This window comes from Oncorhynchus kisutch, linkage group LG15 (assembly GCF_002021735.2).
Source record: "Oncorhynchus kisutch isolate 150728-3 linkage group LG15, Okis_V2, whole genome shotgun sequence".
Classification (NCBI taxonomy): Eukaryota; Metazoa; Chordata; class Actinopteri; order Salmoniformes; family Salmonidae; genus Oncorhynchus; species Oncorhynchus kisutch.
In genome coordinates, this window is record NC_034188.2 from 65,171,555 (window position 1) to 65,315,733 (window position 144,179).

Below are 144,179 nucleotides of genomic sequence, written 5' to 3' on the forward strand. Positions count from 1 at the left end.
TCCGATACGTCAGTCCTTACCCGCCCTACTGATAAGGGTGGGTCGGTTGTACTCATGGATAGGACTTTTTAAGTAAATGAGTGTCATAGACAACTGTTTGACAACACTTTTTACAAGAAACCAATTTATTGTAAAAGGACTGTCTCGCAAAAAGAAGCATTCTTGCGTTCTAACTACGCACTATGCAAAGTGCTTTCAAAGTGCTTTCAACAAATTTCAGGGACCAATTTCAGAACACTATCTTTACTGTCCTAGATGGTTATTTATGTTCTGGTCAGATAACCAAAAAAGAACACGACTTTTTGGCTATTCAACACCCTAAAATGGCTACTTTTTATACTTGCCGAAATTACACAAGAACGTTACAAAATCTCCAGGGCGCCCCATTGTTGTAAAGGACACCAGCAGTATGATCTCTATCATTGAATCTCTTGATCCTCTCCCTGAGAATACCTTGTTAGTTACTTTTGATGTTGAGTCGTTATACAGAATATTCCACACGAGGGCGGTATTGAAGCTATGGAACATTTTCTTCTGCACGTGACCCTAATGAACTACTTTCCAGTGCATGCATTATAACATTGTCTGAAATAGTACTCACACACACAACTACGTCATGTTTCTAAATGATTTCTTTGTTCGGACAAAGGGTACTGCTATGGGATCCCCCATGGCTCCTAACTATACTAATGTGTATGTGGGTTACATGGAGAAACAGTCCATGTTGAATCCTCTCAAATGTTTTCTTGCCTAACATCATTATTTGGTAAAGGTATATCGATGACATTTTTGTTTTATGGAGGGGTGATGCAAAACAGATCCAGGCATTCCATACTTTTCTTAACTCTTGTTCTGAGCATCTGAGATTTACTTTGCAATCTGACACGTCAAATCAGTTTCCTTGATCTTCTGTGAAGATAATGTTCTATACACTAATTTTTACAGGAAACCTACTGATCGTTACAGTTTGTTGGGGGCTGATAGTTGTCACCCACTTCCCTTGAAAAACAGTTTGCCATACAGCCAATTCTGTCGAATAAAAAAATAAAAAAAACCAGATTTCGACAGAAACATGGCAAATAAAATTCAAGGAGCGAGGGTACAAAGATGGCCAGATTAATACTGACATTGAGAAAATTCAAAACAAACCGAGATATTTTTCAAGGACAGTTTCGCAAAAAGAAGCATTCTTGCGTTCTAACTACGCGCTATGCAAAGTGCTTTGAACAAATTAAGGGAATCGTTCAAACATTGGCACATTCTAAACCCCCGATGACAGTATCGGTAATGTGTTTTCAGGCGCTCCCTTGATCGTATTCTCACGGGGCAGAAATCTCTGAGATCAATTGGTAAACTCTGATTTTACTACCACCCTGTACAACGTCTATTTGCGCGCCTACTGGATGGAAACTACAAGTGTAATGGCTGTGCTCAATGCAATGGCACTTATAAATGTAGATCCTTTAAACACCCCCGAACAGATCCAAACATACCCCTATCAAAGGTGTTATCACGTGCTCCACTAAGGCAGTTATTTATCTTATAAATTGTGCTTGTGGTAAAAATGATGTGGGTTAAACAAAGCACAAATTAAAAGTACGAATCTCAGTGCATCGTAGCACCATTAGGTGCATCGATTTACCAGTAGCGGCTCACTTTTTGGAAGCAAACCACTCGATTTCGTCCCTAAATTATATCGACATCGAACATGTCACCCTCCCTAGGAGAGGGGGTGACCTCGACAATTTATTGTTAAAACGAGAGGCTGCCTGGATCTTTAATTTATTTAAAGACTCTTACTCCCTTCGGTCTCAACGTAGACTTTGATCTGAAGTCATTCTTGTGATTCTTGTGATTTTTCTGTTGTAAATGTTTGTAGGCCTATGTAGCCAAATTGTATCTATGATCGTATGCTATCCCTTCATGTTTTTGGTATGTTATTTTTTATATCTGAGAATTAACCAATGATATTAGGCCACACCCGGCCATGATTACAGACACCTGTGTGTGTCCTTTAATACTATATAAACTAGTCACCCCGCAGTGTTTGTCATTATACCCTGATGAAGACAGCTTGTCTGTCGAAACGTTGGTTATTAGGTTATTAAATTATTGCAGCTGAGCTCCTAGAGTGTGCACTGTCCTTTAATTTCTTCAAGTCTTCTACCCATATAAACTGTATTTATTTCAAATATTTTAGGGGGACAATAATGCTATTACACCATTTCTGATATATCACACGGCTCAACAAATTTAACAAAATAGGCCATGTCCCAAAATAAATGTAAAATGACAAGGGGGATTTGTTCATTTTAATTTTGTTTTATTATTTAAATGAATTACATCATTAAAGTGACTAGTGTGTCCTGAAATTGATGGTCTTATTGATTACTGTTCTCCTGGCAGCAGGATCACAGATTCGTCACGACAAAGATATGCTAAACTTTGTAACGTTCGTCGTAGGTGGAAGAATAGGAGGACCAATGCGCAGCATGGTAAGTGTCCATATTCTTTAATAAAGTAATTGAACACTGAAACAAATAAAACAATAAATAAAACAACAAACGAACGGTGCTGGAAAAACACGGAACAGAAAATAATCACCCACAACTACCTAAGTATGGTTACCTAAGGCTACCTAAGTATGGTTCTCAATCAGGAATAAGGATTGACAGCTGCCTCTGATTGAAAACCATACCAGGCCAAACACAGAAATACCAAATCATAGAAAAACAAACATAGACAACCCACCCAACTCACGCCCTGACCATACTAAAAAGACATAACAAAATAACTAAGGTCAGAACGTGACAGATATGCTAATTGTATTGGGTCTAGGGTGCCAGGTAAGGTGGAGATGACATGGTTCTTTACCTAGCCTCTCAAAGCACTTCATGATGACAAAAGTGTGTGCTACAGGGAGATAGTCATTTAGTTCAGTTACCTTAGCTTTATTGGGTACAGGAACAATGGTGGACATCTTGAAGCAAGTGGGGCCAACAGACTGGGATATGGAAAGATTGAATAAGTCGGAAGTTGAAGTCGGAAGTTTACATACAAGTCATTAAAACTTGTTTTTAATGACTTGTTTTTCAACCTCTCCCCAAATTTCTTGATAATTACGGATAGGTGTCCAGCTAGCGGGACAACTAGAGGGTGCGCAATTCAAATAAATAATCATACAAATTATGGATATCAAACATTTAGCTAATACAGCAAAAAAATGACATGTGATTGTTTGAGGACGGTGCAGCACATCAAAATATTGTTCCACCGGCACAGGTATCATACATTGAAATAACGATGAAATATTCACTTACTTTTTGAAAATCTTCCTCTGATTGTCATCCAAAGGGTCCCAGCTATAACATGTAGTGTCGTTTTGTTAGATAAAATCCTTCTTTATATCCCAAAAAGTTAGTTTAGTCGGCGCCATCAATTTGAGTAATCCACTCGTTGAACATGCAGAGAAAGGAATCCAAAAATCTACCCCTAAACTTTGTTTCAACAAGTCAAAATACTTTTCTAGAGGATCACGTGACCCTTGAACGAGACCCCGGACTCGAGCATTAGCGACGGAAAAAGCCTCCAAGAAGAAGCTAGCTTCAGAAAAAGCTAGCGCCATTAGCCAGGAGCAAGAGGACCCGTTCCCCCCCGAGGCCCAACCCCACACTCTGTCGAAGACATCCTTTCTGAGTTGAGATCCCAACGTACAGAACTCAACATTAAATTAGATGCCATTAACTCTCAGATCAGTGCGATAGCGGGCAAGGTGACAATCCTGGAAAACGCTTTGCCTGACATCAACAACAAGATAACCATAAATGTGGGGCACCTGGACGAGGCAGAGGGGCGAATCCTATCCATGGAAAACTTATTGACAGAAGCCATGGAAAAAATAGCATATGCTAAAAAGAAAATAGAGCATCTGGAAGAGAAAACAGAGGACCTAGAAAACAGGGGGCGAAGGAATAATTGTGTTCTATTAAATCTGGGTGAAAAATAATAGGGAAACATGCCACTGATCCGCTACCTGCAGGACAAACTTCCTGAGTGGCTCCACCTGTCCACCGACAGGCCCATAGAACTCGAGAGAGCACACCGAGCACTGAGGCCCCCACCAGCAGCCAGACAACCACCGCGCCCAATCACCCTACGTTTCCTGAGATTCACTGATAAGGAATGAGTCCTACAGGTGGCGAAAATCAACACCATCACAGTGGGAAATGCCAAACTCACTTTACACCAGGACCTGTCAGCTGGAATACGCCGAAAGCGCAGAGAGTTTGACGAGGTGAAGAAATAGTCGATTGACCAAGGCATCTTCAGGGGATTCAAATCCCCAAACGAGCTGAGGATTCTTCACCAAGGATCCCTGCGACACTTCAAAACTCCAGAAGAGGCAAAACGTTTTTTGAAAGGCAATCCTGGTCAATGAGAAATGGACCAATGACTTAATGCGATTAATGCTATTACTAAAGAAGGTAACATATAGCCGATATCCAAAGACCCACCTAAATGTCATTATAGCCGTCCAATTTATATTTATTTTCCTTTAGCTGAGAGGGATAGGCTCTATAACCTAACCTAGGCCTACTAACCTTTCAGCCTACTTTTATTTCCCTTTTTATGTGTTGCTATTATTACTTGTGGTTCCCTATGTCCCCTGGAGGAGGTATATGTAGGCTGCGCTATTGATTTTATGTGGTCTGGACGGGGGCTAAGTTGTCATTTACTCAATGCGGGGCGGAGAGGATGAGGCATTTCTTTGGTGGGGAGGGGGAGACGTTGTGCGTTGCTAACTGTTCCTGTTTTTTTTTTCGGAACACAGAATTGAGACTCAGCGGGGGGTAATAGATCCAAAGGGATGTGTCAAGTTGTTTGGGAACTCGGCTGAGGTGTTCAGAGATTGTTATTTTATGTACACCATTTATTTTCCTTTTATGTGAACGCTGTAACTATTATCCACTTTTACCCAGAGATGACTTGCACTAAAGTTTGATTACTGTTCGATGACTAGTACCTTAAATCTATTGACATGGAACTGCCATGGTCTAGGTCATGCAATAAAACAGAAAAGATACTATGTGCTCTAAAAAAGGAAAAAGCAGATATCGTGCTATTACAAGAGACACACCTCTGATGCCATACATGCCAAACTCCGCAGAGCTTGGGTGTATTTCTCATCTTTCATAGTAGAGGTACAGCCATACTGATCCATAAGAATGTTCCATTCATAATTGACAAAAACATATCTGATCCGGAGGGGAGATTTATTTTGATAACTGGGCTCAACCAATTACTATCTTAAACATATACGCCCCTAACACAGATACTCCTGCATTCATGTAAAAAATGATAACCCTGTTCAATGAGCATTGTGTTTCCTTTGGCGTGGTGGCCAGAGATTTTAATTGTACCCTTAACCCAACCCTAGACAAATCATCTCAAGTCCCCACCACAAATCCTAGATCTGCAAAGATGTTGAACTCTCTTACTAAAGAGATGGGACTGATAGATATCTGGAGAGAGACTAATAGCTCATCTATGGACTATACATACTACTCTAATGTCCATAATACCTACTCCCGTATAGATTAAATTTTTATCCCAAAGTGTTCCATAAATTCAGCAACGTGTACAATCGGACCCATAGCACTTTCAGATCACACCTTTGTCCACCTCCGCTTTGACCTCTGCAAAAACATCCTGAGGTCATACATTGATGACATACATTGGTAACTACATGGATAGACAACTACACACAAGACAACAAAGATTCTCCTGTTTCTCCGGCAAAAACGGAGTTCTCCCAGACTCAATGCACACAGCTCGCATTACAGTGTTGCTCAAAAAAGACAAGGACCCTCTATCCTGCTCGTCCTTCCGGCCCATAAGCTTGTTGGATTTCGACTACAAAATAATTACCAAATTGCTCGCCAAAAGACTAAACACTCTTCTTCCCATAATAATAAAAGCGGACCAAACTGGATTTATTAGAGACAGATACTCTTCTGATAACATTCGCCGTCTTTTTGATATTATTGATCAAATAAACGCACAGAAGAACCCTGTCCTGCTGGCTTCACTGGATGCTGAGAAGGCGTTTGACAGGATGGAGTGGAGCTTTCTGTTTTCAGTCTTAGAAAAGTTCAATATGGGCCCATTTTTTAAAAATCACTATACTCTCATCCAAATGCCATGGTGACTACTAACGGACTGAACTCTGACAGATTGCCTCTGGAACGGGGCACAAGACAAGGGGGCTCGCTGTCCCCCCTGCTCTACTTGTTGGGGGCGGAGCCTCTGGCAGAGTTGATAAGGAGCAATCCAAGTATTATGGGTGTTTCTGCAGGCGGCCTGCAACACAAGATTTTGCTTTACGCGGATGATGTCTTGCTCTACATATCCAACCCTGAGAAATCCCTCCCATTTTAGACACAATTGCTCAGTATGGCAAGTTTTCAGGTTATAAGATACATTTGAACAAATCCACTGTCTGCCCTTTCAATATCACACTTACCAGCTCTATGAAGACACAATGTCATTTCCAATGGAAGACACAGGGGTTTCAATACCTTGGGATCTTCATAACACCAGATCTGAATAGCATTTTCAAGGAAAATGATCTTCCACTCCTGGATCGAATCAAGAATGATCTCCAAACCTGGTTCTCACTCCCAATTAGCTTAGTAGGAATAATTAATGTCATCCGTATGAACATCCTCCTTTGACTGAACTATTTATTTCAGATGCTCCCATGCTATCTCCCAGTTTCCTTTTTCAAAACAACTAACCAAAGCATCACCAAATGTATATGGGACAATAAAAAAACCTAGGATCAAGTTCTCCACTCTATCGAAACCTGAATCTAACGGTGGTCTTGCCCTTCCCTCCCTTCAATTGTACTACTGGTCTGCCCAAATCCGCAACATGCTAACATGGATCACAAACAGACAAGAGTCAATGTGGATTCAGATAGAAGCCCAATCCTGTGGTTCATTACCCCTAAGCTCAATTATATTCATTAATAACTTTAGTGAAGTGGGCAACATAGCCAAAACCTTTTTGATTTACAGCACCCTACTAGCGTGGAGGGACTGTAAGAAATACCTGGGCATTTCCTCCCAAATATGTTCTCACTTGCCTATAGTAGGCAACCCAGACTTGCCAAAAGCCCTGAGGGATGCCAACGTTAATCTTTGGCATACTCTACGAATCAGCACCTTTTCAGACCTATTTCATCAGTAAACCACTACACTGAAATCCTTTCAAGAGCTCTGCAGTGAATTCAATGTGCCAAGATCCCATTTAAAAAAACATCTTTAAATTAGACATGTAATTTCCTCATTTACCTTCCAAGAGGAGGTTTAGAACTCAGTTGAATGAAGTTGAAACCCTTCTTGTCACAGCACAATCCATTAAAGGCAAAATATCTTACATCTATAGACTCCTTTCTCAGAAAGGATGCTCCTCCTTTACTCCTTTGAAAATAATCTGGGAAAAGGACCTAGGTCTGACTATCAGTGATGAGTTATGGACGGAGGTTTGCAACAGGGTATACTGCTCCTCTACTAATGTAAAAATGAAAGAAAATGTTTACTTTTAGAAAACTTTTACATTTTACTCTGGTCAGATAAGACAAAAATGTTGCTTTATGGCCATCAAGGAAAACGCTATGTCTGGCACAAACCCAACACCTCTCATTACCCCGAGAACACCATCTGTTTTTCATCAGGAGGGACTGGGAAACTGTTTTTTTTGTCTTCGTTCTTGTTTATTTAACAATAAAACATATTTTGCATCTTCAAAGTGGTAGGCATGTTGTATAAATCAAATGATACAAACCCCCCAAAAATGTATTTTAATTCCAGTTTGTAAAGGCAACAAAATAGTAAAAATGCCAAGGGGTGTGAATACCTTCGCAAGTCGCTGTATCTGCCCTCTCATTGGCTAGAATGGTCTCACCTGATTTTGACACCTCCCGACTGCCTCCCGACTGATTTTTGAAGACATTTATTTCCATTGTTAGAGCGGCTACATGAGTATATGGTCAATATAATCGATAATCTGTGTGCAAGGCAAACGCAGCGTTCCATTGGAAATTAATGTATTTCAGGTGTACCAAAACACAATTACGTGGTCGGTCTGATCGAGGCATCACCCTCGGAGTTTCGACAGCAACACTTGACAATGTAGGGCTCTCCGAGCGAGTTGGTAAAGGAAGGGGTCTGGTTTGGGATCATAGCGATAGATAGAGGACTCATCTTTATATCTGTGCCATTATAGTGTCTGTGACCGCATCGGCAGCGCCATTGCATCTAAAACCCATTGGAATCCCCACCCAGTTGACTACTTTGATTACTTTAAAATGGAGGAAGCATGGTGGAAGCCCTCAATGGTGCTGCCCATGCCAAAACTGACTTTTGGCCATTAGAGGCCTCTATCATTCTCTACGTTTGGGATTCACCAGTTATTTGTGTGCAGTACATCTTCACAGACTCCACCACACCACAGCATTTTAAGTCTATTTAATTTGTAATGGTTAAAGCTTTTTGTTGTAATTGTTAACTTGTAAAAACATAGCATTAGAACTTAATTTATCAGAAAGTCAACTGAAAATCTATGAAATACAACATTGCATAATTTAGATTTTGTTTTATGATTTTAAACAGCAAACTTTCAAATATTTTGGCCCTATTTAGAATCATCTTCTGTGCTATTTGAATGGAATACACTTCCTATTATTGCAACAACGATTCAATTTTCATTTTAACCAATGTTATTAACTTTTGCTCCAATTCTGTGTTTAATTTACATGTGAATTTTGATTCTGAGAAAAAATGTTTCTAAAATGTTTCTTGACATTACTAAAATGATTTGAAATATTGCAATAACAATATCAGGGTCTAGCAGAATGAACACTTTGGCTGTTCCAACAGACAGGCGGAAAGGCTGGTACCTTTCCCTAATGGCACCAAACACCAAAGGACCAAAGTTTGCCTGGTTGGACCCATCAAGACTTTACTGTAATTCCTAGGAACTAGTGATACACCTTTAGTTACCACCCTGTTTCTTTTTATCCTGCTCAGTCTTTGTTAATTTCTAGCATACCCATACCATGATGCAGTCACCACCATGCTTGAAAATAAGGAGGCAGTTACCCAGTGATGTGTTGTGTTTGCCACAAACATAGGTTTTGCATTTAGGCCAAAAAGTGTATTCCTTTGCCATGTTTTTTTCCCTCAATATTACTTTAGTGCCTTATTGCATATGCACAGGATGTATGTTTTAGAATTGTTTTATTCTGTATATTTTGTATTTAGATCTTTATTGTGGAGTCACTACAATGTTGTTTATCTATCCTCATTTTTCTCCCATCACAGCCATTGAACTCTATAATTGTTTTTAAATCACCAATAGCCTCATGGTGACACCCTTGAGCATTTTTCCTTCCTGTCCGGCAGCTCAGTTCAGAAGGACAACTGTATATTTGATGTGGTTTAATACATCATCCAAAGCATATTTATTAACTTCACCACGCTTAAAGAGATATTCAATGTCTGATTTATTATTGTTACCGGTCTACCAAGCAGGTAGGGATGGTGTACCTAATAAACTTACCAGTGAGTGGATTTTAGTTTATTATTCATTTGTAAAGATCAAGATCAAGTATTTTGTGTAGATCAATGACAAATCACAATTAAATATATTTCAATCCCACTTTGTAACAGAAACAAAATGAAGAAATACAAAGGCGGTGAATACTAACTCATTTCCCATGCAGTGTGTAAAATGTGTATTTTTCCCAGTGCATATACTGTAAAGATACAGTAAGGAAAATAATAGCAGTCCGGGTGGTCAATCTGGTTTATTCTGTATCTAATCCAGGCACTGTCAGATTGTGTGAAGGACCTTCTCTGTCCATTCCAGAATGAGGCCATTGACCTGGTCGCGGGTATAGATGCAATGGGATTCATCCTCGGTAAACAACTAGTCAATAATGTTTCAGGAAAACATACAATCTCAACCAATATGCTCATGTGTTGTTGCTGAAGTGTGGCTGCATGCGATTTACTGCATACTAATTTTATTTCACATCCAGCAAGCTCCACTGAAAGGGCAGTAAACCTAACCACTCTGAATTATACTTAGGGGTAGTTCACATTTAGGTCCTGCCACAATGACACGCTTTAAGAGTAAAATATCACACCATGCAACACAACAGTCTATCTGTGCTGTTTCTAAGATGTAATTTTTGTCTTGGTGGTTTTCAGGATCGTCACAACCCTTGGAAAGGGCCTTCTGGCTATCCGCAAAGCAGGACACATGTGCATACAAATCCAGAGCCAAGAGTACAGGGACTACTCAGGCAGAGAGTAGATAATGGAGGTTCACCTGTATGTGTTAAGGCCATCACACTGACACAATTGCTTTCCTTGGTGAATAAGTCAGAGTCTATGGCCAATGAAGGGATATCACTCATCTAAGGTTTCAAGAGTCCTGCCTTGTTTGTAGAATCCAGAGGTGAAGGATAAAGAGACAGACTCATTAACATGAATGTAGCAAGACAACATACAGTGTGATAGACAAGCTCAATGAACCCACAAGCTAAGAGGCAGTATGGCCTGTTTTAGATCTCACTGTTTGTATTTGTTTCAATGAATGCAAGCATGGCCTCATTTCCTCTGACAACCACTCTTATTTCCTGTGACATAATCTAGTGTTGGTGCAGGAACCAAGGACCCTAGTCTGTAGCAAAGAGTTTGTATAGCCACTGAACACCTTTGTATTTAAGTAAACATTTCCCCTTCAAGGAGATTCTCTGAATGTGTTTTGTCCTGTAACTCAGTAGGACTGCCGGTGTGCATCACATTGAGTTAAGAGTTTGAATATAAATACAGTGGACATTCCAAATAGCACCCTATTCTGTTATTTTGACCAGTGCCCATAGAGCAAGTAATGCACTATGTAGGGAATAGGGTACCATTTGAGAAACAACCACAACCACTAGTTGGTCTCTCTCTGTGCTGCAGGGCTCCAGGTGCTGATAGTGGACCAGTGGATAGAGACCGGAGGAACCATGAAGGCTGCTATCAAACTGGTGGAGCGGCAGGGAGCGACTATTGTAGGTCACATGCCAGACAATGTCTCATTGTAGGTAGGCTAGATTTGATTTAATCTGTTGTATCACTGAAAAGTGCTAAAAATATATACTTTAATCACAACTGTATACTGTAAAGTTTTCCATCTGAATTATTATCAGGTAAAAGTAATGCATATTTGCAGGTGTTGATGCTGTGCCAATTGAGAACAGCGAGGGAGGGAAGTGGATCAAGGAGAAATACAAGCTCTCACTGCATCCCGGAGGAACTACAGATTCAAATTGACAAACAATATTTCGACTCCTTCCAAGAGCTTCGCCAGTTAAATGCCAAGCTCAATGTCATGCAGTTCCGAGCGGGTAGGCAATCTAACTGTGCTGACAAGAATTCTATGTTACTCTAGTATGGTGCTTTATCCAAAAAGTCACTAAGATCATGAATTGCCTTGGAGTGGTGAATGCATTCCATTATTTTGGCTTATATACAAGCACATTGTATATATAGTACCTAGTGAAAGTGTAAACAAATTCAATATAAAAATGGATTAGATTTTTTTCCCTATAGATCCACATATTCAAATTGAAAGAAATTACAGCTGTATATCATTTTGAATAATATTCTACCAACTTTGTACAACTCTTAGGGCAACATACACACCAGTTAATTAGGTACACCACCCTGTTCACAAAAATTGTGTGGTCCTACAGATAGTGAGTCATGTGGCCATGGCTTGCTATATAAAGCAGGCAGACAGGCATTGAGGCATTCAGTTACTGTTAGATTGAAAGTTAGAATGGGCACAGCGAGTAACCTAAGCGACTGAGCGTAGCATGATTGTCGGTGCCAGGCGGGCCGGTTCCAGTATCTCAGAAACGACCGGCCTCTTGGGCTTTTTGTGCACAACAGTGTCTAGACTTTACCGATAATGGTGTGATTTTTTATTTTTTTTTAACTCCAGTCGATAGCGACAGTCCTGTGTGCGAAAACAGCTTGTTGATGAGAGAGACCGAAGAAGATACTACAGGTTTGTGGTGGCAGCATCATATTATGGGTATGCTTGTCACCAGCAGGGACTGGGGATAGGATGAAAATAAAAATGTATGGAGCACAGCCCAGGTAAAAAGTTATAGGAAATCCCACCTCAGTCTTCTGAAAACCTAACCCTGGGATATATATTTTTTTAAATTCAAAAACAATGACCCAAATTGTAATGCCAAAGGTGCATTAGAATGGCTTTCCAAGGAGGTGTTGAGTGTTCCTAAATAGTCCAAATAGTCTTAAATCTGCTTTTAAAAAAACAAGACAATGTTTGAATATTGCTGTCCATCAATGATTCCCAACCAAATTTACTGAGCTTGAGCAATTTTTACAAAAACAATGGATATACAGTATGTTGCCCTAAGAGTTGTGCAAGGTTGATAGAATTATTAAAAATGATTCGTAGCTGCCGAAGGTGCTTCCATCAAGAATTAACTCTGGGGTGTGAAGACATACAGTATGCAATCAATGCATCCTCATATATTTTCAAAGTTTGAAGACTGTACAAGGGGTGTGTAGACTTTCACTATCGACTGTATGTATAATTGTTTTATATTAAGAGGCCCTGGCTAATATGACAAACAGTTAAACATAATTTAATAACAGATTAGTGATTCATCCTATATAGAACTTTCAATAATAACTTTATTATTGAATTATTTGTTTTATAATTATAAAGTCTAATTACCAGTAAACAGTTGTTTGATTTGATACAGAGCAGTGATTGTGAAGCTTACATGTATATTTTGAGCTAAGTGTAGTAATTTTTGATATACAGTATCTTTATAGAGCTAAAACTTGCACCTGCAATTAAACATTAGAAAAATGACTTAAATAATCTTTGTCTAAAAGGAAAACTAGACATATGTATGCACTTTTCACTCTGATTATGGTATTCAACTAGAGGGATAATATAAGATCAGTCATTCAAATATCGCACATCATTAAAAATCTATCATTCTCAGTTATATTATTGTATCGATCTAGCGTAGACGAGGTACATCTGAATAATACACATCTCTCATACTGTAAGAATGCAGTTGTGCTGTTAAAAAATAGGATTATGTAATCATACTCCTTAGCTAGCATAATGTAACATCCCAGGAAGGAGTCATGAGTTTTAATCTATGCAATGGCTACAAACTTAGCAAAAAACATGTCGCATGGAAACAACACTAAACAAAACAACGCTGTAAAAAATCTAACAGGTCTAATGGCGGAGTGTCTTAAAAATATCCATATTGGGTATTTGAAGACATCCATGATTGTCCATACTCCATAGCTATTAAAGCAGTACCTCGATCACAATTTCTGTCAGGACTCAAGAACTGGAATTGTACAGTATGGAGTACAATGAACCAGAGGAATTTCTATCCGAAACTCTGGACAGGCAAAAATAAGCCAAGCACCACAGGAATCCACATCCAACCAAGAAGCTGTTCTTTCCGGGCCAGCAGAAATTAAAATCAGATGTCTGTGAAGGCAAAAGTCTCTGTCCTGCCTCACTGCAAATTCCATGTCGCTGGGAGTGGTCATGGGATCTGTTTCTCTTTTGAGGAAATAATGCTTTGGTACCTTTTTACTGTAGTAGTCATGTGTTTGTCTTCATTGACAACAGTTTGACTGTTTCTTCTTTGATGTTGCATACAGGCTGTTTGAATTACTGTTAATTTCTGAAACAAACAAGAAACTTGCATGAAAAAAGGCTTGTGTGTTTCTTATGTTACTCATACAAGGGTCTGTCTGTAACCTAGTTAGGGTTAACGTGGCAAGAGAACTGATGTTATTCGTATCACATAATGTATGGTGCCATATTTTAACAGTGCACAGCTGTGCACTCACTGATAACGTCCCCAATGTGTCTTGATCCACTCTTCTCTATCTCTGCCAGAACGTTGACCTCAAATGCCAATGATGCAACACGGAAGAAAAACTCTTTTACATTTTCCCCTACAACAAGAACAGGAGGGGAAAAAACATTAAGTCACCTTTCTTCTTCAGATGTTTAGACAATTAGTGAACACAAATTATAATACTGTCTTACAAACAAGTAGGCTGCATCCTGTCTTATTGCTACCAGCCTCAACATTGATCTGATGTATTAGCCCACCAACCAGTCAATGATGACAAGGCCCAATACTCTGCTTTGATTTCCTCAGCCAATTTGGTGGCATCCTGTTCAATCTGAGAGTACTGAGCAGGAGACTGAGAAAATAACAGAGAGAAAGAGGGAAACACAATGGATATACAAAACATATTATTTTAATAATATACAGTATTCCATTAATTTTTTGTATCCAGTATATAGTCTGAACTTCGACTTCTAGAAGTTGACATGAGTGGAGAAAACGGATCAATTGTGCCTCTGCAGATTGTATATAAAAAGAGTGAACACATACACTCAGGTCTTTCTTTGTGCCCACCAGGAAAAGTTGGACATTGGTAGGATCATTCTCCTTCAGGGCATCTTCAAGCCACTGCCTGTGGATAAACATAGCGACATTCAAATATGTTAAATGGAATTTACAGAGCACACGTGCAGCTGAAATGTGTATTCATACTCATGTCAGTTGAATCTAATGTATTTTACCTTGCATGGCCCAAAGATGCCACATCATTTACATCAAACACAATAATAATCGCTGGAAAACAGAATTCACTTCATTAGTAAACTCAAACCTCATCAAATCTGTCCCTAAGGACATGGCAATACGTTTTAGGTCGTAATGAATTATATGGAAACATAAAAACTGTTCAAAGAGAAAGTTTCCTTACTCTGAGCTCCCCTGTAGTATGTGGAGGCAATACACTTGAACCTCTCCTGCCCCGCAGTGTCCCATCTGTAGAGGAGAGAGATATTGGTGAGTGAAGGGAAACAGATTAGCTCTGGGGATTATTACTGTAGAACACACCAGTAGATTGAGACTCACAACTGTAAACTGAAAGGCACCCCCAACACTTCAAACCGCTCCATCTCAAAGTCAACACCAATTGTTGCCTTGTAGTTCTTGTCAAATGCATCCTTGCAAAATCTAAAAAGCGTAAATGATTAGGAAAATCCGATAACATGTACTTGCAAACAACCTATAAAAAAACACACCCGACGGTATTCCAGTTTGGTGTATGCACTGCATTCCATCTGGTTATTATTTCACCAAAACGGCCCAGTTGACTGATACTGCAATCAAGTACTACGCACCAGGAATATCCAAACTTTGCTTACCTATTAATCAGACAGGTTTTTCCCACAGCCAGGTCACCAACCACTATGACCTTAGCTATTTTAAACCTGCTGGTTTAAAATCGGAGGTGCCACAGACAGAGAGACAATCAAAGATCACAATGAGACAACATACCACCCTCATCCCCATAATGCCATAAGGGAACTATCTGTATATCTTGAACATGAAAAGGCTTTGTGGCCTACCCACCCTACTGTGCCAGTGCGTTGCTCCTGGCAGGCAGTCTTCACTTTGAAGTTGAACTCATCTTTAGTTTGCACAGCAGCCTTCTTACTGTAACACTAGATTAGAACATAATGAACACAGCTTTATGAGATTGGTGGCCTAAGCAGCCTAGAGGGCAAAGGAACTAGGTTTGCAAGCCCAGACAGGGTAACACATTCAAATGACTGTTTGACTGCTAGCATGTACTGTATGATGCTTACCTGAGGAAGCTGGGCAATGACGCGGTCCCTTCGAACAGGAGGCAGCACACTCATGGATGGCACTCGGACAGACATTAGGCCAAGATAACAATCATCAGAGGGACCTACAGGGTACAGAATGAATAAGTGGAGGGGGGAGAGAGAGAGACTTAGGTTTTGTCCGTGCTTAATTTGTCAGTCAGGAGGTGCCGGAACAAAAAGTGAAAGTGAGAGCGGGGTGACTTCGGGAGCTCCAGAAAATCATCTTTATAATAAAGCATTGCATGCATATCATCGCATTTGCATAGTGGTCTAGACTAGAGCAGTAGAGTAGAGGTGTTTGCAGATTTGTGTCTGGGAAAAATGTGGCCTTTTATAAATGCATTTCATGCAATTTTATGTAATTTTACGTGACAGGAGCTGAATCTTTTTTAATACCACACAAATGATTGAAATTTCAGGCTACTTTGACACTGACAAACTGAGAATGTATGATCCTTAAACATGACCTTGTCTTGAATCCACCAATAGACTAGGCCTAGGTGTGTGGAGGAGACACACATATTGTACAATATGAGGGGGAAATTATAGTCCTAAAAAAGCTTTCCAGTTTCACTGACTAACCCAACAATGCGCAGCTCACTCACCGGCGATGGCCGATGCGCTCATGCCAAAAGCCTATCTCTCTCGTTTTAGTTTGGAAAAACAATGCTGTTTGCTGTTAGGCCTATTTAGAAGTTGATCAAATATTTTCTCAGCCTACAGATAAGTAATTTTGTTTCAGCAGGAGCTATTTGCTTTCCAACCTGTTGTCGTGTCTTTGGCTATGCCGGATTAAGTGATATGACATGCTATTCTAGAAAATCCTCTCTGTAATTAATATTACCTGATTGAGCTAATCATGTCAATGTATGTAACTAGAAAGTCGGGGCACCACAAAATAATATTTATAGAGCAGTTATCTTCCGAATAAACTCTTAAACACCTAGTAATATTTTACATCAATAGCAGTCAATATTAATAGTCACCTTATTTCAGTCTCATCTGAAAGTTGCAAATCTTCACGAACCCTGGCTAACAAGTTGAATCGGCAATACAAAATTGGGTTTAATTATTTATTTACTAAATACCTAACTAAATCACACAGAATTACATATACACAGAATGAATCATATCTTGATTACAAATTACGTCATAAAGGAAAACGTCCCTAGCGGGCGGAACAGATATGACAGCTGGTTACACAAAGAAAAGGGGGCTGGATTTGAGTGAAAGAGCGGGAAGACTGAGGAACAACGGGAGAAGATGTCTCTATCGTAAATACAGTATCTTATGCATTCTACATGACCTCCCATTTGGAAAGGAAAATGCAATAAATACTTACTCTGAGCTGCGCTTCGGTAGGTTGGTGGTAGATGGAAGGCCGTGTTGCCCAACAGAGTCCTTTGAAGAATGTCTCTGCTGGTAAATTGGATATGTTGTAGTAATGTCGTTGTGTGGTAGACGGGATACTCTGTCTGTTCTTTCATAGCCCACCTTTGCAGCTGCTGTTGCTAACTCAACGGCTAGGAGGTATCACTTCTGTAGTGAATAAGAGTTCAACGTTCATACCATTTGCAAACAAAAGCTCACGCCGAGGTTGGGTTCGTTCTGAACCATTCTGACATCGGACCGTCGTCCTCACATTCTCGGAACAGGAGGTTACATTTCGTCAAGGCTTTATATAGTGGAGGGAGAAGGGTGTGTTTAAAAAGTTTTATAACCCATGTCTCTTCACAGGTGCGGGCCACTGATTGAGCAGAGCCCTAACCTTATGAAAACCCAAATCTCTAATTTGGAAGCTAGAATTACATTTAATCTTTTCACCAATAATTTTATATTCAAACATTTAAATTGAACAACAATTCCATGTGAATCCGATAACTACAATATGCAGACTTTCCACTGTAGAGTTTATGTCATCCTATCATTGATGAGAATGTCTCAGATGACAACCAAACTGACATCATATTCATTAATAAGTACCATTGCATATGTTCAACTGGTCGGATTACCAGAATATGGTTAATCCCCCCCCCCCCCCCCCCCACACCTTTTAATGTTCCCAGAATCTCTATGTAAACCAAAGGATTTTCAAATGTCACATCAGTAGGTTAGAGCGAGGAAAAAGAGGGGGAGAGGTATTTATGACTGTCATAAACCTACCCCCAGGCCAATGTCATGACACTGCGCTATCCCACAATTCTATACTGAACAGAAATAGAAATGCAACATGCAACAATTTCACAGATTTGACTGAATTACAGGTCATATAAGGAAATTAGTAAATTGAAATATAATTATTAGGCCCTAATCTATGGATTTTATATGACTGGGCAGGGGTGCAGCCATGGGTGGACATGGGTCCATCCACTTGGGAGCCAGGCCCAGCCTATCGGAATTAGTTTTCCCCAACAAACAGGATTTAATACAGACAGAAATACTCCTCCGTTTCCTCAGCTGTCTGGGTGGCTGGTCTCAGACGATCCCGCAGGTGGAGAAGCCGGATGTGGAGGTCCTGGGCTGGTGTGGTTATTTTAATTGTATTTTACCTTTATTTAACTAGGCAAATCAGTTAATAAGGACAAATTCTTATTTACAATGATGGCCTATCCCGGTCAAACCCTAACCCAGAAGACACTGGGCCAATTATGCGCTGCCCTATGGGACTCCCAATCACGGCCGGTTGTGATAAATCCTGGAATCGAACCAGGGTCTGTAGTGACACCTCTAGCACTGAGATGCAGTGCCTTAGACCGCTGCGCCACTCGGGAGCCCCGAGTATACACGGTCTGCGGTTGTGAGGCCATTTAGATGTACTGCAAAATTCTCTATAATGACATTATGGTAGAGAAGTTAACATTCAATTCTCTGGTAACAGCTCTGGTGGACATTCCTGCTGTCAGCAGGACAATTGCATGCTCCCTCAAAACTTGAGACTTCTGTGGCATTGTGCTGTATGACAAAACTGCACATTTTAGAGTGGCCTATTATTGTCCCCAGCACAAGGTGCACCTGGGTAATGATCATGCTGTTTTATCCACTTCTTGATATGCCACACATGTCAGGTGGCTGGATTATCTTGGCAAAGGAGAAATGTTCACTAACAGGGACAAAAAACAAATGTGTGCACAACATTTGAGATAAATAATATTTTTGGCATATGGAAAATGTCTGGCATCTTTTATTTTGGCTCATGAAACATGGGACCAACACCTTACATATTGCATTTATGTTTTTGCTCAGTATTTTAAATATTGCAAATGCATGCTGTTCACTGACAGATTTGCCACGCATTCTCGACTGTAGGCAATGCCTTGTGATTGGACTACACACAATCCACAGCTAGGCTATAAACAATTTAAAAAGCTATTGATCCTCTTGGCTAAATTATAGACCTACTCCTGGTGTAGTATTCTGAATTATTTAATTTATTTCTCAACATACGGCAGTAATTCTATAACGTTGGCAAATGTATTTCAATTTATCTGGTGTGCTGCAGCACCACCAGCGCCCTTCCTTCCCATAGATATGATTCTACAAGGAAATAAATGATGAAGCACCCTTCCCGTAGCTATGATTCTATAAGGAAATAAATGATGAAGTACAACTCTGGAGAGATGGTAGTTGCAGGCTCATGTCTATCAGAGTGCCTGTAGCCTCTCACACAACTGCAAAGAGTTGGTCTCTAGGCTACAATGTTGAGCAAATCATAAACCCGGAATGGCCCAACCCAAATAAATTCTTAGAATATCAGGCGCGGGGTGAAAACCTACGTGTTCACATTAGGCTACGTTTTTTAGGGCGCTATGATAATTACAGAGGCGGCAACACGAATTAACTCTGATCGCTTTTATTCGAATTTAAACATTGCAAACAGTGAAAATTACGTTTCATGCCACGAGATTACCGGATCATGGCAAATAGGTTCCGGAACGAAACAGTCCAAAACTGAGAGGTTCCGGCTCAAATTAAGCACTGGGTTTTGTTAACATGACAATTATGAGCAAGAGTAGCCTATGCAACCTGTGGGATGACGCACCACTACACGATTACAATTGACTAATTACAATTTTACGCTACTGCTACTCCCTTTTCATTATATATGCATAGTCACTTTAACCATATCTACATGTACATACTACCTCAATCAGTCTGACTAACCGGTGTCTGTATGTAGCCTCGCTACTGTCATTATTATTTTATTTTTAATTTACCTATTGTTCACCTAATACCTTTTTTGCACTATGGGTTAGAGCCTGTAAGTAAGCATTTCACTATAAAGTCTACCTACACCTGTTGTATTCGGCGCACGTGACAAATAAACTTTGATTTGATTAGCCTATGAGTCAGTAGCCAGTAACTCGTCTGTTCTGGAGATGATCCACTAATCTCTATTTTAATCCTATTGTTCTGTGCACAAAGAAAATGAATTACTGTAAACTGTTTACAATAATATAGCTAATTCATACTGAACCGATAATAGATTGTAAAAAAATATTGTTGCTCTTTATAATTGTAATCATGCTTAATCATAATTCACATGATAAGAAGCAACTCTAGTCTCTTCAAGAACCAAAACATGTGGACACATTGAAACATGATCTCCCAAAATGGTTTAATAAAAACCGAAGTTGTCTACAAAGGAAAAATAAAAGCTACTAACGAACGGAGTCCATGCTGGGATGTCACTGGAGCTACATACCTTGGGAACGGGACAGGATGGCGTTTTTTCGTCACTCGTAACGTTAAACCTTCAGTCAATAAAGAAAAGCTTAAACTTTTAGTTTGGTTTCAAGATTTGAGGTTTTACATAAAAGCTCACCGTATTCGTTCACACCTAATAAACCAGACCTTCGGAAGTGAGTGGGAAATAACGTAGTCTGCAAATGATTTAGGTGTTTAGGCGGACCTCTGACTCAGCTCCAGGTTCCCATTGGAATTTGGGAAATAAAGTCTTTGCGAGTCGACTCCCCCTGGCGGCAGATATCATTGGACACAAAGTAGCCCAAACACACATTTAATTTCTAATTTGTTGCCACATGGTTCATTATACAAAATCTTGTAGGCTACAATGCAACATTATAGTCATTGGCGTCATATTCCGGTGATAGAACGCTGGGTTTTCTGTCCTTTGATATTTACTACAGGCCCATGTTGCCTTGCCACTTTTTCTATTTCTTTGCTCATCGACACATCCTGTCTCATGGATACATGGTGTCGGGTTTCTTACCAGTAGTAGCCAATGGAAAATTACAATTAGGCAGGGTTTTAACTCCACATCTGGCAAAATACAGAATGTTTTGTTGCTTCTTTCCTGGAGGTGGTATAATCGTTTTGCATATGCACCAGCATCAATCATCTCTTTAGTTTACACAAAACAGCTCTAGAGGGCGGCATAGATCCATTAAATATTTTATCTTTACGCAATTGGACGATAATTCAAAACAGTTTAACAATGTTTTCCTTCCTTAACTAAGGGTCTTTATTTGTTCAACAGATCATGAAGATGCGTTCAACAAACAAAAGGCTTTTAAAGAGCTTTAATGAGGCAAATCAAATTATTAAAATCAGAGATGTCATCTTCGAGTCAAGCAATTGCTTTATAATGTATTATATGTTAAGGTATATTTTACTTTTTACAGTAATATGTATTTTTTTACTATACAGAATAAAAATATAAAATGCAACATGCAACAATTTCAATGATTTTACTGAGTTACAGTTAATAAGGAAATCAGTCAATTGAAATTAATTTGGCCCTAATCTATGGATTTCACATGACTGGGCAGGGGCACAGCCATGGGTGGGCCTGACCTTGGCTGGAGCCAGGTCCAGCCAATCAGAATTAGTTTTTCCCCACAAAAGGGCTTTATTACAGACAAAAATACTCCTGTTTCATCAGCTGTCCGGCTGGTTCCCAGATGATCCAGCAAGTGAAGAAGCTGGATGTGAAGGTCCTGGGCTGGCGTGGTTACACGTGGTTTGTGGTTGTGAAGGCAGTTGGACGTACTGCCAAATTCTCTAAAAAGATGTTGGAGGCGAAATTGACATTCAAACCTCTGGCAATAGCTCTGGGGGACATTCCTGCAGTCAGCATGCCAATTGGACGTACTGCCAAAGCAATGCAGGCATAGAAGCACGGTGGCTAGGAAAAACTCCATCAAAACTTGAGACATCTGTGGCAGTACTGTGATACAAAACTGCACATTTTAGTGGCCTTTTATTGCCAGCACAAGGTGCACCTTTGTAATGATCATGCGGTTTAATCTGCTTCTTGACAATCCATCCACTTGACAGGTGTGGCATATTTTGGCAAAAGGAGAAATGCCAACTAACAGGAATGTAAACAAATGTGCACACAAAATTGGAGAGAAGTAAGCTTTTTGTGCTTATGGACCATTTCTGGGATCTCTTATTTCAGCTCATGGAACCAAAACTTAACAAAAAAATAAATGCAAAATGTAAAGTATATTTGGCAAGAGCCCGTATAGCTCTTCAAAACTGACTGTTTATTGTACACAGTTGTTCTACAGAGACTTCTGTCCACATCATTCAGTCCAGCGTCACATTTTTACAGTGTTGGGGAGTAGTGAACTATCTATGTAGTTCAACTAGTAATTTTACTATATTTTGCAGTAGCTTGGTGGTAGTTGAACTAAATTCAAATCTTTGTAGTGTTTTCAGTAGTTTGTTACTTTTTTGCCATGTAGTGGTGTAGCTAACTCCTGGAACTGCACACCACTTTTATTTGAAAAAATAAAAGATGGGTGAAGTAGGCAATAATTTCCCGTCTTTTTTGGCATCAGACCTGCCTCATTCAAATCGAATTGATTTATATAGCCCTTCTTACATCAGCTGATATCTCAAAGTGCTGTACAGAACCCAGCCTAAAATCCCAAACAGCAAGCAATGCAGGTGTAGAAGCACGGTGGCTAGGAGTAACTCCATAGAAAAGGCCAAAACCTAGGAAGAAACCTAGAGGAACCAGGCTGTGAGGGGTGGCCAGTCCTCTTCTGACGGCTTACCAGGTGGAGATTATAACAGAACATGACCAAGATGTTCAAATGTTCATAAATGACCAGCATGGTCAAATAATAATAATCACAGTAGTTGTCGAGGGTGCAACAGGTCAGCACCTCTACCACTCCTGCTGTCTCTAGAGAGTTGACACAGCAGGTCTGGGACAGGTAGCACGTCCGGTGAACTGGTCAGGGTTCCATAGCTGCAGGCAGAACAGTTGAAACTGGAGCAGCAGCACGGCCATTCACACTTGAAACGTGTTTAATAAGCTAAATTACACATCGTTACCATATAACCCCAAAGTGATTGGTTCATGCAATTTGTAGTCTACGTCATATCAGATTTACAATGTTTCTACAAAGTAGTTTAGATTAAATTTGTTTAAAGTTTAAATTAAACTTTGAAAAAGTAACTTTAGTTACATAATACAAATATAGTTTAAGGGTGGCTTTAGTGCACCTTACCAATTTCTTCACACTGGAAGAAATTCGCTTGGTAAACTAAACTCTGCAAAAAAATAAAATGTCCCTTTTTCGGGACCCTGTCTTTCAAAGATAATTAGTAAAAATCCAAATAACTTCACAGATCTTCATTGTAAAGGGTTTAAACACGGTTTTCCATGCTTGTTCAATGAATCATAAAAAATTAATGAACATGCACCTGTGGAACGGTCGTTAAGGCACTAACAGCTTACAGACAGTGTTCAATTAAGGTCACAGTTATCAAAACCTAAGACACTAAAGAGGCCTTTCTACTGACTCTGAAAAACACCAAAAGACAAATGCCCAGGGTCCCTGCTCATCTGCGTGAACGTGCCTTAGGCATGCTGCAAGGAAGCATGAGGACTGCAGATGTAGCCAGGGCAATAAATTGCAATGTCCATACTGTGAGACGCCTAAAACAGCGTTACAGCACGGACAGCTGATCGTCCTCGCAGTGGCAGACCACGTGTAACAACACCTGCACAGGACAATGCATCACACCTGCGGGACAAGTACAGGATGGCAACAACTGCCCGAGTTACACTAGGAAAGCACAATCAGTGCTCAGACTGTCCGCAATAGGCTGACAGAGGCTGGACTGAGGGCTTGTAGGCCTGTTGTAAGGCAGGTCCTCACCAGACATCACCGGCAACAATGTTGCTTATGGGCACAAACCCACCGTCGCTTGACCAGACAAAACTGGCAAAGAGTGCTCTTCACTGACGAGTCACGGTTTTGTCTCACCAGGGGTGATGGTCGGATTCGCATTTATCGTCGAAGGATACCTGGCCCGGGTATACTGGAAGGATATTGACCTCATTCCGTCAGTAGAGGATGCCTAGTTATTCTTTAAAAAAGTGCTTTCCTCACCATATTAAATAAGCATGCGCCATTCAAAAAAAATGAGAACCAGGAACAGATATAGCCCTTGGTTCACTCCAGACCTGACTGCCCTTGACCAGCACAAAAACATCCTGTGGCATACTGCATTAGCATCGTACAGCTCCCGCGATATGCAACTTTTCTGGGAAGTTAGGAACCAATATATACAGGCAGTTAGGAAAGCAAAGGCTAGCTTTTTTTAAGCAGAAATGTGCATCCTGTAGCACAAACCCCAAAAAGTTCTGGTACACTGTAAAGTCCATGGAGAAAAAGAGCACCTCCTCCCAGCTGCCTGCTACACTGAGGCTAGGAAACACTGTCACCACCAATAAATCCACAATAGAGAATTTCTTATTTTTTTAATTTTACCCCTTTTTCTTCTCTTTTCTTTCTTTTGCCTTTCTAAGGTCTTCAAAAGCCAAGTTAACAAACATATCACTGACCATTTTGAATCCCACCGTACCTTCTTCACTATACAATCTGGTTTCCAAGCTGGTCATGGGTGCACCTCAACCAAGCTCAAGGTCCTAAACGATATAACCGCCATCGATAAGAGACAATACTGTGCAGCTGTATTCATCGACCTGGCCAATGGTTTCGACTCTGTCAATCACCACATTCTTGTCAGCAGACTCAACAGCCTTGGTTTCTCAAATGACTGCCCCGCCTGCTTCACAACTACTTCTCAGATCGATTTGAAACACTGAACTCTGAGAGCCTGTTTTCCGGACCTCCGGCAGTCTCTATGGGGGTGCCACAGGGTTCAATTCTCGGGCCGACTATTCTCTGTATACATCAATGATGTCGCTCTTGCTGCTGATGATTCTCTCATCCACCTCTACGCAGACGACACCATTCTGTATACTTCTGGCCCTTCTTTGGACACTGTGTTAACTAACCTCCAGATGAGCTTCAATGCCATACAACTCTCTTTCCATGGCCTCCAACTGCTCTTAAATGCAAGTAAATCTAAATGCATGCTCTTCAACCGATCGCTGCCCACAACTGCCCACCCGTCCAGCATCACTACTCTGGACAGCTCTGACTTAGAATATGTGGACAACTACAAATACCTATGTCTGGTTAGACTGAAAACTCTCCTTCCAGACTAACATTAAGCATCTCCAATCCAAAATGAAATCTAGAATTGGCTTCATATTTCGCAATGAAGCATCCTTCACTCATGCTGCCAAACAAACATACCCTCGTTAAACTGACTATCCTACCAAATCTTGACTTCGGCGATGTCATTTACAAAATAGCCTCCAACACTCTACTCAGCAAATTGGATACAGTCTATCACAGTGCCATCCGTTTTGTCACCAAAGCCCCATATACTACCCACCACTGCGACCTGTATGCTCTCGTTGGCTGAACCTCGCTTCATATTCGTTTCCAAACCCACTGGCTCCAGGTCATCTATAAGTCTTTGCTAGGTAAAGCCCCGCCTTACCTCACTGGTCACCATAGCAACACCCACCCGTAGCACACGCTCCAGCAGGTATATTTCACTGGTCATCCCCAAAGCCAACACCTCAGCAGCTTAGCAATCACTGTACACAGCTCATCTGTAAATAGCACACCCAACTACCTCATCCCCATATTGTTTTATTTTGAGCTCTTTTGCACTCCAGTATTTCTACTTGCACATCTCTCACTCCAGTTTTCATGCTAAATTGTAATTATTTTACCACTATGACCTATTTATTGCTTTACCTCCCTAATTTTACTACATTTGCGCACACTGTATATTTTTCTATTGTGTTATTGACTGCACATTTCTTTATCCCTTGTGTAACTGTGTTGTTTTTGTTCGCACTGCTTTGCCTTATCTTGGCCAGGTCGAAGTTGTAAGTGAGAACTTGTTCTTAACTGGCCTTCCTGGTTAAATAAAAATGTGAAATAAAATATTTTTTAAAAACAGCAAGATCTGGCAAATCTGGTGAAGTCCATGAGGAGATGCACTTCAGTACTTAATGCAGCTGGTGGCCACACCAGATACTGACTGTTACTTTTGACACCCCCTTTGTTCAGGGACACATTATTTCATTTCTGTTAGTCACATGTCTGTGGAACTTATTCAGTTTGTCTCAGTTGTTGAATCTTATATCCGTACAAATATTTACACATGTTAAGTTTCCTGAAAATAAACGCAGTCGACAGTGAGAATAAGCTTTTTTGTTGTTGTCGCTGAGTAGCTTCCCCAACACCATCTATAGACATACTATGGGGGCTATCCAGGGAAAACGTTGCGAAGGAACTGCGGTATAGGCACTACTATGGCTTACCAAGACTCAAGGCTAACCCATCCTCTGGACCTGTCTGTTTTGGTTTGGTTCACTTTGATAAATAACTTGAAGAGAAGCAATTCTTGTAACCTCAATAAATAAATTAAAATTGACCTGGCTGTACATTCAGCTACTTTCCAGGGGATACATGCATTTTACTACGTTAGATTTATAGAATGAAAAGAATGGTCGCTGTTGTAAGAATGCCAGTCACCCATGTATTGGTGTTGACCTTTTGAGACCAAACAGGGAAGAATGAAAGTGAAACAGTTGTATTGTCTGACAGTTTGTTAGTGTCAGATATTGATTGTATTATAGTACATTTACAAAATCCTATTAGTGGAAATTTCAATAAAACTATGTTGCTAAGCCACACCTGACAGAATTTGTGGGGTGGGGTGGGATGTACAGCAACCAAGGTGGTCCCTGTTATCCTTGGCAGTTTGTTTCTCTACTGTATGCATGTATGATTGTTAGCATTTTCTCTGTAAAAGAGCAATCCACATGAATCATGTAAATTCCTATATTGTTAACAATTGTATTAGCTATGATCAGAAGCAAAAGTGGCACAGTATCCTGGAAGTAATTTAGTAGGATTCTCCCAGTCAGTGTGAACAGACCAGTCTCTCACTGTATGCTGCCCAGTTAGTGTGAGTGAGGGATCTTCAGCCACAGTGGGCATAATAATCACTATAGGGCATGTACCACTGTCCACATCCTTTCCTGGCCGCCTCTCACGACAACACGAGCCTTTGAGAGAAATTTCTTGTTATTATTATTATTATTATTATTATTATTATTATTATTATTATTATAATAATAATAAAGTCACAGCTTTACACAATGCGATGAGATGTGTAACCGAACAAACACACCAAACACAACATCTGGTATACGGTCATGTCACTATCGGTGTCATTCAGTGAGGAACTTTTTGACGTTGTTGTGGGTGCCATTTTGCTTCATGTGAGCCCTGCTCCGTGGGAAGAAGTCAGCGCGGAGAAGACGATAAAAGTAGATCAGGATCATGGTGTTCATGAGAGTCATGGTAACCAGGAAGTAGCCTCCTTTGTCCATCCAGGAGTAGTTCTGGACGATGTAATATGTGAGGTAGAACTGTGCGCTGAGGCGGAAGACGATGTAGGTGAAGAGGTTGAGGAACTTATTGATTTGGTACAGAGGGGAAGACTGCTGTAATGCTAGCTTCAGCATTAGCCTCAAATGCAGGGTGACACTGTTAACCTCCACAAAGAGAGCCACCACAGCACCGGCCACGTAGAGGTGCGAGTACAGAGAATACAGGAAGCACCAGAGCACCTGAGGAAGGGAAGGACAGAGGGAAAGTAGTTAATATATACCAATGGCACTCTGCCACCTTACTGCTGTAAGGCAATTGGGATACTGTAATCTTTGCAATAGTAAAACTGGGGAAAAATTGACAATTTATATTGAATATACTGTATGATTAATGGCTCACCAAAAAAAACACTAATCAACCAACTAGTGGTCAGAATATTGGGACAAATACTACATGACCAAAAGTATGTGGACAACTGCTTGTCGAACATCTCATTCCAAAATCATGAGCATTAATATGGAGTTGATCCATTTGCTGCTATAACAGCCTACACTCTTCTGGGAAGGCTTTCCATTAGATGTTGGAACATTGCTGCAGGGACTTGCTTCCATTCAGTCACAAGAGCATTAGTGAAGTCCGGTACTGATGTTGGGCGATTAGGCCTGGCTCGCAGTCGGCATTCGAATTCATCCCAAAGGTGTTTGATAGGGGTTGAGGTCAGGGCTCTGCAGGCCAGTCAAGTTCTTCCACACCGATCGACAAACCATTCTGTATGGACCTCGCTATGTGCACGGGAGCATTGTCATGATGAAACAGGAAAGGGCCTTCCGCAAACGGTTGTCACAAAGTTTGAAGCACAGAATCATCTGGCAGGGGTGGGCAATTCCAGTCCTCGGGGGCCTGATTGGGGTCACAGTTTTGCCCCAGCTAATACACCAGACTCCAATAATCACCTAATCACAACCTTCAGTTTAGAATGCAATTTGATTAAATCAGCTGTGTTTGCTAGGAATGGAGAAAAAAAGTGTGACAATCAGGCCCCTGAGGACTGGAGTTGCCATCCCCTGAAAATCATTGTATGCTGTAGCATTAAGGTTTCCCTTCACTGGAAATCAGGGGCAAGCCCGAACCATGAAAAACCGCCCAGACCATTATTCCTCCTCCACCAAACTTTACAGTTGGCACTATGCATTTGGGTAGGTAGCCTTCTCCTGGCATCCACCAAACCCAGATTTATCCATCGGACTGCCAGACGATGAGGCGTGATTCATCACTCCAGAGAACGTGCTTCCACTGCTCCAGAGTCCAATTGTGGCGAGCTTTACACCACTCCAGCCAATGCTTAGCATTGCGCATGGTGATCTTAGGCCATGAAATCCCATTTAATGAAGCTCCCGATGAACAGTTTGTGTGCTGATGTTGCTTACAGAGGTAGTTTGGAACTCAGTAGGGAGTGTTGCAATCGAGGACAGACGATTTTTACACGCTACGAGCTTCAGCACTTGGCGGTCCCGTTCTGTGAGCCGTTGTTGCTCCTAGACGTTTCCACTTCACAATAACAGTACTTACAGTTGACCAGGGCAGCTCTAGCAGGGCAGACATTTGACGAACTGACTTGATGGAAAGGTGGCATCCTATGACGGTGCCACGTTGAAAGTCACTGAGCTCTTCAGTAAGACTATTCTACTGCCAATGTTTGTTTATGGAGAGTGCATGGCTGTGTGCTCGATTTTATACACCTGGTCAGCAATGTGTGGCTTAAATAGCAGAATCCACTAATTTGAAGGGGTGTCCACATACATTTGTATATATAGTGTACACTGACTAATCGGAGACACAGGGAAGCTCAGCTCAATGTGTGCCTCAGATCAGTGGCAAGATGCCCTGTGTTCAACACAACACACATCCCCCCACACAATGGTGGGTGTTGTTCGCCTGCAGTCAGCGATAGGCACACAGGAGCGTTCATTTAGATTGCAGAATAGGCCCGCAATGTGGCACCTTTAAAATATCACTACTGACACAGTAAAATCCCCCTAGGAGGAGTGTGATTCCTCTTAGCACCATACAATATTAAGATGTCATCTGCAAAATTCCTTCACAGCTCACATTGTTTCAATTCACTTCACTTAGCTTGAAGTGAAACAAAGCGTGAGCGCAGCGATCAGTCTGTTTTCACAAGGTCATAAAACAAAACCAGTGAATTAAAATACTGCATCTAACCTTCAGACACAATCTAGCAGTAGCTGCTGTAACAAACAAAACCAAAAATATATAATAAAAAAAAAAAGGCCATATTTAAATTCTTACCAGGTACAAACTGAAACAAAAAGGTAAATTATCTTACCAGAACATGATGAATTAAGAACTCCCAGGATCCTCTTGCATGTCCAGTTAGAATGATGTCACCTGCATCTTGTACAAAGTATCCTGTCAAAGGAAAGTAAAGAGCAATGCCTCAGTCGAGGCCTTTTGAGCATTCTAAATAAAATGGTATTCATCACAAACAGGTGTAGACTTAGTGAAATGCTTACTTATGGGCCTTTCCCAACAATGCCAAGAAAAAAATGCCATTGTTTTACTTTTAGATGTGTGTATTGTTAGACACTACTGCACTGTTGGAGCTAGGAACACAAGCATTTCGCTACACCCACAAACATCTGCTAAATGTGTGTATGTGACCAATAAAATGTGATTTGAAAAGTAAAACGCGTAATAATAATTACACAATGAGTAATGATTACTTTGCTATATACACGGGATACCAGTACAGAGTTGATCTAAGAGCTATCTAATCTTAGGCCACGTTCCAACGTGCATTCCAGCATACCCCTTTGAATGCATGCCCAATACATTGCTTCATTCAAATTCTATGCTAGTGTGGATATTGGAACAGAGATTCTATTTCTATGGAGATTCTATTTCTATGGATTACTTAAAGGCCCAAACAACAGAGGAGGCCATCTAAATGGTTGATAACAGTAGTACCATAAACAAAATAGTCAGGACTTCCCTGTCCTACATATATCAGCGGAGAGAAATATAATGGACCGTACTGGCATAGTCCATCCTAATTATCAGCACCATGGACATGTGTTACACTTGAAAGGAAAACACAGGGAAACCGCTTTGGACTGCATTTCAAAAATGAGTGTTGCGTGAACCTCTATAAATGGCAATCTGTCTCAATGGAATGGAAGGTTTGCGGCTGTCAGGCTGGCTCTCCTCAGACCTGCAGCTTCAGTTACATGCATGTGAGACACACAAAATAACATCATCAACACTAGTCACATCTCGTCATCACATCTTTCAGCAGGGCTGTTGACTGCTGGGTCTTTAGGGGATTTGTTTTGGTGCCCATAGCAATCCGAAGGTGTGGACCATCCCCTATTTGAGCCCGGTGAGATGGGCGGATCTGCATTGCTCATTCTCTCAATCTGGCTGCCACTGAAAGGTGGGAGAGTATTTATTTCCCCAGGATATCCTAGCTATTATTAGGAAGAAAAGTAGCTGTCAAGCTCAGGATCCACTCCATGCCTTTTAACTTAAAAAAAGAAAAATGGATCAAGCCAGACTGAAGCCATTACAACAAAAAGTTGAAGTGTTTACAGACTCCCCACAATGAACCCCACTCTCCCACACCATTTGTGGTCAATGTTAATGAATTCCCAGTTTACCTTTAATTAACCCTTTCACACACAGGTCTTTTAGCAGCCATCTTAAAGGGGTAGTGACTGACCTGATGAGATGCAGATGAGCATGTAGGCCGGGGCCGTGTAGAAGGAGTGAATGTTGGTTGCCAACTCAGGCGAAATGATCACACTGGAGAGGACAGGGATACATGGTTATGGACAGTGAAGTCAGAGTTCCTCTCATTCAGACACAGGGCTCAATGTGGAGCAGGGTTTCCCAAACGTGGTCCTGTTGGCCCGTTTTGGTTTTCGCCCTAGCACTACACAGCTGATTCAAATGACCAAATCATCATCAAGCTTTGATTATTTGAAAATCAGCTGTGTAGTGCTAGGGCAAAAAACTAAAGCGTGCAACCAGGGGAGGCCCCAGGAGCAAGTTTGGTAAACCCTGCTGTAGAGAATAGCCTGACTAAGCACAGACTTAACATAATGATCTGGTAACAGCGATTCTCCTGCTTCTTTACAAGATGCTTTGTGCCTTCACAAGGTCAATAGCAAAGTCTACGGTGAGACAGATATAGCCCTTGGTTCTCCCCAGACCTGACTGCCCTTAACCAACACAAAAACATCCTATGCCGTTCTGCATTAGCATCGAACAGCCCCCGTGATATGCAGCTGTTCAGGGAAGCTAGAAACCATTATACACAGGCAGTTAGAAAAGCCAAGGCTAGCTTTTTCAAGCAGAAATTTGCTTCCTGCAACACTAACTCAAAAAAGTTCTGGGACACTGTAAACTCCATGGAGAATAAGAACACCTCCTCCCAGCTGCCCACTGCACTGAAGATAGGAAACACTGTCACCACTGATAAATCCACCATAATTGAGAATTTCAATAAGCATTTTTCTACGGCTGGCCATGCTTTCCACCTGGCTACTCCTACCCCGGTCAACAGCACTGCACCCCCAACAGCAACTCGCCCAAGCCTTCCCCATTTCTCCTTCTCCCAAATCCGTTCAGCTGATGTTCTGAAAGAGCTGCAAAATCTGGACCCCTACAAATCAGCCGGGCTAGACAATCTGGACCCTTTCTTTCTAAAATGATCTGCCGAAATTGTTGCCACCCCTATTACTAGCCTGTTCAACCTCTCTTTCATGTCGTCTGAGATTCCCAAAGATTGGAAAGCAGCTGCGGTCATCCCCCTCTTCAAAGGGGGGGACACTCTTGACCCAAACTGCTACAGACCTATATCTATCCTACCATGCCTTTCTAAGGTCTTCGAAAGCCAAGTCAACAAACAGATTACCGACCATTTCGAATCTCACCATACCTTCTCTGCTATGCAATCTGGTTTCAGAGCTGGTCATGGGTGCACCTCAGCCACGCTCAAGGTCCTAAACGATATCTTAACCGCCATCGATAAGAAACATTACTGTGCAGCCGTATTCATTGATCTGGCCAAGGCTTTCGACTCTGTCAATCACCACATCCTCATCGGCAGACTCGACAGCCTTGGTTTCTCAAATGATTGCCTCGCCTGGTTCACCAACTACTTCTCTGATAGAGTTCAGTGTGTCAAATCGGAGGGTCTGCTGTCCGGACCTCTGGCAGTCTCTATGGGGGTGCCACAGGGTTCAATTCTTGGACCAACTCTCTTCTCTGTATACATCAATGAGGTCGCTCTTGCTGCTGGTGAGTCTCTGATCCACCTCTACGCAGACGACACCATTCTGTATACTTCCGGCCCTTCTTTGGACACTGTGTTAACAACCATCCAGGCAAGCTTCAGTGCCATACAACTCTCCTTCCGTGGCCTCCAATTGCTCTTAAATACAAGTAAAACTAAATGCATGCTCTTCAACCGATCGCTACCTGCACCTACCCGCCTGTCCAACATCACTACTCTGGACGGCTCTGACTTAAAATATGTGGACAACTACAAATACTTAGGTGTCTGGTTAGACTGTAAACTCTCCTTCCAGACCCATATCAAACATCTCCAATCCAAAGTTAAATCTAGAATGGCTTCCTATTTCGCAACAAAGCATCCTTCACTCATGCTGCCAAACATACCCTTGTAAAACTGACCATCCTACCAATCCTCGACTTTGGCGATGTCATTTACAAAATAGCCTCCAATACCCTACTCAACAAATTGGATGCAGTCTATCACAGTGCAATCCGTTTTGTCACCAAAGCCCCATATACTACCCACCATTGCGACCTGTACGCTCTCGTTGGCTGGCCCTCGCTTCATACTCGTCGCCAAACCCACTGGCTCCATGTCATCTACAAGACCCTGCTAGGTAAAGTCCCCCCTTATCTCAGCTCTCTGGTCACCATAGCATCTCCCACCTGTAGCACACGCTCCAGCAGGTATATCTCTCTAGTCACCCCCAAAACCAATTCTTTCTTTGGCCGCCTCTCCTTCCAGTTCTCTGCTGCCAATGACTGGAACGAACTACAAAAATCTCTGAAACTGGAAACACTTATCTCCCTCACTAGCTTTAAGCACCAATTGTCAGAGCAGCTCACAGATTACTGCACCTGTACATAGCCCACCTATAATTTAGCCCAAATAACTACCTCTTTCCCAACTGTATTTAATTTATTTATTTATTTTGCTCCTTTGCACCCCATTATTTTTATTTCTACTTTGCACATTCTTCCATTGCAAAACTACCATTCCAGTGTTTTACTTGCTATATTTTATTTACTTTGCCCCCATGGCCTTTTTTGCCTTTACCTCCCATCTCACCTCATTTGCTCACATTGTATATAGACTTGTTTATACTGTATTATTGACGGTATGTTTGTTTTACTCCATGTGTAACTCTGTGTCGTTGTATCTGTCAAACTGCTTTGCTTTATCTTGGCCAGCTCGCAATTGTAAATGAGAACTTGTTCTCAACTTGCCTACCTGGTTAAATAAAGGTAAATAAATAAACAGTACATTCCCTTGATAATGCATGACCTGATGATTTCTAGCAGGTCAGGGTGAACACGTATGGCAATAATCAGTGAACTACATGAACAGCAGCTTGTCGAATATAACTGCTTTCACTTTATAAAACATCTATTACTAGCCTAAATTGTATAGCCTGCCCATGTACGCATGTGTTGTCAGCTATCCAAGTAGTGTAGGTACTGTGTAATATATATATATATATATAATCAGTTGTGTGTGTATATATATATATATATATATATATATATATATATATATATATATATATATATATATATATATATATATACACACACACACACACACACACACACTACTAGTCAAAAGTCTGGACACCTACTCATTCAAGGGTCCTTTATTTTTTAAAACTATTTTCTACATTGTAGAATAATAGCGAAGACATCAAAACTATGAAATAACATATGGAATCGTAACCAAAAAACAAACAAAAAAAGAGTGTTAAATCAATATTTTATATTTGAGATTTTTCAAAGTGGCCACCCTTTACCTTGGTGACAGCTTTGCACACTCTTGGCATTTGCTCAACCAGCTTCATGAGGTAGTCACCTGGAATGCATTTAAATTAATAGGTGTGCCTTCTTAAAAGTTAATTTGTGGAATTTCTTTCCTTACCAATGCAATTTGAGCCAATCAGTTGTGTTGTGACAAGGTAGGGGTGGTACACAATATATTATGGCAAGAACAGCTCAAATAAGCAAAGAGAAACAACAATGCATCATTACTTTAAGACATGAAGGTCAGTCAATACCGAAAATCAAGAACTTTGAATGTTTGTTCAAGTTCAGTCGCTATGATGAAACTGGCACTCATGAGGACCGCCACAGGAAACTAACACGCAGAGTTACATCTGCTGGAGAGGATAAGTTCATTGGAATTAACTGCATCTCAGATTGCAGCCCAAATTAATGCTTCACAGAGTTCAAGTAACAGACATCTCAACATCAACTGTTTGGAGGAGACTGCATGAATCAGGCCTTTATGGTCGAATTGCTGCAAAGAAACCACTACTAAATGACACCAATAAGAATAAGAGACTTGCTTGGGCCAAGAAACACGAGCAATGGACATTTGACCAGTGGAAATCTGTCCTTTGGTCTGGTTAGTCCAAATGTGAGATTTTTGGTTGCAACTGCTGTGTCTTTGTGAAACACAGAGTAGGTGAACAGATAATTGCCGCATGTGTGGTTCTCACCATGAAGCATGGAGGTGGTGGTGTGATGGTGCTTTTCTGGTGACACTGTCGGATTTATTTAGATCAGCAAAGGGTGGCTACTTTGAAGAATCACAAATGTAAAATATATTTTGATTTGTTCACCACTTTTTTACTACATGACATGTTATTTCATAGTTTGTCTTCACTATTATTCTACAATGTAGAAAATAGTCAATATTAAGAAGAACCCTTGAATGAGTAGGTGTCCTAACTTTTGACTGGTACTGTATATCTATTTGTACTACAAAGACAGTGTGTGTAACATGTGTTATGGCTCCGATCTGGCACTAAATGGAGGATCGATTTGTAATCCTTCAGAAGTCCCCACCTCACATAACAGCTTTTCCAACAGTCATCTAGCCAGCAGGTTTTTCCAGTTTACCTACTTGCTCTCTTCGAAAATGGGCTACATCACCATTCTCATGAGTGGATATTTAAAAAAAAATCTTTGGCATGACACTAATTTAGTTAGGCTAATTGACTTGAGTGGATTCAAGAATTTGTAACTTTTCATATGTCAAAACAGATGTGCTTTCTAAACTTCCACAATCTGATTAAGGCTCTGTCTTTGCGGACTCAATATCTGCCTCATTTGCAATAATCTGACACAGATAGTTATTAACTACACAGGGGAACATTTACTGCCCTAATCAGCTACTCTAAACTACAAGCATAAAATGAACATCTCGCTGCCTAGTGTCGCAGAGCTCAATAAGTATTTGTTTCCTGAGAAGGCCATTGGGTAGGCTGTACTGTGGCATTTCCCTCCCAACTTGAGAATTCCTTAGTCTCCTCACATCTTCCCGTCTGAACATGCTCATCACTCTCCTCCTCTCCCCTGTCAGTGACTGTTACAGCTCCACACACCCCTACATAACACATCATGTGGATCCACTGTGAATGAACAATGGTGTCCCAGTGCAGAGAGTGACTCACCAGGTCACAGCCCAAGTCCCTGTCAGGAGGGAGTGGACCATAGAGACCGAGAGGTTCCTCCACTTCCAGGAGCGGAAGTCATCCACCGCTACAGCTTTGGGCACAGGCAGATTCTGTAGTAGTCGGTGGGCCACCCGGAACATCAGAGCCCACACCAACACAGACATTCCAGGGTGTCGCTGCAACACAGGAAGCAAGGACTCCATCTTCTCCTCCCCCTCTCCTTTTTACTCTCTTCCTTGTTGTGCTTCGTCCGTTTTGCGTCAGCTGCTCCTCTCCACAGCTCTTCTCACGCCTCCACGGTCAGTTGGGGAGTGTGTGAGGGGAGTGTTCTCCTCAGGACAGTCACAGTTCCAGGGGTTTGAAGGAAGTTGTTTTTAGAGATGCAGTCTCGTTTCAGAACTACTCGGAGAATAGGCGCAGCGTTTCTCACGTTTTCCACTACTTCCCGGGCTCAGAGGGGGAGACTAGCTAGGGCTCCCTTAAAACAGCTCATTCAATTCTACAGATGTTTTCCCCCCTCTCGTAGTGTGTTGCCACTCAACCAGTCTGCTTGTGTCTGAATATGACTAGAGAGAAGGGGGAGTGGTGGAGAGGGAGTGGTGTGGGTGGCCTGCTTCCAGAAAACCAGAGAATCAAGGAGGGGCCACATCTTACTTAACACAAACAAGAAAGTTGAACTATATGACAGGGCTAAAAACATTATTAGGGTATAGAGTGTAACGTTGTAACTTAAATCATTACTAGGAAACAATGTTCTTTGTTGTTTCTCTGGATAAATAGTCACCGTCACAGAGCAGGCTGTATAAAATGTGAATTTGAGGTTTGATACACAAACATTTGGTGGTAGCCACAGAGACCACAGCTCTGAAACTCTCACTAAAATGGAAAAGCAAATCAACTAATTAATTTAGCCTAACAGCCAACTAACACTCCTTCACTTACTGAGAAACTGTGCTGCTCCATAAACCACTGTCTCCCCCTTGCTCCCCCCTACACTTTTTCCATAAACAGAGCACACACTCCCCACAGCTGGCCTCTCTGGCCCAGTTGGGGAAGTGAGGGGGGAACAGTGGTAACATACCAGGGCCTGAACACTACTACATGGGGTGTATTCATTAGGGCAAACCGTAGCAAAACATGTAAGGGGGGGGGGGATTGGACAAGTTCAGGTTAGTCCCTCCTTTTTGCCTATTCGGTTCCCAGTGAACCCATGTCCACATGCCTTTTACATTCAGCCCTGTGTGTACAAGATGTCACACGTGTCAATTACAAGCCCCCACATACAGTACAAAGCAAATACTAAGTGGTTAAATTCATTAGTTCAATGTCTCAACATGCCTTCAAAACAACAGTGGCTTTCCCTGTCGTTTTATGAAGACTATATGTAATTATGTATTCGGAGGAATGCATACAAGTTATGAAGATGCATATGCAGGATGTAAAGCATGATGTTGTTGCAGACCCTGTGTAATGTGGGGGATTTGATAGATAAATAGTTCAAGGGTATGGGCACTCAAACCTGAAACATACTTACAGCTCTTGATCCATAGAATTTGAACTAAAGCACAACAACCCCACTCTCGTCCTCCTTTCATACAATAACCTTCACAAGGTCAAGGGGAAATTCCTGAATGGTACAAAGTGCCAAGATTGTATACACAAGGCAGGCCTACTTGGAAGCCCCAACCTTAATTACAATTGCACACACCTGCTGCTGACAGGGCAACAGGGGTGCGTTCAAGAACTAACCTGTTGCACTTGTATTGATAATGCTATTGTAGTTAAAACAGCCATTCGCTCAGTGCCATTCTCTCTTAGACCCATTATGTTATCATTAGCCCTTACAATCTTGGTATTCAAGACCTTAGTACACTGGCACCCTAATTAAGCCAAAATGTGGTTGTGTCTAGTCTCCATGTTATTTTGGTATGTTGCTCATTCCCAGAGATTCAAAGTTCAACATGGACACATGAAAACTAAGTCTAGGGTTAAGGGGAGAGAATGGGACAATGAGTCCCTTAAACTAGGGTTGAAACTAGGGTTGAATATTGACAGAAATAAATCTGCCACATATCAGTTTGCAAACAATGAATTTTAAAAAAGTTATTAAAGCTGCATACAATCATGGTTTATTTTTGCTTTCTTGAGTAAGGCAGCTCCAAAATGCAGGTGTTTCAGCCTAGCTCAGTGCTTGTTTGTGGTGGTGGGGCAGCCAGCGGAAAATACGAAGCGTAGGGGTTGGTAATGTTTTCTAGTTGTGCCGTGATTGGGTCAGTGTTCTGTCATTCACGAGGACACTACGTCACTGCAAAATCTATAGGTAAAGCTTGAAAATTCAAGCCCCTTGTGGGCTGCCATAGAGTTGCATTAGAAGCGCCCATCCAAGAAGGCTCAAGGTCATTGGCCACAGATAAAATTATGTCAAATCCCGTTATATCTACCGTAGCTTTGATTGGACTGATCATGCTCATCATACTTTCAAAATCTTAGCTAGCAAGCTAGCAATCATTATCATGAATCAAGTTGACAATCTACTTGCAAATCCTTTTCAAGCTTTTTCAATATGAAGGGAAATTAAATAAAAATGTATCGCTGCTCATCGGCCATTGGACATAAACATTACACAACAAGTTGGAAATCGCAAATTCAACTATGAGTGGTTTGGAAGGAATCAGCGGCTAACTGCAAGCGTTGCAAAGCAATCATTAACCTGCTAATCAATGGAGTTGGTGTGTGGTCCAAGTCTGGGTTTAAGGGTCTCTTTTTCAAGCTTAAAAGGATAAACATTCAACACGATGGGCCAGAAAAGGTTGAATACATTGGCCATGTTGTCAATACAGCATGACTTCTGCCATGTTCAAAACAACTGGGAAATCTCAGACTTCAAAACAATGTCTGTAGCATTGAAGGTCCCCAAGAACACAGTGGCCTCCACCATTCTTAAATGTAAGAAGTTTGGAACCACCTTTTCCTAGAGCTAGCCGCCCGGCCAAACTGAGCAATCGGGGGAGAAGGACCTTGGTCAGGGAGGTGACCAAGAACCCGATGGTCACTCTGACAGAGCTCCAGAGTTCCTCTGTGGAGATGGGAGAACCTTCCAGAAGGACAAACATCTCTGCAGCACTCGACCAATCAGGCCAGACGGAAGCCACTCCTCAGTAAAAGGTACATGACAGCCCACGTGGAGTTTGCCAAAAGGAACCTAAAGGCTCTCAGATCATGAGAAACAAGATTCTCTGGTCTGATGAAACCAAGATTGAATGCCAAGTGTCACATCTGAAGAAAACATGGCACCATCCCTACGGTGATGCATGGTGGTGGCAGCATCATGCTGTGGGGATGTTTTCAATGGCAGGGACTGAGAGACTAGTCAGGATCGAGGGAAAGATGAACGGAGCAAAGTACAGAGAGATCCTTGATGAAAACCTGCTCCAGAGCGCTCAGGACCTCAGACTGGGGCGAAGGTTCACCTTCCAACAGGACAACAACCCTAAGCACACAGCCCAAGACAACTCATGAGTGGCGTCGGGACAGGTCTCTGAATGTCCTTCAGTGGCCCAGCCAGAGCCGTCTTCAACCTGATTGAACATCTCTGGAGAGACCTGAAAAAAGCTGTGCAGTGATGCTCCCCATCCAACCTAACAGAGCTTGAGAGGATCTGCAGAGAAGAATGGGAGATACTCCCCAAGTACATGTGTGCCAAGCTTGCAGCATCATACCAAAGAAAAAACTTCAGGCTGTAATCGCTGCCAAAAGTGCTTCAACAAAGTATTGAGCAAAGGGTCTGAATACTTATGTAAATGTGATATTTCAGTTTTATTTTTAATACATTTTCAAATATTTCAAAAAAACTATTTTTGCTTTCTTGTTATGGGGTATCGTGTGTAGATGGATGATGAAAAAAACTATGTAATCAACTTTAGAACAAGGCTGTAACATAACAAAATGTGGAGAATACTGTAAGAACGGCCCATGTTCTGAACTCTGTCACTCTTCATTTCAAATGTGCTGAACAAATAGTTATATTGACTTCATCCGTCCTAGCTCGCTCGTTAATGTCTTAATCGAAATTACGTATTGGCAAAATATTAGATTGAGCAATGTCGGAGTGGCATTGACTAAAATACAGTAGAATAGAATACAGTACATACATCTGAGATGAGTAATGCAAAATATGTAAACATTATTAAAGTGACTAGTGTTCCATTATTAAAGTGGCCAGTGATTCCAGGTTTATGTATATAGGGCAACAGCCTCTAAGGTGCAGGGTTGCGTAACCGGGTGGAAGTAAGCTAGTGATGGCTATTTAACAGTCTGATGGCCTTAAGATAGAAGCCGTTTTTCAGTCTCTCTGTCCCAGCTTTGATGCACCTGTACTGACCTCGCCTTCTGGATGATCGTGAACAGGCTATGGCTCGGGTGGTTGATATCCTTGATCTTTTTGGCCTTCCTGTGACATCGGGTGCTGTAGGTGTCCAGGAGGGCAGGTAGTGATGCGTTGAGCAGACCGCACTACACTCTGGAGAGCTCTGCGCTTGCGGGCAGTGCAGTAGCCATACCAGGTGGTGATACAGCCCGACAGGAGGCTCTCAATTGTGCATCTGTAAAGGTTTGAGAGGGTTTTAGGGGCCAAGCCAAATTTCTTCAGCCTCCTGAGGTTGAGGAGGCATGGGACTCCCAATCACGGCCGGTTGTGATACAACCTGGATTCGAACAAGGGTGTCTGTAGTGACGCCTCAAGCACTGAGATGCAGTGCCTTAGACCGCTGCACCACTCGGGAGCCCAAAATTATCTAAGTCTTACCAAATGTTGCTTCTTTCTGAAGCTAGCGAGGCGGAGTGCTAGTTAACAGGATCGGTTGCATTTTCTTTTTACTATACAAGTGGCTCTCGCCTAGCCACGCCAGCTTGCCCTCATGTGGGTGCTAACAAGCTAGCAAGTAATCTAGGTAGTGCTTCTTGGTCAAATAGCCCTTACACATCTTGGAGGTGTGTTTTGGGTATTGTCCTGTTAAAACAAATTATAGTCCCACTAAGTGCAAACCGTATGGGAAGGCGTATTGCTGCAGAATGCTGTGGTAGCCATGCTGGTTAAGTGTGCCTTGAATTCTAAATAAATCACAGACAGTGTCACCAGCAAAGCACCCCCACACCTCCTCCTCCATGCTTCACGGTGGGAACCACACATGCGGAGATCATCCGCTCACCTACTCTGCATCTCACAAAGACATGGCAGTTGGAACCAAAAATCTAAAATTTGGACTCATCAGACCAAAGAACAGATTTCCACCGGTCTAATGGCCAGTGCTGGTGTTTCCTGGCCCAAGCAAGTCTCTTATTATTATTTGTCACGGCTGGCTGAAGTATTGGACCAAGGTGCAGCATGGTAAGCATACATTTTTAACTTTATTTAAAAATGCCCGCCGACAAAACGAAGAACAAAAAAACAACCGTGAAGCTTTGGGCTATGTGCCCTGAACAACTACAACGTTAACTTCCCACAAAACAGGTGGGGGAAAAGGGGACCTAAGTATGGTTCTCAATCAGAGACAACGATAGACAGCTGTCCCTGATTGAGAATCATACCAGGCCAAGACATAGAAATACAAAACATAGAAAAAAGGACATAGAATGCCCACCCTAGTCACACCCTGGCCTAACCAAAATAGAGAATAAAAAGCCTCTCTCTGGCCAGGGCATGACATTATTGGTGTCCTTTTAGTAGTGGTTTCTTTGCAGCAATTCAACCATGAAGGCTTGACTCACATAAACCCCTCTGAACAGTTGATGTTGAGATGTGTCTTTACTTGAACTTTGTGAAGCATTTATTTGGGCTGCAATCCGAGGTGCAGTTAACTCTAATGAATTTATCCTCTGCAGCAGAGGTAACTCTGGGTCTTCCGTTCATCATAGCGCTTGAAGTTTTTTGCGAAAGCACTTGAAGAAATGTTCAAAGTTCTTGAAATGACTGACCTTCATGTCTTAAAGTAATGATGCACTGTTGTTTCTCTTTGCTTATTTGAGGTGTTCTTGCCATAATATGGACTTTGGTCTTTTTATCAAATAGGGCTACCTTCTGTATACCACCCCTACCTTGTCACAACACAACTGATTGGCTCAAATGCAGTGGAGCCTGGCGCCTTCGAAATTGGTATGTTTTGTTTCTAAATATCTGCACAAGAGTGAAGGTTTCATCGAGTTGTGAGATATTACTTTTGCACATATAACACACCGTGGCTGAGGAAAGGCACTACTCCCAATATAAGTGAACCCCAAATCAATGTAGTTCTCATCATATTTCGTTGTCCTCTTCGATGGTGCAACATCCCTGTCTGTTGTTCGGTGCTTTCCCAGGTAAGGGGGCAGTAGCTCTTCGGCCACATCAGATTCACAACTGCCAGTATCCATGCTAGCTGGGCTAACAACAAATGTAGAATTACTGATGCTACCATTGGATGTGCTTGTGGAAGCAGAACAACTTGTGTCGTCGACAGGTGCAGGTGTAGTACTGCTGGTACTACCAGTAGTGCTGGTATGTGTCTCTATGGACACGGACCTGACTTTTTTTTAACCATTTTATACATTTTCACGCAAACGGAATGAGCAGCAGCTATGTTTGGCTGCATACGGACCATTAGTGGAATTCCCGCGAGAGAGTAATGGTTAATGTGATTCGATGTTAATTATTTGACTAGGCTACCTGTATTTGACATTGTGTTGTTATTTCACTGAACACTAGATGGTTTAATTTAATTTTTGACATTGAAACGAGGCTACTCCGGGAAATAAAAAAACCTCACCCAAATGTATAGCCCTGTTGGAAAATATAAATGGACTGTTCGAAAATTTGAAAAGCAGTTCTTTATACTTTAAAAAAATGTGAATCACATGTTTATTTGGTCTACCCCCAAAGGCATTGCGTGTACCCCTGGGGGTACGCATTCCCCAGTTTGGGAAAACCTGATGTAGACTATCCTAACTGCACAGCACACACCTTCCCAATATTGATGGATGTCCTTTGGGTGGTGGACACTTGTTGATACACACAGGAAACTGTTGAGCATGAAGGTTTAAAAATCCTTCTTTAACCTGTCCCCCCCCCCCCCCCCCCCTTCATCTACACTGATTGCAGTGTATTTAACAAGTGACATCCATAAGGGACAGTGGTGGAAAAAGTACTCAATTGTCATACTGAGTAAAAGTAAAGATACCTTAATAGAAAATTACTCAAATAAAAGTGAAAGTCACCCAGTAAAATACTACTTGAGTAAAAGTAAAAAAATATTTGGTTTTAAATATACTTCAGTATCAAAAGTAAATGTAATTGCTTAAGTGTACTTAAGTATCAAAAGTAAAAAATATTAATCATTAAAAACTCTTTATATTAAGCAAAGCAGCTGGCAACATTTTCTAGTTTTTTAAATGTATTTACGGAGAGCAAGGGGCACACTCCAACTCTGCATCATTTACAAATGAAGCATGTGTTTAGTGAGTCTGCCAGATCAGAGGCAGTAGGGATGAACAGGAATGTTCTCTAGATAAGTGTGGGAATTAGACCATTTTCCTGTTTTGCTAAGCATTCAAAATCTAACTAGTACTTTTGGGTGTCAGGGAAAATGTATGGAGTAAAAAGTGCATAATTGTCTTAAAAAGAATGTAGTGAAGTAAAAGTTGACAAAAATATTATTAGTAAAGTACAGATACCCCAAAAAATGACTTAAGTAGTACTTAAGTACTTTACACCACTGATAAGGGATCATAGCTTTCACCTGGATTGACCTGGTCTGTCTATGTCATGGAAAGAGCAGGTATTCTTAATAATTTGTATGCTCAGTGTATAAGCCTGCTGCCTGGTGAGAGATTAATAAAATGCTGATTCTTCCCAAATGTTCAACATCCTCATGTCACTGGAGCGCAAGATAGGAGGAAGAACATTAGCATCCTCTGAGATAGGCCAGTCCTGGAGGAACACATTTACAAACATCAAAGTCTTACTCTGTGTGTGTGTCAGGTCTGTGTGTGCACATGCCTATGAGGGAGAAAGAGTGTGTTAAAAGAGATGCAATTTTTTATGAAATGTTTCCATGTACACTCAGTACACCCAATTTATTAGGTACACCAATCAAGTACTGGGTTGGATCCCCCTTTGCCTCCATAACAGCCTGAATTATTTGGGGCATGGAAACATTGCTCAATTGGTATCAAAGGACCTAACGTGTGCCAGAAAAACATTGTGCATGCGGATATATCTTCCCCATCCTCCACTGAAACAGGCTTATTTTAGGGAATAGGGTGCCATTTAGAACTTAACCCCCTCTCTAGTTTCCACATCTAGTAACATATTTTTGATGTGATGTGATTCTGACTTCCACCCACTGATTCCTGACACTGATTTCTTATCTCCCCCCCCCCCCCCCCCCCCCCCAGTAATGTATAGTCTAGATCAGCATGTGGTGTTGGAAGATGTGTCTGAGAATAAGCAGAAAACGTGCTGCTTCAAATGATGAAGGCTGTGATGTTTTGCCAATGTATTACAGACCTGACAAGGCCTTGACAGGGAGAACGCAATGCTTTTGTTATTGCCCGCATTAGAGCAGAGATGGATGCAGAAAGAACAGGAGCCAGGCTTGGCAGCTGGCTGCTTATCTCAGCCGAAGGGAAGGCACTCCATAATTACATGCCGTCTAGACACTGTTACCTGCAGTCGTACCTAGGACAGGAGAGAGATAGTGTGGAGATTAACCCTCTCTCTCTCATTTACACACGCACACACACACACACACACACACACACACACACACACACACACACACACACACACACACAAGGATGCCCATGGAAAATAAGAAGTTTGCTTTCAGATCCGCGTGCTTTTTGTCCCAAGTTGTTCCCTGTAGGAGCAGGGGAAGTGTTGCCTGGAGACGACTTTCGATTTTTTTTTTACAGCCTTGAGCAGAGGAGATGGAGAAGTATGAGAAAATCAAAGTGGTCGGAAGAGGAGCTTTTGGGTAAACCAAAAGTTATTAACTTTGTACTTCTTGATGAAACTACATCGCTAAGGCACAGTAGCCTTATTTATACTTGTGTGTGACGTTTTATTTATCTTACTGTCAAACTTAAGTTAAAGTTAAAAACTTCGCAGCTTGTCTATTTGCCAAAATACAGAATGCATGTAAATTGGTTCTGTCGAGTACCGGAACGGCGCGCGCATCTTTTATTAAAAGGCCCGCCTTCATACAATTAGAATTAAGCGCTCATTCTATTTCTATGGTCGCCCTAATCAATATAGTATAATACTAGTTAGTACATGATGAGTGCAAAGCTACTCTGTTGACTTTTTAGTCATAAATGTAATGTGTTATGTTATTTGCCCATTATATAAATTGTAAAACTCTAGTTCTAAGATGTTTTTCTAATGCCCACATGCGTTACATAGCACCAATATCAGTGGCAATAATGTTCAAAAGTGTACAAGCAAATAGGCCCACTGTAAGGGGATAGCCTACACCAGAACACACTTTTCCAACTCTTCCCCACGCTACTCATTCTCCACCTTCCCGTGTCATGTGTGACAGGATAGTGCACCTGTGTCGCCGGCGCAGTGATGGGGCTTTTGTGATCCTGAAGGAGATCCCAGTAGAGCAGATGTCCCGTGATGAACGCCTTGCTGCCCAGAACGAGTGCCAGGTGCTGAAGCTGCTCAACCACCCCAACATCATAGAGTACTATGAGAACTTCCTGGAGGACAAGGCTCTGATGATCGCTATGGAATATGCACCAGGTACTATCACATTACCCCCCCATATCACATAAGGTACATAGAAAGTCTGACACTGTAACATAGGGTGTCAAATATGTTTTGCTTGTCAGACGTTCCCCATGAGATCTTATTCAGTCTCATCAGATGTCAGTCCCTGTTGTAGCGCTTCAGGAGATATATGATAAAGGGCACTGCATTATGTTACAAAACTCTGGGTGGCCTGAGAGCATGATCTATTCTACTGTAACTGTATTATTTTCCTGCTTTCTTACTGTAGGTGGAACACTAGCCGACTACATTCAGAAGCGCTGTAACTCCCTGCTGGATGAGGACACCATCCTGCACTTCTTTGTCCAGATTCTGCTGGCCCTGTACCACGTGCACAACAAGCTCATCCTACACCGCGACCTGAAGACTCAGAACATTCTGCTTGACAAGCATCAAATGATCGTCAAAATAGGCGACTTTGGAATCTCCAAAATCCTAGTCAGCAAGAGCAAAGCCTACACTGTGAGTGGACATGACGTAGCATTGGTCACCTGACTACATAGTAATGGCCAAATGCGTATTCTGATGAAATGCATAGTCATAGGCAGCACTGGCAGTAGAGTTTATCTTTTGTTTTTGTTTTATTTCCATTCAGGTGGTGGGGACCCCATGCTACATCTCCCCGGAGCTGTGTGAGGGGAAGCCCTACAACCAGAAGAGTGATATCTGGGCCCTGGGCTGTGTTCTATATGAGCTAGCCAGCCTCAAGAGAGCTTTCGAGGCTGCTGTACACATTCTTTTCAAATACACTTCATACATTGTCATTCCAATTTCATAACCTGTCCTTGCACTTTGGAATTATGTGTCAATAGATCCAGAAATAGCATTGAAGTTAATCATATCTCACATTACTTTGAAGCTTTTATCTTTCTATCTCCATGCAAAATGTATTCAAATTTGTGGGATGATGCCTAAAGTTTACTGGTCCAAAAGTAAACCCATAAAAAATCAACATATTAGCATAGTTTGAAAATGTAACTCCTCTCCTTGGGCTTACTCACTCTTCATTCTTTTACAGAACCTACCTGCCCTAGTGTTGAAGATCATGAGCGGTACCTTTGCCCCAATCTCAGACCGGTACAGTACAGAACTCAGGCAGCTCATCATGAACATGCTCAATCTGGACCCGTCCAAACGCCCTCAGCTCAATGAGATCATGGCCCACCCTGTTTGCATCAGACCCCTGCTAAACCTCTATACTGATATAGGCAACGTCAAAATGCGCAGGTAATGAATGCCACAAAAGTCTGTATCCCAAATGAACACTATTCCCTATACATTTCACTATATAGAGAATAGGGTGCCATTTTGGACACAGCCAAAGCCTGAAGCTTCTAGTCACCAGACTCATCATAAGAAAACAACATTTATCTGATGTGAACATACAGTTGAAGTTTACATACACCTTAGCCAAATACATTTAAACTCAGTTTTCCACAATTCCTGACATTTAATCCCAGTAAAAATTCCCTGTTTTAGGTCAGTTACTTTATTTAAAAAATGTAAAATGTCAGAATAAAATTAGAGAGAATGATTTATTTCAGCATTTATTTATTTCATCACATTCCCAGTGGGTCAGAAGTTTACATACACTCAATTAGTATTTGGTAGCATTGCCTTTAAATTGTTTCACTTGGGTCAAACGTTTCAGGTAGCCTTCCACAAGGTTCCCACAATAAGTTGGGTGAATTATGTCCCATTCCTCCTGACAGAGCTGGTGTAACTGAGTCAGGTTTGTAGGCCTCCTTGCTCGCACACGCTTTTTCAGTTCTGCCCACACATTTTCTATAGGATTGAGGTCAGGGCTTTGTGATGGCCACTCCAAAACCTTGACTTTGTTGTCCTTAAGCCATTTTTCCACAACTTTGGAAGTATTCTTGGGGTCATTGTCCATTTGGAAGACCCATTTGCGATCAAGCTTTAACTTCTTTACTGATGTCTTGAGATGTTGCTTCAATATATCCATATAATTGTCCTCCCTCATGATGCCATCTATTTTGTGAAGTGTACCAGACCCTCCTGCAGCAAAGCACCCCCACAACATGATGCTGCCACCCCTGTGCTTCATGGTTGGGATGGTGATCTTTGGCTTGTAAGCCTCCCCCTTTTTCCTCCAAACAGAAGGATGGTCATTATGGCCAAACAGTTCTATATTTGTTTCATCAGACCAGAGGACATTTCTCCAAAATGTATGATATTTTTCCCCATGTGCAGTTGCAAACCATAGTCTGGAATTTTTATGGCGGTTTTGGAGCAGTGGCTTCTTCCTTGCTGAGCGGCCTTTCAGGTTATATCAATATAGGACTCATTTACTATGGATATAGATACTTTTGTACCTGTTTCCTCCAGCAACTTCATAAGGTCCTCTGCTGTTGTTCTGGGATTGATTTGCACTTTTCGCACACCAAAGCACGTTCATCTCTAGGAGACAGAACGCGTCTCCTTCCTAAGCGGTATGGCGGCTGCGTGGTCCCATGGTGTTTATACTTGCGCAGTATTGTTTGGAAATTGCTCCCAAAATGAACCAGACATATATTCATACATACATATAGACATGATATTCACATGATTTCTAGCAAAAAGGCACTGAGTTTGAAGGTTGGCCTTGAAATACATCCACAGCTACTCCTCCAATTGACTCAAATGGTGTCAATTAGCCTATCAGAAGCTTCTAAAGCCATGACATCATTATCTGGAATTTTCCAAGCTGTTTAAAGGCACAGTCAACTTAGTGTATGTAAACTTCTGACCCACTGGAATTGTGATACAGTGAATTATAAGTTAAATAATCTGTCTATAAACAACTGTTGGAAAAATTACTTGTGTCATGCACAATGTAATTGTCCTCTCCGACTTGCCAAAACTATAGTTTGTTAACAAGAAATTTGTGGAGTGGTTTAAAAACAAGTTTTATTGACTCCAAACTAAGTGTATGTAAACTTCCGACTTCAACTGTACGTGTACATTACCATTGATGGAAATGTATGTATACAATATTCAAAAGACATTTTGATTTCTGGTCCAGAATTGAGAAACCACTGTCCACCGTACAGTCAGGAGGTCATGGTAGACAAGGAGGGCGAATGACCGGCACAAGGTCCTTCAGAGGTCAGTGACATTCCACCCACATCCATGATTGAACCAGTTCTGTAATAATTAACACCTTTGGTATAATTTTCTGTCCTGTACTAGATGGACGGATGGGAACAGGAAAGTTGCACTCCTTCCCCCTGTCATCAGTGTACACATGGGGCAGTGGCATCTCTGCGCCTCTGCGTCTACCCATGCTCAACACAGAGGTGCTGCAGGTGGCCCTGGGACGCACACAGAAGATGGGCGTCACCAAGTCAGGCCGACTCATCACCTGGGAGGTCAGATTGGGTTTCTTGATCCCCATATCCCTTCTCTGTCTGAATGAGGCTTGTCAACCTCAGTTATGGCTTCATATATCAATATTTACCTTAACCAACAAGCTACTAGCTGCCTCTTTAATATCTTCAGATTATGCATTCAAATGGTTAAAGGGTGATAAGATAAAGGATTTTTTTTTAAACAATCTGAGAGACTTATCTGGATAGTCTTTAATTTCACCAGTATTCACACATTTCCTAACCTTCTAATGGTGCTGTGCCAGGCTCCGTCAGTAGGATCTGGTGAGCCCACTCTGCCTGGTGCAGTAGAACAGATGCAGCCGCAGTTCATCTCTCGCTTCCTGGAGGGCCAGTCTGGAGTCACCATCAAGTCTGTGTCCTGTGGGGATCTCTTCACCACCTGTATGACAGGTACAGGCCATAATAACGTCACAAATGGCACCCTATTCCATATACAGTGGGGCAAAAAAGTATTTAGTCAGCCACCAATTGTGCAAGTTCTCTCACTTAAAAAGATGAGAGAGGCCTGTAATTTTCATCATAGGTACACTTCAACTATGACAGACAAAATGAGAAGACAAAAATCCAGAAAATCACATTGTAGGATTTTTAATGAATTTATTTGCAAAGTATGGTGGAAAATAAGTATTTGGTCAATAACAAAAGTTTATCTCAATACTTATATATTGGTTATATAGCCTTTGTTGGCAATGACAGAGGTAAAACGTTTTCTGTAAGTCTTCACAGGGTTTTCACACACTGTTGCTGGTATTTTGGCCTTTCAACTCCCTCCAAAGATTTTCTATGGGGTTGAGATCTGGAGACTGGCTAGACCACTCCAGGACCTTGAAATGCTTCTTACGAAGCCACTCCTTTGTTGCCCGGGCGGTGTGTTTGGGATCATTGTCATGCTGAAAGACCCAACCACGTTTCATCTTCAATGCCCTTGCTGATGGAAGGAGGTTTTCACTCAAAATCTCACGATACATGGCCCCATTCATTCTTTCCTTTACACGGATCAGTCGTCCTGGTCCCTTTGCAGAAAAACAGCCCCAAAGCATGATGTTTCCACCCCCATGCTTCACAGTATGGTGTTCTTTGGATGCAACTCAGCATTCTTTGTCCTCCAAACACGACGAGTGTTTTTACCAAAAAGTTATATTTTGGTTTCATCTGACCATGTGACATTCTCCCTATCTTCTTCTGGATCATCCAAATGCTCTCTAGCAAACTTCAGACGGGCCTGGACATGTACTGGCTCAAGCAGGGGGACACGTCTGGCACTGCAGGATTTGAGTCCCTGGCGGCGTACTGTGTTACTGATGGTAGGCTTTGTTACTTTGGTCCCAGCTCTCTGCAGGTCATTCACTAGGTCCCCCCGTGTGGTTCTGGGATTTTTGCTCACCGTTCTTGTGATCATTTTGACCCCACGGGGTGAGATCTTGCGTGGAGCCCCAGATCGAGGGAGATTATCAGTGATCTTGTATGTCTTCCATTTCCTAATAATTGCTCCCACAGTTGATTTCTTCAAACCAAGCTGCTTACCTATTGCAGATTCAGTCTTCCCCGCCTGGTGCAGGTCTACAATTTTGTTTCTGGTGTCCTTTGACAGCTCTTTGGTCTTGGCCATAGTGGAGTTTGGAGTGTGACTGTTTGAGGTTGTGGACAGGTGTGGACAGGACTGATAAGTTCAAACAGGTGCCATTAATACAGGTAACGAGTGGAGGACAGAGGAGCCTCTTAAAGAAGAAGTTACAGGTCTGTGAGAGACAGAAATCTTGCTTGTTTGTAGGTGACCAAATACTTATTTTCCACCATAACTTGCAAATAAATTCATAAAAAATCCTACAATGTGATTTTCTGGATTTTTTTTCTCATTTTGTCTGTCATAGTTGAAGTGTACATATGATGAAAATTACAGGCCTCTCTCATCTTTTTAAGTGGGAGAACTTGCACAATTGGTGGCTGACTAAATACTTTTTGGCCCCACTGTATACTGCCGACATTTGGAGGGCTCTGGTCAAAAGTGATGCACTATTTAAGCAATAAGGCACGAGGGGGTGTGGTATACGGCCAATATACCACGGCTAAGGGCTGTTCTTAGGCACAAAGCATCGCGGAGCCCTTAGCTGTGGTATATTGGCCATATACCACAAACCCCAGAGGTGCCTTATTGCTATTATAAACTGGTTCAACGTAATTAGAGCAGTAAAAATAAATGTATTTTGTCATACCCTTGGTATATACCACGGCTGTCAGCCAATCAGCAGTCAGAGCTCTAACCACCCAGTTTATAAATAGGGAATATGGTGCCATTTGGGATGCACACCATCTCTCATTGTGTTTCCTGCTGGGGACAACAGCATTCGTGTCAGGTCAGCCTCAGTAGGGGAGCTTCACTATAGGAAATCAATATTTTTTCACTCTGTGTTTTTGCTGCTAAGCACACACTCTGACACACACACACTGCAGTATAGTACTATCATAAAGCACTGGAGCAGCATTGGAATGGAAGATACATTTGAACGTGTGGATGTAATCACCTCTTTCACTGCATTTCTGACAAGAGAACATTCATCAGTGTTTGTGCTCCCCTACAGAATGCAATCACCACACTGCTGGCTTGGCGTTTAGGAGGTATACTTTCTCCAACCGGGATACACCATTAGTCACAGTCATAGTCTTAAGGGAGCTGTCATTAGTCAAATATCAAAAGCAGATGACACAGGATTAAAGAACCTCTGAGCCCAAGCTCTATTTCCTGCTCCCTCGTCACCATTTATCACCGTGGTGGAGCAAGTTAGCATTCCCTTGTTAGGGATTAATACTCACACGGTTGGCCCGCACTGTGATATAACCACACCCATCAACTCATCGTACCTATAATCTCCTCTATTTATTTTCAATTTGCAGACCGAGGTATTATTATGACATTTGGAAGTGGAAGCAATGGCTGTCTCGGACATGGAAATTTTAATGACGTAACACAGGTAAATGTCAATGATTTTGTGGTTTGTTATAAACATTATTGTGGTCAGTCGTTCCAGTGAAAAAACATATTATTTCTCTGTATGTATTAATGCCCAGCCCAAGATTGTAGAGGCCTTACTCGGATACGAGCTGGTCCAGGTGTCATGTGGTGCTTCCCATGTGCTTGCTGTGACCAATGACAGAGAAGTATTCTCCTGGGGAAGAGGAGACAATGGTAAATGAGCAAGTTTATTTTTGGGGTCGTCAGTCTCTCTCTGTTTCTTGGTTTATGTCAGCAGTGTCTGCGGGAGAGCTTGGCATTCTAACAGAATGTTCTGCTTTCTTCCCACTCTGGCAGGTCGCCTGGGGCTGGGCACCCAGGACTCCCACAACTCTCCCCAGCAGGTGTGTGTGCCAGGGAAGTTTGAGGCCCACAGGGTGCTGTGTGGAGTGGATTGCTCCATGGTAATCAGCACCCAGAACAGCATTCTGGCCTGTGGCAGCAACAGGTAAAATTACCTTATTTTATAGACTACTAACAACATAATCAGTAATTTGCATGAAAGTGCTGTGAAATTGCACAGGAATTCCACAAAGGTTACTATTAATGTGAGTGATCCGTTTCATTAACAACTCACTAAAAAGCAGAGCTCACATTAAAGGTGAAACATGCCCTTGATTTCCACTGCACCAACACCCTGCTTGCTTAAGCACTGACATACTGTAGCTCTTCATCGACATGCTTTGTTGTGTTAAACTCCATGTTAAACTATGGATTTATAGAAGTGGTGTATGACATTTATGACATCATTAGTGTATTTGTATTTATTATGGATCCACATTAGCTGCTGCCTTGGCAGCAAAAAACATGACATTGTGAGGTTCTGCTTTTCTTTTCATTTCTTAGTAACCTTGTGTTCTTTTTCTTTGTATTCTTGAACGTAGCCCTGTTTCTTTGTGTTCTGGAACTTAGCCCTGTCTTTCATTTTTGTTCATTGTTTTCACCTGTGTTCGTTTCTCACCTGGTCTCATCAACTCCCTATTTACTTCAGTTCTTTCTGTTTGTATGGTTGTTAGGTTTGTTTTTGACTGCCTACCTGTGTTTGACCATTGCCTGCGACCACGATTCCTGCCTTCTACGAAGGCTTAAAAAACATCTGCCGCTCTCTGTGCGTGAATCTACACCTTTTTCTCATCTACACCTTTTTCTCCCTGAGTATTCATTACACATACATTCTTAACAGATCTCACAACATATTAAGTGTGTTCCCTCAAGCCTCTACTCTACTAACACATATCTACAACACAAAATATGTGTGTCTAATGCGTATGTTATCGTGTGTTTGTATGCATGTGTTTGTGTTGCTTCACAGTCCCCACTGTGAAGGTGTATTTTAATCTGTTTTTTTTAAATCTCATTTTACTACTGGCACAAGTTACCTGATGTGGAATAGAGTTCAATGTAGTACTGTGTGCCTCCCATAGTCTGTTCTGGATTTGGGAGCTGTGAAGAGAAACATGGTTTGTGGGGTATGCATGGGTGTCCGTGCTGGGGGCTAGTAGTTCAGATCAAAACAAATTTTGTTTGTCACATACACATGGTTAGCAGATGTTAATGCGAGTGTAGCGAAATACAATTTCACAACTACCTTATACACACAAGTGTAAAGGAATGAAAATGTACATAAAAATACATAGATGAGCAATGGCCGAACGGCATAGGCAAGATGCAGTAGAAGGTATCGAGTACAGTATATACATATGAGATGAGTAATGTAGGGTATGTAAACATTATATAAAGTGGCTAGTGATACATTTATTATATCTAATTATTAAAATGTCTAGAGATGAGTCAGTATGTTTGCAGCAGCCACTCAATTTTAGTGATGGCAGTTTAGCAGTCTGATGGCCTTGAGATAGACACTGTTTTTCAGTCTCTCGGCCCCAGCTTTGATGCACCTGTACTGACCTCGGCTTCTGGATGATAGTGGGGTGAACAGGCAGTGGCTCGGGTGGTTGTTGTCCTTGATGATCTTTTTGGCCTTCCTGTGACATCGGGTGGTGTAGGTGTCCTGGAGGGCAGGTAGTTTGCCCCCGGTGATGCAGTGTGCAGACCTCACTACCCTCTGGAGAGCCTTATGGTTGTGGGCGGAGCAGTTGCCATACCAGGTGGTGATACAGCCCGATAGGATGCTCTCGATTGTGCACCTGTAAGTTTGAGTGTTTTTGGTGACCAGACGGATTTCTTCAGCCTCCTGAGGTTGAAGAGGCGCTGCTGCGCCTTCTTCACCACGCTGTCTGTGTGGGGGAACCATTTCAGTTTGTCCGTGATGTGTCTTTCCACCTTCTCCACTACTGTCCCGTCGATGTGGATAGGGGGCTGCTCCCTCTGCTGTTTCCTGAAGTCCACGATCATCTCCTGTTGTTGCCTACCCTCACCACCTGGGGGCAGCCCGTCAGGAAGTCCAGGACCCAGTTGCACAGGGCGGGGTCGAGACCCAGGGTCTCGAGCTTAATGACGAGTTTGGAGGGTACTATGGTGTTAAATGCTGAGCTGTAGTCGATGAACAGCATTCTTACATGGGTATTCCTCTTGTCCAGATGGGTTAGGTCAGTGTGCAGTGTGATTGCGATTGCGTCGTCTGTGGACCTATTGGGGCGGTAAGCAAATTGGAGTGGGTCTAGGGCGTCAGGTAGGGTGGGTGGAGGTGATATGGTCCTTGACTAGTCTCTAGTGGCCCTCTTGAAGCATGCGGGAACAACAGACTGGGAAAAGGATTGATTGAATATATCCGTAAACACACCCGCAAACTGGTCTGCGCATGCTCTGAGGACGCGGCTGGTGATGCCGTCTGGGCCTGCAGCCTTGCGAGGGTTAACACGTTTAAATGTTTTACTCACATTGGCTGCAGTTAAGGAGAGCCCACAGGTTTTGGTAGCGGGCCGTGTCGGTGGCACTGTTTTGTCCTCAAAGCAAGCAAAGAAGTTGTTTAGTTTGTCTGGGAGCAAGCCATTGCGGTCCACGATCGGGCTGGTTTTCTTTTTGTAGTCCGTGATTGACTGTAGACCCTGCCACATACATCTCGTGTCTGAGCCGTTAAATTGCGACTCTACTTTGTCTCTATACTGACTCTTAGCTTGTTTGATTGCCTTGCGGAGGGAATAGCTACACTGTTTGTATTCGGTCATGTGTCCGGTCGCTTTGCCCTGATTTAAAAACCATGATCTCGCTTTCAGTTTTGCGCGAATGCTGCCATCAATCCACGGTTTCTGGTTTGGGAAGGTTTTAATAGTCACTGTGGGTACATCACCGATGCACTTGCTAATAAACCCGCTCACCGAATCAGCGTATTCATCAATGTTATTGTTCGACGCAATGCGGAACATATCCCAGTCTGCGTGATTGTAACGGTTTTCTTGCGGTGAAGGAGAGGCGGACCAAAGCGCAGCGTGGTTATTTTGATTCATGTTTAATAAAGTACTTCACATGAACAAAATAACAAAACAAGAAACGTGAAAACCCAAAACAGCCCTATCTGGTGCAAACACAGAGACAGGAACAATCACCCACAAACACACAGTGAAACCCAGGCTACCTAAGTATGATTCTCAATCAGAGACAACTAATGACACCTGCCTCTAATTGAGAACCATACTAGGCCGAAACATAGAAATACCCAAATCATAGAAAAACAAACAGACTGCCCACCCCAACTCACGCCCTGACCATACTAAATAATGACAAAACAAAGGAAATAAAGGTCAGAACGTGACAGTGATAAATCAATCTTAAAAAAAAAAAATTGTAATTAAATTTGACCCCTTTTTCTCCCAAATTTTGTGGTATCCAATTGTTTTAGTAGCTACTATCTTGTCTCATCGCTACAACTCCCGTACGGGCTCGGGAGAGACGAAGGTTGAAAGTCATGCGTCCTCCGATACACAACCCAACCAAGCCGCACTGCTTCTTAACACAGCACCATCCAACCCGGAAGCCAGCCGCACCAATGTGTCGGAGGAACACACCACAGACCAACAAATATTCTTCACATCAACAACATAGGAATCATTACAAAACTTATTGTATGATCTCTTATACACAATAAGAGATCACATTGCCCAGACACCTGTGGTTTAGCTACTTCCTGCCCTCCTTAACTCTCTCTCTTACTCACTCCACACCATACGGAATATTTATCTGCCTTGAACACAGAACAAGAAACTCCCCTTCAATGAATTCTTACAGAACATGACACAGCATTTCTTAACTTTTATTTAAAAATTATTAGAATTTTATAGTGTGATATTGTAGAAAACACACATCAGCTGATAAGGTCAACTGGATCTACTTTACTTTTAAGTTATCAATGTTTCCCTTTTGATACGATTCAAACATTCTTTAATTAAATGGCTAGAGTAGTAGATTGGCATTATCTTATCTGGCTGTGTTTACACAGGCATCCCACTTTTGATAGTTTTCCAATAATTGGGTTTGGACCAATCAGATCTTTTGCATGCCAATAATTGGGCAAAAGATCAGAATTAGGCTGCCTGTGTAAATGCAGCACCTTTTATCAATTACATTTAAGCCTATACATGTACTGCCATGAAAACAATTGTGATTCCTCTAAATGTGATTGGTTAGGTTCAACAAGCTGGGGTTGGATAAGATCAATGCTGCAGAGGAGCCAGCCCCCTGTGACCAGATTGAAGAAGTCTACTTGTTCAGTCCTGTCCAATCAGCACCTCTGAATGTGGACAAGGTTGTTTACATTGACATTGGAACAGCCCACTCTGTTGCTGTCACAGGTGAAATTATATTTTGTCTTGTCACCATGCAGTTCCTGAACCCATCGTAACTAGAAATCCAAAGTTCCTGTAAGCTGCAAGGACGTGACATCCCTTTGTCATGCTTACACAGTAAAACATGTAACTGTATTGTAATGCCATTATCTACTATAGGATGAATGTGCTTCTATGTGTCCTTTGACAATACACAATAACAATCTTCACACATTTAATCCCCCTGTTCCGTGTGCCAAGAGAAGGGTCAGTGTTTCACATTTGGCAGTAACCAGCATGGTCAGCTGGGCTGTAGCTCCCGCCGGACCAGTCGTGTGCCTTATCCGGTGCCGGGCCTTCAGGGCATCATCATGGCAGCCTGTGGGGATGCATTCACTCTGGCAATTGGATCAGGTGAGTAAGAGGCATTGGCAAGAAGGGAAGATGCTTTAAGCAGATATTTTCCGTTTTATATAAAATATTGGAGAAACGTGATGTTCTCAGTAAACTTAGATAACACACTTTATTAGAAGAGTTAATTGAACACTGTACAAATCTGTTTCTGTAATGTCTTTTGTAATTGTGCTTCCAGCAACTGCTTTAAGGTCCTTAATATGTTATAACAGAGGTGTGTTAGACATTTTCCAAAGGGTAGAGTTGTGGAGAATGACACAATACATGTCAGAATGTGTCAATGATCAGCTCGACGTCCCATAGGGAGATGGCAGGCAGAGTCACCTCATTGTTCAGGGCTGTCTTTGATCAGATCTGCTCTCCCAGGGATAGATAGAGCCATTGTGCAGTCAGGAGAGGAGAGGGATGGGATAGAGGGGAGGAGAAGAGAGAGCTGTCTGTTAAGGATTGTGCAGATTCATGAATCCTGGGGTGCGCTGAAGAATATAACTATTCTGTTCTCGCTATCTTGGTGTAGAAGGGGAGGTGTATACCTGGGGAAAGGGGGCCCGTGGCCGCCTCGGAAGAAAAGAGGAGGATTCTGGGATTCCGAAGGCAGTGCAGCTCGACGAGAGTCACCCGTTCACGGTGACGTCAGTGGCATGTTGTCATGGCAACACTCTGCTGGCAGTGAAACGTAATATTTTACCTATTACCTTTTTGTTAAAGAAAATTATGTGAAATTGCCAGTAGCACATACTGTATGTGGTGAAATCAAACAGCAATCACTGGGATGAAAGAAAGGTAAAACTTGAAACAAGCTTCTTTAGATGTGGCTGACAGAGATCCATGTTTTTTCTTGTAGAGCAGAAGGTCTGAAAGAGCCTATTTGTTAATAGCTTGATAATTAGCTAACCCCACAATGCAGATTTTCCTGTGGCTTTCTCCCAGTCAGTAAAATCAGAAGTGAACACCAAGCCCTATGTTTGGCTTTTTGTGTCTCCATCGCCTCAGGGTCTGTAGTAACAGAGGCTCATTAACGGTGGATGAGGCAATCAGTTGTACCATGCTCTCCACAAGCAATAAAATGAACAACAGGGGCCTGCCTCCCTGTCATGCTTAGCTTGTTAGTCATTGGGGAGATGAGCTGGGGTTAGCTCTTTCTATAAACCTGAATGTAACAAACCAGTGTATCTGATAATAGGCTTCCTCTGTGCCATGTCCACAAAACCAGGCAGAGGGTTGATTAGGTTGTATGTCTCTATTTACACCAGTAATAATTGACTCACATTTCACTATTCCCTTACACTGTACATTTATAATGATTGATTTCAGGTTGTTGCATGCAGTTTATGGATCTTCATGTAATGTGAATAGTTCCCCAACCTCAATAAGATAATGTATTATCCAGTCTGTGATGAATGGTCAGGAATAGCGGACAAGCCAGCAATTCCTCTGCTTTAAAACAACGACGGTTTCCCAAATGGCACCCTATTCCCTTTGTAGTGCACTACTATTGACCAGAACCCAATGGGCTTTGATCAAAAGTACTGCACTATATTGGGAATAGGGTGCCAATCGTGACACAACCAATACCTATTAAAATGACGCATGGAATAAACTAAAGCAACCCTCCCATTACAAATAGATGCAGATTTAGGAAAGATTAAATTGCACTTAAAAATCTTGTCAGTAAGTAAGAGAGACGTCTCTAATCTTTGGAAGAGACCCAATCCTGTTGCAGTGTAACTCTGACCTGGCTGTGTTGTAGTGCGTACCATGTGGTAGTGACCTGAAATGCAAACACAGCAGCCAGAGTTCCCTCACACAGGTCATTTCACCCACATTTGACTTCCATTGGTTTTGTTATTTTATCAATGTATGAGTAGTACATTAATCCAGATACAGTATGACTAAATGCATGGTAGACAATGGCAGTGTGTGGGCATTAGAAACATTATTATGCCACCACACCTACTGCATTGTGTCTAAGTGAAGTAATCAAGATGAAAATGTGGGTGTATCAATATCTAAAATACAAGAGTGAAATAATTCAATACCTGTCCTGAAACCTTTTACAAGACTCCTTATAGGCCCCTTATAGGCCCCTTATAGTATTGTGTATGTAACTGTACACAAGCATGCATTGTGTAAGATGGTATATTCTTGCCTGTCTTTAGTAATAATGTAAGTGATACGTTGATGGCTTCTGATTACTCTTTCTCAGCTTTGCTTGAGGAGCCAGTCCCCAGATGATACAGCTTTGAAAACCATCCCACCACTGTCCACCCCTTCAGTAGCTGTCAGGAGAGAAACAGTGGCACAAGGTGAAGGACTGCTAGCCTCCTCTGAATAACCTCTTCCAGTGGCCGGTAGTTTACTAAGCTGTTGGAGGATTCCTGCACATCTTACACAGTTTCAGTTGCCCTGTCTCAAGTCAGTAAATATTTTTTTTAAATATTATGTTTTTCATACAGTATTATGTAAATGGTGGGGCTTTATTAATGGCACAAGTTATGGAACAAATGCTAAACAATCCTATTTAGTTTCCCGAGCTTATGTAGCTTGTAGCTAATAGAATGCTTTACCAAAAGTATTGGAGTGAGATTGCAGAAGGAATTGGGGAGCTGTCCTGCTGTAAAGTTTTGTCCTCTCTCACCAGTGAGGTTAGCATGATAAAACACACAGTTCCAGGATGTCTAACTGGTTTGGTAGCTTTATTTACCCAGTATTGAGTTAGACAAAACAATGTGTGTGAAGAAGGAAGGCTGCTCGTTTAGGACTGCCACTACCGTGTGAGCCTACTAACTGACTTGTCAGTCAAATGAAGCAAGCAAGTACGGCACTTCAAATCTTAAGCACGTTATCAGTGTGCTTTTAGGATTAGTCCTCATCAATTGGTTTAGAAAGTTTTGTTTTCATTCACAATAACAGATTGTGTGTTTAGTATCATAGTAAGGTACTTTTAGACAACACATGAACAGTGACATTTTCTTTAAGACGGTTGACTAAAGGAGGCCACTTCTATTGTAAATGCATTTCAAGTCACATAGACCTTTCAACCCTCAAGAGTTCAAAGATTGTATGTAGAAGTGCCACTAACAGCATGGCACAGGTGTGAGAGACACATTAAGAGTCAATATTGGCTCTTCAGCTGTGTGTGTGTCGTAGGCATGAGCCAGTTTGATATGATGTGCTTAATTAGAACCCTTAATGCATCCCAAATGGCACCCTATTCTCTACATAGTGCACTATTTATGGGCCCTGATTAAAAATAGTGCACTATATAGGGAAAAGGGTGATTTGGGACACATACACTAGCTTGATCCTACTCTGGAAAGCCTCCAAACAGGCTGGGATGGTAAGTGCTCCAGACAGAGGAAATCAATGTTATTGGCCTGCTCCTTACTATCTCTATGTCACCCACTCTAGTATCAGTGATGTAGTGGTAAAGAATAGGTGGTTAAACTGATCACTGGTCACAGTGAAAAAAGTAACGCTCCATATACTTTCAATGCATTTTCCACCAAAATGTGGGTAAACTTTAGTGCAAAAAAGGTGCATCACTGTCTGGTATCCAAGATGATTTCCAAGCAGATGTTTTTGTTTTCCATTTTTGGAAGAAATGTGAACATGATTCATGTTAGTGCTTTGCCTGCAGTGTTGCCAATTTGTCAGAACATTCCTCTTCATTTACCTTCTGTGGTACCACTGACACAATTTTTCTGTGAGCAATAAATGTATCTTATTTCCCAATCATTATGTAACAAATAAAAATGTATATTTGTGCTGTTATTACATAGTTACTGCCTTTGTTGGTATATGAATATGCCATTTTATAAATTCTGTCAAATAAGAAGGAATGGTCTATTCTTGTATTGTACATAATGTACCAGATAATTGATAAACACTGTATAGTATGCCTATTGTATGTGATACAATTATCAACCAAATGATCAATTAATAAGGGACAAGAAATTTGAAATGGATTTTCTTTGTTTAGGTCGCTATTTCATGTCAGATTACTTTAGTCAAAACTGAGTTAAATCATTTGTAATGATTGTGAAAACAGTTTATGAAGAATCGAGGCAGCAATAAATCAGGAGTTAGAAAAAGTTGAAAACATGTATTGTTTTGTTCATGATATCTATAGCTCTACTGTGTGTGTGTGTGTGTGTGTGTGTGTGTGTGTGTGTGTGTGTGTGTGTGTGTGTGTGTGTGTGTGTGTGTGTGTGTGTGTGTGTGTGTGTGTGTACAAACACACACACACAGTGCCTTCAGAAAGTTTTCAGACCCCTTGACTTTTTCCACATTTTATGTTATAGCCTTATCCTAAAATGGATTAAATAAAATAAAAAGTCCTCATCAATCTACACCCAATACCCCATAATGACAAAGCGAAAACAGGTTGTTATTTACATAAGTATTCAGACCCTTTGGTATGAGACTTGAAGTTGAATTCAGGTGCATCTAGTTTCCATTGATCATCCTTGAGATGTTTCTACAACTTGATTGGAGTCCACCTGTGGTAAATTCAATTGATTGGACATCATTTGGAAAAGAACACACCTGCACACGTTTGGAACAACCAAGACTCTTCCTGAAGCTGGCCGCCTGGCCAAACTGAGCAAACGGGGGAGAAGGGCCTTGGTCAGGGAGGTGACCAAGAACCCGATTCTCACTCGGACAGAGCTCTAGTAGAGTCCCTCTTTGGAGATGGGAGAAACTTCAAGAAGGACAACAATCTCTGCACCACTCCACCAATCAGGCCTTTATGGTAGAGTGGCTAGATGGAAGCCACTCTTCAGTAAAAGGCACATGACAGCCTGCTTGGAGTTGGAAAAAGGCACCTAAAGACTCTCAGACCATGAGAAACAAGAGTCTCTGGTCTGATGAAACCCATATTGAACTCTTTGGCCTGAATGCCAAGCATCACGCCTGGAAGAAACCTGGTACCATCCCTACGGTGAAGCATGGTTGTGGCAGCATCATGCTGTGGGGATGTTTTTCTGGGACTGGGAGACTAGTCAGAATCGAGGGAAAGATGAACAGAGAAAAATACAGAGAGATCCTTGATGAAAACCTGCTCCAGAGCGCTCAGAACATCAGACTGGGGCAAAGGTTCACCTTCCAACAGGACAACGACCCTAAGCACACAGCCAACACAACGCATGAGTGGCTTCTCTAAATGTCCTTGAGTGGCCCAGTCAGAATCCGGACTTGAACATCTGTACATTACCTGTACATAGCCCACCTATAATTTTGCCCAAACAACTACCTCTTTCCCAACTGTATTTAATTTTAATTTATTTATTTATTTTGCTCCTTTGCACCCCATTATTTTTTATTTCTACTTTGCACATTCTTCCATTGCAAAACTACCATTCCAGTATTTTACTTGCTATATTGTATTTACTTTGCCATCATGGCCTTTTTTGCCTTTACCTCCCTTCTCACCTCATTTGCTCACATTGTATATAGACTTGTTTATACTGCATTATTGACTGTATGTTTGTTTTTACTCCATGTGTAACTCTGTGTCGTTTTATCTGTCGAACTGCTTTGCTTTATCTTGGCCAGGTCGCAATTGTAAATGAGAACTTGTTCTCAACTTGCCTACCTGGTTAAATAAAGGTAAAATAAAATAAAAAATCTCTTGAGGGCCATGAAAATAGCTGTGCAGCGACGCTCCCCATCCAACCTGACAGAGCTTGAGAGGATCTGCAGAGAAGAATGGGAGAAACTCCCAAAATACAGGTGTGCCAAGCTTGTAGCATCATACCCAAGAAGAATCGAGGCTGTAATTACTTCCAAAGGTGCTTCTACAAAGTACTGTGTAAAGGGTCTGAATACTCATGTAAATGTGATATTTCTGGGGGTTTAAAAAAAAAAATGTTCTGAAAACCTTTTGTAACATAACAAAATGTGGAAAAAGTAAAGGGGTCTGAATACTTTCCGAATGCACTGTAGATATAGAATTTCTATAGAGTCCCTCAATGGAGGTGTCATAATACCCATAAAACCTACCCACCATACATTTTTCCCATAGAAACACTTAAAATAAGGTCTGTGTTTCATGTAGGCTTACGCTGGTGTTATGTTTTGATAACCATGTATATCTTTCTTGGACAAGGTGATTTTAATCAATATATTCAGCTCTATTTACTTTCAGATTCGAAGTAGACATCATGCAAAACTACATATCCCTGCAAGCTCCTGCATGTCATCTTTAGCTGACACCTTTGCTAACAGTTCACAGAATTGTCCATTTATAGAAATGTAGCAAATGTATTAATTACTTAATTTAGCTGACATTGGGTAGTTAATTCAGAGATTCATTGATCTGGCCAATTCATTGATCTGGCCAAGGCTTTCGACTCTGTCAATCACCATATCCTCATCGGCAGACTCGACAGCCTTGGTTTCTCAAATGATTGCCTCGCCTGGTTCACCAACTACTTCTCTGATAGAGTTCAGTGTGTCAAATCGGAGGGTCTGCTGTCCGGACCTCTGGCAGTCTCTATGGGGGTGCCACAGGGTTCAATTCTTGGACCGACTCTCTTCTCTGTATACATCAATGAGGTCGCTCTTGCTGCTGGTGAGTCCCTGATCCACCTCTACGCAGACGACACCATTCTGTATACTTCCGGCCCTTCTCTGGACACTGTGTTAACAACCCTCCAGGCAAGCTTCAATGCCATACAACTCTCCTTCCGTGGCCTCCAATTGCTCTTGAATGCAAGTAAAACTAAATGCATGCTCTTCAACCGATCGCTGCCTGCACCTACCCGCCTGTCCAACATCACTACTCTGGACGGCTCTGACTTAGAATACGTGGACAACTACAAATACTTAGGTGTCTGGTTAGATTGTAAACTCTCCTTCCAGACCCATATCAAACATCTCCAATCCAAAGTTAAATCTAGAATTGGCTTCCTATTTCGCAACAAAGCATCCTTCACTCATGCTGCCAAACATACCCTTGTTAAACTGACCATCCTACCAATCCTCGACTTTGGCGATGTCATTTACAAAATAGCCTCCAATACCCTACTCAACAAATTGGATGCAGTCTATCACAGTGCAATCCGTTTTATCACCAAAGCCCCATATACTACCCACCATTGCGACCTGTACGCTCTCGTTGGCTGGCCCTCGCTTCATACTCGTCGCCAAACCCACTGGCTCCATGTCATCTACAAGACCCTGCTAGGTAAAGTCCCCCCTTATCTCAGCTCGCTGGTCACCATAGCATCTCCCACCTGTAGCACACGCTCCAGCAGGTATATCTCTCTAGTCACCCCCAAAACCAATTCTTTCTTTGGCCGCCTCTCCTTCCAGTTCTCTGCTGCCAATGACTGGAACGAACTACAAAAATCTCTGAAACTGGAAACACTTATCTCCCTCACTAGCTTTAAGCACCAACTGTCAGAGCAGCTCACAGATTACTGCACCTGTACATAGCCCACCTATAATTTAGCCCAAACAACTACCTCTTTCCCAACTGTATTTAATTTTTATTTATTTATTTATTTTGCACCCCATTATTTTTTATTTATTTCTACTTTGCACATTCTTCCATTGCAAAACTACCATTCCAGTATTTTACTTGCTATATTGTATTTACTTTGCCATCTTGGCCTTTTTTGCCTTTACCTCCCTTCTCACCTCATTTGCTCACATTGTATATAGACTTGTTTATACTGCATTATTGACTGTATGTTTGTTTTTACTCCATGTGTAACTCTGTGTCGTTTTATCTGTCGAACTGCTTTGCTTTATCTTGGCCAGGTCGCAATTGTAAATGAGAACTTGTTCTCAACTTGCCTACCTGGTTAAATAAAGGTAAAATAAAAAATAAATAAATAAAAAATTCTTAGTTGTCAGTTGAACAGTGTTTTCTCTGACACATTGGCTTCCGGGTTAAGCGGCGGGTGTTAAGAAGTACGGTTTGGTGGGTCATGTTTTGGAGGATGCATGATTCGACCTTCGCCTCCCGAGCCCATTGGGGAGTTGCAGCGTTGAGATGAGAAAAGGGGGTAAAATACAAAAAAGTAACTTTGTCCTAGAAAGATTGACAGGTTATCCAAATGTCAGGCCAGAGTAAGCCTACACAAAACACAGCCCTTATTTTAAGTGTTTCTAAAATCCCCTATGGAAAAAATGTATGGTGGAAAAACGATTGGAACCATTTCCCTCTTTGACACTTAGGTTTTATGGGTATTATGATTCATACTGTGGTACTCTATTGATGACTCTATTGATGTACTCTATGATTTAGTAATACCACAATGCTGTGGCGGGTTTTCGCCACTTATTTGAAGAAAGCGCACGTGACTGTGCCTGTGTAATGATGTAATCCTGAAGCAACAAGGTTGGTGATGACAACCTATAGCTATTGAACAATTGTAAATGGACACAATTGTAAAGATTTTTAAGACAAGATATTGTCCAGCCATTTGAAACCACTTCCGACAATTATCGAAGTCAATGTTTAATATCGATTATCAAATTTATCTGCAACACCATGAATATCAGGCTCTTCTTTTTCAGTTTCACCACCAGAGGGCAGCTCTTCCTAATTAGTAATTCATGTGTCTACTTAGGGTCAATTCATCAATACATCTTGTTTTCTGAGCAGGGTTTAGGATATGCAAAACAAATATTTCACTTTTTTATTGAACATTAAACATCTGTACTTTTTCAAAAATGAACATACTCCTTTCAAACTACTTAATTCAAGCCAATTAATTTGCAGGTGAAACCCTACCTTATTTCCATTCATTTTAGATTGATATCATTCAACTCATAAAAAAGAGACTTGAATTACATAGCTGACAAATAAAACAAATCAGAGGAGATATCGTTGACCCAGACCAGAGAAAAGCAAATAGGCTATGTTGATTTCACGTTCGACTCCTCCTGCAAGAAAAATAGTAGGCGGGGCTTTGTACCTAAGCAGATGAGATGAGAGCATTGTCTTCAATCTGTCAGTGTTACACCTCTGCTGAGAGACATATGCCGAAGATGTTCCTGCTTTTCTAGACGCAGATGAAGATTGTCAGAAGAACACATCGTCAGGTTTTTATGCAAAAACGTTTGTACTGTCGAGGATTCCCTTTGTTTCAATGCACTCGGTCACCCTGTTGCTGGAGAGACGGCAGAACTGAATCGGTCTATACTCTCGTCTCGTAAACCGATTTGTCACTGGCTGGCGAAGGGGACATGAATATCGGAGAATTTCTCTGTTGACGGCCATCAAAAGAGAGACACTGGTGACATCATACCCCAAATCACGCAGTAGGACAGGACACAGAGGCGAAGGGAGAGACTTTATTCTGTAGTGTATTTCGACGAATCCTGCAGCAATGCCGGGGTTTGATTACAAGTTTCTGGAGAAACCGAAGAGACGTTTTCAATGTCCATTATGCAGTAAAGCCATGCGCGAGCCTGTTCAAGTTTCTACGTGTGGCCACCGATTTTGTGACACCTGTCTACAAGAATTCTTAAGGTAAGCTGCGCGTGCGTGTGTGTGTGTGTTCCAGATCAAACGCTATTAGCCTATTGGATTGCAATAATGATTTAGCATTTTGATGTGTTCTGTATACACAGCCTTAAAGAACACTGAAAAAACTTGTTTTCAAACTTCTCCCTGTATCTCTCTCGCTGTGCGTGTGTGTGTGCGTGCTACATGTGTCTTGTCTATGGGTCACACTATAGGAACTAACCATAAATATCAAGTTTCAGTTGGAAAGTATATATGTAAACAAACCCTGTAGGCGTGTCCTTTCTTTGTAAGGCCTTTGCACTCACAGGTGAAGCAAAATTATAGGTAAAGGAAGTGGTGGTGACTTATATCCTTAACAATAAATTAGGACATATTATTATATGGGACAATATACAAACGTTTTTGAGAAAGATCATTTAAATATTTTGTATTTATTGGTTCCTTTTCATTTTGATAAGAGATTAAAAACATGAATTGAAGGTTATTTGTTGATGAAAAATCGAAATGTACCGATTTTAAGGTTGTCATATTTGAGGTAGGGTAGGGTCACAATAAATTATTTCCCCCCCAAAATAGAGTAGAAATTTGGTCCCCTGCTGAAAAAGTTTGAATACCACTGCCTCACCTACCCAGCCTATGGTATTGAAAATATTTATAACATATTTCACTCATGTCAACTTTATTCCTCTAGATTAGCCAAATTGATTTATTTTGGTCCAAATATGATTCTATATTTCTGAATTAGATATCCTCCGGGTATCTATGTGTGGTATATTATGATACAGTATGATGATACAACAGCCATTGGGGGTGTTGTTTATACATGCAAATCTTTCATGAAGTCAGTTTCTTTATTTTCCATAACTGAATTCAAATTTGCCCAACTGGCAGAAGTCTGGGAGCCACCAATGAGAACTCAAGCTCTAAAAGGCCATAAAACAGAAGAGAAAACAATGTCTTGTTTGCATCATCATTTGACACACTGCAATTGTAATATTGTGCATATAGGTTTCAGATAATAATAAAGTCAGATTCAATTCTGTGATGAGGAAGTAATGTTTCAGTAGTTGTTGGTTTTGCAGACTTTGCTGCCATTCTAGCTGTATTCGCCTACCATGACACATGTAAACAATTATCTAATGTTAAGACCTCAGGACCAGGGACAGACAGAGAGAGGGGAGAGGCACGTTTGAGGTTGTCTGTTTGTGTGTGTGAGCCTGCATGGAAATATATCTGTGTGTGTGCATGTTTGTTAATGTGTGTGTGTTTTCATCCGGTCAGGCATAGGGGACCCTGGCCTATCCTCCCATCCTGTCTGTCTGTCTTTTTGCCCTGAGGCTATGTGCCTGCCTGCCTGGGTTTTGGGTCAGGGGGAGGGGGAGGGGGCAGGGTGGTAGGGGTGCTGGGGTAGTCAGCAGTGGCACTGCCTTGGATGAGGGGGGATTAGACAGATTCCTTTATTGGATTAAGGGCACAAGTGTGCTGAGAGACTGGCGCCCATTCACTCGCAGGTCATCAAATTCAAATCACTTTAGAATCATTTTATTTGTCACATGGTTTGTAAACAGCCGGTGTAGACTGACAGTGACATGCTTACAGGCCCTTCTCAACAATGCATAGAGAAATAATCACACAAGGAATAAATATACAATGAGCCATGTCTGAGCCCGAGAGAGGATATGTCCCAAATGGAACTCTATCCCCTATATAGTGTACTACTTTTGACAAGGGCCGGTATGGCTCTGGTCAGAAGTAGTGCACTTCAGTATATAGGGGATAGGGTGCCATTTGGGACAGAACCTCTGTCATGGTCACGTGCAGTGTAAAATTGCTGCCAAAATTAAGATTTCGTTTTGAGCCACTTTTCCTCATACCCCTTCACCGCTACCACATCCCCCACCCCCCATTGAAAGATGACTGAAATACTTGGTGGTCTTACTTTATGTACAGCATGTACAACATTTTGGACACCTACTCATTCAAGGGTTTTTATTCATTTTTTACAATTTTCTACTTTGTAGAATAATATGGAAGACATCAAAACTATGCAATTACACATATGGAATCATGTAAGTAACCCAAAAAAGTGTTAAACAAATCAAAATGTATTTGATTTCTTCAGTGTCCACCCTTTGCCTTGATGACAGCTTTGCACACTCTTGGCATTCTCTCAACCAGCTTCACCTGGAATGCTTTTCAACAGTCTTGAAGGAGTCAACTGTTGGACCAAATAAACCAAATAAATCAACTGCGTTTATTTTCAACAAACTTAGCATGTGTAAATAGTTGTATGAACATAACAAGATTCAGCAACTGAGACATAAACTGAACAAGTTCCACATTCATGTGACTTAACAGAAATTGAATAATGTGTCCCTGAACAAAGGGGGGTCAAAATCAAAAGTAACAGTCAGTATCTGGTGTTGCCGCCAATTGCATTAAGTACTTCAGTGGATCTCCTCCTCATGAACTGCACCAGATTTGCCAGTTAGTGCTGTGAGATGTTACCCCACTCTTCCACCAAGGCACCTGCAAGTTCCCGGAGATTTCTGGGGGAATGACCCTAGCCCTCACCCTGTTGGATCAGGTCCAAGAGGTCCCAGACATGCTCAATGGGATTGAGATCCAGGCTCTTTTCTGGCCATGGCAGAACACTGACATTCCTGTCTTGCAGGAAATCACGCACAGAATGAGCAGTATGGCTGGTGGCATTGCCATGCTGGAGGGTCATGTCAGGATGAGCCTGCAGGAAGGGTACCACTTGAGGGAAAAGGATGTCTTCCCTGTAACACACAGCGTTGAGATTGTCTTAATGACAACAAGCTAAGTCCGATGATTCTGTGACACACCTCCCCAGACCATGACGGACCCTCCACTCCAAATCGATCCCGCTCCAGAATACAGGCCTTGGTGTAACGATCATTCCTTCAACGATAATCGTGAATCCGACCATCACTCCTGGTGAGACAAAACCGTGACTTGTCAGTGAAGAACACTTTTTGCCAGTCCTGTCTGATCCAGCGACGGTGGGTTTGTGCCCATAGGCGATGTTGTTGCCGGTGATGTCTGAGGACCTGCCTTACAACAGGCCTACAAGCCCTCAGTCCAGCCTTTCTCAGCCTATTGCGGACAGTCTGAGCACTGATGGAGGGAATGTGCGTTCCTGGTGTAACTCGGGTAGTATTTGTTGCCATCCTGTACCTGTCCGGCAGGTGTGATGTTCAGATGTACTGATCCTGTGCAGGTGTTGTTACACATGGTCTGCCACTGCGAGGACAATCAGCTGCCCGTCCTGTCTCCCTGTAGCGCTGTCTTAGGCATCTCACAGTACGGACATTGCGATTTATTGCCCTGGCCACATCTGCAATCCTCATGCCTCCTTGCAGCATGCCTAAGGCACGTTCACGCAGCTGTGCAGAGACCCTGGGCATCTTTCTTTTGGTGTTTTTCAGAGTCAGTAGAAAGGCCTCTTTTTAGTGTCTAATTTGTCATAACTGTGACCTTAATTGCTTACCGTCTGTAAGCTGTTAGTGTCTTAACGACTGTTCCACAGGTGCATGTTCATTAATTGTTTATGGTTCATTGAACAAGTATGAAAAACAGTGTTTAAACCCTTTACAATGAAGATTTTGAAAGACACGGTCCTGAAAAGGGGACGTTTCTTATTTTGCTGAGGTGTGTGCCTTTCCAAATCATGTCCAATCAGTTGCATTTACTACATGTGGACTCCAATAAAGTTGTAGAAACATGTCAAGGATGATTAATGGAAACAGGATGCACCTGAACTCAATCTTGAGTTTCCTAGCCAGGAGTCTGAACACTTCCAGTTGAAGTCGGAAGTTTACATACACCTTAGCCAAATACATTTAAACTCAGTTTTTCACAATTCCTGACATTTGATCCCTGTAAAAAAGCCCTGTTTTATGTCAGTTAGGATCACCACTTTATTTTAAGGATGTGAAATGTCAGAATAATAGTAGAGATTTATTTCAGTTTTATTTCTTTCATCACATTCCCAGTGGGTCAGAAGTTTAAATACACCCAATTAGTATTTGGTAGCATTGCCTTTAAATTGTTTAACTTGGGTCAAACGTTTCGAGTAACCTTCCACAAGCTTCCCACAATAAGTTGGGTGAATTTTGGCCCATTCCTCCTGACAGAGCTGGTGTAATTGAGTCAGGTTTGTAGGCCTCCTTGCTCACACACACTTTTTCAGTTCTGCCCACACATTTTCTATAGGATTGAGGTCAGGGCTTTGTGATGACCACTCCAATACCCTGACTTTGTTGTCCTTAAGCCATTTTGCCACAACTTTGGAAGTATGCTTGGGATCATTGTCCATTTGGAAGACCCATTTGCAACCAAGCTTTAACTTCCTGACTGATGTCTTGAGATGTTGCTTCAATATATCCACATAATTGTTCCTCCTCATGATGCCATCTATTTTGTGAACTGCACCACTCCCTCCTGCAGCAAAGCACCCCCACAACATGATGCTGCCACCCCTGTGCTTCACAGTTGGGAGGGTGTTCTTCGGCTTGCAAGCTTCCCCCTTTTTCCTCCAAACATAGCGATGGTCATTATGGCCAAACAGTTCTATTTTTGATTCATCAGACTAGAGGACGTTTCTACAAAAAGTACGATCTTTGTCCCCATGTGAAGTTGCAAACCATAGTCTGCCTTTTTTATGGCGGTTTTGGAGCAGTGGCTTCTTCCTTGCTGAGCGGCCTTTCGGGTTATGTCGATATAGGACTTGTTTTACTGTGGATATAGATACTTTTGTACCGGTTTCCTCCAGCATCTTCACAAGGTCCTCTGCTGTTGTCGCACCACCACTTTTCGCACCACTTTTCGCACCAAAGCACGTTCATATCTAGGAGACAGAACGCGTCTCCTTCCTCAGCGGTATGATGGCTGTGTGGTCCCATGGTGTTTATACTTGCATACTATTGTTTGTACAGATGAACATGGTACCTTCAGGCGTTTGGGAATTGCTCCCAAATATGAACTATACTTGTGGAGGTCTACAATTTCTTTGCTGAGGTCTTGGCTGATTTCTTTTGATTTTCCGATGATGTCTAGCAAAGAGGCACTGAGTTTGAAGGTAGGCCTTGAAATACATCCACAGGTACACCTCCAATTTGACTCAAATGATGTCAATTAGCCTATCGGAAGCTTCTAAAGCCATTCAATCATTTTCTGGAATTGTCCAAGCTGTTTAAAGGCACAGTCAACTTAGTGTATGTTAACTTCTGACCCACTGGAATTGTGATACAGTGAACTAATAAGTGAAATAATCTGACTGTAAACAATTGCTGGAAAAATTACTTGTCATGCACAAAGTAGATGTCCTAACTGACTTGCCAAAACTATAGTTTGTTAACAATAAACTTGTGGAGTGGTTGGAAAACGAGTTTTAATGACTCCAACCTAAGTGTATGTAAACTTCTGACTTCAACTGTATGTATATAAGGTTTTTCATATTTTAAATTTTTAATACATTTGCAAAAAATTCTAAAAACCTGTTTTCGCTTTGTCATTATGAGGTATTGTGTGTAGATTGATGGAAAAGGGCCATTTTAACCCATTTTAAAATAAAGCTGGAATGGAACTAAATGTGAAAAACTGTAAGTGGTCTGAATACTTTACGAATGCAATGTCATTTGGGACGCATGCAATGTCAGTGACTTACAATGTGAGTGACATTATTGACTTGTTAAACTGTCGTGCCAAACATAGCCAAGAGATTGGGGCCTCTGTTTTCATAACGCATTGTTTTCTCAGCCTAGAAAACATCACACTTTTTCTGACTGGTATTTTATCCTCTAAAACATTTTGATGCCTCATGAGGTCTGTCCAGTCCTACTTTACTTCTTTCTTCATCTGTCAGGATCCTATTGGTCCAGCTGACATGGGGTTTAGGCTATTTGACAGCCACTTCACCTCTCCATCGATCTCACACTTTAATCTAGTCAATTGATTAACCCAGTAAAAATCCACACGTAGCGGAGTTCACTGAGTGTGTTTCCATTGGCTTAGTTAGCACACTGTGCAAACCGAGGACACAGACCATTGCACAAGAAGGAATTGCACAAGATACAGGTGAGATCATTGCTTCAGGTTTTACACTTTTCATATGCTATCGTACAATAACATTTCCCTTTTCTCTGACAGACCCACTACTTTTGACTAACACATTAATAGCTTTATTTGCTGAATCATGTCTTTGTGATGAAAATGTTTCGCTTGCCTGTCAGTCTGTCAGCATGTGATGCTAATGGGCTGTGTTTCCACCCAGGGAGAGAGCGGGAGGGAGGAATGTTTAAATACAACAGGCCAACAGGCAGAAGCCCTGAAGGCTGCCTGGCCCAGCTCTGATGTAGAGTCATGGGGTAGTAGAGCAAGCACAGACCTGAGGCTTATCACTTCTGCAATCAACTGTGAATCACATGCCTATACCACCGTGTATGCTGGTCTTGATCTGTGTCCCAAATGGCACCCTATTCCCTACTTTTGGCCAGGGCCCATAAGGCTCTGGTGAAAAGTAGTGTGCTGTATAGGGAATAGGGTGCCATTTGGGACGCAACCCTGGTTGGCGACGGCAAAACGCTTATCATAGGCCTTGGCAATTAGCTCAATACCTCATGAGCAAAGGAGAATAAACACTCAAACGATACAAAAAAAACTATTATCCCCATGATATAGGGCAAGAGCAGCCTTACGTGCCTAACCCATCCCATACATGGAGTCATCTATCTTGCGTTAGTGTTTGTGAACCAAGGCAGTGTCACACGCACGCTACTGTGCCGTCTCTGTGGGAATGATACAGTGCTCCAGCCTGGTCTTGACAGGGACAGTTATTGGTTTGTTCTACCCCATAACTTATTCCAGGATATGTTTCCCAATCACTATGGTAGCCTACTGTAACTTCTTCCTGAATGGGCCTCCCCAACACTATGGTAGCCTACTGTAACTTCTTCCTGAATGGGCCTCCCCAACACTATGGTAGTCTACTGTAACTTCTTCCTGAATGGGCCTCCCCAACACTATGGTAGCCTACTGTAACTTCTTCCTGAATGGGCCTCCCCAACACTATGGTAGTCTACTGTAACTTCTTCCTGAATGGGCCTCCCCAACACTATGGTAGCCTACTGTAACTTCTTCCTGAATGGGCCTCCCCAACACTATGGTAGTCTACTGTAACTTCTTCCTGGATGGGCCTCCCCAACACTATGGTAGCGTACTGTAACTTCTGATTTCCTCTGCTGTCCAGTGGAGCTTACAATCTAATTGGTATGTCTCCCAAATGACACCTTTTTCCCTGTTAAAGTGCACTACTTTTAACCAGGGCCTATAGGGATCTCATCAACAGTAGCATACTATGTAGGAAAGAGGTTGCCATTTGGGACGTGGTGAATGCTTTGTGCTGTTTTGCTGATGCAGGCTATAGGCCTACTCATCTCTTTTTCTCTGCTCCCTGACTTTTCTTTATGGCTTTCCAATCTCCCACACATGTAGTAACACTGAAGTCCCTTTGATGCAGCATCACCAGTAGGGCTGACCCCATTTAGTCGACTGGTCGATTGTTTGGTCAATAAGCTGTTGGTCGACTAAGATTTCTTAAGTCGAGCAGTCACAAAAAATAATTGTTCATGCCTTACGTGCCTAACAAGACACCTGTCTGATTCGCGCCAGTCTCTGTGGGCTAATCCATTGCGGAGGCCATGGGGATGGCACAGTCCATCATTCTAAGACATGATGTGATACTAAAATTGTATATGGTTATATTATGTAAAAAATAATGGTGCAACACTAATAAATCTAATTATTTTATATAATGCGCTTTCTCCCGCATTGGATACGGTCACTGTCCACGGTTCTGAAACAATCTTCAGTACGCTGTAGAATTGGCACCTTTCCCTATGTTGCTATGTGCATAATAGCAAAGTTAACCAGCATATTGCGATTGAAAACAATGCGGGGGAGGCAGATGCAGCAGAGACGAGGACACAGGACATTTTCATTTGGTTTATAATCAGTAGCTGAACTGTTAAATGTGCCTGGCTTTATCAATTATCCATATATATCTATAGAAATAAGACCGATCTTGCTTATTTGCCTGTTTCAGTTTTGTTTATTAGCCTGCTAATTCCGTGAGCACCAAGCCTCATGCAAAGGCAAAATGTTGGATAAAGCAATTTCACAGATTCGGCTGTTTTTAATCTTTGCTATGCTGTAATAAAGACTTTCATTTTTTTCTCTCGTTAGAGCAGCCTGGTATTGCTTATAATTTATTTAGTGCTGTTTACACTGTTTCAAACAGGCAGAAAAATTGCACATAAAATGCATGCAGCTCTCACTCCTATGCCCCCCTTTTTCTTGATCTCCTTATTTTGTATTTTTACAATTATTATTAAGATCATCATTATAATAATCAGTAATGTCGTTATCATTAGTGGTCTTTGTATACTAGCCTTGTATAACCACCATCGAGCTCTAGGTCTAAGAGTCCTGTTTACTCTTAATACTGTAACTTACTTTCAATATATAGGCTACTGTATCAATCAATAGATCATTCATTCATGCCATTACACAGCATACGAGACATTCATGCTTTGTAATGAAATCAAGCATTTTTGTTTTTATATTAAATAACAAAGGGCGCTTTGAATAATTAGCCTAAACAACAAATAAATCGCAATTCACAAATGCATGCAACTGTCTTTAGTCTGCTGTAATAAAGGCTTTATCTTATTTTTTTGTTAGAACAGACTCTCTGGTGCACTTATTGAGTGTTTACACTGTTCCAAATGGACAGAAAAAATAATAATATTGTAATCTAACTGCTACTCTTTCTCACACAATACTCAGGCAACGCTTGCTCCTATACCCTCCTTTTTCTTGATATCCAGTAGTCAAATGTCTTCCACAGTTCGGACTTCCCCTATCCCTCCTGAGCAACCAGGAAACATTTGCCCGTTTCTAATTTCTTTTTCACATCCTCCCCATCCATTTAGCTGTCGACATTACTGTGTTGGGAGTTTGTTATAACCAATTTATTTATGTGATTATCATAGGCTATAGGTCAGGCCCTATTGGTCACATGCATGTGACACTTACATGTTCCCCGTAAAGAGAGCAAGGGTTGAGGGAATATGGAATGTTTTTCGTAAACAAATGATGGATTTCCGTAACAGAACTTTTCAGTCAGAAACTAGTAAGAAACTAAATGGCTGAAATGATGTAGCATCTTCAGCACGGACAGCGCAATAAACACTTGCTGTTGTGCCTTTTCACTGCAGTAGGGAGGAAAGCGAAACAACGTGCGCAAATCACACAGGCACTCGCTGTCATTTCTTTTAACTGTGTGAACATCGGACTCTTTCTTGAGTCATTTGTCTTACTTTAAGCACACTGTTTTATTAAATAATTATCAGACAAGCTCTGTGCATATGTAGTTGATTTTTATTCAAACACATATGGTATGTCAATATATGGAAAAATAAGTCTAAACATTTCGATCAACTTATTGGTCAAAAGAACAGGATGACAATTTTTTTTTAGTCTGGGACAACCCTAATCACCAGCATTATCAGTGCCTCCGCTACCTCCTACTTCCTCTCTCCTTCCTCACATCCTGCTTCTTCCTTCCATCCCTTTTGCAGTCTGGGAAAGAGAGTTTGCAGCAAGTAAACAAAAAGCTTATTGCAGTGAGGAAAGCGTTTGGAGGGAAGAAAAAGGGTATGATTGATGTGGTCTGAGACAGCGGAGAGAGGGAGGGAATCTGGGTGAGCAACATTGGTCTCCATTAAAGCCAGATGAATTGACTTCTGTCCATTGTGTGTGCAGATTGATAGGGAAACGCAGAATAGAGGCACTTCTGGCCAGGGAGTCATCTAGTGTCTCTTAAAGGACTAAATGGGGTTGGGGAGTACTGGTGCCCAGTTCTGTGTGTGAGCCAGGCCTGCTCTGGCAGCTGGGCCTTTGAAAAAGCGTGTGTGTTTATTTGTGTGTGGGTTCAGCTGGACTAGTAATGAATGGCTCAGTGAATGAGGATCTCCAGTCCCCAGCCCCACACGCATCCTCTAGTCTCTTCACAGAGGCCTTCATAGACCCTCAAAGTTGTCCAAAGGCATTTATGTATGTATGGCACACGAGGATACAGAAGGGGATGCGGAGTGAAAGGGATTTTTGCTTCGTCTATTGCTGAGCACAACGTAGTTCACTGTGCTTCGCTGAAGGGGGTTTAGTTAGCGGAGTGAAATCCCCCAGGCCTCTGCTCTGCTCTACTCTGTTCTCTGGGTGGGTGGTGAAGACCTCTCAAAGCTGAATATTGCTGTTCCAGCCTGTGAACTGGGAATGGTGGAGTCTAGAATCTGGCTATAAACACTGAGTGACTCCTAGACACTGATCTTGGGTCAGTTTTGTATTTTCCTCCCACTAATGGTTCAGGTTAGGATTGATGGAGTGGAAGCTGATTTATTAGATCTGTACCTAGGGGAAACTAGAGAAACTACCCCAGAGCTAGTACCTGATATACAGTAAAAGAGAGGCAGGGTGGACATACCCTGACATGGAAATATCCCAATGTAGGCTATCCCTATTGAGATAAACTAAACCAGTACTTCCTCACACGTGCATAGACTTTGAAGCAATCCATTGTGTGAAAGTCCACTGATCTTTTCAAGTTTAACATGTCAGTTACACATACCGTATGAATTATAGCTCTGCCCTTCAGAATGACTCCATGACCTATATGGTGCTCATTCACCCAAATCAACTGGTACAGTAGTCGTTACTGTACATGGACACACTGATTTGTTGGCCTTCACAGATATGGTCAATAAAAAAATACTCGTTCTGTATTCCATTAGGTTTTTCAGAATTAGGCAAACTCGGGTAACCTGGGGAATGCATTAATCCTTTGTTGTTTGTAATGGATGACCTCACTAAAACAACAAACCAACAAGGTTGTATTTTGTCAACCTGTATGGAATTTACACCACCAGGATGTTTCTATTGCCCTGATAAGAGGTTTCTGTTGTGGGTGTGACTGTAAAACAACGTCTACACTTGCAAAGGTGATTATGTGTGCTTGTGTTTACGTGTGAGTGTGGCTGGGCGTGAGTGTATGTGGTTGAGAGAGTATTGTATACTCACTGAACATTTTGTGTGTCACTCACATGGCGTGATGTACAGTGCATGCTGAAACCTGAAGTCACCCATCCATTTATCTTTTATCTTTTCTCATTCAGCTCCTTGGCAGAACATAAGCCTTACTGTTCTCCAAGCGTTTTCCCATAAGACTGTACCATGAGTACCATGAGAGGAGTGATATGGATGTGAGCCAGGACATTGCAGGATGATGTCATTGTATGGGGTCTCATGGGAGGAAGCTGAGGGGCTTTAGACGTCCAGCTGTGATTATGACATCACTGCGAGAACGTTATCGGTCTGTTTTGCACAGCTGCAGAGTTCCTTCACACAGACTCTCTCCACATGGACTGGACGGCCCAGTTGCTATTGTCAAACTCCCTTAGTGGGAACTAGGGGTCATTTGGTTGAATTTTCTGCAATAGTAATTTTCTATGCCTTGGTCACTGGCGTAAGGGCTTCGTGATGCTAATTGTTGGTCTAAGCTAGGAAAATGTGAGTAAGTCTATGTACTTTTTTCAGGACAAAATTTCACACCTCTCAAAGAGGGAAAGCACTTAAAATTGTCTAGCCTCTCCAAATGCGCTGACAACATTCCTGCATCAAGGCTCTTATCTTCCCAGTTCTCTTTATCAACATTGTTGGACTTATACAAAGTGTGCATGGAGCATCCCTAGAGCAGGTTTGGGACTTGCTGAGACTCGTCCATGGCTATAGGAGGTCTTATTCAAACAGCTCGGAATCTGGCATCTCTTCAGGCTAACAAAGGTGGTAGGCATTCCAGTTATGCAGCGGAGCACCTTGCCCCTCACACAGAGAGCATGCTGGGGCCAAGCTGCCAGTCCCAGCCCTGTCACTGGAGCCTGAGCAGTTGGCAGCCCTCCCAGCATGGCCAGTGCCTACACGTGCATGTAATGTGAAAGGGCTAATGTAAGGTGTTTATTGTGAAACATACTAGCCCTCACGTCAGACTACATCAGGATTAATGGACAATGTACAGCGGAGAGAGTCCGGGTTAAGATTGTGGGAACTGGGAAGTGATGAGGGCTGTTAGGAGGTGGATGGATAGGCAGATTACCCTAATGACCAATTCAAGGTTACACAGCGGACATGGGAGGGTCTGCTTGGCCATGGCACAGCTTGTGCTTAGCTGTTCGAACCCCATTCCACTGCTCGGCTACATCACCGCACTGCTCCCTGTTGAGCTAATTGACTTCCCCCAATCTGTCTGTGTTGTGCAGAAACTTCTGCACTGGCTGTAAAGCTGACAGCTCCTCTGCAAATGAACACATGCACACACATGCTCAGACATCCACATATATTAAGCTAGTATAATGCATAAATTAATGTATACAATTTCTTCCCCAATAGAGGCTACTGACTACTTTCTATTAAACTCAGTAGTCATGAGAGCTATTGGAAGCGTGTCTGTGAGGGGTAGTTGATGTTGTGAGAGGCTCATTAGCGGCAGGCAGGCAGCTGACTGACTGACTGACCGACCATTGGTTCTGGTTGATGAGTGGATGCCCAGGCATGTGAAGAATCTGTGTCTGGGCTCTGAAAGGAGAGCAGCTGGCCAATGGGACTGGAACGTGGGGAAGGCACCTGTCTTAGTGAAAGGGTCCACTGTAGACCAGAACAGGTGTTGGCATAGCAGTTAAGCTTTTCACTAAAAGCATACACACACATCCTCAATTATAGTCATTTATTCGGGAGAGGCCCCTTCAATGTTAAGGTCATTGCCATTCAACCCTAAGCCTTTCCGTTCAGCCCGCTCCCCCTGGCCAGTGAAAGGGCCGTTGTGATGATGGCTCCCTTCCTTCCTTCCTGCCCTACCTTAACATCAGCTAGCTCTACTTACTGTGTTGGACAACTAACTAAAACCCCAATGACCATCCACCACCACCACTCTCTGTCTGTGTGGCATCCTCCCTTCTCTCTCACAGCTCATTTCAGATATGTCAACAAGGCACAATGCACAGCCTCCTCCAATCCTCCCTTCTCCTCCCCCTGCACAGATGGGCTATTGATCCTATGAAAGAGCTGAGCGGAGTAAGTGACTAGCTCACGTTCGTGGCCAGATGCATCATTCACTACCGCTCTGTTTAGGATGAGAGAGCATTTGTCTCATTGCAGCCTCTCGTCTCAATTCATTTCTTAATTAATTTCCCATTTCAATTTGGCTTTTGTTCAGTGTCGGTCCTTTCAGCCATCATCCGGACCTGTAAATCAATACCGTTGAACAAGAGAAACCTGCTGAATTTTCTCTCTCTCTTGCTACCTTTAGCTCTCTCTCCCTCTCTACAGTCATTGAAAGCAGGGCCAGACTTATGTACACAAATTGTGTAACACTAAACTGGGCCATTGTGCTTTGTTTATGTTTTAGTAAAATTCACATGGCTAATCGTTCTCCCGCGTCGCACTCTCTCTGTCTCTGATTCCAAAAGCAAATGCCTCAATGTTGTCACTCCTGGCAACATGATCAGTTTAAAGAATGCATACAACAGGAGCACTGCCTTCTAGGTGTTTCGACACAAAGGAGTATTTTTGACGTCACTGCCTCGCCTGGCTAAACAAAGAAAAGACATCCTCAAAAAGAGGAATGGACAGCAGCTTGAGCTGCAGCTGAATGCTGGTTTCAAACATGTATGGCTCAAGGAGAAGGGGACGGAGGGAAAGAGATGACTGGATTTCTCTGGCAGGTTATTTTATGTCTCTGTCTGAATGTTTGTGGGCTTCAGATTCAGGCTGATCAGGGAAACAGGAGCCACAGCATGTCCGGAGACAAGCTTTCTGGCCTTATCGCGTGTGTGTGCACACGTGTACGTCGCCGGCTAGACCACAGACAGCAGCCCCCTGTCTGCTTGCTGAGCTCTCTCTCACACAAAGAGCCTCACCTTCCCTCACTGTTACCATGGCCACAGCCAGCACAGGGCCCTCTCAAACTGTCACCAGCAGTGAGGTGCACAGCTCAGACACACTGACTTGAAATGAATTGGCTTACTGACAAAACAAGAAAAATTGCTTTTTCCTAAATGTCAGATAAATGGAAATGCAGGTAGAGCAGAAATATAAATGATTATTATGTAAGGCTGTTTTTGCTCTGAAGTGTCACCATAGAAAAGTGCCAGGGTAAGGTGTCCTTTTGATCACCTTTTGAAAGTAAGCAGCATTTAGTGAGGGAGTTTGATGAAGGCGAGGTAGACATTTTTTGGACAGTTTTGTGGCTGTGAGCAAGGAGGAAGCCTGTGATGAGTGACTCATGACAGACAAGGGAAGAGAAGACGCGTGGTTCTGTTCTGTGCCATCCGCCGCAATGATGACTGTGTCCATCCCAAATGGCACCTTATGCTCTTCATAGGCCACTACTTTTGACAGGGACCTATGGGCTCTGGTCAAAAGTAGTGCGCTATGTAGGGAATAAGGTGCCATTTGGGACTCAGACTATTACTCATGCAGAGGCAGGTCACACTGCCAGGCAGGCAGGCACAGGGTGAATCCACAATCATTAACTTCTCCACCTTGCACTCCTCCTCAGATGACCACGCCCTCACACAAGTTCCTCGCAGCTTTACTTCTATGGAGGAGTTGAACAGAACTGATAACATGGTGTTTACTTATCTACAAGTTATACCTTGAAAGCATGTTAGGACATAAGGTTCAGCAATTGGTGTTTATAGTTTTGTTTATTTATTTCTCATGGGGAATCTGTGTTGTTTTCCTGATTGAAACATCTCTCCTTCTCTTACCCAACCTGCTAATGAATGGGTTCAACAACACTAAAGGCGTGGCAGAATATTTCCACAGATGTTCCGTTGGGATTGAGCTAAATTAAGCCTCCCACACACCACACGGCACAGATGAAAGTAGTGTACACACAAATCCTGGTATCTCACTCACCCACATAGGCTTACTGTACATTCAGAAAGTGAGATCAAGGGACAGAGAACAAACCCTCTGACCTCACTGTTGGTAAATCCATAAATAATAGACCAATCTCTATGGATAAAGCACTAAGCACAGTAGATCACCTATATTCTATGTAAACCCTATCATGGTGAAGAAAGGAGAGCAACTTGGAACTTGAACTTGGTGCTGTTCCTTTTTGCATCAGCAGCTCCTAAAAGGTGACAAGAAGGACATTCCTTTTCTCCATTGTTCCCTCCAGACACAAATACAGTCTGCAATGAACCACGCTGGTCTTAACAAGCAACAAAAGGCTTTATGGTTGTTGTGGGCATTGAGTATGAAACAAGAGCACAGTGGTGAATCACAGGTCAGGTAGGTTAGACACAGAAAAAGTATTGCTTTCATCAGTCATTTGTCTAACTTACTCCTCATCTATTGATGTGCCATAGAAGCAAGGTATGAATAGCTTGATGTTAATTAATTCACTGCAAGCCATGTCACCAAAGGGGCAGCAGGTAGCCTAGTGGTTAGAGAATTGGGCCAGTAACCGAAAGGTTGCTAGATTGAATATCCGAGCCGACAAGGTAAAAATCTGTCGTTCTGCCCCTGAACAAGGCAGTTAACCCACGTAGGCCGTCATTGTAAATAAGAATTTGTTCTTAACTGACTTGCCTAGTTAAATAAAGGTTCAACCTTTTTTAAAGCATTTTATTGCATTCTGCTGATATATATCACACAGTGAATGTTTTGAAGGCACTGAGTAGTGATGAAAGCTTATTATACAAAAATAAGTCTCACCAGTGCCATCTTTAGCCAACGCTAGCATTTTGCTACATGTTACATGTCTCTGTGCAGGCTTGAGAGCAGATGCAGACTAATCAAAAGATCTGTAGTCCATAAGATATTATTAGTAGCAGGGAGGGATTATGTGTTCAACCCACCTGCTATCCCTGGGGCAGTGTGCTAGGGAGAAGCAGTATGGAGTTGGTGAGGTAATCCGCCTTTAGCCACCAGCTCCCTGGATTAGCACAGTGCTAATGTTTGCCTGCCACCATGTGATCCTGTATGCAGGCCATTGTTGTTCTCCATAATTTGTCTGTTTTTTGTCATCGCCTAAACTTTTCAATGGACCAGTGTGACAAAAGACGTTGACACAGGGTTAGAGGGTCAGGACACTTCAGATCATGTTGTCTGCTTTCCTCAGTGTAGTCTCTCTTTCTGTAGGACCTCCTTACATTTACATTTTAGTCATTTAGCAGACGCTCTTATCAAGAGTGACTCACAGTCAGTGTGTTCATCTTAAGATAGCTAGGGGGAGACAACCACATATCACAGTCGGTGTAAGTAACGTTTTCCTCAAAGTAGCTATCAGCAAAGTCTGTGCTAGTAGGAAAAAAGAAGTGTAATTTTTATTTTTCATTTGTTTATCACTCATCCTTGCTCTGTGCGAGGATTAGGAACAACAGTCACTGTTATGAGTGCATTATATCAGTGATGGATGAAGCACTGGTTTCTACTACACCGTGGAGTAGATGGCTTGGCTGTCCAGGCAATCAAAGGGGCTCTGCCTGACTCACCTTATGCCTCAGTGAGCACAGAATAATGGTCACTAAGGAGTGTGCTCAACCAACAGAATGACTAAATGACAGTATAATGTGCTCTGTCATGTCAGGGAGCAGGTAAATCAAGATGAACTGGGCTGGAAGGTCACTGACTGTAGTGTAGCGCCTTGGACTAAGAACATTTTCAAGGATGCCTAATTTAGAAACTAAACCGCTAAGTGGCTTGTGATAGATATATTACCTGTAGTTGGCCAGCCGCCAGTAATACTTTATGGAGAGAACCTTTTGTCTCGGCTTGGGAGTAACCGATCTCAGTGTGGTTTTAAAACTCTTTACAAGCGCTCAGGGGGAAGATCACTCTGGGGATACATGCTGATGGAGGAAGCTAACTAGCCATGGGCTTATTCATCACTCTCAGTACTCTGTGTCCCTGGTGTATTATCTCTGGGCCTGGTTTATAGCTATGGACTCCAGGCTTTGTATTTCGCCAAACATTCATTTCTAGAGGTTGATAGATGCTCTACTCACAGTACTCTTGCTGTGTTGTTTGGTGGTGGGATGCCTTCTGGGGGAAACCTCTACGGTATACTGTATGTGTCTGCTTATTACATCATACTTCAGTTTTGGTCATAAGTATCAAGGCAACTTTTGTGGTAAGTAGTGAAAAGTTCAATTGTAATCTTGAGCAGTCTTAAAGCTTTTTGCCTTTGTTAGAATGTGCAGTGGATTGACTTACTCTCTCAGGGATGCTGCAGTCTTTATCCCTAAAGTAGGCTGTCCCATGAGGTCTCAAATATACTTCATTTCCCAACGAGGAACCATCTCACCTCTGCATTAAGGAGCTGATACCTCCAGCTAATCACAGGCAGTGCTTTAAGAAGCAGTCCTTTATCCTCCAGGGATGGAATAGTAGTCTTCTGTTTCTCTCATCCCTCAGGATTAAGACCAAACCTGCACTCTTCTCATCTGCCGGATATCCTGACGGTGAATACCTGAGATTAGTGAAGCGTTTGTAAGAGGAGTCTGAATACCTCCTGTGAGTTTGAGAGGGGGGCAGGGTGTTACCTTTACCTCTCAGATTTACTGTGTTGCTGTATGCTTAAATTTCTGGCTCCAGTAGCTGACTCAGGTTGGGCCCTGGTCAAAAGTAGTGCACTACATAAGGAATAGATTGCCAATTGGGACAAATCCTCAGTGTTTGAGGAGTGATGGCAGGACAGTCTCTCAGTCCTATGCTATGTGTGTGTGATAAGACGAAGTGCCTCTTTTATTAAGCCAGTCAGCACCCGGGCTAGTCATAAACCAGTCTCTGAGCCCCACTGCCCAGCGTTGGTTAGCATTCTTCAGGATTACTGTGGCGGCACCACAACTTTTCAAAGGCAGCAGGCTTCGCGCATTGCAGATCACCCCCACAGCAGACATCTGCCCCCTGAAGCAAAGCTACAATTAGATCTGTCATCAAAACGGCTCAAATTTGCATGTGTGAGGAAATTAATTTACTGTGTGTGTTCACTAATTTGAGTCCAATATGTGTAAACTGAAGATTCCACTCTTTCTTCTAGTGCCCCAGTTTACCAGAGTTGTGATGGTAGTAAAGAGAGCAGGAACAAACCGTACTGACAAGACTGTGGTGTTTCACACATCTAATACCTTGACAGGAGCTCTTAACACTTCTTCAGAGGCTAGTGGCTCCTTCTCACATGTGTGCCATGTCAAACCCAGGACCTTCATTGGCCCCTGTTAGTAGCCAAGCCCTGTGAGAAGCTCAGCCCACCCCACTCCACTATCTCTACACCCTGGGTGCATCTCAAATGTTACCCTATTCCCTATATAGGGCCCATAGGGCTCTGGTCAAATGTAGTATACTATATTGGGAATGGGGTGCCATTTGGGATGCAACTCAAACTAAAGATCAAAAGACAAGCTTCTAATTTGTATGCTCTCATCAAGCCCCCATTCTTAGATGGGTTCTCATGGATTCAACTGAACTTCTCAGAGCAGTGATACTGCTGGTCCTGCATGGTGGTGTGTGTACAGTGTGTGTCTAAGGGGTTTCTTGGCTGTGTATACTTTGTCTATGCTGTGAGTGTGTTGAGTATGAGGGCGGCTGCAGTCATGCGTGGTATGCAGCCAGAGCCCAGCTAGCTCTCAGTAGGATTGATGGAACCGTTCTCCATCTCAACCCCCACCCTGGACCCAGATCAGCAGGAGTTAATGAAATTGAATTGATTTCCTTGTACCTCTTTCATGCAGGCAGAATTTAATCCTGGGAAGAATTTAGGTGGGAAAATGATGTGGGAAGGCATTCAGGGCTCTAAAGTTTGACCAACTTGGCCGAAATATCCGACCAAATATTTTCCTGTGCGACCAGGAGTTTTATTTTGGGACAACTGTGAGACTATGGAAAACATTTCTCAGATAGTAATTGTTGTAATGACAAGGCTTCGCTGCACCATTGTTTGAGTGCCCGAGAGAAACGAGCGAGTGCAGATTCGTTAGCGTCATGGTTGCACCCTTAACTACAGAGAAAACAGCATGCTTCTAACCCAACCATGTCAAAAGATCTGACCCATATTACCGGCACAATGTTTATCTTCCTATAGTGCAGGGTTTCCCAAACTCGTTCCTGGGGACCCCCCTGGGTGCATGTTTTTACATAGCTGATTCAGATGAGTTGGTTATGAATCAGGTGTGTAGTGCTAGGGCAAAAAACAAAACTAAGATAAACCAAGATAGACCACAGCTTGTTGTTTCCAATGGGAACAAATTAGTCATAGTGGTCAGAATAAGCAAGGAGGTGGGAAGAGCCAAGCACACGTTAGCAATATCCTATTGGCGCGTTCTGGTATACATCTGCATATTTCCGTTAGGAAATGCCTACTCTGTTGTGTGCAATAACTAAATTCGCCATTGCGCTCCTAAAACAGCGTGATTTAAAACACATTTTTGCAAAGGTTAAAGTCTACTAAACTTAGTCCACTCTGTTCACAACATATTTTTAGTTTTGGGAACCAAAAACTGTATTGAGATCAAATGTTTAATCAATGACAAAATTTGCAGAATGTCTGCCAAAATCCACTTCGTTCCATCTTCTCCCACTGCCCGCTAGTAGGCTTCCTCTCACTACCATATTTGTAGTGAGTGGACATGCCAACCAGATGCTTCACGTTTATACATCCAGTGAAATATCTGTCTCCCTGTTCTATCTGTGACTACAATGTGCACCCAGGGGGATGGCCCCAGGACCGAGTTTGGGAAACCCTGCTATAGCGGATCTCTGGGACAAAACTTTACATTCATAAACCATGTCGTGGGTCATCCTACAACTACTTGCATTAACCATTTGTTTACACTTTGTTTAGTCATTTTACCTCATTGGCTGGCTAACTATCTCATAACTTTACCACTATATCCAAACATTTGGGGCCCCAGAAAGAATGGAAAAGGATTGCTAATTCAGGAAATCAATAGAGAGAAATAGTAATGGTGTCTTTTTGTTGGCACTAACTCCGCCATGGTTCGTTGGACAAAGCCTATGGGGGACATGACTGGAGTTTTTCTATGGTTTTTGGATAGACGCCGAATATGAGGTCTGTGGTAAACACAGGCTTGGGAGATCTTCATCAGCTAATGTCACTTATTTTGAAGAATTTATGTAATAAAAAAAAACCATATAAAACACAAAGGCTTCATAATTCATAAAGGTCATGTTACCTGACTGATATTATCTCATAGAACATATAATATCTCCTAAGTCTGTGTTGACCTCGGACCTTATTTTGGCATTTATTCCAAAACCCTATTCTTTCCCTATCCATTTTTTCCGTAGGGATGGCTGAACGATCCAGAGGTCTTTTTTGTTTTGTTTTTTTTGCCCGATTTGGCAAAAAATCTGTCTCCCGCCAGCATGTGCTGTTTTTTCTTCATTGTTTTGCCCACCAAGCAAGTTTTTTGCTACATGAGGTTTATTTGATCTAATAGAAGTTTCGTAATGCTTAAGTTGTTACGAGTGTACTGATATAAGTAGGACACGTGACATCCTGGTATCTTTGAGAGAAAAAACACTTTATATCGGAGTAGATAGTAGTGCTGAGCGATTTAATTTCAGTTGTTTTTTGTTGACCGATGTCGGTTAAATTATTAGAATTTCATTTAGTTTTTTTTTCTTTTTCTGTGAGCTCATCTCTAGAGATATATCAGATCCAGCCTGAACTGTGCAATGTAGTAGGGAGTTGTAGTTTCCAACAGGCCAATATTCTACATAGTTTAGCGCATAGAACGTGGTAATTAACTACAATAACCATAATCCATTGCGCATCTACTTATCAGGTCTCTTTCTTTTACGCCTACTACAGAAGACACAGAACAATGCAAGTTCATGTAAATGAGAACTTGTTCTCAACTTGCCTACCTGGTTAAATAAAGGTGAAATAAATAATAAATACAACTTTGAAGAACTACTAAAATGTCTGAAAGCATAGGCAGCAGCTCTATAGAGATGATGATTTGGAATTAAATAATAAAGTCATCAAATGTAATATACACAACTGAAATATTTTATTAAAGTTATGTTAAGTGATAAGCAGTAATGGGCAGTCACTACCATCATGGGACTTTTATTCATTGTTTTATTCTGTGTTACCATGATTATTTTTTAAATAATCGAACCGACCTCAATAAGCACTAACCGCTCAGCACTAGATGGCTATGCATATTCATGGCATGATGAATAGTAGCATAGCATCTCTCCATTGAATACAGGTGGTTCACGTCAAAAACCCTCATTGAATATTCAAAAAATTATTACAATAATGAGATGTATCCAAAAGAAAGGATAGGCAGGAGCTAGACAGACCGCCATGCCGCTTTGTGGACAACGACTCCCATTGTTAGGGAGGAGAGACATGTATCTTGTCAGTATATCCATCATCTTTGATCATGGCAATAAATTAGTGACAGTTCTCTTGCATGTCATCATCAAAAACCTGACGTTTTTAAAGAGACTGTGTACAATTTTCAATGTAATGCATCTCAATAGGAAAATAGTGCTTTTACACAATGTAGACATGTAATATTCCACAAATGACTTTGTAATTTCAATGACAGGTATTTGTATCAACATTTTAGCTTTTATAATAAACTGTGTTTGCGGTGTTACATATTACTTTCTAAGGCACAACATGTGCTTCAAAAGTAGCTAGAATTCATATAGGCCCAATATATCCTGTATCTCAATCAATGTAAAAAAGTATATATGTTTTTCTGTTGCTCCTAAATTTCATGTGGCGCTCCTAACATTGTTAAGTTGGTAGCAATTTTTTTTATTTATTTAGAGCCATGAATACATTACATTTGCTAATGTATTTATCTAATTCAAGTACCATCCATGTACATGTAGGCTAAACAGTAAAGTTAAATCCACACTTGTATGCAGTCCTTCCCATTGGAAGAGGATTCATTACAAACCCAATGAAGCACATAACCCTGCCAGCTGAGCTATAGATCCCCAGTCAAGGTTAGCCAGTTCAAGCGAGAACAAGGAAACCATAAAACAAATCAGTTGACAGTATTTTCAAACGATTGACTATTACAAAAATACAAAGTCGACAAGAAAGGGTTTCATATCGTGAGGTCTGCTGGGTTGGCAGTTGTGGCTACGTGAAGATTCTAAGGCCCTGGTTCCCCTGATGAAGACTGCATGTCTATAACACAGTCACCTTGATGGAATGAGATGGCAACAGGGATTGTGAGGAAGTGTAAACTTAGTCTCCCCTCTTCTCACACACTTAACCATGGATTATGGTGTCTAAGAGACTTGAGCCCAATTTGCAGATGGCTGCATCCTTCCCTCTCACCCTCCCTCCTTCCATTCCCCCTCTCATCTGTGCCCTGGCAGGTGGCTGCATCCTTCCCTCACCCTCCCTCCTTCCGTTCCCCCTCATCTGTGCTCTGGCAGGTGGCTACATCCTTCCCTCTCACCCTCCCTCCTTCCGTTCCCCCTCTCATCTGTGCTCTGGCAGGTGGCTGCATCCTTCCCTCTCACCCTCCCTCCTTCCGTTCCCCCTCTCATCTGTGCTCTGGTAGGTGGCTGCATCCTTCCCTCTCACCCTCCCTCCTTCCGTTCCCCCTCTCATCTGTGCCCTGGCAGGTGGCTGGATTCTTTTGGGAGTCAGTGTTTTCTGTTACGCCAGAACACAGTCGACTTGCATCGGAGCTGTGCCACTATGAGTCACAGTGTATCCTAACGGTGTAGAGCAGACGCTCCTGGATTCAAACCGATCAACCACTTCAAATCCCCCCCTGAACAGTGAGCAGATCCTATTCCATTATGTATTCTCGGGGAACTGCCTGTGGCTCAGAACAGACGTCTGATATCATAAAAGTCAAAGAACTAGCCGTCTGTTCCTTTTCTTACAAGGATGTCAGCGAACATAGCTTTGCCCATTTTTTTTTTGTCAGTTTTGACGTGCTAGCTTGTTCCCCTAAGCTCTACTCGGGGAAAAGAGCTGCTGCCATGCATGCAATTCACAGCAGGATCCAAAAGCTTAATTTTGACACTATTGCAATTCTAAAACCCTTGGAAAATATACTTTAACACAGTATTACCCTTGAACAACTGCCTGTGTTAGTGCTGTTAAACAAAGATAGCATTTGAAAAACAAATTGATATTTCGCTAACCTTTGAACGTGCCAGGACTGTGTGAATTAGCTGACAGATGTGTTTGGAGAACTGCAAAGAAAAATGAATGTCGTTACGTAAGTGGCGTGAAATCGTGCCGTCCCTTGCATCTAAACAACTTCCATCTTTGTGCATTTTTCTACAGAGCTGTCCCATGATCAATACCTGCGTCTGTAATGGCACCCTTTCCCATATATAGTGGTATACTTTTGACCAGGGCCTGTATGGCTCTATATAGGGAAAAGGGTGCCAGTTGGGAATAGGGTGTCATTTGGGACACATACAGTATGTTGAAGAGAGAGCAGGAGGAGCAAGAGAGCCATGGAAACACTACCAGACAACTACCCACACATTTGTCGTTGTAGTATGAGGCCTAGTCGGCTTTCCTCCACTTGCATCATTTGTGCTATTGTTGTGCTATTGTTGTGCTATTGTTGCTAAGAACAACAGTAGAAAGACTCATGAAATGTCTTAAGAGTGTCTGTCTGTTTTTAGAGTAGATACAGAAAACGTAGGTTGTAGATCCAAACTGGATCTTGAGGAACTAGGCCTAATACCTATAAGGCTGAATCAACTCTTGTTGATGTCTGTGACCTTCAGATATACAGACATGGTCAGTTCACATTAAGCTGTCACTGACTGGACATGGACATTGCAAACACCAATGATGTGAGTAAAATATGATTTTACAAATTACATTTGCTGTACAAGCATGTCCTCTATGCATCAGTCAATCAAACCCTGATTAAAAAAAGTCAAAACATAACAAGATGTATGTACTCAACTAAATTAAACAAAAATAAACTTCACAGCATGTTGATTCAAACATGCTTCCTTGCTGCACGTGAAGTACTGTAGCCAACTGTGTTTGGATTTATCCCCAAAACCCTAAGGATATGATTGGCCTATCAAAGGTCATGGGTTTCTGCACAACATAATCCTGTTGAACTCTGTTTAACTCATCTCTGATTCATTTTCAGAAGTGTGAAATTTCACACAAGTCGTCATGCTACAGTAAACTAAACTCCAGAATTCTCTGAACCAGTAGTAGTGAGGAGTTAACCGGTGATGTCATTCATGCATAGAGAAAGTGGAGGTAGTTCCTTCTCCTCCCAGGGACAAAGAAGAAGGCTGATGTGAGCCTCCCTGTGTCCCAAGTGGCACCCTATTCCCATATTGGTCCAGGTCAAAAGTAGTGCGCTATGTAGGGAATAGGCAGCCATTTGGGATGCAACCCTGCCTTTGTCTAGGCTGTAAACTGAGTCAGCATTTAGCTGGAGTAGGGAACATTACCCTCCCATCGTATCGGGTTCCATAGACAGAAACACCTGCTTCACCCCGTGTCCTCTACCTCCTACCTCATCCAGGAGATCCCTCTGATTGCGTCAAAACAAATTGCACACTTTGCCCTATATCGTGCACTTATTTTGACCAGGGTTTATAGGCCTCTAGCCAAAAATAGGACACTATAGGGAATAGCTAGCCAAAAATCGTGCACTGTAGGGAATAGGGTGCCATTTGGGAAGCACCTTCTGAATCGTATAAACAACAGAACATGTAGTTGACGACCGGTCATTTCATTTAACTGGCAAGTGTTAAAATGTTCTCCCCTTCAGCATTGCATAGGATAGGTTTATTGTGTATATATTATATTGTCCAATACAGAATGGCCTTTAGGGTTGTGTTTCTGTAGCGTGAGGCAGCTCGATGTACAAGTACACCTCCTGGACAGGAGGCTAGTCTGTCAACAGGCAGACTTGTAAAGGGCAGTTATAATGACAGTCTCATTACTGTTGGAAACTACAGGCTGATAATATGATGTGAGTTGTAACAAACACATACACATTCATATACACACACATTCATATACACACACATTCATATACACATACAAAAAACTGTTGGATTTGGGAGATTAAGGGAACTCCTGCTGAGATGAAACAAGATTCCTGTTTTCTCCCAACATTCTGGCAGCAGAAGCATGGAATTGGGATCAGCTGGGAGACTGAAAGCCAGGAAGCCTGAATAAAGGGAACTGGTGGCATTTAAGATCTTGTTTGTGTAGCATAGTTAATCCACTTCTTTACTTGAAAAGAAAATGATTTGGCATGAAGATGAACATAAAACCTCAGAGTAAGCTTCCAGAGAAGACCAGCAAGCCAGGCCTGATACAGTTACTAGCCAGACGACCCAGTCAATTTTCTTGATGAGATCTCTGAGTTTGAAAAGACCTCTGTTGAGTCCCAAATGACCTATGGGTCCTGGTCAAACGTAGTGCACTATTTAGTTAATAATGTACCATTTGGGATGCATACAACCTCTCACAGTAATAGTAAAACTCTCTTTTGGATGTTAGTGTCGTAGACGTCCTGCTTTCCAGAACTTTCAAACTCCTCTGAGAGGTGTTTGTTTAGCTCTCCACAGCCATTCCCTCTATTATTGTAAACAGGGTCAGGGGTCTCCCTGGTAGTCAAGAGATCAGGCTTCAGGGTCATTCTTAGGCCTCAGTCGGTGAGGTAGCAGCCATCAGGAGCCATCTCCTCTTTCTCTGTGTGTGATGGCTGTACTGTACTGTCCCTGACAGGCCGTTTGCAGTCTTCTGCAGGCCAACCAAACCTGGGGGCTTTGTCTTGTTTTTCTCAGTGGCCGTCTGCCTAACAGGAGGCATATGGAGGGTGACCTTCAGTCCTCATCACTATCACTGGGCTCAATGGATGGCTGTTTAATCTGCTCTCTGGGCCTACAAGAGGTTTTGAGGGCAAGAGAGGGGGTGCAATTAGGGTCTGGGGAGTGGGGGATGGTCCAGGGAAATACTAGGGTAATGCTGGGGGGGGGGGGGGGGGGGAACTTTCACTCATGGAGGGGAATTGGGAAATGCCCCTAATTAGAGCTGGGGAGAAGGCTGTTGTCTAACCAGATAAGTGGGGTGATTTTGAACATGTAATTAGCTGTGGGGCATACTCATCTGGCCTTCTGCTGTTTTGGTCCAGGGGCCTGCTGGATCTGATGTTGGCCTCCCTGTGCTGCAGCATAACAGCTGTGGAGCCTAGGCTACTCTCACAATATGAGAGACAGGGAAAGGATGGGAACCCATTGACATTTTAATATGCTGATTATATTAAACACGCTATTTGTATTTATTATGGATCCCCATTCTACATGGGTTCCAGTAGGCAGTTATACAATTCTAAAAGCATTAGAACACTAAGTGTGTGTCCTCAGGCTCCTACTCCACTACCACATATCTACAACACAAAATCCATGTGTACAAGTGTGTATTATATTGCGTATGTTTGTGCTGCTTCACAGTCCCTGCTGCTCCATAAGGTGTATTTGTATTAGAGGTCGTTTTTGCAACCTTCCGGTTACTAGTCCAATGCTCTAACCACCTGCCTTACATTGTACTCCACGAGGAGCCTGCGTGGCAGGCTGACTACCTGTTAAGCGAGGACAGCAAGAAGCCAAGGTAAGTTGCTAGCTAGCATTAAACTTATAAAAAACAATCAATCTTCACATAATCACTAGTTAACTACACATGGTTGATATTACTAGTTTTTCTAGCGTGTCCTGCGTTGCATATAATTGATGCGGTGCCTGTTAATTTCTCATCGAATCCCAGGCTACTTCGCCAAACGGGTGATGATTTAGCACTGTCGTTGCACCAAACCTAACCTTAAACATCAATGCTTTTCTTGAAAATCAATATACAAGTATATATTTTTAAACCTGCATATTTAGTTAATATTGCCTGCTAACATGAATTTCTTCTTATTAGGGGAAATTGTGTCACTTCTCTTGTGTTCCGTGCAAGAGGTCAGGGTATATGCAGCAGTTTGGGCCACCTGGCTCGTTGCGAACTGTGAAGTCCATTTATTCCTAACAAAGACTGTAATTAATTTGCCAGAATTGTGACATAACATTGAAGGTTGTACAATGTAACAGCAATAATTAGACTTAGGGATGCCACCCGTTAGATAAAATACGGAACGGTTCCTTATTTCACTGAAAGAATAAACGTTTTGTTTTCGAGATGATAAGTTTCCAGATTCGACCATATTAATGACCAAACGTGTCCCGGGATTCTTCTGTTGAGGGAGAGGCGGACCAAAACGCAGCGTGGTTATTTTGATACATCTTTAATTAAGATGAAAATAGAACAATATACAAAAACAAGAAACGTGAAAAACCAAAAACAGCCCTATCTGGTGTAACAAACACAAAGACAGGAACAATCACCCACAAAACCCAACACCAAACAGGCTACCTAAATATGGTTCCCAATCAGAGACAATGACTAACACCTGCCTCTGATTGAGAACCATATCAGGCCAAACACAGAAACAGACAAACTAGACACACAACATAGAATGCCCACTCAGATCACACCCTGACCAAACAAAACATAGAACATACAAAGCAAACTATGGTCAGGGTGTGACAAAACACTCGTATTTCTGTGTGTTATTATGTTATAATTAAGTCTATGATTTGATAGAGCAGTCTGACTGAGCGATGGTAGGCAGCAGCATACTCATAAGCATTCATTCAAACAGCACTTTTGTGCGTTTGCCAGCAGCTCTTCGCAATGCTTTAACCATTGAGCTGTTTATGACATCAAGCCTATCAACTCCCGAGATTAGGCTGGTGTAACCGATGTGAAATGGCTAGCTAGTTAGCGGGGTGCGCGCTAATAGTGTTTCAATCGTTGACGTCACTCGCTCTGAGACTTGGAGAAGTTGTTCGCCTTGCTCCGATAGGGCCACAGCTTGTGTGGCTTCGAGGGTAGCTGTTGTCGATGTGTTCCTGTTTCGAGCCCAGGTAGGGGCGAAGAGAGGGACGGAAGCTATACTGTTACACTGGCAATACGTGCCTATAAGATCATCCAATAGTCAAAGGTATATGAAATACAAATGGTATAGAGAGAAATAGTCCTATAATTCCTATAATAACCTCAACCTAAAACTTCTTAACTGGGAATATTGAAGACTCATGTTAAAAGGAACCACCAGCTTTCATATCTTCTCATGTTCTGAGCAAGGAACTTAAACGTTAGCTTTTTTACATGACACATACTGCAGTTTTACTTTCTTCTCCAACACTTTGTTTTTGCATTATTTAAACCAAATTGAACATGTTTCATTATTTATTTGAGGCTACATTTATTTTTATTGATGTATTAAGTGAAAATAAATGTTTATTCATTATTGTTGTATTTGTCATTATTACAAATAAATTAAATATATATATTTAAATCGTCCGATTCATCGGTATCGGCTTTTTTTGGGCCTCCAATAATCAGTATTGGTATCAGCATTGAAAAATCATAATCGGTCGACCTCTAATTTGTATCTATTTTTTTAATTCTAATTTTACTGCTTGCATGAGTTACTTGATGTGGAATAGAGTTCCATGTATGTGGTTACTGAGCTGTTCTGTCTGCAGTGCTTTCCCAACATGAGTGATTGGTTAGTTTGTTGTTTATCAGCCTCTCACCCTGTATAATCATTGATTTGTACAAGTCAGGCACTGTTATCTCTGCCCTGTGTATCCTAGTAGGCACGTATTTTTCTCCCATGAAACGGTGTCCTAGTTGTAGTGAAGCTGTTGGTATCAGTAGTGTTGTTGGTTTGTGAGTCAAGTGGACAGGGTGCAAGGACCCTGCAGGTGACCAGGCTGTACTGTATGTATGCAAAGGACTTTTCTCTTTTTTTCTGTGTTACAATATTGTTTGTCCTCTCACAGCTGCACAGTGCTGAGTGATTAGAGGTGGGCATTGAAGTAGTCAAGGGCATTGAACGGTAATTAGTGCAATCTTACTCCACTGTAAGGAGGCCTTCAAGTAGTCATAGAAATGGTTTGTCAAGAGAAGGGGAAGACTTGTATAGAAGCTATTATTATTCCAATGCCCCCACCTCTCTCTGCTAATGTGCATTCACAAAGTGGCAGTGAGCTCCACAAACAAGCTGGCTGGAGAGTCGGGTAGCATTATGAACAGCGGGCCAAGCAGATGAATGTGTGGCTGCAGGTCTTTCTCTGCGAAGCAGGGAGGGAATCATCCTGACAGCCTGTGACGATGCTCTTTTCGCCTGTCTGCCTCTGTGTCAGGTAGAGCAGAGGAGCCGGCTGGGTAGGTCTTTAGCTGTAAACCCTGCTTTCCTGCACTGCTTACATCTCCCCTGTCTAGTCCAGCAAGGAGCACCTTTCTCTCTGTTCCTATTTCCTTCCTCTATATGGGGAAACAGTCACTACACATCCCCATGTCCCAAATGGCCGCCTATTCCCTATACAGTGCACTACTTTTGTGGGCCCTGGTAAAAAAAAAAAAAAGTGCAGTATGTAGGGTGTTGTTTGGGATGTAGCCCACAGCTCTGCGTCATGCAGTCCGGCCCTGTGGCTCTAAAACTTGTCATCAACATCAAATAGATGAGGCTCGAATGACGGAGATGAGTAAATTATTTCACAGTACATAGATGTTCTGCTGACTGGGCTCTCTCCCCTGGGGATCAATAATGTTGTTTTTTTAAAGCTGCAATTGTTGTTTATTAATTGCTCCCTGCTGACAGAGTGACTCTAATGGACTGGAATTACTGCTGTCTCGTAATGCATTAAACTCACCTCCCTCACCTCTATCTCCCCGTCACCCCTCTGGTCTGTTGTTCTGTGTGCAGCTGATTCCACAGCAGCTGGGGAGACAGGCCAGGCATTCCAGCCAGGGCAAAGTGCAGGGTGATCATTGATCATGTGTCCCAACATCACATGGCCCTGGGTCTCTGGTCCACTCCCATTGACCTCAGGCTCTGTCATGTGACATTGAGGCCAACTAGACTACAGGGTAACAAGGGCCCTGGTCAATAGGCACATTGTGTGCATCCCAAATGGCAACCTATTCCTTAAATAGTGCAAAAGTAGTGCACTACATAGGGGATAGGGTGCAATTTGGGAAGAACCCATTGTAGGACCCTGGGAGCAGAGACCACTGCCCTCCCTGCCCCCTTCGGGCTGTTTGTTTTCCCATTAATCTATTAATGTACTTTGGAGAATGGAGAGGTCAGAAGAAGTTTGTTCATTAAAAGATGTCTTTCTGTTGTTTACCTAGTACATGGTAGTAGGACAGATGGAGCTTCAGGGCCTTGTTGCTTTAACCCAAAACACTGAGGTTATTTTAGTCTCTCTCACACCCGTGGGCAATGAAAATGTATGCAAAGCAAAGGAGCATTTCACCATTTGTGTTACAGTACCTCTATCAATATGGCCATTGTTGCAACAACATGCCTGTCTGTATGCGGCCTATGATAATGACATTGCGATCTCATGTATGTGCACTGGGCCACGACGAAAGGGATGTACATCCTCATCTCATGTCACTGACTGACTGACCCTCTTGATCCTCCTGATCCCTGACCCAGCCACCCCTATGGCTCAGCAGGGGGCCTGCAGCCCACCACTACACTACCGACACATCTCTTTAAAGGGTGCACACATCGCACCGAATGTGGATTTCCCGTTCGTCTATCGATCGTTCAGCGCGCTGTTGACATCTGACTGGTGACATTGTCACGCGATTCTATATGTAAAATCAGTTTGCAGTCAGTTTGCGAGTACTCTCGGCAGGCAAACGCTATTGGTATGTTCGAGGCCTAATGCATCTCAGGGGATCAGCCACTGATTACCTTTTAAAGTTGCTCTTTGTGTCACTGATTGACTGGCTTTGCTGTACAGTAGATCTATGGACTCAGCACGCAGTGAGCCCACTGCCTGCCTGACTGCCTACAGTACTGCAGTCATCTCCGTTATTTACCAGAGTGAATATTTCATGGTGACATCAGGACTGGGGACGTGCTGCATTGTTACCTGAGGGCCACCGCCACCCAGCTCATCTGGCCCCTTGGTAAAAGGCCTCTAAATCAGGGCAGGGAATTCGTTTTTTTGTGGTGCTGCCTGTGTGATAAACCCAGAGATCTCAGAGATCTTATTTTGGGTTTTATTGCTGCTGGAGGGAGGGAGGAACAAAGAGAGGCAGCAGCTAGTCGCCCAGCCAAGCCACCAGCCTCACTGGCAAATCAGCAATCAATATTTACTGAGGGAGGGTATAAAGACCCGGCTTTACCGCCCTCTTCAGCCGCTTCACACACGCTCAGTTTGTCATCCCCCTGCCTTCAAAAATAGGGGTAAAAATGAACACCTTTGACATGAGAGAGAGGGGCGGGGGTGGGGGCGAGTGAGAGAAGCCCTTAATGTATTATGGATAGACAGTTCAGGTTCTAATGTGTTCTCTTTTCCTGTCCAGTAATAAAACTGTGAATTTGTGGAAATAAATCCCTAGAGGGAGGGAAGATGAAAGGGCAACTACATAAAAGCCAGTGGCTCAGAAACTCATCTGGCTTTATTGTACAGTGCAGTGTGGTTGGGATGGGTGTGTGAGAGCAGAAATGGGGTGGTGATGCTTTTGAAGGCAACTAACATGTCTTTTCCTTCTTGTGTCTTACAGTGAGGGGGTCTTCAAGTGCCCAGAGGACCAGCTGCCCCTGGACTATGCCAAGGTACGGTTAAAATCCTCTTACCCACTTTCTCACATACGTATTCAAGTTTCAATATGATCTGTGTGCCAGTTAAGCAATACTTTAGCCTACAACCATAGTTAAGCCTACAACCATGCCCCAATCAACATAATTCACCCTCACTTTCTGATGTCTCTGGACTACCCAGTAACTTACCCATACAACACACTAATTATGAATGTCCTGGTCAGGCTGAGATGAGGCATTATTTTAAATGTGAATCTGAAGGGACCCAAATGGTACTATATTCCCTATATAGTGCACTATTTAGACCAAACGTAGTGGACTATATAGGGAATAGGGTCCCATTTGAGACACAGCATGGACACGTGAATCACCATGTCCCTTGCCCCAGACCCTTAGACCAACAGACAGACAGAGGGCTCAGGCAGCTAGCTAGCCATCCTAGTATATTCCCACTAATTGTGCTAATGAAGGACCACAGGCTACTCATTCCCCTTGGAATGTCAGGTTTGATGGCGGTCCGTTTCTCAATGCACAAAACTCTCGCACACTACGGTCGACATGAACGTTTTAGAGTTTAATACAGTACCCATGAAAAACAAATGAGCAGACATTACACAACCGGAGAGCGGCTGGGGAGTGGTAATAACACTCTCCAGCCTAGCAGCCAAAGTCAAAGGTTGTGTTTAAATGTTTTAAGTATTGCATTGCTGGAGAAAAGCAGGGTATTGGGTTGATCTGTGAGAAAAGGGAGGCAAAAGCCTTCAAATCACTAAAATAGTAGCTCTCCTAAACCTCTTCATCTGGGTTCCACTGAAAGAATACCACATCTAAATCTCTTTAATTCACCTTTTGGCTTCTTACTCCATCTTTTCTTTTAAGCATTTAATCAGATTGTACTGGGGGGAAAGATGGTGGCAGTCTTTATTCGTAATGAAAGAATCACTCTCTTACAAACTTGATTTCTCCATTGTGCCACAGTGTGCAGCGAAAGGATAAGGACTTAATTCTGCTCTGTGCATGAGAGGACCCCAAGCTTAACACTGAACAAAGCAATAAAAATACCATTGGTCACTAATTCATCATCTCAGTTACTGTACACTTTCTAGTTTTTCCATCAATAAAAGAATTGCCCATACAGTAGGCCTATCATGCTCTATACTAGAACATTAGCATGCTAAAGTGTGTTAGGAGTTCAGAGGCAGCGATCCAGTGAGGTGGTGAGTGTGAGTTCAGTGGGTGCTGAGCTGCGACTGCTAGCGAAGCACTTAAGGAGACTGTAGTCACGACAGAGAAGCAGTACATGGGTCCCCACAGTGAGGACGTGCTCATTGTACATCTGTCAGACACTGTTATTTACTGATGCCTTCATAGCCTTCCAGTCACCTGTAAATTACCCCCTGCTGGTGACTAGGGATGCATCCCAATTGGCACCCTACTCCCTATATAGTGCACTTCTGTTGACCAGAAACCTGTGTGCCCTGATCAAAACTAGTGCCGTATATAGGGAATAGGGTGCCATTTGGGACACAGTCCAGCTCCCTGGGTACAGCTCATTACACTATGTCCCTGTCCTTGCCCTCCCCTGAACACAGCTCAATTCTAATAATGCTCTCATTTCACCCAGCCAGTGCAACATGTCATTCAAATATGTCCCTGTTGTCAGAGAGGAAGCAGAATGTCAGTAATGTAAAGGGATGGGTTCTGCTGTGAGACTGCAGCTGACTGACTCTTCCAAAACACAGACAGACAGAGTCGAAGTTAGCACTCCAAAGAGCTTTAGTTCCCTGATCCGCCAGGGCCAATGTTATTAAAAGGTCTTTATTGCAGTCCCCCGCAGACTCCCAGGCAGGAACAATGAGGGAACGTTAAGGTTTACTTTAGAGGATTTGGTTTCTTTGTCATCTTGGCTCAGTGCATGTGATTTCCAGTAGGAAATAGTATTGTGGTTATCTGCTTCAATCACTCACCATGCATTATTATGCTGCGGTACATGCTGCAGTAGATTGTAAGAGACAGTGCTGTTCTGTAGCACAATAGTTGCTTTATTGGTCCATTTGCACAGATAGCCTATTCTTTATTTGTTGCTGTCATAGTACCCAACCTGAAACACAACACACACATCACCGGCTGCTCACACACCAACACACATACACCAATTATCTGCCATAGTACTGTGCTCCTTTCAGATGGCAAGACTCTTCTCTGCTATGTATTTTGGGGATTTGAAGGCAGTGTTCATTACAGCATGGTTAATGTAATATATAAATCATCCTCACTAGTTAAACTACTGTAGCACACAGCTTTTATTTTGTGATGACATTACAGTTCATGTAAGTTAATGGACCAATAAAGGCTGCCAAGTCAGGAGAGGGAAAAGTTTTACCTCAGATCTACTTTTGGTTCTAATGTATTATTCACTGGACCCTTTTTAATTCCACTGCACATTTACCTTTTACAATTCTGACTTTTACAGTTCTAATAAATGAACATTTACAGTGTACTTATTTATGTATAAATAGTATTTAGGCTATGGTAAAACCATAGTATCTCAATGTTTTGATTCATAGCCTATAGGGAAAGAGACTTCCTCTTGTATGACGGCGTGTGACGACAGTTGAGCTGTTATTTGTTTTAGGGACAGCTTTGACATTTTGAGGAAGTTCCTTTTCTCCTCATGTGACAAAGGCAGCCTGGGCACCATAGGGACGGAGATGCATGCAGTGCTGCCTCACATGGGTTGTGTGTGGCCTCACATGGGTTGTGTGTGGCCTCACATGGGTTGTGTGTGGCCTCACATGGGTTGTGTGTGGCCTAAATCTGTAAATCCAGAGGATACTGTCCTGTAGGGAGTGGATTTGGCTTGATTGGATGGAGAAGGACCTCATCCTTCTTGATCAGTGACCATGGGGTGTTCTCCCTCACTCTAATTCTCTCTCTGATGTTTTCAACATTTCATGAACTATAATTCCATAAACATTGCAGTATATATTCTTGTGTTCACAGAAGTTTAATTGTTATTCCTAATATTCCTGTGGGACTGATTCATTTGCCATTCATGTCACATGTCCATGACTAGTACTTTGAACTCTGCTGTTTGGCTGCTGGTCACTCAGACCCTCTTTGTCAAGGCTTCAGTGTATTAGTAATACACTTAGTTGGGCATCAACATGATAATCATTACTAGACTGCTGCAAACACCCTTTGTCTTACTCGGTCACACACTATATTAGTTTGTGTGTTACCATTGGTGTGGCCACTATACCCCCACTCTGTCCCCATAGCATAATCAGCATTAAGGAGATGTATTGGGGCCCAGCGACAGACTAGCTTCCTGTCCAGGGGGTGTACTTGTACATCAACCTGCCTCATGCTACAGAAACAGGAGATGGGCTGGACAAGACGTATCTATCCCAGTGTGAACCAGTGCTGATCATGTGCTCATGGTTGTGTCATGGCTACAGATCTACCCTGACCCAGAGCTAGAGCAGCAGATCCTGGCTCTACCCATCCGCTGCATCCACAGTGAGGAAGGCTGTCGTTGGACCGGACAGATGATGCAGCTCCAGGTCAGTAGCTGCCTGCCTGGCTTTCTTATCTTTTTTTTCTTTGTTTTACCTTTCTATCTCTCTACAGTATCTCATCCTCTCCCTTGCTCCTCCTGTCTAAGCCACCTCCTTTGTGACCAGAGCCCTGTGTCTCCTGCCTCCAGTGTGTCGTGTTGTGTTCTCTGCTAGCTGAAGCCTGGCTAAATGCTAAATACCGCGTGTCTGGCTGCTGACACATTCCTCTCTCCCCCCCTCCCTCCGTCACCCTCAGGGCCACTTCTCCACCTGCGCCTTCAATGTGATCCCCTGCCCCAACCGCTGCTCCATCAAGCTGACGCGCCGTGACCTGCCCGACCACCTGCAGCACGACTGCCCTAAGCGCAAGGTCAAGTGCGAGTTCTGCGGCAACGAGTTCACCGGGGAGGCCTATGAGGTAAACAACAACAATAAACAGAGACCTACTTTTTAATTTTGTTTGTATATTTTTACAGGGTAGCACTTACAAGTAAACAACCTGGTGAATAGAAATATTTGTATTGTCTACCCCAGAATGCCCATTATGTAAATTACTCTCGCTTTCGAAGGTGGCAGTGTATTCAGATAGAATGTGTGTTGGCGTGAGGGGAGCGAGGTAGACCTGTGCACATTTCACACTGTGTGCTTTTCTCTCAGTCCATGAGAAGTAGTGTCTCACGGTTAAAGTTAGCCTTCCTCCCTCTAACTAACACCTATGTTACTGTTTACAGGCTGACCCTCCTTTGTTTATACAGGCCCAATGTGGCCTTTCTGTTTATACAGGCCCAATGTAGACTTTCTGTTTTATACAGGCCCAATGTACACTTTCTGTTTTATACAGGCCCAATGTAGACTTTCTGTTTTATACAGGCCCAATGTAGACTTTCTGTTTTATACAGGCCCAATGTGGACTTTCTGTTTTATACAGGCCCAATGTGGACTTTCTGTTTTATACAGGCCCAATGTGGACTTTCTGTTTTATACAGGCCCAATGTGGCCTTTCTGTTTATACATTTGATGCATACCAATAACTTTTTTTTCTCTGACCAATTGTGACCCACCACCTCGATTCGGTCTTATGTAGCAAAATTTGAAATTGTGTTTTTTTACATTGTATAAAAGTAGACACTGCGAACTAGTAAATGGTATATCATACACTGCAGTTGAGGAACAATGGGAAAGTTGCTTTGAAAGTTGATAAACTTGTAACACCACTTTTTTAGAAAATGGCCCTTGAATGTTTTGGTACACCTACTACTTTTTTGTCTACACCCATTCAGCATCGTTCACACCCTCTTAAGCCTTAGCCCCACTCATAGATGGCCACCATGTATGAATCTGCAGGTAGCTAAAGCTAACCAACTAGGTTCAATGTTAGCTAGCTTGCAATCATATAGTACTCTGCTTCCATCGTGCATTCCACTGATTTCAAAACTTGGTCAATTTCTTCTGTGACAACAACACTGTTGATCACCATTTCTTCTCTATCACTGTCATCAGAAGACTCTGTAATGTCTAGTTTAATGAAAAATGTTTTTAACTAAATCAGGGATGTCCTCATCGTCAGAGAGATTCAGCATGGCATGATCGTCCTCCAGAAAGTAGTCCGTCACAACTTCTTCCCACTGATCTTTGTCGATAGCTCCTGTTAAATTCAGGGAAGCAATGTTGAGAGCAGTAGCAACACTTTTGCAGTTCTCCATGATATCTTTATAAAAGTCCACAGTAGCAAGGATTATCTACACATACTGAGCAGCTCATGTTATAGACCGAAGCATGCTACATGGCAGACCAATACAAACTAATCTCTCGGCATGTCCAGCCCATCCATTATCTCAGCTAATCATGGCTAGCAGGAAGGTTCATGACTTTTTCTGTGGCTAAACCAATTAGGCTCGTAATTTAACAATTTTATTCATATTTACATATGGCATACAAGTTTGTTATTAAGGCACATGAAAGTTCACATGTTCCAGAAGGCATTTCTGCCAATAAAACACATTTTCATAAGAATGTTTCCAAATACATTAAAATGTCTCTCCTGTGAAGTAGGGACGTGCGACATACACCTAGCTTTTTGAAAAGAGTCACAATTATGATGAACTGCGCTGAAAGCTTGGTAGTTTTGCTGGTAGTTTTGCAGGTTGTGATGTCACTGCTGTGTTGTGACCTGTTTGTGTGTCCTGTCTTTTCTCCCAGAACCACCAAGGTATTTGTCCCCAGGAGAGTGTGTACTGTGAGAATAAGTGTGGTGCGCGGATGATGCGTCGGCTCCTGTCCCAGCACAGTCTGGCTGAGTGTCCCAAACGCACGCAGCCCTGCAAGTACTGTGGCAAGGAGTTTGTCTTCGACACCATCCAGGTTAGTCAACAACACCAACACACCTCCTCTAACCGAACAAGCTCTAGAACTTCTCCTCCTGCGTGTCTTGTTTTACAATCACATTTTTCATCACGTGATTAATGGGTACATTTTCTTTCCCATCAATGTAGTATTTGTATTGGAAGGCTAGACCTAAATTGGTGCCCAAACTCAGACCTGTGAGAATTAAATGTTTTGAAGGTTTATTCTGGAGGGTTGTTAGGAGTCCTTCCCCTATTTGACTGTGTGTGATGAAAGAACAGTGCAGTCTGTCGTGGATGAAGGAGGGTTCTCAGTCTCTGTAGAGCAGGATGGCACTGGGCCCATGGTTGCATGAACACTGGCTTCTATGGTGCTCACTTCTCTGTGCCAGCCCGTAGTTTGTGCTGGCTGCGTCCACCCCCGGCAGCACCTGTCTCTGCACACATCCTGTCCTCAGGCCCAGCGGCTGGCCAGCCACTCCCACTCTCCTCTTCTCTCATACCTGCAGTTTATTCATCATGTCTCCCTCTCAGAGCACATGCTTTATGATGCAGACATCAGCTCCATAATCAAATTGTTTATCCCATTCATACATTTTAATAGATAGTCATTTGTTCAATATGATACACAACAATCTTTAATCACTCACAGTGATTCTGCTGTGTAAAGTACATAATGTAATAAATTAAATAATACATTTGATCTTTTTTTTTTGCCCTACAGAACCATCAGTACCACTGCCCTCGGTTTCCAGTTGCATGCCCAAACCAGTGTGGGACCCCCAACATTGCCCGGGAGGACTTGGCCAATCACGTGAAGGAGAACTGTGGCAGTGCCCTCATCCTCTGCCCCTTCAAAGATGCTGGCTGCAAACACAGGGTAAGGCTGACCTGCTGCGATCTAGCTGCTTTTTATTATTTCAGACCCTCATTGAGAATAACTCAATAATATTTGGATTATTATGCTTCATGCTCCGGTGGCGTTGAAACCCAGTAACTTATGTCCAAAGCGATGATTGTCTCCAGCATACATCACTGTCTGCCCGTCTGTGCCTCTAGGCTCTATTTTAATGAGAGTCACACTTCTCCTCCGCTCTGACAGCGTATTTAGGTCTATTTTTGAAACTGACGTCAATCTGAGAAAATGTGGAGAGCTCCCAGAGTCAGAGAAAACAGGCTTCATGCTTTGTGTTGTCAGCTTCTCTCCTTCAGTTTGAAATGGGAGCGAGTTTGGAAAGCTCAGTGCAAAGTAATGCACATGGTCTGACAAATGCATAAATGACTCTCTCCCTGACCACGAAGACATCAGGCGAGAGAGTACAACCAAGAGTGCAGATGTTCAGTACACCAAACACAAATGTGTATGGCAGGGCTCCCAAAAGAGCAGCTGATCAGCAGACAGACAACATTCACTTACTGTAGGAGGCTTGAATGTGAAACTCAAACAGACAAAACAATTTAGTGTGATGTGCATACTGTACCACATTATTAAACACAACACATTTATATACAGAGTTTGTACTATACAGAGTTTCACCCTCCTTGCTACACACAGTGACCTTTCCCTAACCAGTCTCTCCTCTCTCCTTGCAGTGCCCAAAACTAGCGATCGGTCGTCACCTGGAGGACACGACCAAGTCCCACCTGACCATGATGTGCAGCCTGGTGGGGCGCCAGCGGCAGGAGATCCTGGAGCTGCGGAGGGAGATGGAGGAGCTGTCAGTCAGCAACGATGGAGTGCTCATCTGGAAGCTCAGCGACTACTCCCGGAAACTCCAGGAGGCCAAGCTCCGGAACAACCATGAGTTCTTCAGCCCGCCCTTCTATACCCATCGCTATGGCTATAAGTTGCAGGTGTCTGCGTTTCTCAATGGTAATGGCAGTGGGGAGGGCTCACACCTGTCCATCTACATCCGTGTACTGCCAGGGGAGTACGACAACCTGCTTGAGTGGCCCTTCTCCTACAAGGTGACCTTCTCCATCATGGACCAGAGCGACCCGTCGCTGTCCAAGCCCCAACACATTACAGAGACCTTCAATCCTGACCCCAACTGGAAGAACTTCCAGAAACCATGCAGCACCCGCAACTCGCTGGACGAGAGCACCCTGGGCTTTGGCTACCCCAAGTTCATCTCCCATGAAGAGATCAAGAAGAGGAACTATGTCAGAGACAACTCCATCTTCCTCAAGGCTTCCATAGAGATCCCCCAGAAAATTATGGCCTGAGGGAAGAGATGGTTTTTGGTTTATCGGAAGGGAAAGGAGGGTGAAAGACAGGCTTGAGACTGATATGACACTTACCTTGAGAACTTCACCACACTTATCCTTTAAACACTGAATAACTGTCCAAATCCATACAGCCACTCCACTGCAGGACTTAGAGCTGCTAGTCTGTTGGGTTGTGTTGGAGGACCCCACTATATTTAAATGGAGGAGAATTCTAAGTGTTTGGTATGCAGAAACCATCACTTTCTGATTCTTATTTTTAAGTGTTTGTTTTCTAAAAATGTTCTTCTCTATCTGCAACAGAAAGCCTTGTAAATCAACAGTGCCTAGAGTTTATTTTAAGTTGTATTTTGTTGTTTTTCTGCAGCACAGGTAAATATTAAGGAAGGATAGAGCGATGTTCTGGAGGTGGAAGGCGTCCTTAAGCCTAGTGTTTTCGGCTCTGGTTTGAACCATCGTATCTGGTCACGAGCGGTCTATAGAATAGAGAAAACCTCAGGCTATTGGAAGGAGCTCATCACACTCTCAAACCCAACTGCCTTCTGTTTACATGCTCTAACAGTATCTCCCACTGATCCCTTAACAAATGCAAAGCTCTTGGTAGCGAATTTGAGATTTGCTGTTAAGCTTATTGTCAGCAAACAATATTACAGCTGTGAATTAAGTTTGTTTCTTCTTGTCATTGTTCCATCACTCGCTGTCTACAGTTCGTCATTTGGAAATTGCTTATGAATGAGAGGATCATGACCTTTAGACAAAAAACAACAATCATTTGTCACAGGTAGATTTATAGGCCTCTGAAAGACATCTCCTGTGGAGTCCTGAGAGGATAGATACAGTAGATGGGTTCCTGTGCATTGTTGGTCAAAGGTGCTAATTAATGTATGACGGTCTTTGAATGTGTAGAACTGAATCGAATCCACTCAGTCTTGTCAAGAGGCGATATGGTACATGTGTACTTAAGTGTGAAGGGAAAGCCATGAGGGCTGGGTCTTAGTTGGTAGGCAGGTAGGCACGTAGGTAGGGGAGAGATGAGCTCGAAGACATCAACAGAAAAACATGCATGTTTCAATGAGATTCAACGTGGACCACATTTTTGTACTGTAACCTGTATTCTTGAAATCTTTTCCCCCGATACTGAGGGCTTTTTTGCAGTGGAGGACCTGTTAAATGGAACCAAATTCTTTTTATATTTGCAAAATATGAGCAACATTTGTTGATAATATGTCATATACCGAAAGACATTTGAGTGAATTAGCTTAACGGAGGTCTGTGAACTGAAGTGCATTGTTTTTAAGTCAGCCCAGGCGGGAATGGGGGCTGTTTAAATGTGGTTTATGCCTTGGTTCCCACCTGAGAATGACGTGTGGGTACCTCAGGACAGACTGCATCTCAATGGTGTGGCGCTGCTGGTTACCATGGCCACCAGTGTGCATCTTCATCTCAGCACATAAGCTGGTCACGAGGAGAGGTTGAAGAGGAGCAGCCATGTGCAATACACCAGTCAGAGGCTCCATCAGACCAGTAACACCCGCAGTGGAGGACTTGATCAAACATTCATGACATAATGTGAATAATACTGATGTAAAAAATGCAGAAGCCCATTCTGTCATTTTTTTTCTACATTAAAATTCCTGGTTTCTTGCTATAATACCAGCCAATATTTTACAGTGATTTTAAAGAACTAAAAAAAAGAACATTTTGTAAGGTTATGTATTTTGCGAAGTACTTAAATGTTTTATAAAACTTTTTGTTGGCGAGTCGGGGTTGAGCTTAGGGATTTTATGGACACTTAAAAAAAAAAGTTGAATCTCTTCTGAATCTGAATAATTGTTTTGTTTGGATCTCATATTCTGTCTGTATTACTTTGTCTTTAAAATGTATTATTTTAAAGAACATCACTTAAGCTTGATTGACTAGATGGCAAAGATGTTTTAATATGTTGAGTGCTTCTCAATTTCTCTTTTAAAATAAAATACCCTCTATTACATCTTTCTTCACTATGCTGCTAATTTACTCTTTATGTAGTTGTACAGTATGTCTGAGTGTTTGCATCACCTACTGACTTCTCAGCTTTCATCCACATGAATATTGTCAGGCAGTTTGGCCTCTCAGCTGAACCCTTCCCCACCAGAAAATGTTTTACTGATCACATTGATGATTCTGCTCCTCTTGTAACACATACAGTAAACCACGCTAGATACAGTGCCTGGCTCAGCTGTCTCGTAGGCTGACAACTTGTCTTAAACTACAGCAAATGTTACCTTAACTCTTGCTTCCTTGATGAAAAGGTGCAATTTCTGTCTGAAATTCCTGCCTTTTTCAGCACTTCAAGTTTATCAATAAAATCTCTTGTCCCACCGTGTTTCACTTGTTTTAGTTAGTCCCATACTGAGCACCCACTCCAAGCATCTAGTCTGAATTGAATTATCACAGTAGTGTTGTCTAAGGAGCAGGCCCCATCTGATTACAACACAAAGCCCTCCTGGTCGCTTCCCTGCCTCCCTTCCTCCCTCTCTGGTCCAACACATCCAGAGATGGAGGGAACGGAGGAAAGGGGGCAGAGAGAGAGGAAGCGAGGCAGACGCTTGCCCTGCTTTGATGTGATGCCAGGAGTTTGCTGTAGCTCTCAGCTTGAATGATGTTGAATGTGGAGTTTAGGGAAGGGGAAAATTAGCTTTTACCTCCGTTAACTCAAATATCCCTCAGGAAGGAAACTCTTTCTTCACTTGTTTTAGAATAGTTTGGGGAACTTTTTTCTCAAAAGTAAAACTTATGAAGTTACACAAAGGGTGATGTGGAATGGCACACACTCACTCCACTGTCAATTCTCCAGGATATTTGTGCATAGTCCTACTTACATTTCTCTTTAAATGGCTACTTATTTATCATTATGGGAAAATTGTTCCCATGACAAAATATGTTTCCCTGCTGTGGGCAATGTTTTCAGTGGTATGAATTTCACTACAAGGGGTTCTCTGGGTAGGACAATCCCCTCTGTCTGTCCCCAGACTAATGGCTTTCCACAGAGAGAATGGCTTCATTTTGAGCTGCCTTATACAAAGTTAAGCATAATAACCAAAAGCCATAGTGACAGCCTCAAACGTTCCTGGCGCTGGGAGTTCAAACAACAGCCTAGCTCGTGCTGCTCTGGGGCTGTGCAGCAGCATCAAAATAGAAAAGGATAATTACATGTCGACAGTAGTGGAGCAGATTAGTCACGTGTTATGGAGCCACTGCTCAATGTACTATACAGTACTATCCTTTGGCTTCTCTCTCTCATGTGACTTTTCGCCTGGTAAAAGAGCCCTCGGGTGGTCTACACCCAAGCTCTCACACTACAGTGTTGTTCCCTATAGGTTAGCTCACCCAGACTTTGGTCAACGTCAACGTGAGGAACATGAGTGGAGTGTCAGAGCAGGTTGGGTGAAAGGCTGAGTAAAGAGGGAGGACCCAGCACAGCCCATAAGGCTTTCCTCTGCCATAAAACACATCAAAGAGTTGTGGTGTGGGTTTGTGTAGCGATGCCATGCTGTCGTCTCCCTCATGTTGAAGTTAAACAATGACTGGTGTGGAGCAGGATAGAGGTTAAGTGGAGTGGTGTGTGGCTCGGCCCGGCTGTGTCCTCCAGCGGTGAGGAAACACATCCCCTGACTGATCAACATCTTAACTGAGAGGCTGAGGAAACAGCCCAGCACCGCAGTGGTCTCCTCAGAACTCTGTCTGACAGATGCCTTGCTCCTTGGCTACAGGCAATATGGTTGAAGATCTAGCTGATCCAACAGAGGTTTTCCAACTGTTTTTATATACAGTACTGTACTATACCCACAATGTCAAGTGCTGGTGCTGGTAATTTAAACAATCTAATTGTGGATATCATGCCACTTAACTCAAAATATGCATACAGCAGTTCATTCACTTTGACCAAAATTGATTCTTTCCTCCTCTGTCCCACATGTCAAATCTGTGATGTTCAGTGTTGTGGCTGACTGTCCTCATTAGCACACTGGCTCTTTTTCAGTTGCAGCTTTCAGATAGATCAGAAAACTGCCCCAGGAGCACAGAGAGCAGCCCTCTCACTCTCTGCATACTGTAGCTGAGCAGAGCTCCCAAGACCAGAGACCTCGGGATAGACACTGCTTTGATTCAGGGAGTTATTCAATTGAAACTGTTGCTCAGTCATATTTATATGTTTTTTTTTTCAACACAACCACAATTGTTGCTGCTCTCCTTACTTCAATGTGAAATAGTGAAACTACGATGAGAGATGGGGACATTGATAACCATCCAGGTGCTTTCACTCAACGTTGCCCTTGATCCCATACAAACCAGACGACATGATGTTTATCTACAATGGACATTTTTTTTATTTTGTTTCACCTTTATTTAACCAGGTACGCAAGTAAGTTCTCATTTACAACTGCGACCTGGCCAAGATAAAGCAAAGCATTGAGACACAAACAACAACACAGAGTTACACATGGAATAAACAAACGTACAGTCAATAACACAATATAAAAGTGTATATACAGTGTGTGCAAGTGAAGTAAGATTATGGAGGTAAAGAAATAAATAGGCCGTAGTGGCGAAGTAATTACAATTTAGCAATTAAACACTGGAGTGATAGATGTGCAGAAGATGAATGTGCAAGTAGACATACTGGGGTGCAAAGGAGCAACAGACAACAACAAAAAATTATAATATGGGGATGAGGTAGTTGGGTGGGCTATTTACAGGTGGGCTATTTACAGGTGGGCTATGTACAGGTGCAATGATCGGTAAGCTGCGCTGACAGCTGATGCTTAAAGTTAGGGAGGGAGATATGAGTCTCCAGCTTCAGTGATTTTTGCAATTCGTTCCAGTCATTCGCAGCAGAAACTGGAAGGAAAGGTGGCCAAAGGAGGAATTGGCTTTGGGGGTGACCAGTGAAATATACAGTGCCTTGCGAAAGTATTCGGCCCCCTTGAACTTTGCGACCTTTTGCCACATTTCAGGCTTCAAACATAAAGATATAAAACTGTAATTTTTTGTGAAGAATCAACAACAAGTGGGACACAATCATGAAGTGGAACGACATTTATGGGATATTTCAAACTTTTTTAACAAATCAAAAACTGAAAAATTGGGCGTGCAAAATTATTCAGCCCCCTTAAGTTAATACTTTGTAGCGCCACCTTTTGCTGCGATTACAGCTGTAAGTCGCTTGGGGTATGTCTCTATCAGTTTTGCACATCGAGAGACTGACTTTTTTTCCCATTCCTCCTTGCAAAACAGCTCGAGCTCAGTGAGGTTGGATGGAGAGCATTTGTGAACAGCAGTTTTCAGTTCTTTCCACAGATTCTCGATTGGATTCAGGTCTGGACTTTGACTTGGCCATTCTAACACCTGGATATGTTTATTTTTGAACCATTCCATTGTAGATTTTGCTTTATGTTTTGGATCATTGTCTTGTTGGAAGACAAATCTCCGTCCCAGTCTCAGGTCTTTTGCAGACTCCATCAGGTTTTCTTCCAGAATGGTCCTGTATTTGGCTCCATCCATCTTTCCATCAATTTTAACCATCTTCCCTGTCCCTGCTGAAGAAAAGCAGGCCCAAACCATGATGCTGCCACCACCATGTTTGATGTGGTGTGGTCAGGGTGATGAGCTGTGTTGCTTTTACGCCAAACATAACGTTTTGCATTGTTGCCAAAAAGTTCAATTTTGGTTTCATCTGACCAGAGCACCTTCTTCCACATGTTTGGTGTGTCTCCCAGGTGGCTTGTGGCAAACTTTAAACAACACTTTTTATGGATATCTTTAAGAAATGGCTTTCTTCTTGCCACTCTTCCATAAAGGCCAGATTTGTGCAATATACGACTGATTGTTGTCCTATGGACAGAGTCTCCCACCTCAGCTGTAGATCTCTGCAGTTCATCCAGAGTGATCATGGGCCTCTTGGCTGCATCTCTGATCAGTCTTCTCCTTGTATGAGCTGAAAGTTTAGAGGGACGGCCAGGTCTTGGTAGATTTGCAGTGGTCTGATACTCCTTCCATTTCAATATTATCGCTTGCACAGTGCTCCTTGGGATGTTTAAAGCTTGGGAAATCTTTTTGTATCCAAATCCGGCTTTAAACTTCTTCACAACAGTATCTCAGACCTGCCTGGTGTGTTCCTTGTTCTTTCTGCGCTTTTAACGGACCTCTGAGACTATCACAGTGCAGGTGCATTTATACGGAGACTTGATTACACACAGGTGGATTGTATTTATCATCATTAGTCATTTAGGTCAACATTGGATCATTCAGAGATCCTCACTGAACTTCTGGAGAGAGTTTGCTGCACTGAAAGTAAAGGGGCTGAATAATTTTGCACGCCCAATTTTTCAGTTTTTGATTTGTTAAAAAAGTTTGAAATATCCAATAAATGTCGTTCTACTTCATGATTGTGTCCCACTTGTTGTTGATTCTTCACAAAAAAATACAGTTTTATATCTTTATGTTTGAAGCCTGAAATGTGGCAAAAGGTCGCAAATTTCAAGGGGGCCGAATACTTTCGCAAGGCACTGTACCTGCTGGAGCGCATGCTTATGGGTGGGTGCTGCTATGGTGACCAGTGACCTGAAATAAGGCTGGGCTTTACCTAGCAAAGACTTATAGGTGACCTGGAGCCAGTGGGTTTAGCAACGAATATGAAGCGAGGGCCAGCCATCGAGAGCATACAGGACACAGTGGTGGGTAGTATATGGGGCTTTGGTGACAAAACGGATGGCACTGTGACAGATTGCATCCAATTTGCTGAGTAGAGTGTTGGAGGCTATTTTGTAAATGGCATCACCAAAGTCAAGGATTGGTAGGATAGTCAGTTTTACGAGGGTATGTTTCGCAGCATGAGTGAAGGATGCTTTCTTGCGAAATAGGAAGCCAATTCTAGATTTAATTTTGGATTGGGGATGCTTAATGTGAGTCTGGAAGGACAGTTTACAGTCTAACCAGACACCTAGGTATTTGTAGTTGTCCACTTATTCTAAGTCAGAATCGTCCAGAGTAGTGATGCTGGCCGGGCGGGCAGGTGCGGGCAGCGATCGGTTGAAGAGCATGCATTTAGTTTTACTTGCATTTAAGAGCAGTTAGAGTCCACAGAAGGAGAGTTGTGTGGCATTGAAGCTCGCCTGGAGTTTAGTTAACACAGTGTCCAATGACACAGTAAAGGGCCACAAACCACACTGACCAAACTGATAACAACCATGGTCAATGGTCATGCCTCATGCCGCCATACTGGATGGCCACCTTTTTGCAAGCTCTGACCCAACTTTGGCATTTTGTGATTCTTCTGGCGTTTATATTTACTTTATTTTCACAAAATGTACCTGTTATTATTTCTTATAATTTCGTGCTTCTACACCTGCATTGCTTGCTGGTTGGGGTTTTAGGCTGGGTTTCTGTACAGCACTTTGAGATATCAGCTGATGTAAGGGCTATATAAATCAATTTAATTTGATTTGATTATAACAGACAAGAACAGTAAGCCCAATTCCGGCTTCAACTTCGACTCATCTGCCTTAGGCTCAGGTCAGTGGAAGTCTCGACCCATTGTTCACCCCTCTTGGAATACCTGATGCTCAAATGCTGACCCTTCTACCTCCCAAGGGAGTTTTCAGCTCTTATCATGACTGCTGTATACATTCCACCTCAGGACAAGAAAAATAACAATCTGGCACTCAATGAACTGTATGAGGCTATAAACATGCAGCAAACCTTACATCCATAGGCTGCTTTTCTTGTGGCAGGAAGTACCCGTGACTCACGCCATTGAGAAATGGTCATCAGAATCAGAGATTATGCTACAGCAGGGTTTGTAGCTCAATGTGACTAGAAAACGTTGTATACAACAGCCAACTTTCCGGGACATAGACATGTCTTACATGGGTATAGAAAGCTTAAATTCTTGTTAATCTAACTGCAGTGTGCACAACAACTGTAACGCTCGTCTGTGATGGAAGAAGAGGAGGAGCAATGCGCAGCGTGGTAAGTGTCCATATTGATTTAATAGAACAATCGAACACTGAATCAAAACAATAAAGCGACAACAAACTAAACAAAATAGTCATGTACGGTGAATACACAAAACACAGAACAGAAAATAATCACCAAACTCAAGCGTGAAAACAGGCTACCTAAGTATGGTTCTCAATCAGGGACAACAATTGACAGCTGCCTCTGATTGAGAACCATACCAGGCCAAACACAGAAATCCCAAATCACAGAAAAAAGAACATAGACTGCCCACCGTAACTCACACTCTGACCATACTAAAACAAAGACAAAACAAAGGAACTAAGGTCAGAACGTGACAACAACAAAACACTTTTATCATGCCAACTGGTTTGATACATTCACCTCTGAAGGTAAATAATATTACATTCAGTAATCGTGCTCTGACTTGTCATCCTGAGGGTCCCAGAGATAAAATGTAGCATAGCTTTGTTTGATAAAATCCATTTTTATATTTATATTTGATAAATGTAGGTTCTTGATGCAAAATATTGTGTAGTGAGGTAAGTCTTCACTGGATCAGTCTGAAACTTTGCACACGCACTGCTGCCATCTTGTGGACAAAATCTCAATTCTACCTAGGATCCTATGTTAATGTAAGGCCTTTCTCTTGCACTTCAAAGATGATGGAACAAAACAAAACAACAACAAAAAACGCATCGTTTTTTTGTTTGTATTATCTTTTACCTGATCTAATGTGTTATATTATCCTACATTAGTTTCACATTTCCACAAACGTCAAAGTGTTTCCTTTCAAATGGTATCAAGATTATGCATATGCTTGCTTCAGGTCCTGAGCTACAGGCAGTTAGATTTGGGTATGTCATTTTAGGTGAAAATGTAAAAAAAGAGTCCCATCCTTAAGAGGTTTTAAGCTAAAGGAGAGGGCTACTGCACACAGAGCTATCGCAGACAACCCTAAGACTACAGCTGAAGACAGGAACAAATACAAGAAGTCCTGCTATGACCTCTGCAGAGTCATCAAATGAGCAAAAGGACAATATAGGAATAAGGTAGAATCCTATTACACAGGTTCTGACACCCATCACGTGTCAGGAGCTACAATCCATTACAGATTACAATGGATGACCCAGACGTGATCTGCCCAACAATGCCTCTCATATTATGCACGCTTCAACCTTGCCGGGTGTGAGGGCCCCCACCACAGGACTGAGTGATCTCGCTCTCGGAGGAAAATATGATTAAGGTCTTTAATTAGGTCCCTCGCAAGGCCGAAGGGCCTGACACTATTCCTCAGAGCATGCGCAGAACAGCTGGCAGGCATATTCACGATAATTTTCAACCTCTTCTTTACCCAATCTGTAATCCCCACATGTTTTAAGATGACCACCATCATTCCTGTTCCCAAGAACTCTAAGGACTCCCACAATGACTACCGCCCTGTAGCACTCACATCTGTAATCATGAAGTGCTTTGAAAGGCTGATCATGGCACACATCAACTCCATCATCCCAGACACCCATGACCCACTCCAAATTGCATACCGCTCCAATGGATCCATAGATGACACAATCTCAATTGCACACCACTCTGCCCTCACCCACCTAGATAAGAAGAATACCTATGTGAGAATGCTGTTCAATGACTACAGTTCAGCATACAACACCATTGTCCCCTTCAAGCTCGTCAACAAGCATAGGAACCTGGGTCTGAACATCTCCCTCTGCAACTGGACCCTGAACTTCCTGACGGGCCGACCCCAGGTGGTAAGGGTAGGCAACATCACCACTGCTACGCTGGCCCTCAACACGGGTGCCCCACAGGGGTGTGTGCTTAGTCCCCTCCTGTACTCTCTGTTCACCCATCACTGTGTGGCTACGCATGACTCCAGCACCATCATCAAGTTTGCTTATGGGTGGTAAGGCTGATCACCAGCAACGACAAGACAATCTACAGGGAGGAGATCAGTGACCTGGCAGTGTGGTGCCGGGACAACAACCTCTCTGTCAACGTCAGTAAGATCAAGGAGCTGATCATGGACTACATGAAATGGGGGTGTCGAGCATCCACATTGATGGGGCTAGTATAGAGCAGGTCGAGAGCTTCAAGTTCCTCTGTGTCCAAATCAGTAAGGACTTAAAACGGTCCACGCATTTAGTTGTGAAGAAGGCATGACAGGGATTCTTCCCCCTGGGAGTCTGCCTGTAGATGGTAAATCGTTTAAAGCCCTCTGTCCGAACGTGGGAGTTGGGCACGGTAGCCTGTAGCCTCTGATGTATTGATCTCCCTAGGCAGACTGCGATACATCCAGCCAATGAGTGGTTGACCTGCTGTTTTCTACCTCTCAACAGCCAGCCGAGTAGGACCAGAGACAGTGACCTGGAACCAGAGGCCACGTGTGCATCCCAAATGACATCCTTTTGTCAAAAGTAGGTCACTAAATAGGGAATAGGTTGCCATTTGGGACACATCCCAGGGCCTCCCTGACGGCCTCTCCTCTCAGCAATGCCTGCCTGGATCAATGACTGACCTGCTTTACCCATTGGGGATGGGGCTGGGAGAGGAGGCTGTGAGAGGGAGGGGAGAGCTCTGAGGCCCCCCACTCCCTACCTCCCACTCCCCCCTGATTTCAATCAATACACTGCAAATTGTGTTCTGAGGTTTGGGTCTGCATGACAGGTTAGGTGGGGGATTTGTGAAAATACACATGCAGTGTGTGATTAGGATTTTAAAAAGCATTTGTGTTTTTATGTGCATAATGCGGTGAATGATACTCTTCATTCATGGGTGGAACATGTTTTTTGGGCTCTAAATTCCCTTGTATTTTGCAAATATCTGCATTAACAGCCATAGGGGCAAGATGTGCGGGGCAAGGCTGGGTGGTAGTCAATGTGTAAACATCTCACATATATTTCTTGTCCTCCCGACCTCACACAAAACTGTTCAAACTTGAAACTTATGTTAGAACTTACCTCTGTTCTTGCCCCATTTGCAAACACTAAAACATATTACTAAAGTTTTGTCCTCTCACTCGCCCTCTGTACAAAGGCAGCGCATACGTACAGAGGTCAGGACCTAGGTCACCTGCTCATAGTCTGCTCCGTGTACTGGGTGGTCAATGGCAAACATTAGAGAAAAAGGACATCCAGCTCAGGCCTTCCCTCCCACGCCTCACTGACAGTCCAGTGGATTGAAGGCTGTGAGAGGTGCTTAGTTTCTGTCTCCTGTATGGTGGTCAGATTAACCAGTATCTAACACCTCTATGAGGATTCCCCAACGACTCAGATGCAAACAAGCAGTGCGGTGTCTAACTGGAAAGAAGCCATTCAGCCCATCAGGTTTAGAGATAGACATGACTGGAGAGAGCAGGGTAGATAGATATATACTGCATATGATTGGGAATACATTTGGAAACTATGTCATATACGCATAATGCCCTGGTTGGTTAAACAATTTAATCCATAATGTTTGTTTTTGGATATGAATATTTAAGTGAGTCTCTTTGAGAGAGGGAACAAAATAATTGCATAACAAAAAACAAACAGAAAAACAACAATTTGGCATACATCATGATCCATCCGACTACAGCTGCATCATGATCCATCCGACTACAGCTGCATCATGATCCATCCGACTACAGCTGCATCATGATCCATCCGACTACAGCTGCATCATGATCCATCCGACTACAGCTGCATCATGATCCATCCGACTACAGCTGCATCATGATCCATGCTACTACAGCTGCATCATGATCCATCCTACTACAGCTGCATCATGATCCATCCGACTACAGCTGCATCATGATCCATCCGACTACAGCTGCATCATGATCCATCCGACTACAGCTGCATCATGATCCATCCGACTACAGCTGCATCATGATCCATCCGACTACAGCTGCATCATGATCCATCCGACTACAGCTGCATCATGATCCATCCGACTACAGCTGCATCATGATCCATCCGACTACAGCTGCATCATGATCCATCCGACTACAGCTGCATCATGATCCATCCGACTACAGTTGCATCATGATCCATCCGACTACAGCTGCATCATGATCCATCCGACTACAGCTGCATCATGATCCATCCGACTACAGCTGCATCATGATCCATCCGACTACAGCTGCATCATGATCCATACGACTACAGCTGCATCATGATCCATGCTACTACAGCTGCATCATGATCCATCCTACTACAGCTGCATCATGATCCATGCTACTACAGCTGCATCATGATCCATGCTACTACAGCTGCATCATGATCCATGCTACTACAGCTGCATCATGATCCATCCTACTACAGCTGCATCATGATCCATGCTACTACAGCTGCATCATGATCCATCCGACTACAGCTGCATCATGATCCATGCTACTACAGCTGCATCATGATCCATCCTACTACAGCTGCATCAATATCCATGCTACTACAGCTGCATCATGATCCATCCTACTACAGCTGCATCATGATCCATGCTACTACAGCTGCATCATGATCCATCCTACTACAGCTGCATCATGATCCATGCTACTACAGCTGCATCATGATCCATCCTACTACAGCTGCATCATGATCCATGCTACTACAGCTGCATCATGATCCATCCTACTACAGCTGCATCATGATCCATCCTACTACAGCTGCATCATGATCCATGCTACTACAGCTGCATCATGATCCATGCTACTACAGCTGCATCATGATCCATCCTACTACAGCTGCATCATGATCCATCCTACTACAGCTGCATCATGATCCATGCTACTACAGCTGCATCATGATCCATCCTACTACAGCTGCATCATGATCCATCCTACTACAGCTGCATCATGATCCATGCTATTACAGCTGCATCAACATCCATGCTACTACAGCTGCATCATGATCCATGCTACTACAGCTGCATCATGATCCATGCTACTACATAGAGAGAACACTTCATCTCAGTAGAGAGAAGGGTTGTTTCCCAAATGGCACCCTATTTCCTATACTGTATAGTGCACTACTTTGTATAGTGTATAGTGCACTACGTAGTGCACTTCCATCCCCCCACCCCAAGTGCACTGCATGATAGAACCAATGGAGCTGGTGGAAAATAATCTCTCAGGGACTCTGTGCTACCTGGCTAGCATGGTGATGAATGTTTTTTCTCCATGTTAAACAGAAAGCTATTCCTCCTGAGCCAGGAAAGGTTTGGTCTGGGACTACATGAGGGGTATGACATAAAAGGCACCCTATTCATTAGTGCCTTCAGAAAGTATTCACACCGCTTGTTGTGTTACAGCCTGAGTAAAAAAATCAGACATTGAATATCCCTTTGAGCATGGTGAAGTTATTCATTAATCATTGGATGGTATATCAATACACCCAGTCACTACAAAGATACATGCGTCCTTCGTAACTCAGTTTCCGGAGAGAAAGGAAACCGCTCAGAGATTTCACCATGAGGTCAATGGTGACTTTAAAACAGTTACATGGCTGTGTTAGGAGAAAACTGTGGATGGATAAACATTGTCATTACTCCACAATACTAACCTAGACAACAGAGTGAAAAGAAGGAAGACTTTGCAGAATAAAAATAATCCAAAACATGCATCTTGTTTGCAGTAACGCACTAAAGTAAAACTGAGGAAAATAAATGAACTTATGCCCTGAATGTAAAGAGTTATGTTTGGGGAAAATCCAACACAACACATCACTGTGTTATGTTATGGGTATGTTTGTCATCGGTAAAGACTAAGGAGTATTTTGGGGGATAAAAATAAATGGAATAGACCTAAGCACAGGAAAAATCCTAAAGGAAAACCTGGTTCAGTTTGCTTTCCAACAGACACCGGGAAACAAATTCACCTTTAAGCAGAACAATAACCTTAAACACAAGGCAAAATACACGGGAGTTGCTTACCAAGATGACATTGAACATTCCTAAGTGGCCTAGTTACAGTTTTGACTGAAATCGGCTTGAAAATCTATGGCAAGACTGGAAAAAGGCTGTCTAGCAATATATAAATTTAAACATTATTTTAAAACCATTTAAATATAATATATAGAAATGTTGTGGGACTATAGTAAATGAAGAATCAATATTTTTTAGATTTAGTATTTATTGGGTCATTATGCTAGTATATTATGTATGTTTGTAATAGTGTGTTATATGTGAAAGTGTGTTTGTATTATAAATTGTATATTACTGTTTAAGGACTCTTGGAAGATTAGTCGAAATGGGGACTAAAAGAGATCCAAATAAAATCATGATCAAAATCAACAACCAACTTGACAGAGACTGAAGAATTAAAAAAAATATACATAATGTGCAAATATTGTACAATCCAGGTGTGCAACCCAGAAAGACTCACAACTGTTATCGCTTTAAAAGGTGATTCTCAATCAATGAATTAATCAATCAAATGTATTTGCAAAGCGCTCTTTACATCAGCCGATGTCACAAAGTGCTATACAGAAACCCAGCCTAAAACCCCGAACAGCAAGCAATGGAGATGTAGAAGCACAGTGGCTAGGAAAAACTCCCTAGAAAGGCAGGAACCTAGGAAGTCCTCTTCTGGCTGTGCAGGTTGGAGATTATAACAGTACATGGCCAAGATCGTCAAACGTTCATAGATGACCAGCAGGGTCAAATATTAACAATCACAGTGGTTGTAGAGGGTGCAACAGGTCAGCACCTCAGGAGTAAATGTCAGTTGGCTTTTCATAGCCGATCATTCAGAGTTAGAGACAGCAGGTGCTGTCGAAAACAGCAGGTCCGGGACAAGGTAGCACGTCCGGTGAACAGGTCAGGGTTCCATAGCCGCAGGCAGAACAGTTGAAACTGGAGCAGCAGCAGGTGGACTGGGGTGGACTGGGGACAGCAGGTTGACTGGGGACAGCAAGGAGTAATCAGGCCAGGTAGTCCTGAGGCATGGTCCTAGGGCTCAGGTCCTCCGAGAGAGGAGAGAAAAGAGAGAGAGAAAGAGTTAGAGGGAGCATACTTAAATTCATACAGGACACCAGATAAGACAGGAGAAATACTCCAGATATAGCAGACTGATCCTAGCCCCCCGACACATAAACTATTGCAGCATAAATACTGGAGGCTGAGACAGGAGGGGTCGGGAGACACTGTAGCCCTACCTGGATGATACCCCCGGACAGGGCCAAACAGGCAGGATTTAACCCCACCCACTTTGCCAAAGCACAGCCCCCACACCACTAGAGGGATATCTTCAAACCACTAACTTACTACCGTGAGACAAGGCCGAGTATAGCCAACGAAGATCTCCCCAACCTGGACAGGAAGGTCACGTAAGTGACTCAACCCACTCAAGTGACGCACCCCTCCTAGGGACGGCATGGAAGAGCACCAGTAAGCCAGTGACTCAGTCCCCGTAATAGGGTTAGAGGCAGAGAATCCCAGTGGAGAGAGGGGAACCGGCCAGGCAGAGACAGCAAGGGCGGTTCGTTGCTCCCTGGGCCAGACTACACTCAATCATAGGACCTACTGAAGAGATGACTCTTCAATAAAGACTTAAAGGTCGAGACCGAGTCAGCGTCTCTCACATGAATAGGCAGACCATTCCATAAAAATTGAGCTCTATAGGAGAAAGCCCTGCCTCCAGCTGTTTGCTTAGAAATTCTAGGGATAATAAGGAGGCCTGCGTCTTGTGACTGTAGCGTACGTGTAGGTATGTATGGCAGGACCAAATCAGAAAGATAGGTAGGAGCAAGCCCATTTAATGCTTTGTAGGTTAGCAGTAAAACCTTGAAATCAGCTCTAGCCTTAACAGGAAGCCAGTGTAGAGAGGCTAGCACTGAAGTAATATGATACATTTTTTTGGTTCTAGTCAGGATTCTAGCAGCCGTATTTGGCACTAACTGAAGTTTATTTAGTGCTTTATCCGGGTAGCCGAAAAGTAGAGCATTGCAGTAGTGTAACCTAGAAGTGACAAAAGCATTGATCAATTTTTCTGCATAATTTTTCAACCGAAAGTTTCTCATTTTTGCAATGTTACGTAGATGGAAAAAAGCTATCCTTGAAACAGTCTTGATATGTTCGTCAAATGAGAGATCAGGGTCCAGAGTTACGCCGAGGTCCTTCACTGTTTTATTTGCGACGATTGTACAACAATCAAGATTAATTGTCAGATCCAACAGAAGATCCCTTTGTTTCTTGGGATCTAGAACTAGCATCTCTGTTTTGTTTAAAAGTAAAACAGTTTCCCTATCCACTTCCTTATAAACACAGGCTTCCAGGGAGGGCAATTTTGGGGCTTCACCATGTTTCATCGAAATATACAGCTGTGTATCATCCGCATAGCAGTGAAAGTTAACATTATGTTTCCGAATGACATCACCAAAAGGTAAAATATATAGTGAAAACAATAGTGGTCCTAACACCGAACCTTGGAGAACATCGAAATTGATTTGTCAGAGGACAAACCCTCCACAGAGACAAACTGATATCTTTCCGACAGATAAGATCTAAACCAGGCCAGAACTTGTCCGTGTAGACCAATTTGGGTTTCCAATCTGTCTAAAAGAATGTGGTGATCAATGGTATCAAAAGCAGCACTAAGGTCGAGGAGCACGAGGACAGATGCAGAGCCTTGGTCTGAAGCCATTAAAAGGTAATTTACCACCTTAACGAGTGCAGTCTCAGTGCTATGATGGGGTCTAAAACCAGACTGAAGCGTTTTGTATACATTGTTTGTCTTCAATACGTTCTAACATGTATTGACTCAGTAGTGTGAATACTTATGTCAATTAGATATTTCATTTTCAATAGATAAAAACTAGATTAAAACATGTTTACACTTTGTCATTATGGGGTATTGTGTGTAGATGGGTGAGAAAAATATATTTAATCCATTTTGAATTCAGGCTGTAACACAACAAAATGTGGAATAAGTCAAGGGATATGAATACTTTCTGAAGGCACTATAGTAGACTACTTTTGACCAGGGCCATGCGGCCAGATCAAAGGTAGTGCACTACGTAGGTAATTAGAGTGCCATTTGGGACACAAACGAGGTCGAAGGGGGGAAATTACCTTCAGTGCCCGTGTACGATGAGGATGCATACATGATTGTTTGACAGGGAGATGGAAGATGTGGAGGGTGGGGATGATGTTTACACAGTACTGCACAAGCAGCATCATAACATAACATGACTGAGTAATGTTGTGTCTATTCCCTACTCGACTGCACACATCAATTCACAGTTGTCTGAAAGTGATATGCCCCCCACTGTGTCCCTGTTCTGTTCACTCTACTAAGAAAGGCAGAAATGGCAATGAATATAGTTTGTTTAAATAGGCTGTAATGCCATTGAAACTAGCATTAGCCATTAACACTAAACTGTTACTCTGTAATATACCTGGGTTGGTTGATGGAGATTTGGGTTGCATCCCAATTGGCACCCTATTCTCTATAGAGTGCACTACTTTTGACCAGGGCGCTTATAGCTCTGGTCAAAAGTAGTACACTGTATAGGGAATACGATACCATTTGGGATGCAGCCATAGGCTGTGAGAATCCTATGGTTTTGAGGTCATGATTAACGACAGTAATAATATTCTCCAGTCTGTACACTCAGTACTGTACTGTCTATCTATTTATATATATGGTCTGCTACAGCATGACTGCATGGGATGCCCTTGAAATGCTTCTCATCCTGCATTAGCTCTTGTGTCTGTAATCTGTGTGTTTGGGTTTAACCATTGTCCCTCTAGAATCCACAACAGCAGTGTTGTGCCTGCTGTGTAGGATAAATCTCTTTGGGTGGAAGTCAGTCGTCCTATAGTCAGTTAATCTAGACTCTGGGCTTTAGCCTTTAAGTGACTGCTCTGTAGTTCTGACCAGGGCTGGCTATAACCTTTTGGGGGCCCCCCACTTTGCGGTAAAAACATTATAGTGGCCCCCTTGACAGTGAAGAGAAAAGTACACGTTTAAAAGTACATTTCCTGCATTTCTACACATTTTGCCATAGGGTTAGTTAAAATGTTTCAGTTTTAAAGCAAGTTTCCTGAAATTCTGCACATTTTGCAATGGGGCAGCAAGAACAAATGTGCAGTTTTACAGTTGATTTCCTGTGAATTTACCTGTGAATTTGCCATGGGGTGGATAGACATTTTTCATGCAATTCTACACATTTTGTAATGACGTATGACATGTTAATATGATATCTAAGTGAGAATGACTAACAAGATCAATGGTGGCCCTCTGGAGGTCAGGGCCCCTGGACACATGCCCTGCGTGCCCGGTCGGTATTCGGCCATGATTAATACAAGTTTAGATAGCTGGCTAGACAAACTACCAATCTAAAAAAAATGGCTAATTGAGTGACTGTCAGTGATTGACATAACAAGAGAAAACTGCTGATGCACAAACACATTTCAAAATTGGTGTATTCTACTATTCATTATTTTTTTATATATTTTTTGGGGGGGGGGGCCTTAAGTAACCACTTATGCCTGGAACTGCCCCTGTTCTGACCTCACAACCCATAATCTGGCATTATGGGGAAGACAGAGCAGCATGAGGACACAGAGAACAGACACACAGCAGATATTTTACAACTCAAGATAAGCAGCAGCTAGCAGTAGCATAATATTGATGCATAGTGTTCACTCCAGACAAAACATAACTACTTCCCAAATGGTACCCTATGTCCTACATAGTGTACTACATTTGACCAGGGCCCATAGTGCACTGGTCAAAAGTAGTGTGCTACAGAGGGAAATGTGATGCCATTTGGGATGCAACTTTGAGATGCTCTAAGGCTTTTATTGTAACTGTCTCTATACCAGATTATGTTTTGTTGTTAAAGGTGCAATTTCCTGGTTGCGACAATTCTAATAGTTCGCCTAATTTCATTTTATGTGATAAAAAAAATAATTGTGCTGTGAAATATATTTTCAATAACCAAAAAGTAAAATCTGTTTGAAGCTGGTGTACAAAACCAAAAGACGCAAAAATGTAACTTAAGAACTGGAAGCATAAAAATAGCGCACATAGAACAGATCTACCACTTTTTAGACTTGCTTTCAATAAAAATTACAGATCTATAACTCACATTTCTATGTGAATTTGGTCTCTCTTTCTCGCTCTCTCTCTCTCTCACTCTCTCTCTATGCACACAAACACTCACTGACACCACAAAGCCTGTTCTATGCTAATTACAAATGTTTTCATGCTCTTTGAGTTTATTACACTCCTGCTGTCAAGAGGATGTTAATCCTATTATAGCCACTTTCATCATAACCATAACATCTACAGTAGATTTACCTGTCTCTCCACACTGCACCTAAACACACACACACCCACACGTTTGTTTTACTATACTTGTGGGGACCAAACAATTTATTCCCATTCAAAATCCTATTTTCCTGAACCAATCTCTAACTCTAACTCTAACCTTAACCGCAAAACCCTAACCCTAAAACTAAACCTAAACCCTAACCTTTACCCTAATTCTAACCCTAAACCCTAAGCCTAAATAAGCTTTTTTCCTTGTAGAGACTGGTCGAAATGTCCCAACTTGTCCAACTTGATTTACTATCCTTGTGAGGACTTCTGGTCCCCACAAGGATAGTGAAACCAAACCACACACACAACCGTCTATGTAAAGTATTAGAGAGGAGCTATCTGTAACTAACCTATGATATCATAGTACAGTATACGTCTGGGACTCTCCTCCTACAGCCAGCCAGTGGTGTGACATGTTCAGTATGCCACCAGTGGAACTGAGAGCTATCCAACCTGTTCTCCCACCCTGTCTGCCTCAATTTCACTTTCAATTTCAACTGTCCCAAATGTTATAGTTGTTCTCCTGCAATGATAGGAAGAAGAGGTCAATCTCCACGAGCACTTGCTTGAAATAGTTTCAAATTGCTGTCAGTGATTACAAAAGGAACATTTGATTTTCATTTAGAAAAAAGGGAGGAAACCAGAAATACAGAGAAAATAGAAAATCTTGAGCAGATGGTCAGAGGAAGATTATCCACTGAACATGGCCTGCCTGGCTCTGAGCCCCGAATGGGAATACTGTCATTTAAAGCAGAGATGTGCAAACTTTGATTGGGTGGGGGCCACAAAAAATCTGAACTCACAGTTTACGTACCCACATCCACACTATTCTAACTCGCAACAGTACGCTGTGATCCCGACAGAGTTTCTTTTCCAAGGGCCTTCAAAAAGGGGGCCAGTTGCCAATCCCTGATTTAGAGTAATCAGTACAGGAACATACAATAGATGAACAGCCCACTCCATCATTGCCAACAACGAAGAGATGGCTCAGTGCATGTTATGTCTGTTTGTCTGTGTGTGTGTTTGGATCCATGTGTGGAATGTATGTGTGGGCGTATGTGTTGGAGTGCTTAGACCGTTGTGTGTGTGTACGTGTGGGCGCGTGTGTATGGTAAGGGAGCTGGTATATCAGAAAAGAGTGATTTGATGTTTTGATGTATTGAAACATGCAGCACCACCCATACTTGTCTTAAACAGTTTTCCTACATCTTTGCTGAGGCTAAAATGTCACAGCTTCCCCCATGAGCATCTGCTACAGGCACTGAACCCACCCAGGCCTGTATGAATCTGCCTCACACCTCACACTATCTCACAGTATCCGTCTGAAGCCGAAAACAAAGTAATACAAATAAAATAGTGTGGATTATGTATTATATAGTTTTCCGGTGGATGACATATAAAAAGATCCATCTTAACTGTAAATATACAGTCATACAATGTGGGTAAGAAAAAAAGCTTACATTTTCACCGGGGGGTGGGGGTTGCCATAGTTTTCATAAAAGGGTTCATTCAATGGTAAATACTGTATACTGCCCACTCTGCCACATAACCTGCCCTCCAGGGTCGCTATGCTATATGAATCGGTCTCCTGCTCCCTCCCCTGCCAGCTCTTCCTTCAGGGGGAAAATCAGGTGGGTTTACCTGAGGAATGACCAGTTTCGGTTGGCCGGTGGGTGTTGATTTTGACCATCTGACAGAGGGAGTGGACTGATTGACTGTGTGAGAAGAGAACACATCAGCTGGGAAAAGGTAGAGTGGAGTGAGTGGTTGCCAGGGTGAGCATACTCTGTTCCACTAAATTGGCCTCTGATAGGCCAGAGCTGCCACTGAGAGAATGAAATCCAGCCAATTGAAAACAATTGATGTTTTGTTGCCGGTCCAAGCTGTCACGACAAAAAGCTGACTTTTGTTGGCAACAGGACTTGCCTTCAGGTTAAAAAGGTGACACTTCAAAAACAACACTGGTCATTCAGCTCATTAGTTAACTCGGTGACAAGCAGACAGCCTTTTCTCCACAGAAACTGCACAGTTACCAGTGTCATCTTCTTAGAATGGACTGGGCACCATTTACAACTTCCCAGTAGCCAGCAGCCAATGTTAGTAGAAAAAGGAGATTGTGGATATTATTACTTATTTAACAAGAGCCTGATCAAATTCTAATTGAGTTGCTGCTTGTGAAAAGGATGTAGCTGGAGCTCCTTCAACCTCAGTGTGCTGTTCTTTGGCTCTATTTACATATTTTATTGAATCAGAGCCACTTTGCAGACAGACCTCCTTTCTCTTCTCATCTAGAAAATAATTAGATAACAATATCCCCCCTTTGATTTTCTGCTTTTTGAAGTAACAGGACTCTTCTTAGGGCGCTATTCAATCTGTATCGGGGAAGTTCAGCGTTACAGCCTGATTGAAATTTAAAGGCAATGTTCCCACGTTAGCGGACCCTGCATTCACGCCAAATGCTACATATGTCGGCTCAATCGGAAATGACCATTACATTTGTAACGCGATACAGAGCGAATAGAGACCTTATTCTAGTCAGTGAGTGAATCCAATTGCAGTACACTGTGACATTGGGACTTGTACAAAGCAGGTGAAAAACAATACAGTTAGCACGTTCCTCTCTGAGCTTGGTATCCATCAACCTTTTTCAGTTTTGCTTCTATAAATGTCTCACCCAAAAACAGTTAAATGCAAAGTTAAATGCAAAGACAGACTTTGATTTCCTTCTTGTGGTGAGAAACTCTAGAGAGAGTTTGTTGTACGTAGCTTACTTCTGGGTGCAATCGCCAGTAGCTGTACTGTAGCACTGTTCAATCGCTCTATGCTACTCATCCATGTCACATTCTCATTACAGCGCGATGCTAGCTGACATTAGTAGAGAGAACATCAAAGCCAACCAACACCAAAGGGAGCTCTTTCTCTCTCTCTCTCTGATAATGATCCTCAGCACACACATGACAACACCCAAATACATTACACTATCTCTCATGTAATTGACCTCCTGATAATGAGCAGTTGTATTTTAATGAATATATCGGCTAACGGCCCTAATCTTAGTTTTTTTTGAGGATTTTTTTATGATTATGCAGATAAGACAGAACAGGTAGAGGGAAGAACACACACGGATCCCCTACCAAATCAAATCAAATCAAACCTACACCCCCCCCCCCCCCCCCCCCCCCATGCTCTAACAGATCCCCACCCCAACATCAGACTTAAAGCAGGCTTGATATACAATAACAACCCTAATCTAACACGAGGTGGCAGTGCATCCTGATTTGTGCATCTCAAATAGCCAGACGTTAATTGTCAGCTGCGCATGGGTAATTGAATTGAGCGGGCACACTTAAACAATGGGCTTTAATTGCATTACTCTGTTGGGCCATGACAACAATGGGTAGGCTGAAACCTGCCCCCTCAGAAGTGCTAATTGAATATGTAAATTTGTCATATTTGGCCTTAACGAGGGGGGAGAATGAATGTCCTGTAGTCAGACTACTCTGATCCATGTAAAGCAGGATTGGGAAGCTTTCCTTTCACTGGCATTTAGTGTGAGACTAAGGCTGAGCCCCATCCAGTTCCAGCTATCATCTGTGGGGACTGGATCTGATTGCCACATACATCGCCACATGTTCAAAGAGCATGATGATATTATGTGCTCCATTTTGAATGATTTAGTGAAGTAATCCAAACTTCCCAGGTTTTACTGGCTCACATGTCTGAGTAATGTGTCACGCTGGGTGGAGAGAGTGAGAGAGTGGAGGACCATGGGTAGTAAGAGGTCACAGCTCTCCATGAATTCCCCATAGGAGTTCAACCTCTCTCTCTTCCTCCTCCCTAATTTTTCCCATTCTCCTTCTCCTTTCAGCGCTGCTTGGAGCCAGCACCACATACACATGCACACACGTCACATGACCCACAAGTCACTGATGCTACATGGAGGCGACGTTGACTGGTTGGGTTACCATCCAAAACATTATTACGTCCCAAATGGTACCGTGTTCCTTATGTAGTGCACTACTTTTGTAGGGAACATGGGGATATACAGTATATGGAATATGGTGCCATTTGGGACACCGCCATTGATTCTCAGTTTTAATATTCACCACTTTATTCATCAGCAGTCTGGAACTGCTGTTTTGTTTTTGGTCACACAAGGAAGAGCCATTTTATTTGGCTTGAAAGGGCAATAAAGCACTGACTTACTCACTTGCTTCACCTAAACTGAATGTACCCCTTTGATGAAAATGAACCTCAGCTAAGCAAGCCGATATAAATATTAAGAGAAGTACTATTCCTACATATTTTAGGCCGGTCCCACATGCATGTAAATTGTTCGCAGCTTTTATAAACCACTTGTGTTCCACATATGGGTCTGGATCTGTTTTAGATTAAGATGCAGCCTCGTGTCTCTGGTGTAGTAGATACAGGATCTGCATCCCAAATGGCACCCTATTGCCTATAGTGTACTACCTTTGGCCAGAGCCTACAGGGAATATGGTGTGGGAGAGTCTTTGGCTTGTGGGATCCAACACCATTGTCTTGGTGGACTGCCTGACTGAATCCTCCCTCCTTTCCACAGAGCTGTGATTACTGCTAATTCGCTGTACAGAAATAATACATGGTGAAGATCACTCTGTAATTAGCCATGTGGAAAGATGGATGGAATTTTCCCTTTTCAAGAGAATAGATTAGAAGTTGACAGTGCTTTTTTATGGCACTTGCAGCTCTAGGCTTTCAGACACCTCCCGTAATCCTCAACGCCATTTGGAAATGAAACATATTGTCAGTTGAAATGTTAGTGTCCATGTCAATCTGTGCCTTTGTTTATCAGCATTTCATTTGGAAGGCCATTAGAAACTAAAGAGAAGGGAAGATTGCATTATGTGCTACGAAACAACAAAACTGCCATAGAGATGCGTCTCTGTGTCTCTGCGTCCCAGAAGCCTCTACAGAACCACAAATCATGTTTCCCAAGCCTCCCACTCCCTGACAGTCAGTGTCCCAATGGAAGAACATTGAGGAGACACAAGAGAAAGCCACAAGGAGGGAGAATACACAGCCCTCTGTCCCTCCAGCCAAGAGTCTTGTCTTTTACAGCCCATTTTACAGTTAATTTGGCTGTGGTGCAGTCCAGACAGACGGCTCTGAATCCGGGCTCTCTGCTGTCCCCCTACCTAGTCCCTACCTAGTCCCTACCTGCATCCCAAATGGCACCCTATTCACTATATGGTAGTGCACTATATAGGGAATAGGTGTCATTTGGGAAGCAACCCCTGTGTTCATGGGTACAGGGTAGCGTAGTGGGTGCTAGAGGCTGGATCAGACAAGGCTGCAGGAGGACAGAGGGGTAGGGGGGATGGATACGGGGACAGGGAGGTTAAGCAGTGGCTAGCGGTTCTCAGGGCTGATGGGACACCAGGGAGCCCTCCATCACTAACATGGCTCCCCATCCTGTTGTGCCTCAGCGCTCCCTCCCTCCCTCCCTCAGTGTCTGTGTGTGTCAGGTTTCAAGCACATCCTCCATGTGCATTATCTGTGTGCTGCTAACAGGGCGTCCACTACACACACACTCACCGTGCCCTATCTGAGCCCTGAGCCCGGGCCTCCCAGCGCCTGGTCTGACGACCCCCTGGGTGTGAGGATGTCCCTCTCTGTTTTCTCTACAAACACAGAGTAGATTTAAGACTTGTTGTTGCAGGACACGGCAGGTTTACTACCGCTCAGACCCGTGTTGTAAAAATCTATTAACCGGTTAAGGAATGTTACTGGAATGTGGAGACACTCGTTAATAATGGTCAACTGTTGCACTTGAAGTAAATATCTCTAATTGAGTACAGTTGTGATGGATATTTTCATCAAATACTCTGACTCTGCGGTCAGTTCATTTGGCTAACTAAACGTCAAAAGACAACCAAAACCACAGGTGTGGACAAAAGGGATGAGCTCAAAACTCCTCGTTGGATTCGCTTGTCAGTTTTTTTATGTCACAACAGGGAAATCCCTTCTGATTCCTGTCGCATATCAGCCATGTTCATCTCACTGTATCAACAGGGACTGAAGCACCACTCCCTCTCCCTCTCCTTGGCCCACAGGGCTCCCACAGGGCTCCCACAGGGCTCCCACAGGGCTCTGGTCAAAAGTAATGTACTATATAGGGAATAGGGTGCCATTTGGGACGAATGCCTTGAGTCTAATGTAATTGAATAACTCTCCAATGTCCTCCCCCTTTCCTGAATAAGCTGCCGTCACCACACTCAGTAAGCCAAGGGAGGAGAGAAAAGCACTGTAACGTGGTTCACTCCTTAATTACTCTGTACATTACTCATATATTGATTTAGGATTTTATTAGTGGAGGGAAAAATACGAAGGTGTATCCATCTATCAAGTTGGATTGTTCCCAACATTCTTACTCTTTAGCTAATGACTTCACTGTTTTTTTTATTTTTATTTTTTTATTTCACCTTTATTTAACCAGGTAGGCTAGTTGAGAACAAGTTCTCATTTGCAACTGCGACCTGGCCAAGATAAAGCATAGCAGTGTGAGCATACAACAAAGAGTTACACATGGAGTAAACAATTAACAAGTCAATAACACAGTAGAAAACGAAGGGGGGGTCTATATACAATGTGTGCAAAAGGCATGAGGAGGTAGGCAAATAATTACAATTTTGCAGATTAACACTGGAGTGATAAAAGATCAGATGGTCATGTACAGGTAGAGATATTGGTGTGCAGAAGAGCAGAAAAGTAAATAAATAAAAACAGTACGGGGATGAGGTAGGTGAAAAGGGTGGGCTATTTACCAATAGACTATGTACAGCTGCAGCGATCGGTTAGCTGCTCAGATAGCTGATGTTTGAAGTTGGTGAGGGAGATAAAAGTCTCCATTCTGTCCTTCGTTGTATACTCTCACCTTGATTCCCACATTCCATCTGCATAGACTCACACTTTATCAGCAGGAGAACAGTTAAACATTAAACAACGTTAAACTTAACAGGGAAAATCAGGGACTTTTCTGCTCTTATCAGCCACCCTGAACTTGATGGATACCTATTATCTCACATCATTACATCAGTGACCCTCTTCCTCTGTATTCAAATGCTTGGCATGAACCTCAGGTACCTCACTATTCTTGGCTCTGGTCAAAAGTAGTGTACAATATTGGGAATATGGTGGCATTTGGAACTCAGCTTGTACCTGTAGCTGAAAAAGCAGCAAGGTGCCCTTCCACTTTAGCAGTGCATTATGAAGTGTTTGAGACAGGAATATGAGAGCTCAGTCAGCTTACACAGGAGGTAGCACCTGTTCCCCTGGTCTACAACACTGAGAGAGGAGAGGGGTGGAGGGATGTGTGACTTTGAGAGAGAGGCCATTGTGTTCCAACCCAAAGCCTGCAGTGTAACGCTAGGTGTCCAATTTCATGCTGTAATCAGTGTGCAGCTGAACACAACCCGTCGCTGCCTTGGGAGTTAAACGAAGGGAGGAAGCGGTCTTATGAATGCTGTAAGGGGTTTTACTCCAGTAATGTGTAAAAAGCACCACGAAGCCATCTTGTCATTAACAGAAGGGAGAGGAGGGCAGAATTCATAAGTGTAAGAAGGGGGACTAGACCTCGGCAAGTGACAAAGTACTGCAATTATATCAGCATCCTGCACATGTCCGACTGCTCCTGTTTAGCTACCCACCTGGCTGTAATCATTGTCATGGTAGAGGAAGACAGTGTGGTGATCTGATCTCACCTGAGAGGCAAACTGATCAGACTTCTCCTATTCTGCACCCTGGAGCGGAGAGCTGTGTCTCTGACACATTTCTTCCGCCTGCCTAGACAGATCCCTGTCTCTCTCTCTGTCTCCTGCCTGCCTGCCTTTCTCCTCTCCTCCACATCTCCGCTGTAAATGCATAATCATAGGGTGGCTTATGCAGAGCCCGCTCAAAATAGATAATGATGTGTAATCTCTGTCGTGATGGGCACCTCAGCAACAATGTACATAATGATGCCAGGGCCTACTGGGAATGTGGGTGAGGCTGGCTGACTGGTTATCTTCATTCATGTTCTTTTCCGTAAAGCTGCCTTTTTTAGGTCTTCCCTTCTCCTAACAACGTCTCCTCCTATGTCACAGTGAAGGGCTGTAGGTGTGGAGGAGGACAGAGCTAATAAGGTTGGCGTGGGATATCGGGACTTGAATGACGCAGACAATGTTATCTTTAGTCTGACACGCAGTGCTGTGGATGAGGTCACCATATATTCTCTCTCTGCTCATTCTCTAACACTTTCTTCTGCAACAATGAGTCTGTGTATGACTTTTGTTTGCCATGTGAGATGTGGGGACTTGCATTTGTTTTTCATTTCTTGAGTTGATGATTGTGCTGCATGCTGCATGCATACATCATGAGGTTTGTTTTGTCAAGTGCTGAACATTTTCCAGTATTTTTCCTGGACAGAAACAAACTACCATGTTGCTTTCATACCAATTGTAACTGTGTTGTTCATGGGCCAATAATAGTTACTTGGAACTTAATCCAAAGTTAGTAATACCAGGGTGTGCTATAACATTGGTATCATCTTACAGCTAGTAAAATATAGTAGATTTTTAGGACCTCAAAGTGACAGTTAATGCCCACCACCCCATAACTATAGAGTGGAGAGACATGAGGGTCAGTGCAGGGCAACAACCATCCAATTAAATCACCCTGCATATTTTTGGGAGGCAGTTGTTGTTAAATTTGATAGCTTTTCTTGGGTTGGTTGAACACAAGTTATAACAGACAAATCAAAGGGGATTAATCTAGCTATTATGCTTACTGCACTATGCTTTTTCAGATACCTCATAGTATATATCTTAAAGGTCCCACGGTTTCATTTTATTTCTCACTCAAATATTCATATTCACAAAGCCAACATGACAAGCAGTATTGTCTGGATACTGTGCTATTTCAGAAATCAATATAGAACAGGCAATACATTTCTATGCATTTCAATAGAAAAGGTTGGTGTCAGTAGAGAGAGATTGAGATTGTCTCTATTAACAGCTGCAGTCCCTGAGCCCTTTTCAATATAGCTACAGCTTTTCCTACTACCAAACCCATAACTGAATTCAGTTGCATTTTTACAGATTTACAAAAGGCTGGATAAACTGTCAGGGAGGATCTTTATTATTGTTGAAGCTTCAATTACTCTGGGAGGAAATGCAATACCTTGACCTTTTATTTCTCACTGCCACCTCCCGTATGTTTCTCTCTCATGTCAACTTCCTGCTCGGTCTCTTTTCACACAGAGATAATCTATGTTCTCACTGCAATCATGATACAGGTAGCCTAGTGGTTAAGGGCTTTGGGCCAGTAACCGAGCCGACTAGGTGAAAAATCTGTCGGCGTGCTCCTGTAAGTCGCTCTAGATAAGATGTAAATAGACTAAAATGTAAATACACCAATCTCTCAGACATAGGCGCTCCATGATGATGAGACAAAGTTCGGAAGAATGTGAGAACGAGAGAGAAAGAGACAGACAGGGAGAGAGAAGAGAGAGAGAGAGAGTGGCTGGTTGAGAAAATAGACTTGTGTGGTCAAACAAAGAGAATGAGAATCGTCGAACGAGGTTAGAGAGGGAACATCGAGAGAAGTACCCCCATGTGCTCAGTTACTGCTGGGTGATTGACTCAATAAGTAATATGTCAAGAGGCAGTGAGAGATTGGACAATAATGGTGTAATGACCTTGAGTGGGCATAAAACTGAGGCAGCGAGTCCTCCTGCAGACAGCTGAGGATGAAGGAGCTGGGGTGGTGAGGTTGTGAACTGTCTTTATGAACCTGCTGGTGACAACTGGAAAAAAGATGAATGAAGGCTACAGGAGGTGGCACTGTCCTCTGCCCCTCCCCCTATCCATCCTCTCCTCTGTCAGCGGCCCTACTACTCCCCCACACAGATACAATAGGACAGGTACTATTCCCCCCACACAGATATAAAAGGAAAGGTACTACTCCCCCCACACAGATACAATAGGAAAGGTACTACTCCCCCCACACAGATACAATAGGAAAGGTACTACTCCCCCCACACAGATACAATAGGAAAGGTACTACTCCCCCCACACAGATACAATAGGAAAGGTACTACTCCCCCCCACACAGATACAATAGGAAAGGTACTATTCCCCCCACACAGATACAATAGGAAAGGTACTACTCCCCCCACACAGATATAAAAGGAAAGGTACTACTCCCCCCCACACAGATATAAAAGGAAAGGTACTATTCCCCCCCCACACAGATATAAAAGGAAAGGTACTACTCCCCCCACACAGATACAATAGGAAAGGTACTACTCCCCCCCACACAGATATAAAAGGAAAGGTACTACTCCCCCCACACAGATATAAAAGGAAAGGTACTACTCCCCCCACACAGATACAATAGGACAGGTACTATTCCCCCCACACAGATACAATAGGACAGGTACTATTCCCCCCACACAGATACAATAGGAAAGGTACTACTCACCCCACACAGATACAATAGGAAAGGTACTACTCCCCCCACACAGATACAATAGGAAAGGTACTACTACCCCCCACACAGACACAATAGGAAAGGTACTACTCCCCCCACACAGATATAAAAGGAAAGGTACTACTCCCCCCACACAGATACAATAGGAAAGGTACTACTCCCCCCACACAGATATAAAAGGAAAGGTACTACTCCCCCCCACACAGATACAATAGGAAAGGTACTACTCCCCCCACACAGATATAAAAGGAAAGGTACTACTCCCCCCACACAGATACAATAGGAAAGGTACTACTCCCCCCACACAGATATAAAAGGAAAGGTACTACTCCCCCCACACAGATACAATAGGAAAGGTACTACTCCCCCCACACAGATATAAAAGGAAAGGTACTACTCCCCCCCACACAGATATAAAAGGAAAGGTACTATTCCCCCCCCACACAGATATAAAAGGAAAGGTACTACTCCCCCCACACAGATACAATAGGAAAGGTACTACTCCCCCCCACACAGATATAAAAGGAAAGGTACTACTCCCCCCACACAGATATAAAAGGAAAGGTACTACTCCCCCCACACAGATACAACAGGACAGGTACTATTCCCCCCACACAGATACAATAGGACAGGTACTATTCCCCCCACACAGATACAATAGGAAAGGTACTACTCACCCCACACAGATACAATAGGAAAGGTACTACTCCCCCCACACAGATACAATAGGAAAGGTACTACTACCCCCCACACAGACACAATAGGAAAGGTACTACTCCCCCCACACAGATATAAAAGGAAAGGTACTACTCCCCCCACACAGATACAATAGGAAAGGTACTACTCCCCCCACACAGATATAAAAGGAAAGGTACTACTCCCCCCCACACAGATACAATAGGAAAGGTACTACTCCCCCCACACAGATATAAAAGGAAAGGTACTACTCCCCCCACACAGATACAATAGGAAAGGTACTACTCCCCCCACACAGATATAAAAGGAAAGGTACTACTCCCCCCACACAGATACAATAGGAAAGGTACTACTCCCCCCACACAGATATAAAAGGAAAGGTACTACTCCCCCCCACACAGATACAATAGGAAAGGTACTACTCCCCCCACACAGATATAAAAGGAAAGGTACTATTCCCCCCCCACACAGATATAAAAGGAAAGGTACTACTCCCCCCCACACAGATACAATAGGAAAGGTACTACTCCCCCCACACAGATATAAAAGGAAAGGTACTACTCCCCCCACACAGATACAATAGGAAAGGTACTACTCCCCCCACACAGATATAAAAGGAAAGGTACTACTCCCCCCCACACAGATACAATAGGAAAGGTACTACTCCCCCCACACAGATACAATAGGAAAGGTACTACTCCCCCCACACAGATATAAAAGGAAAGGTACTACTCCCCCCACACAGATATAAAAGGAAAGGTACTACTCCCCCCACACAGATACAATAGGAAAGGTACTACTCCCCCCACACAGATATAAAAGGAAAGGTACTACTCCCCCCCACACAGATACAATAGGAAAGGTACTACTCCCCCCACACAGATATAAAAGGAAAGGTACTATTCCCCCCCCACACAGATATAAAAGGAAAGGTACTACTCCCCCCCACACAGATACAATAGGAAAGGTACTACTCCCCCCACACAGATATAAAAGGAAAGGTACTACTCCCCCCACACAGATACAATAGGAAAGGTACTACTCCCCCCACACAGATATAAAAGGAAAGGTACTACTCCCCCCCACACAGATACAATAGGAAAGGTACTACTCCCCCCACACAGATACAATAGGAAAGGTACTACTCCCCCCACACAGATACAATAGGAAAGGTACTACTCCCCCCACACAGATATAAAAGGAAAGGTACTACTCCCCCCACACAGATATAAAAGGAAAGGTACTACTCCCCCCACACAGATATAAAAGGAAAGGTACTACTCCCCCCACACAGATATAAAAGGAAAGGTACTACTCCCCCCACACAGATATAAAAGGAAAGGTACTACTCCCCCCACACAGATATAAAAGGAAAGGTACTACTCCCCCCACACAGATATAAAAGGAAAGGTACTACTCCCCCCACACAGATACAATAGGAAAGGTACTACTCCCCCCACACAGATATAAAAGGAAAGGTACTACTCCCCCCCACACAGATACAATAGGAAAGGTACTACTACCCCCCACACAGACACAATAGGAAAGGTACTACTCCCCCCACACAGATATAAAAGGAAAGGTACTACTCCCCCCACACAGATATAAAAGGAAAGGTACTACTCCCCCCCACACAGATACAATAGGAAAGGTACTACTCCCCCCACACAGACACAATAGGAAAGGTACTACTCCCCCCACACAGATATAAAAGGAAAGGTACTACTCCCCCCACACACAGATACAATAGGAAAGGTACTACTCCCCCCACACACAGATACAATAGGAAAGGTACTACTCCCCCCACACACAGATACAATAGGAAAGGTACTACTCCCCCCACACAGACACAATAGGAAAGGTACTACTCCCCCCACACACAGATACAATAGGAAAGGTACTACTCCCCCCACACAGACACAATAGGAAAGGTACTACTCCCCCCACACACAGATACAATAGGAAAGGTACTACTCCCCCCACACACAGATACAATAGGAAAGGTACTACTCCCCCCACACAGACACAATAGGAAAGGTACTACTCCCCCCACACAGATATAAAAGGAAAGGTACTACTCCCCCCACACAGATACAATAGGAAAGGTACTACTCCCCCCACACACAGATACAATAGGAAAGGTACTATTCCCCCCACACAGATACAATAGGAAAGGTACTACTCCCCCCACACACAGATATAAAGGGAAAGGTACTACTCCCCCCCACACAGATATAAAAGGAAAGGTACTACTCCCCCCACACAGATATAAAAGGAAAGGTACTACTCCCCCCACACAGATATAAAGGGAAAGGTCCTACTCACCCCACACATATATAAAGGGAAAGGTACTACTACCCCCCACACAGATATAAAGGGAAAGGTCCTACTCACCCCACACATATATAAAGGGAAAGGTACTACTCCCCCCACACAGACACAATAGGAAAGGTACTACTCACCCCACACATATATAAAGGGAAAGGTACTACTCACCCCACACATATATAAAGGGAAAGGTACTACTACCCCCCACACATATATAAAGGGAAAGGTACTACTACCCCCCACACATATATAAAGGGAAAGGTACTACTACCCCCCACACATATATAAAGGGAAAGGTACTACTACCCCCCACACATATATAAAGGGAAAGGTACTACTCACCCCACACAGATATAAAGGGAAAGGTACTACTACCCCCACACACATATATAAAGGGAAAGGTACTACTACCCCCCACACATATATAAAGGGAAAGGTACTACTCACCCCACACAGATATAAAGGGAAAGGTACTACTCACCCCACACAGATATAAAGGGAAAGGTACTACTCACCCCACACAGATATAAAGGGAAAGGTACTACTCACCCCACACAGATATAAAGGGAAAGGTACTACTCACCCCACACAGATATAAAGGGAAAGGTACTACTCACCCCATACATATATAAAGGGAAATGTACTACTCACCCCACACAGATATAAAGGGAAAGGTACTACTCCCCACACACAGATATAAAGGGAAAGGTACTACTCACCCCACACGTATATAAAGGGAAATGTACTACTCACCCCACACAGATATAAAGGGAAAGGTACTACTCACCCCACACAGATATAAAGGGAAAGGTACTACTCCCCCCACACATATATAAAGGGAAAGGTACTACTACCCCCACACAGATACAATAGGAAAGGTACTACTCCCCCCACACAGACACAATAGGAAAGGTACTACTCACCCCACACAGATACAATAGGAAAGGTAGTACTCCCCCCACACAGAGATAAAAGGAAAGGTACTACTCCCCCCACACAAATACAATAAGAAAGGTACTACTCCCCCCACACAGAGATAAAAGGAAAGGTACTACTCCCCCCACACAGATACAATAGGAAAGGTACTACTCCCCCCACACAGATATAAAGGGAAAGGTACTACTCCCCCCACACAGATATAAAGGGAAAGGTACTACTACCCCCCACACATATATAAAGGGAAAGGTACTACTCACCCCACACAGATATAAAGGGAAAGGTCCTACTCACCCCACATATATATAAAGGGAAAGGTCCTACTCACCCCACACAGATATAAAGGGAAAGGTACTACTCCCCCCACACAGATATAAAGGGAAAGGTCCTACTCACCCCACACATATATAAGGGGAAAGGTCCTACTCACCCCACATATATATAAAGGGAAAGGTACTACTCCCCCCACACAGATATAAAGGGAAAGGTACTACTCACCCCACACATATATAAAGGGAAAGGTACTACTCCCCCCACACAGACACAATAGGAAAGGTACTACTCACCCCACACATATATAAAGGGAAAGGTACTACTCACCCCACACATATATAAAGGGAAAGGTACTACTCACCCCACACATATATAAAGGGAAAGGTACTACTCACCCCACACAGATATAAAGGGAAAGGTCCTACTCACCCCACACATATATAAAGGGAAAGGTACTACTCACCCCACACATATATAAAGGGAAAGGTACTACTCACCCCAAACATATATAAAGGGAAAGGTACTACTCACCCCACACAGATATAAAGGGAAAGGTACTACTCACCCCACACATATATAAAGGGAAAGGTACTACTCACCCCACACAGATATAAAGGGAAAGGTCCTACTCACCCCACACATATATAAAGGGAAAGGTACTACTCCCCCCACACATATATAAAGGGAAAGGTACTACTCACCCCACACATATATAAAGGGAAAGGTACTACTACCCCCCACACATATATAAAGGGAAAGGTACTACTCACCCCACACAGATATAAAGGGAAAGGTACTACTACCCCCCACACATATATAAAGGGAAAGGTACTACTACCCCCCACACATATATAAAGGGAAAGGTACTACTACCCCCCACACATATATAAAGGGAAAGGTACTACTACCCCCCACACATATATAAAGGGAAAGGTACTACTACCCCCCACACATATATAAAGGAAAAGGTACTACTCACCCCACACAGATATAAAGGGAAAGGTACTACTACCGCCCACACATATATAAAGGGAAAGGTACTACTCACCCCACACATATATAAAGGGAAAGGTACTACTACCCCCCCACACATATATAAAGGGAAAGGTACTACTCACCCCACACATATATAAAGGGAAAGGTACTACTCACCCCACACAGATATAAAGGGAAAGGTACTACTCACCCCACACAGATATAAAGGGAAAGGTACTACTACCCCCCACACAGATATAAAGGGAAAGGTCCTACTCACCCCACACAGATATAAAGGGAAAGGTACTACTCACCCCACACAGATATAAAGGGAAAGGTACTACTCACCCCACACATATATAAAGGGAAAGGTACTACTCACCCCACACATATATAAAGGGAAAGGTACTACTCCCCCCACACATATATAAAGGGAAAGGTACTACTACCCCACACATATATAAAGGGAAAGGTACTACTACCCCCACACACATATATAAAGGGAAAGGTACTACTCACCCCACACAGATATAAAGGGAAAGGTACTACTACCCCCCACACATATATAAAGGGAAAGGTACTACTACCCCCCACACATATATAAAGGGAAAGGTACTACTACCCCCCACACATATATAAAGGGAAAGGTACTACTACCCCCCACACATATATAAAGGGAAAGGTACTACTCACCCCACACAGATGTAAAGGGAAAGGTACTACTACCGCCCACACATATATAAAGGGAAAGGTACTACTACCTCCCACACATATATAAAGGGAAAGGTACTACTCACCCCACACATATATAAAGGGAAAGGTACTACTCACCCCACACAGATATAAAGGGAAAGGTACTACTCACCCCACACATATATAAAGGGAAAGGTACTACTCACCCCACACAGATATAAAGGGAAAGGTACTACTCACCCCACACAGATACAATAGGAAAGGTACTACTCCCCCCACACAGAGATAAAAGGAAAGGTACTACTCCCCCCACACAAATACAATAAGAAAGGTACTACTCCCCCCACACAGAGATAAAAGGAAAGGTACTACTCCCCCCACACAGATACAATAGGAAAGGTACTACTCCCCCCACACATATATAAAGGGAAAGGTACTACTACCCCCCACACAGATACAATAGGAAAGGTACTACTCCCCCCACACAGATACAATAGGAAAGGTACTACTACCCCCACACAGACACAATAGGAAAGGTACTACTACCCCCACACAGATATAAAGGGAAAGGTACTACTCCCCCCACACAGACACAATAGGAAAGGTACTACTACCCCCACACAGATATAAAGGGAAAGGTACTACTCCCCCCACACAGATATAAAGGGAAAGGTACTACTCCCCCCACACAGATATAAAGGGAAAGGTACTACTACCCCCACACAGATATAAAGGGAAAGGTACTACTACCCCCCACACAGATATAAAGGGAAAGGTACTACTACCCCCCACACAGATATAAAGGGAAAGGTACTACTCACCCCACACAGATATAAAGGGAAAGGTACTACTACCCCCCACACAGATATAAAGGGAAAGGTACTACTACCCCCACACAGATATAAAGGGAAAGGTACTACTACCCCCACACAGATATAAAGGGAAAGGTACTACTACCCCCCACACAGATATAAAGGGAAAGGTACTACTACCCCCACACAGATACAATAGGACAGTTGATACTCCTCCCACACAAATACAATAGGACAGTTGATACTCCTCTCACACAAATACAATAGGACAGTTGATACTCCTCCCACACAAATACAATAACACAGTTGATACTCCTCCCATACAAATACAATAACACAGTTGATACTCCTCCCATACAAATACAATAGGACAGTTGATACTCCTCCCATACAAATACAATAACACAGTTGATACTCCTCCCATACAAATACAATAACACAGTTGATACTCCTCCCATACAAATACAATAACACAGTTGATACTCCTCCCATACAAATACAATAGGA

At 42.7% G+C, this 144,179-nt stretch overlaps 4 protein-coding genes across 6 annotated transcripts; 2 read left to right on the top strand and 2 right to left on the bottom strand.

The window, feature by feature from the left end:
* Positions 1-9,856: 9,856 nt before the first annotated feature.
* LOC109906082 (ras-related protein Rab-34-like) lies at positions 9,857-20,790 on the bottom strand. Of its 2 annotated transcripts, XM_031790827.1 has the most exons (12): positions 20,654-20,790; positions 17,174-17,370; positions 15,811-15,914; positions 15,575-15,666; positions 15,367-15,432; positions 15,074-15,175; positions 14,919-14,983; positions 14,734-14,785; positions 14,543-14,624; positions 14,258-14,348; positions 13,986-14,093; positions 13,249-13,816 (listed from the first exon to the last, which is right to left on the bottom strand). In XM_031790827.1, the coding sequence occupies exons 2-12, from the start codon at positions 17,316-17,318 to the stop codon at positions 13,749-13,751; spliced, it is 975 nt and encodes a 324-aa protein (XP_031646687.1). In that variant the 5' UTR covers positions 17,319-17,370; positions 20,654-20,790; the 3' UTR covers positions 13,249-13,748. The 2 variants fall into 2 exon arrangements, with proteins under 2 accessions (XP_020359331.2, XP_031646687.1); XM_020503742.2 differs by lacking the exon at positions 20,654-20,790 and having other exon boundaries at positions 9,857-13,816; positions 17,174-17,535.
* A 5,862-nt stretch (positions 20,791-26,652) lies between these two features.
* On the bottom strand, positions 26,653-37,997 carry LOC109905699 (TLC domain-containing protein 1-like). 2 transcript variants are annotated; one of them, XM_020503224.2, is made up of 5 exons: positions 37,887-37,997; positions 36,350-36,962; positions 31,321-31,403; positions 29,929-30,011; positions 26,653-27,820 (listed from the first exon to the last, which is right to left on the bottom strand). In XM_020503224.2, the coding sequence occupies exons 2-5, from the start codon at positions 36,553-36,555 to the stop codon at positions 27,419-27,421; spliced, it is 774 nt and encodes a 257-aa protein (XP_020358813.1). In that variant the 5' UTR covers positions 36,556-36,962; positions 37,887-37,997; the 3' UTR covers positions 26,653-27,418. The 2 variants fall into 2 exon arrangements, with proteins under 2 accessions (XP_020358813.1, XP_020358814.1); XM_020503225.2 differs by lacking the exon at positions 37,887-37,997 and having other exon boundaries at positions 36,350-36,975.
* Positions 37,998-45,283: 7,286 nt separating this feature from the next.
* Positions 45,284-61,799, top strand: LOC109905701 (NIMA-related kinase 8). Its single transcript, XM_020503228.2, has 15 exons — positions 45,284-45,360; positions 45,928-46,133; positions 46,390-46,622; positions 46,756-46,887; positions 47,179-47,387; positions 49,186-49,268; positions 49,353-49,531; positions 49,795-49,942; positions 52,445-52,521; positions 52,619-52,736; positions 52,860-53,010; positions 57,147-57,310; positions 57,545-57,697; positions 58,215-58,373; positions 59,904-61,799. The coding sequence occupies exons 1-15, from the start codon at positions 45,314-45,316 to the stop codon at positions 59,930-59,932; spliced, it is 2,088 nt and encodes a 695-aa protein (XP_020358817.1). The 5' UTR covers positions 45,284-45,313; the 3' UTR covers positions 59,933-61,799.
* Positions 61,800-66,342: 4,543 nt separating this feature from the next.
* LOC109905702 (TNF receptor-associated factor 4-like) lies at positions 66,343-109,506 on the top strand. The gene is made up of 7 exons (XM_020503229.2): positions 66,343-67,187; positions 98,977-99,028; positions 102,475-102,579; positions 102,830-102,991; positions 104,773-104,934; positions 105,640-105,795; positions 106,509-109,506. Exons 1-7 carry the CDS (start codon positions 67,045-67,047, stop codon positions 107,139-107,141), a joined length of 1,413 nt encoding a protein of 470 aa, XP_020358818.1. The 5' UTR covers positions 66,343-67,044; the 3' UTR covers positions 107,142-109,506.
* Positions 109,507-144,179: the final 34,673 nt, after the last annotated feature.

What these genes read in the sequence shown, in the direction of transcription:
- LOC109906082 (XM_020503742.2), bottom strand. Translation starts at nt 17,318, where the DNA reads ATGAAAGAACAGACAGAGTATCCCGTCTACCACACAACGACATTACTA. An exon ending in CAACGCACTGGCACAGTAGG is followed by an intron (nt 15,433 to 15,574) that starts GTGGGTAGGCCA and finishes TTAAACCAGCAG; the next exon opens with GTTTAAAATAGCTAAGGTCA. An exon ending in GCACAAAGAAAGACCTGAGT is followed by an intron (nt 14,349 to 14,542) that starts GTATGTGTTCAC and finishes TTATTTTCTCAG; the next exon opens with TCTCCTGCTCAGTACTCTCA.
- LOC109905699 (XM_020503224.2), bottom strand. Translation starts at nt 36,555, where the DNA reads ATGGAGTCCTTGCTTCCTGTGTTGCAGCGACACCCTGGAATGTCTGTG. An exon ending in GGGACTTGGGCTGTGACCTG is followed by an intron (nt 31,404 to 36,349) that starts GTGAGTCACTCT and finishes TGTCCTCTCCAG; the next exon opens with TGTGATCATTTCGCCTGAGT. An exon ending in TCTTAATTCATCATGTTCTG is followed by an intron (nt 27,821 to 29,928) that starts GTAAGATAATTT and finishes TCCCTTCCTCAG; the next exon opens with GTGCTCTGGTGCTTCCTGTA.
- LOC109905701 (XM_020503228.2), top strand. Translation starts at nt 45,314, where the DNA reads ATGGAGAAGTATGAGAAAATCAAAGTGGTCGGAAGAGGAGCTTTTGG. An exon ending in CGCTATGGAATATGCACCAG is followed by an intron (nt 46,134 to 46,389) that starts GTACTATCACAT and finishes TTCTTACTGTAG; the next exon opens with GTGGAACACTAGCCGACTAC. An exon ending in CTGGGGAAGAGGAGACAATG is followed by an intron (nt 52,737 to 52,859) that starts GTAAATGAGCAA and finishes CCACTCTGGCAG; the next exon opens with GTCGCCTGGGGCTGGGCACC.
- LOC109905702 (XM_020503229.2), top strand. Translation starts at nt 67,045, where the DNA reads ATGCCGGGGTTTGATTACAAGTTTCTGGAGAAACCGAAGAGACGTTTT. An exon ending in TGTCTACAAGAATTCTTAAG is followed by an intron (nt 67,188 to 98,976) that starts GTAAGCTGCGCG and finishes TGTGTCTTACAG; the next exon opens with TGAGGGGGTCTTCAAGTGCC. An exon ending in GACAGATGATGCAGCTCCAG is followed by an intron (nt 102,580 to 102,829) that starts GTCAGTAGCTGC and finishes CGTCACCCTCAG; the next exon opens with GGCCACTTCTCCACCTGCGC.